The 144,179-nt window shown below is 46.5% G+C and overlaps 1 protein-coding gene across 2 annotated transcripts; it reads right to left on the bottom strand.

Moving 5' to 3' along the window:
* Positions 1-66,229: 66,229 nt before the first annotated feature.
* Positions 66,230-141,838, bottom strand: col6a2 (collagen, type VI, alpha 2). 2 transcript variants are annotated; one of them, XM_072578606.1, is made up of 29 exons: positions 141,588-141,836; positions 131,625-131,753; positions 128,847-129,466; positions 118,572-118,592; positions 117,019-117,084; positions 115,020-115,073; positions 114,878-114,922; positions 112,725-112,751; positions 112,090-112,116; positions 111,481-111,525; positions 107,684-107,737; positions 103,822-103,884; positions 101,624-101,686; positions 98,702-98,755; positions 96,448-96,483; positions 96,066-96,128; positions 95,255-95,317; positions 94,275-94,337; positions 92,658-92,720; positions 91,272-91,322; positions 88,941-88,976; positions 88,218-88,280; positions 87,932-87,994; positions 86,283-86,318; positions 84,065-84,110; positions 82,965-83,117; positions 81,413-81,865; positions 81,045-81,083; positions 66,230-69,641 (listed from the first exon to the last, which is right to left on the bottom strand). In XM_072578606.1, the coding sequence occupies exons 2-29, from the start codon at positions 131,722-131,724 to the stop codon at positions 69,034-69,036; spliced, it is 3,075 nt and encodes a 1,024-aa protein (XP_072434707.1). In that variant the 5' UTR covers positions 131,725-131,753; positions 141,588-141,836; the 3' UTR covers positions 66,230-69,033. The 2 variants fall into 2 exon arrangements, with proteins under 2 accessions (XP_072434707.1, XP_072434708.1); XM_072578607.1 differs by lacking the exon at positions 66,230-69,641 and adding an exon at positions 75,173-76,788 and having other exon boundaries at positions 141,588-141,838.
* Between the last annotated feature and the right edge of the window lie 2,341 nt (positions 141,839-144,179).

The following is a 144,179-nucleotide window of genomic DNA, read 5'->3' as shown; positions in this document are numbered from 1 at the left end:
CTGGTTACCGAGGCTGGGCTGATCAATGCCACAGAGCCTGCCAGCGCTGGAGAAGGCTACTCATGCCAGCCTTGCCCGTGCCAGCTCTTTGAAAGAGTCATCCCATTCGTCCCACCCCACTACTCTTCCCTCGACACTCTGCAAATGTTCTCCTGACCAAGTCTGTCCTCCAATCCCTTTCGCAAGTCACATTTGGAGGGACTGAACTTGAAACCTTCAAGCAAGAGGCAAGAAAACCCCTCCGTGGATTCCACTGCAATGGAGTCCATGTCATCCTGAAGCCACAAATTTGTCTGTGCCAAATACTTAAGGAAGCTTAGTTGCAGGAGTTGAAATGATTGAACAAACACTGGGCTAGAAACAAGTTCCATTCACCTTACTCTCAGCGTGAGGTGAAGGTGCTGATTGGCTGGGCTATGGTTGGCATGGAACTGCAGCAGGAACTATTAACCACTTTAGAACACATCAGTTGACAGTTCCTGTTAACGCTGGTTGTCTTGAGTTCCTTTTGTGTTGAGTTTTCATTTCCTCCAAGATCAGTGACCCCGGACTGCGCTCTGGAATGGCCCGGCCAGCCATTGAAGGGTGTGGTCAAGGGAACAAGACTGGAGGGGAAACTTGGCATTGCCCAAGGCACCAGAAATGGTGACGACAAACTCAGCCCCCATTGACCTTCAATGCTCTCCTTTCAAACATCTGGGGGTTGTGTCAACATCGGAATGGAACAGTCTGATGTTGCCTGTAAGGTATGCTTCTGTGGGAGGGACTGTGATGCAGGCATCACCATCCCCAATACTGGGCATTCACTGTGCCACTGGGTGGTGGCACAATGGCATACAGTTTCGGAGGGAACTGTCCTGAGAGACCTCAACATTGATACTGGATCCTGTGAGGATTCCCTCATGGGCTTGGGAATATCTTCCTGATTACCACTGAACACTCTCCTTCGGCTGATGAATCGGTACTCCTCCATTTTGTTTGGCTGCTGTTGATGCAGTGACAGTTGCAAGGGCAGAGCATGTAGGGAACATGGCACCTCGACCAGATTTGCAGCAGGGGGTGAGGGAACCAATAAGAGAGAAAAACATGACCTCACCCTCGCCAATCTGTTGACTGCAGATGCATCTGTCCATGATAGTACCGGTAAGACTGACCACCTCACAGAGCTTGAAGTCCCACCTTTACATATTGTGTTGTGCGGCACTATCACCGCGCTAAATGGGACAGACATCGAACAGATCTAGCAACTCAAGACTGGGCATCCATGAGGTGCTTTGGGTCATCACTTGCAGCAGAATTGTACCCCAGCACGATCTATAACCTTATAGCCCAGCATTTCCCGACTCAAACATTATCATCAAGCCAGGGGATCAACCCTGGTTCAATGGGGAGTACAGGAGCAGCACCAGGCGTAGCTGAAAATGAGGTGTCAACCTGGTGAAGCTACCAAGCAGGGCTACTTGAATGTCAAACAACATGAACAGCAAGTGATAGACAGATCTAAGCATTCCCACAACTAATGGATCAGATCTAAGCCCTGCCACATCCAGTTGTGAACAGTGGTGGAAAATTAAACAACTCACTGGAGGAGGAGGCTCCACAAACATCCCTATCAATGATGGAAGCGCCCAACACATCAGTGCAAAAGGTAAGGCTGAAGCATTTGCAGCAATCTTCAGCCAGAAGTGCTGAGTGGATGTTTCATCTCGGCCTCCTCCAGAGATCCCCAGCATCACAGATACCAGTCTGCAGCCAATTCGATTCACTCCACATCAAGAAACAGCTGGCAGCACTAGATATTGCAAAGGCTATGGGCCCTGACATCATCCCGGCAATGATACTGAAGACTTGTGCTCCAGAATTTGTTGCTCCCTTAGCCAAGCCCTTCCTTGATGGTTACAACACTGGCATCTATGCACTAATGTTTTGAAATTGTCCAGTAACGTTCTGTTCTTAAAAAGCAGGGCAAATATGTTTGGAACTGGAAACCATCACAGAGGTTTCAAATGCGTACCTTGCACCTATAATCACAGCAGAGAAGAATAATCTAGGTATAGATATCATAAAGCAGCATTGAGAGAGAAGGACCTATTCGCACTTTTAGTCATCTTGAAAGTAGATAAATCTCCAGGACACATGCACGCTGTGCATAACATTATTGGTCAGGAAATTCTTGGAAGAAAGTTCTGAGGGGCAGAATCAATTTCCATTTTGGAGAGGGAAAGATTCATCAAGGTTAATCAGCCTGGTTTTGGAAAAGGGAGTGCATGTCTAATAAATTTCATTAAGTTATGTGATTAGCTGCGTTAATGAGGGTGGTATAGTTCATATAGTCTAACATGGACTTCAATATGATTTTTTTGACAACGTCTTGCATTGGAAACTGGTTAAGAAGCTAGGAGCCCTTGGGATACAGGGAAACTTTGGCAAATTGTATCCAAAATTAGCTTAATGGTGACGGTGGGAGAATGTTTTGTGACCAGAAGTCTATTCAGTGATAGACTGTGTCCCTCGCTACCTACTGTGTAGATTTAATGAGGAATGCAGGTGGTTTGATCAGTAAAATTTACAGATGGCACGAAAATTGGTGGTGTGGCAAATAGTGAAGAGAAAAACCTTACACTACAGTACAATATATGTGAAAGTGAGGTCTGCAGATGCTGGAGATCAGAGGCTAGATTAGAGTGGTGCTGGAAAAGCACAGCAGGTCAGGCAGCATCAGGAATGAGGCCGAAGGGCTTTTGCCCGAATTGTCGATTTTCCTGCTCATCGAATGCTGCCTGACCTGCTGTGGTTTTCCAGCACCCACTCTAATCTTGACTACAGGACAATATATCCAGGCCAGTCAGAGAGGGTGAAGAATGGCAGATGGAATTTAATCCTGCAATGTGTGAAGTGATGCATTTTGGGAAGGCCTAATGAAACAAGGGAGTACAGATTCAAATTGTGAGGGGTATGGATGGGAAGGGAGCTAGGATGAGGGATTTCAAGATTAAAGGGTTTTTTTTAAGGTTGAGAGGAGAGTGTTTTTAAAGAAGAATGATAAATCTTTTACACAGAAGTTGTTTGGTGTGTGGAATGAACTTCCTGAGGAAGTGGTGGATGTAGGCACAGTTACAATGTTTCAAAGACACCTAGCATAAGTTTAGAGGGAAATGAGCCAGGAGCAGCTTTGAGTGGGGATTATGTTCAGCATGGACTGGTTGGACTGAAGGATCTGTTTCCATGTTGTAGAGTAGAACAGAATATCCTTTATTGTTGCATGTACTCAAGGACAGAAGTACAGGAGTATGGTTCATAGTACAGGGCAACGCCCATATCCATGGGTCCACTTTCTGTGGTTTCAGATACCCGCTGTTTACCGAGGCCTGAGCATATTACAGGGAACATTCCAGAACCAGAGACCAGGAGGCTGCCAGGAAGGTACGTTTTCCATTTAAATGAATGGGATCGCACCTATCCGTGGTTTTTGGGTTTCTGCGATAGGTCTTTGGAATGTAATCCCTGCAAGTACATTGGGCCTACTGTATAAGTTAGGAAAATGAAAATAAAGTTAAAAAGATGACCACTACAGTCTTTAAGTAGATCAGCACAGGGGGCTTCCACATGTGGTCTGCTCAAGCTCGCAAGCTGCAGACTGTCCACACCAGCCCCTGGTCCAACAACCATCCCACTCCCCCGGTCCTCTGGCCCACTCTCCATCCTCGCTCCGTTTGGGCCTCTGGCCTACTCTCAGTCCCCGATCCGTTCGGGTGTCTGGCCCACTCTCCGTCCCTGCTCCCCTCAGGCCTCTGACCCACTCTCTGCCCTCGCTCCACTCAGGCCTCTGGCCCACTCTCCGTCCCCGCTCCCCTCAGGCCTCTGGCCCACTCTCCGCTCCCCCCTCCCCTCAGGCCTCTGGCCCACTCTCTGTCCTCACTCCCCTCAGGCTTCCGGCCCACTCTCCGTCCCTGCTCCCCTCGGGCCTCTGGCCCACTCGCCGTCCCTACTCCCCTCGGTCCTCCAGCTCACTGTCTATTCCCGCTCTCCTCGGTCCTCCAGCCCACAGTCCATCCCCGCTCCCCTCGGTCCTCCAGCCCACTGTCCATCCCCGCTCTCCTCGAGCCTCCAGCCCACCGTCCATCCCCGCTCTCCTTGGGCCTCCAGCCCACTGTCCATCCCCGCTCTCCTCGAGCCTCCAGCCCACTGTCCATCCCCGCTCTCCTCGGGCCTCCAGCCCACTGTCCATCCCCGCTCTCCTCAGTCCTCCAGCCCACTGTCCATCCCCGCTCTCCTCAGTCCTCCAGCCCACTGTCCATCCCCGCTCTCCTCGGGCCTCCAGCCCACTGTCCATCCCCGCTCTCCTCAGTCCTCCAGCCCACTGTCCATCCCTGCTCTCCTCAAGCCTCCAGCCCACTGTCCATCCCCGCTCTCCTCGAGCCTCCAGCCCACTGTCCATCCCCGCTCTCCTCAGTCCTCCAGCCCACTGTCCATCCCCGCTCTCCTCGGGCCTCCAGCCCACTGTCCATCCCCGCTCTCCTCGGGCCTCCAGCCCACTGTCCATCCCCGCTCTCCTCGGGTCTCCAGCCCACTGTCCATCCCCGCTCTCCTCGGTCCTCCAGCCCACTGTCCATCCCCGCTCTCCTCGAGCCTCCAGCCCACTGTCCATCCCCGCTCTCCTCGGGCCTCCAGCCCACTGTCCATCCCCGCTCTCCTCGAGCCTCCAGCCCACTGTCCATCCCCGCTCTCCTCGAGCCTCCAGCCCACTGTCCATCCCCGCTCTCCTTGAGCCTCCAGCCCACTGTCCATCCCCGCTCTCCTCGGACCTCCAGCCCACTGTCCATCCCCGCTCTCCTCGAGCCTCCAGCCCACTGTCCATCCCCGCTCTCCTCGAGCCTCCAGCCCACTGTCCATCCCCGCTCTCCTCGAGCCTCCAGCCGACTGTCCATCCCCGCTCTCCTCGGTCCTCCAGCCCACTGTCCATCCCCGCTCTCCTCGAGCCTCCAGCCCACTGTCCATCCCCGCTCTCCTCGAGCCTCCAGCTCACTGTCCATCCCCGCTCTCCTCGAGCCTCTGGCCTACTCTGCCTCCAGAGAGAACACTGAGAGCTCTGGGATGTTATTTTCCTGGAACCATCATTCGACATTGAGTGGTTGGTCCCAAGGAAGTACAGACAATCAGCGGGACCTTGGTGCACATATCCATTGATTCTTTATTAGTCAAGGGATTGAGTGCAATAGCAAGAAGGTAATGATGGAGCTTTATATAACATCAGTTAGGCCATAACTGGGATACTGTGTACAGTTCTGGTCGTTCACTACAGGAAGTTAATTGCAGTATAGAGGATGCAGTGGAGAGTCACCCAGGATGTTACTTGGGCTGGAGTGAATCAACAATGACGATAGAGAGAAAGAGGCTGGGGATGTTTTCCTTAAAGCAGAGAGGTTTGAGGGATGGCCTGACTGAGGAATACAACATTCTCAGGAATATAGACAGAAATCCTTCCCCTCAGTAGAGCAGTTAACCAGAGTGCACAATTATAAGGTAAGGAGCAGGAGGTTGAGAGGGAATCTGGGGAAAAATGTTTTCACTCAGAGGATTGTGGGTACCTGGAACTCACTGTTTAAAGGGCAGGAATCCTCCAGACATTTTAAGAATTATTTAAATGAGCACTTAAAATGCCATAGCATTCAAATCTATGGGCCAGGTAATGGAGAATGAATGTAGAATAGATGGATGTTTGATGACCGGTGTGGACATGTTGGGCAAATGTGAGCCAACCAATTACCACCCTATTTTGTCTGCTATTGATGATCACCAAAGTAATGGAAGGAGCTGTTTACAGTGCTAACACAGTATACTTCCCCAGCAATAATCTGCTCAAAAATGCTCAGTTTTGGGGCCTAACAGCACCACTCAGCTCTTGACCTTTATTACAGTTCAAAAGTGGAAAGAGAGTTGCGCTCAAAGAACAGTGAGAGTGACAGCCCTTAACATCAAGGCTGCATTCGACAGACTGTGGCACCAAGGACCCCCAGCAGAACTGGAATCAGAGTATCAGGGGGCAAACTGCTGGTTGAGGGTCATAGCTGGCATATCGGAAGATGGTTGTGGTTGTTGGAGGTCAGTCATCTCAGCTCCAGGACATCTCTGTAGGAGTTCCTCAGGGTAGTGCCCTAGGCCTAACCATCTTCAGCTGCTTCATCAATGACCTTTCCTCCATCGTAAGGTCAACAGTGGGGATGTTCACCGATGATTGCACCATTTGCCACTCCTCGGATACTGAAGCAGTCCACGTTAAAAAGCAGCAAGACCTGAACAATATCCACGTTTGAGCTGACCAGCAATATCTGCACCACATGTGACCCTCTCCAACAAGAAATAATCGAATCATTGCCTCTTGACATTCAATGGTTTTACCATCAGTGAATCACCCACTATCAACATTGACAAGTATCTCTGTCTACACAGGCAGGTGAAAGGCTGGGAATCCCGGAGTGAGTAACTCACTTGTTGATTTCTTGATGTCCACCATCGCCAAGGCACAAGTCAGGAGTGTGTTGGAATACGGGCCACTTACCTGGATGGGTACAGCTCCAACAACACTCAAGAAGTTTGACACCATCCAGGACAAAGCAGCCGACTGGACCGCACCACATCCACTTCCTTTTGCATTGGCACTTGGGGGTGCAGCAGTGTGTACTATTTATCAGAAGCACTTAAACAGCTCACCAAGTCTCCTTTTACACTAGCTTCTGAGCTCATGACCATCTAGAAGGATAAGGGGAGTAGATGCATGGAAACACCGCACCCTGCAAGTTCCCCTCCAAACCATTCACCAGCCTGACTCTATCAGCGTTCTTTCACTATCGCTGGTACTACTTACCCCCAACCCAAGGAGTTGTTCAAGAAGGCAGCCTAGTAAGGGAAGTGCACTAAATGCTGGCCTAGCCAGTGATGCCCATAGCCCATGAACAAATAAGAGAAAAAGAGTAAATAGTTGGTTCTTGCTGAATGTAAATTGCAATTTTGGGTGAATTGTGTGAATAATATTGATATGGTCAAGTGGAAAGTCTACCCTGAGGTGGTTCAGTAGCTGATAGGGTTGCTAGAGAGAAATGCTTCCTTCTGATGGGTGAGTTCAGAGCAGTTGAGAAAGGGTAGTGCTGGAAAAGGCACAGCAGGTCAGGCCGTGTCTGAGGAGCCAGAGCCACCCTTTCTCAACTCTTTGACTCTCCATCATCTGCAGTCCTCACTTTCTCCTGCGTCCAGAATAGTAGCAATGATTGTGCTATTAAGACTTTTTCAACCCTCCTTTTACCAACCAGCCTATCCATTCCCTATCTTAATTTCACAAATCCACACCGAGGTGTCCTGCCTGAGTGACACTGACTCTTCACCTCACTTGCTCAACCAACAAAAATCTCTCTGTAATCGGGCAGCGGGCCACCTCCATTTGTACTTATTTCCATAGCAGGATTGTACATTAACATCGAAGGTCAGGGAGGCAGACAAAAGGTAACTGGCCACCAGAGGCCATTTCTGTTTCAATTAGGCACTGTTGCCAAGGTAACACTTGGGACTGTAAATCGTGCTGGAAAATCATCATTTGTTTGAGATTCTCGAAGGCACACCGACCACACGTGAAGGGTTTCAGACGTGATTATGTTAAGGAAGATGTTGATGATTTCTCTCTGTTCCTGTTCCTTTTTCTATCTCTTCTCTTTTTCTCTTTATCTTTCTCTTTCTTCCTCTCTTTTGCTTGCACACTCTTTCACATACCCTCTCTCTCTTGCGTTCTCTACCTCTTGTGCTCTCTCTCTCTCGCTCTCTCAGTCTCTCTCACACTCGCTCTCTTTCTCTCCCTCGCTTGCCCCCACTCTTTTTTTCTCTCTCTCTCTTGAGTCAGACCTGGGTTTTACTGGATGGAGACCAGGGCTGAGGGCTAAAGAGGACTGAAACAGAATGGACTAAGTGTGTGATGATAAACAATTTGGTGACTGATTAATTGTAGGCAGGGCCGGGCAGTGAGTAATGGTTTAGTTTGCTGGTGTGGCCAAGTCCTTGAGTGTTGAATAAAGGTCAGCTTGGGACTGAGTGTAGATCTAGAAATAAATCGAATAGGCAAGTTTTTAATATGAAAAGAATCCATGCCACAATTTTCTCCAGTCCCTCAATTTATTTTGCCCTTTTCTGCCCCCTGCACTTCCCCCTTCTTTCTCAGATGATGAAAGCTCTGTTTTATTTTCACAAATGACATCAAGGCCACAATGTAATTTGGATTAAGTCTGTTTTATGAAATTTGTGATATGCTGTGAGCCAAGGTTTAATGAGTTGATACAGAGTTCATCATACTCCGGGTAGAGTAAACTGTGAAAGTGGTGCCAAACAAAGTTCTGCTGGTGATGAAATCCGCAGCCATCAATCATGGAACTGGAGAGATCGGTTGAGCGCCTCATTACTAATTGGAAAGTATTCTGCTTCTGTTATTTTAAGCAACTGTTGAGATTCAATCCTGAGGAGTACAGAATTCTAGTCAACAGCTGGCATTGATCTAATGGCCTGATGTTTTGATGTTTTACCAGCACAGTTCCTCATGCAATCATGTGAATTTGTGCGAAGGACCGTGGCAACTCTCAGAGTAGGCAACATGAGCGTGGGTCAACTTTCTGAGCTTTAAGGTGGAAGAAGCATTGAACCAACACGACTGGGGTGCTCAGAGATTGGGTGTAAGTTGGGCAATGTGCTTCAGGAGCCTCTAGCAGTCCTCGCGCACAGACAGGCACACTGATACATGCATAGACTGACAGATACATACACATACACAGACACACATGTGCACACACATTTAAGGTCCTCCACAGATTGATTTGAGCAGCCTCCAGACTGAATGTCTCCAACACTGGCCCAGGACTGGAGACTTGGTCCACCAGAGCACTTACCCTGGATCATTATCCGGGCAATGTTACAATGACTGGTATGTGGTCAATCTCCAGGATTAACCAGGGTAACCGAGCTGAGCACCACAGCTGATGTTCTCTAGCATCCCCGCCTCCACCAGCCCCATGCACACATGTGTCAATCTGACGAGTCTCCTCCACACCTATCTGACTGCCCTCATTTCCCCCCCCCATCCTCACGATCAACCTTCACCCCAGCCTCACCTGATTGATCCACCCCATCTGATTAGCCCCCAACCCTCTCCCACCGTCTACCTAACTCCACCATCCAACATTATCTACTCCACCCCCGATTATCTCTCCCACCCATCCAACTCCCAACCACAGTGAGCTGCACACTGACTCAACCAGACCAACCAATCCTGCTACCCCCACACACACCTCCAACTGACCACCCCACCCTGCCTGATACCGCCACAGTGGCTCAGTGGTTAGCACTGCTGCCTCACAGTGCCAGGGACCTGGGTTCGATTCCAGATTCGGGCGACTGTCTGTGTGGGGTTTGCACGTTCTCCCCGTGTCTGCGTGGGTTTCTGCCGGATGCTCCGGTTTCCTCCCACAGTCCAAAGATGTGCAGGTCAGGTGAATTGGCCAAGCTAAATTGCCCATAGTGTCCAGGGATGTTTAAATTAGGCGGGGTAGCCCATGGCGTTGCACGGATAGGGTGGATCTGGGTGGGATGCTCTTTGGAGCTTCGGTGTGGACTCAATGGGCTGAATGGCCTGTTTCCACACTGTCGGGATATTATGATTCTATTCTGTAATCCTATGTTAGCCCTGACTTAACTCTCCTCACTCAAACTCCCAGTCACTGACTCAGCCACCCACTCACTAATGTACTAAGTACTTCCCTGACTATGAGAGCTCAGAGGTGCAGTGTTAGAGTCTCCATGATGGTTACCGGCGGTGGAGAGGTACGGAGTGGTTAACCTATTCAAATCGATGTTTTGAAAAGGGGACATGACCTGATTTACAGATGTCTTTTACATTTCATTCCAAAAAGTTTTGTTTTGTTTAAAAGGTGAGTTGGCACAGAAAGATCACAGAGTTAAGTTCAGTGATATCACTGATTTGGATGTGAACATAGGGGATATAGTTAGTAAGTTTGCAGATGACACCAAAATTGGAGGTGTCGTGGACAGCAAAGAGGGTTACCTCAGATTACAACAGGATCTTGATCAGATGGGCTGATGGGCTGAGAGGTGGCAGATGGAGTTTAATTCAGATAAATGCGAGGTGCTGCATTTTGGGAAAGCAAATCTTAGCAGGACTTATACACTTAATGGTAAGGTCCTAGGGAGCATTGCTGAACAAAGAGACCTTGGAGTGCAGGTTCATAGCTCCTTGAAAGTCGAGTCGCAGGTAGATAGGATAGTGAAGAAGGCATTTGGTTTGCTTTCCTTTGTTGGTCTGAGTATTGAGTACAGGAGTTGGGAGGTCATGTTGCGGCTGTACAGGACATTGGTTAAGCCACTTTTGGAATAACGTTTGCAATTCTGGTCTCCATCCGATAGGGAGGAGATTGTGAAACTTGAAAGGGTTCAGAAAAGATTCACAAGGATGTTGCTTGTGTTGGAGGATTTGAGCTACAGGGAGAGGCTGAACAGGCTGGGGCTGTTTTCCCCGGAGCATCGGAGGCTGAGGGGTGACCTTATAGAGGTTTATTAAAATCATGAGGGGCATAGATAGGGCAAATAGACAAGGTATTTTCCCTGGGGTGGGGGAGTCCGGAGCTAGAGGGCATAGGTTTAGGGTGAGAGGGGAAAAATTTAAAAGGGACCTAAGGGGCAACATTTTCATGCAGAAGGTGGTGCGTGTATGGAATGAGCTGCCAGAGGAAGTGGTGGAGGCTGGTACAATTACAACATTTAAAAGGCATCTGGATGGGTATATAAATAGGAAGGGTTTAGAGGGGTATGGGCCAAGTGCTGGCAGGTGGGACTAGATTAGGTTGGGATATCTGGTTGACATGGATGGATTGCTGTACATCTCTATGACTCTATGACTGATTACCAAAGTTCCATATGAAACCCATGGAATATCATAGATGTAAGTTGTCCGGAGAATTTCAAACAGGGAGAAGCCGAACAAGATGAGGTAATGAGGGAGCTGAATACCTTTCCCCTCTTGTAGACATGTCTCATTCACTTTCCAGGAATACGCAAGGACTCACTCCAACAGCCCCATGGTCATCCTCCCATCTTCTATATTTCACAGGAGCTTGGGCTCATGTGAAGCTCAGAGAGACCTCGGGGTTCAGGTACATAATTCTTTGAAATTTGAATCACATATAGACAAGGTGAAGAAGAAGGTGTTTAGCACGCTTGCTTTCATTGCTCAGATCTTTGAGTAGAGGAGTTGGGATGTCATGTTGAGGTTATACAGGACGTTGGTGAGGCCTCTTCTGGAACACTGTGACCAGTTATGGTCGTTACAGGAAGGATATTATTAAGCTGGAAAGGGTTCAGAAAAGATTTACCAGGATGATGCCAGGAACGAAGGGTTTGAGATATAAAATAAACTGGAAAGACTGGGACTTCTTTCACTGCACCGTAGGAGGTTGAGAGGTGATCGTATAGAGCTTTATAGAATAATGAGGGATATAGATAGGGCGAATGGCAGTTTTATTTTCCCTAGGGTGGGGGAATTCAAGACTAGGGGGCATATTTTAAGGTGAAAAGAGAGAGATTTAAAAAAGACATGAGGGGCACCCTTTTTACAGAGTGGTTTGTGTGTGGAAAGAACTGCCAGGGATAGTGGTGGATGCGGGTACTGTTACAACTTGGCATTTGGATAAGTACATGAATAGGAAATGTTTGGAGGGATATGGGCCTGGAGCAGGCAGGTGGGACTTGTTTAGTTTGGGATTATGGTCGACATGGACTGGTTGGACCGAAGGGTCTGTTTCCATGCTGTATGGCTCTATGACTAACAGTGATTGTTGTTTTTTTCCCCACTCTCTCCTAGGTGTGTTTTGGTCTCTGTCAACCCACCTTGATTTTAACATTCTTGTCTCGATGTGATTCACTGTCCAACTGCCTGCAATGCTTCGGTTGCCTAGACCCCAAGTCCTGGAGCTCTCTCTGTTCCATCTCGCTCTCCTCCAACCAACTTTCATGACTGGTCACCCTGTTCTAATATCCACTTTTAGGTCCGAATCAAAGGAAGAGGTTGGGAACAGGAAACCCAATAGTTCCAGGCAGCATCTGTGGAGTGGTTGAGGGAGATGTTGGTTCATGTTGGTGACCTTCCGTCAGAGCTCAGGAGGAATAGAACTGTTAGTGGAAAGGGCTGAGGACCGCAGACCGCTGAGGAAAAACTCTGTGACCAAGTCGACCCCAGTGTTGGACCAGGGCTTGAAGTCTACTTCTGCTGCAAATGCTCCCGTGTTGCATTTGAGGGTGTGGCTGCAGTGTCGACCTGTGCTCAAACTGTTGTCTGTTGCTCTTGGTTGTTGGAGTCCTGTGTGTTTTAGTCTCTATCCTATCTTCACCTTATCTTCACATTCAAACCGGCTTCAGATTTGAAAATACATTGTCCAAATAGATGGAGTTCTGCTGTTACTGAGTGACTAATTCCCACACGATATTGGTTTCCAAACTATCAGTGTTGGATTAGTCATTAGTCATTGACTGTCTCGTTGCTGATCGTTCTGTAATGTCCCCCAACACAATGGTTCTGTCAATGCTTTTTATATATAGAGGAACCTCAATTATCCAGCATTCGTTTATCCGGAATTCGGATTATCTGAACAAGATCCCATGGTCCCGATGCTTGGTTAAACTGTGTTAATTGGCATTCAATTATCCAGCATTTGAACAACTGAACGAAATTCTCCTCATCCACAGCCTTCGGATAATCAAGGTCCCTCTGTGTTCACTCATGGGATATGGGCATTGCTGGCTGGGCCAGAATTTATTGCCCATCCCTAATTGCCCTTGTCAAGGTGGTTGTGAGCTGCCTTCTTAAACCGCTGCAGTCCATGTGCTGTAGGGAGGGAATTCTAGGATTTTGACCCAGCACCACTGAAGAAACAACAATTATATTTCCAAGTCAGGATGGTGAATGTCTTGGAGGGGAACTTGCAGGTGGTGATGTTGCTATGTATCTGCTGCCCTTCTCCTTCTTCCAGTGGCTCAGTGGTTAGCACTGCTGCCTCACAGCACCAGGGACCCAGGTTCGATTCCAGCCTCAGGTGACTGTCTGTGTGTGGAGTTTGCACATTCTCCTGGTGTCTGTGTGGGTTTCCTCCGCGTGCTCCGGTTTCCTCCCACAATTCAAAGATGTGCAGGTTAGGTGAATTGGCCATGCTAAATTGCCCCATCATGTTCAGCGATGTGTAGTTCAGGTGCATTATTTAGGGTAAATATAGAGTTATTGGGTAAGGCGATGGGTCTGGATGGGATACTCTTGGGAGGGTAGGGGCATACAGAGGTAGGGGCATACATGGGCTGAATGGCCTGTTTCCACGCTGTAGGGATTCTATGATTTCTTCTAAATGGAGGTGGTTGTGGGTTTGGAAGGTGCTGTCTGAGGATCTTTGGTGTATTTCTACAGTGCATCTTGTAGATAGTACACACTGCTGCTACTGAGCGTTGGTGGTGGAGGGAGGGGATGCTTGTGAATGCAGTGCCAATCAAGCTTTGTCCTGGATGGTGTTGAGCTTTTTGAGTGTTGTTGGAACTGCACCCATCCAGGCAAGTGGGGAGTATTCCATTACACTCCTAACTTGCGAGTTGGAGATGGTGGACAGGCTTTGGGAGTCCGGAGGTGAGTTACTCAGTCGCAGTATTCCTAGCATCTGACCTGCTTTTGTAGTCACTGTGTTTATGTGGTGAGTCCAGTACACTGGTAAGCCCAGAATGAGGTCATCTCAAATACATTTCAATCTGTGAAAAACTTCAACCTTTAAATATAGCTGCTCTGCCAGTAATTTCTCCTTCTTGCCATGGTGCTCTCATTGGGGAGTACTCACACCAGAGATTCAGACATCCAGCCTGATCAGCCATGTAGAGTGCAAAGCTGCCACTTCCTGAGTGGTTGCCTGCTCCCCTTGGTCAGCTGTGAAAGGTGGTATGTTTCCCAGAACAGCCGGGCAGTTTTTTAGCTTGTTTTCTCATCCGTTATGAATCCCCATCAACAACGTGACAAAGTAGATGTTTGAATCCCTGCAGGCCATTTGGCCCATTGAGTCCACACCAACCCTCCGAAGAGCATCTCACCCAGACCCAGGCGTCTAGCCTGTCCCTGCAACCCTGCATTTCCCCATGGCTAACCCACCTCAGCCTGCACATACCTGGACACGGTGGGCAATTTAACATGGCCAATCCACCTAACCCTGGAGAATGTGCAAACTCCACACAGACCGTCATCTGAGGTTGGATTCAAAGCCGGGTCCCTGGTGCTGTGAGGAAGCAGTGCTAACCACTGCGGTACAGATGGGTTACCGCGCGGCTGCTTATACACTGGTGTGTCAACTACAATAAAAGGAAACATCGCCATAAGCTTACCAGACCATAGGGCTGCTCTCTCATTAGACTGAGGTGACCAGTGGTGGTTGAACCTGATAATCACCTGAACCTCAGAACAACGGGGTGTGGTTGAGAAGGGGAATCCCCCACAACAGGGCTGCAGCTTAGAATGCTCTGCCTGTGATCTAAAATACATCGGGACATCCCAGAGGTTTTGTGTTGAATTGTAAAAAGTCATTCTCCCTCCTGCCAGGTTCTACTCTCCATTTCTCCCACTTCTTAAAGTATGTTTTATTTTCAGCTGACGGCTGCTCACTGCAATACAAATGACTTCTCCTGATCCCTGTCCGAGTCTTTCTCAATCTCAGCACATTTCTATGTTATCAGCGGAGACTGGCTGACTCCCCTCATGTCACAACTGGATGCACTGCAATGTCTCCTGAAGGCTGCATTCTTTCACCGTGATCAAATATCCTCACACAAGATTTCAACTTGAGCATTTTCCCCTGCCCTCTGGTTAATGTTGTTGCTTCCCTTCACAAATGGCAGACAGAAATCACAGCCAGCTACTTGGAGGAGAAGGGCAAATCTGTTTACTCACTCTATGTTACTCCTCACTCACTTCTTTCGTTCCTCCCCTCTCCTCACTGAGCTGCTGTGCGACATTGCCTGAGTGACCAATCTCCAACTCGGGAGTGACTGTGGCAAGCTCTTCGCCGGCGGAAGACTTTCAGTTGAGAGCAATTCGCCCTCCTCACCCCCTGCAGGAGCACCCCCTCGAGGTGCCTGCAGTTGGGTAAGAGCTAGGAAATCCCAAATCCCAAATCCTGGCTCCATCCCTGTAATGTGAAATTACAACACACACACACACACACACAAAGAGAGGTGGGAGCATGCCCGCAGACAGACAGGCAGAGGCAGGAGTGCACAAGCAGAGAGGTAGGAGCTTACAGGCAGACAGACAGGCGGAGAGAGGTAGGGGCATACAGTCGAGTGGAGAGAGGTAGGGCATACAGGCAGACAGGCGGGCAGAGAGAGATGGGGCATACAGGCAGACAGGCGGGCAGAGAGAGGTATGGGTATACAGACAGACAGATGGGCGGAGAGAGGTAGGGGCATACAGGCAGACAGATGGGCAGACAAAGGTAGGGGCAGGCAGACAGACAGATGGGCAGAGAGAGATAGGGGCATACAGGCAGGCAGATGGGCAGAGAGAGGTATGGGTATACAGGCAGACAGATGGGCAGAGAGAGATGGAGCATACAGACAGACAGACGGGCAGAGAGAGGTATGGGTATACAGACAGACAGATGGGCGGAGAGAGGTATGGGTATACAGACAGACAGATGGGCGGAGAGAGATGGGGCATACAGGCAGACAGGCGGGCAGAGAGAGATGGGGCATACAGGCAGACAGATGGGCGGAGAGAGGTAGGGGCATACAGGCAGACAGGCGGGCAGAGAGAGATGGGGCATACAGGCAGACAGAAGGGCAGACAAAGGTAGGGGCAGGCAGACAGACAGACGGGCAGAGAGAGGTAGGAGTATACAGACAGACGGGTGGAGAGAGGTAGGGGCATACAGGCAGACAGACGGGCAGAGAGAAGTAGGGGCATACAGGCAGGCAGACGGGTGGAGAGAGGTAGGGGCATACAGGCAGGCAGATGTGCAGAGAGAGATAGGGGTATACAGATGGGCAGAGAGAGGTAGGGGCATACAGGCAGACAGACGGGCAGAGAGAGATAGGGGTATACAGACGGGCAGAGAGAGGTGGGGGCATACAGGCAGATAGACGGGCAGAGAGAGACAGGGGCATACAAGCAGACAGAGAGAGGTGGGGGCATTCAGACAGATAGAGAGACAGGTAGAGGGAGGTGAAGCACATGGGCATGTGGAGAGAGGGTTGGGGTTGTGGACAAACAGGCGAGCGGAGGGAGAGAGAGACAGGGCTGTGGGCAGAGGGAGGGAGGGAGGAAGAGACAGGGTGGAGGGCGGGAGGGAGGGAGAGAGAGGAGCGCACAGGCCAACAGACAGACTGACAGAAGGACAGACAGACAGATATAAGTGGGAGCACACGCATGTTCGTTCACAGCTGACCAATATTCCACTTGCTAGGCCCAGCTAAGCCGCTCATTTATTTGTTCAGTGAAACTGGTCTTTGCTTTTCTGCGATCTTACCAGGAACCATGTTGCAACGAGGTAGCTACATTCAAAATAAACTCTGATCTAATGTTTCCCAATATTTTTGGATAAAATCCTTTTCTTTCCACTGACTAACTCAGTGACTCAAATCCTAATTGCCCATGGATTCACATGTGTTTGGACAAAAATGGAACTGGAGGAGGGCCTCCAGCCAATAATGTTATACCGAACATGACACCAAATTAAATTAATCCCTTCTGCCTGCCCTTGGTCAATATCCCTCCATTCCTTGCATATTCCTGTGTTTATCTAAAAGTCCCTTAAATGCCCCTATCATATCTCCACACCACCGTCATCCCTGGGTGGGTTCCAGACTCCTACTACTCTTGTGTAAAATAAACTTGGCCCTCACATCTCCTTTGAACTTTCCCCCTCTCGCCTTAAATGCATGCCCCCTAGTATTAGGCATTTCAACTCTGGGAAAAAGATTCTGGCCATCAACCCTATCTATTCATCCCATAATTTTATAGACTTCTATCAAGTCTCCCCACACCATCCACCGCTCCAGAGAAAACAACCCCAGTTTTTCTAGTCTCTCTTTAAGGCTCATACCCTCTAATCCAGGCAGCATCCTGGTAAATCTCTTCTGCACCCTCTCTAAACCCTTCACATCTTTCCTGTAACGCGGCAATCAGAATCGAACACAATACCAGTGTGGCCTGACCAAAGTCTTACAAAGCTGCAACATGACATCCTGACTCTTGTACTCAATTTCCCAACCAATTAAGGGAAGCAAGCCATATGCTCTCTTTACCACCCTGCATACTTGTGTGGCCACTTTCAGGGAGCTATGGATTTGAACCCCAACATCCCTCTGTACATCAATATCGTTCAGGGTCCTACCACTAACTCTATACTTTTCCCTAACATTTGATCTCCCAAAGTGCAGCACCTCACACTTACCCAGATTAAACTCCATCTGCCATTTCACCGCCCATATCTGCAACTGATCTGTATCCCGCTGTATCCTTTGACAACTTTCTACACTATCCACAACTCCACTGATCTTTGTATCATCTGTAAATTTACTAACCCACCCATCTACATTTTCATCAAAGTCATTTATACATATCACAAACAGCAGAGGCTCCAGTATGGATCCCTGCAAACACCATGAGTCACAGACCTCCAGATAGAAACACCTTCCCACCACTAACCTCTGCCTTCTCTGAGCAAGCTGATTCTGAATCCATGTGGCCATATTTCCCATGTATCGTAATCTTCAGGATGAGCCTACCATGAGAGACCTTGTTGAAAGCTTTACTAAACGATATGATTGACAAGATACACTATAACCCAGAGCCATCATAAACGTTGCCCACCCTACGTTTGGTCCCCAGCCCTTGAATCTCTCCCCTTTCCTCTCATTCTGCCCTGGATGAGAGCACATTTGGGCTTCCCTTTGGGCATCCTGCTCCCACTCTTGACACGTGTGATACAAGATGTATTGTAGCAGCTCGCCTTGGTTCCTTGGACAGGATCATCCAAGCCCATGACCTTTCCCACTCAGAAGGCCAAGACAGCATGGGGACACCACCACATCTCTGCACTCTAACACTTCCACATCTGCACAATGCCCAGAACTGTACACAATCGTACACAATACTCCAGCTGAGGCCAACGTTGGCTCTTGTACGATTTCAGGATTAGTGGTGCTGGAAGAGCACAGCAGTTCAGGCAGCAACCAAGTAGCTTCGAAATCGACATTACGGGCAAAAGCCCTTCATCAGGGATATTCCTGATGAAGGGCTTTTGCCCGAAATGTCGATTTCGAAGCTACTTGGATGCTGCCTGAACTGCTGTGCTCTTCCAGCACCACTAATCCAGAATTTGGTTTCCGGCATCTGCAGTCATTGTTTTTACCTTGTACGATTTCAGCACACCTTCCTTGCTCCAGTATTCTATACCAGTATTTAGTAACACCATTGGCACTATGTTTTATTAACTGCTTCCTGTGCCTGTCCTGTCATCTTCAATGATCAGTGCACATGAACCTTCAAGTCCCTCTGCTCCTGTGCCCCCTCTGGAATTGTACCTTTTGTTTCATATTGAATCTCCATGTTCTTCCTACCAAAATGAATCACTTCACACTTAATCTCTGCATTAAATGTCACTCGCCTATTGCACCACTATTTTAAAGGTCTTGCACTATTATCCGCACAGTTCACAATATTTGCAAGTTTTAAGTTATTAACAGGAATCAGGAAGAGCAGGATGCTAATGCTGACCCCTGGGGAACTCAACTATAAACCTTTAAGTCTGAAAACTAACAATTCACTCTGTAGTTTTTGTCACAATTGTGTCCACGTGGCAAGTGTGTCTGATTCCATGAGCTCTAAATTTGCTCACAAGTCTGTTGTGCAACACCTTTTGGAAGTCCATGTACACCATATCAACAACATTACCCTTATCAACCTTCTCTGTTACCTCATTAACAAAACTCCAGGTCAGTTTAACAGGATTTATCCTGAACAAATCCATGCTGGGTTCTGTTCATGAAGCCACATTTGGCTAGGTGGTGATAAATTTTGATCCAGTTTCTTACTGTGAGCTTCTTCCTTGCCTCTGACCTTAAACTAATTAGCCTGTGGTTGCTGGGATTCTATTCACTGCCTTTTTTGAACAAGGGAGTGAGGTTTATAATTCCCCAGTCTTCTGACACCATCCCTAAGTTTCATGCCTCTGGCCAATACCTCTGCAATTTCAACTCTCCCTTCACTCAGTGGGAGAAAGTGAGGACTGCAGATGCCAGGAATCAGAGTCAAGAGCGTGGTGCTCGAAAAGCATAAGCCCTGCCCTAAATGTCAATTCTCCTGCTCCTCAGGTGCTGCCTGACCTGCTGTGCTTTTCCAGCACCACTCTCTCGACTCCCTTCACTCAATATCTTTGGATATCCTCACAGTTTGTTACCTGCTTTCAGTTCATCCAATATTTCTTCCATATCAGTGGTAAACCCTTATTGTGTCTGAATTTCTTCCTGTCCCTCCTGGGTGATATGGTGGCTCAGTGGTTACCACTGCCGTAGACTAGGAGGGTGCTGGGTTCAATTCCAGCCTCATGTGACTGTGCAAACCCCACACAGGCTTTTCTTCCTGTGGGTTTCCTTCTACAGTCCAAAGATGTGCAGTTTCGGTGAATTGGCCATTGTTTTCATGGAGGTCCAGGTTAGGTGGATTAGCCATTGGAAATGCAGGATAATAAGGTGGTGGGGGAGGTCTAGGTGGGATGCTCTTTGGAGGGTGGGTGTGGACTTGATAGGTCAAATGGCCTGTTCTGCACTGTAGGGATTCATTGGCCTGGATAGCATCTGTTTACATGCAAAGACAGAAACATATTCCTTTAATACCCATTGTAAATCCCATATTTGATCCTTACTAAACCCTACTCCTGGCCTTACTATCCCATTGCCATTTATAATGCCAATTGGCCGATACTCAAAGTTAAGAGGAAGATGTACCGGGCAGCTGTGTGTGCTTAAGTAACTTGGCCAAACCTTCCAGTCCTAAACAATGCTGACTTAACTGCTCTTGGGAGACGCTGCCAGAGTGAATAGCCAGTTATATCTGCCCATCCATCAATCTCAACAGTTCTCGTGTGGTTCGTTATAAAATTAAAGTGCAGGGGATTGGGTTTGAAATGGATAGAAAATTGGTTTGCAGACCGGAAACAAAGAATAGGAATCAATAGGTCTGTCTTCTGAATGGAAGGCAGTGATGAGTGGGGCACCGCAGGGATTGGAGCTAGGACCCCCAGCGATTTGCACCATATCTTAATGTTTTAAATGAGGGAACTGAATGTAATATCTCAAAATGTGCAGATGAGATGGAAGGGGGGAACTGTGAGGAGGATGCGGAAATGTTGGAGTCTGATTTGGACAGGCCGGGTGAGTGGGCAAATGCGTGGCAGTTGCAGTATACGGTGGATAAATGTTTGAGGTTATCTACTTTGATAGCAAAAAGAGGAAGGCAGACTATAGCTCTAAGTTGAGAGAAAGGAATGTTCAAAGAGCTCTGGGTGTCTTTGCACACCTGTAGCTGGGAGTTAGTGTGCAGGTGCAGAAGGCAGTGAAGAAGGCAAACAGCATGGCGGTCTTCATACCGAGAGGATATGTGTACTGGAACAGGGATGTCTTGTTGCAGTTATACAGGGAATTGGGTGAGGACACAACTGGGATATTGGGCGTAGTTTTGGTCTCTTTATTTAAGGAAGGATGCTCTTGCTGAATGCAGTGAACCTTTACCTAGCTGATTCCTGGGATGGTGGGACTGATGTACAAGGGGAGATTGAGTCAATTCGTGGCCTAGTGATACCATCACTAGTCTGTTAATCCAGACCCAGGTAATGCTCTGGGGTTCAAATCCTGCCATGTCAGATGGTGGAATTTGAATTCAATAGGAAAAATAAATGCGGAATTAAGAATCTAATGATGACCTTGAATCCATTGTTGATTGTTGGGAACATCCATCTGTTTCACGAATGCCCTTAGGGAAGGAAACTGCCATCCTTACCTGGTCTGACCTACATGTGATTCCAGATCCACAGCAATGTGGTTGACTCTTAACTGCCCTCTAGGCAATTAGGGATGGACAACAAATACTGGCCTGACCAGTGACATCCATATCCCATGAATGAATTCATGTGAGAGGGGATCTCGCAGAAATTTATACAATTCTAGGACTGCTAAGAGTAGATGTGGGAAAGATGTTCCCGATGATGGGGGAGTCTCAGAAGCAGGGGATCATAGTTAAAGGATGAGGGATAAACCTTTTGGGATTGAGATGAGGAGATTGGATGTGAGCATAAGAGGTACAGTTAGTAAGTTTGCAGATGACACCAAAATTGGAGGTGTAGTGGACAGCGAAGAGGGTTACCTCAGATTACAACTGGATCTTGATCAGATGGGCCAATGGGCTGAGAAGTGGCAGATGGAGTTTAATTCAGATAAATGCGAGATGCTGCATTTTGGGAAAGCAAATCTTAGCAGGACTTATACACTTAATGGCAAGGTCCTAGGGAGTGTTGCTGAACAAAGAGACCTTGCCGTGCAGGTTCATAGCTCCTTGAAAGTGGAGTCGCAGGTAGATAGGATAGTGAAGTAGGCATTTGGTATGCTTTCCTTTATTGGTCAGAGTATTGAGTACAGGAGTTGGGAGGTCATGTTGCGGCTGTACAGGACATTGGTTAGGCTACTGTTGGAATATTGCGTGCAATTCTGGTCTCCTTCCTATCGGAAAGATGTTGTGAAAATTGAAAGGGTTCAGAAAAGATTTACAAGGATGTTGCCAGGGTTGGAGGATCTGAGCTATAGGGAGAGGCTGAACAGGCTGGGGCTGTTTTCCCTGGAGTGTTGGAGGCTGAGGGGTGACCTTATAGAGGTTTACAAAATTATGAGTGGCATGGATAGGGTAAATAGGCAAAGTCTTTTCCCTGGGGTCGGGGAGTCCAGAACTAGAGGGCATAGGTTTAGCGTGAGAGGGGAAATGTATAAAAGAGACCTAAGGTGCAACTTTTTCACGTAGAGGGTGGTACGTGTATGGAATGAGCTGCTAGAGGATGTGGTGGAGGCTGGTACAAATGCAACATTTAAGAGCAATTTGGATGGGTATATGAATAGGAAGGGATTGGAGGGATATGGGCCGGGTGCTGGCAGCTGGGACTAGATTGGGTTGGGATATCTGGTCGGCATGGATGGGTTGGACCGAAGGGTCTGTTTCCGTGCTGTACATCTCTATGACTCTAAATTTCTTCATCCAGTGAGCCCATGATTGAGTCTAAAATATTGTGTTTTCAAGTCGGAGGTGGTTATAGCTTTTATGGGTAAAGGGATCAATGTAGATAGGGGAGGTGGGTGTAGGGGGAACAGGAGGGGTGGGATTAGGGTATTGGGAGCGATGATCAGCCATGATTGTACCAGAGCTTGCTAGAGGGGCAGAGTGGCCTACTCTTGCTCCTCCCTCCTATGTTTCGTAGCAGCGAGGGATCGAAATGCACACGCAATGTACGTACGCACACGCTCTTGCAGTCTTGCACTGTGTACGCACACACACTCACACTAGTCCTGCCACCATGCACAGTGACAGTCCACTAACACCCAACTGGCCCAACTCTCACATGAGGCAGGACTGCTGGGGCTCGGGTTCAATTCCCCATGTGGGAGGGGCAGTCTTTGAATATATTCGAGGCTCTATCAGTCAGACCTCTGATTGGCGAGGGAGTCGAGGCGTGTGGGGAGCAGGCAGGAAAGTGGAGTCAAAGCCATCTTTGGAGAAGCCATGGTCTAGTGGAGAAGTGTGCTAGCAGTGAGGGGCCGAATGGTCCTCTGCAGCTACTAATTCTCATCCTCCTGTGAGGAATTGGCCGATGGTCTGCACTGCCATTGTACCAGCCAGTGGGTAAAAGCCTAACGCGTCCCCTCCCTCAAAATAAATGGTGTGATTTAATGGATTGAACCTCAGAGCAGTGTTCAGAGCAATCTGCTGGCTGTCATGGCTCAATGTTTCCCAGCTTACTGCCTGCAGTGAAGCTAAGCTGGCCTGTTCTGCCTTGCAGAGGGAGGCCAACAGAGTGTGGGTTCACTTGCTGCACCATTTGAGTTTACTACAATTGTCTCTCCCTCACACCCTCGCCTCGAGGTGTGTGTGAGACCCTGAGATTAAACTCTCGACTCTCTCGGAGAGCGGCCTGATGGTTCTCTGGGCCTACAGGGACATCAGATCAATGTTTTAATCCAAATCCCAGTATTCATTCAGACCTGACAACAGTGACCCCTGCTGGAATGTATCATTTCATAACATAGTGGTACTCAAGGAAAAAAAATCCCATTCCTTCACAACAGGATTCAAACCAGAAGTATTTACAATCCAATTTAAAAAAAACCAGACTCCCGCTCTTACAGCGCAGCGTTGAGGTCATGACCTCTGGGTTCTCATGGAGGTGTGTCTCGTGACATGTCCAAACAGGTCACTAGAAATAAAACTCAAACTCGGTTCAACTCCGGGTTGAGATCTCCGAAACCATTTCCACATTCTTGCTGAGTCAGTCGGCTATCAATTTTGGGTCTTGGCTGTCAAATGTTTCAGATTGCAATGTCAGCCATTGCCATCGTCTCTCTCATCAGTTTGCCCTCAGGGATGTGCCCACCCAGTCCGGTATTTAATCTTTATATGCCAGGACATGTGAGTGGACGGTACTACCCAATCTTTTAGCTCAGAAGATATAAAACCTGTTCTGCTTTGCACTGATGAGACAGAAGGGTTAGCTGCAGTATTCCTAGTCTCTGACCTAGTCTTGTAGCCATTGGAGTTATGTAGAGCCAAGGAGCAAGGAAACAGACCCTTCGGTCCCACCAGTCCATACCGATGATAATCCCAAACTAAACTAGTCCCACCTACTTGCACTCAGTCCGTATCCCTCCAAACATTTCTTATTCATGCATTTATCTAAATGTCTTTTAAACATAGTAACTGTACCCACATCCACCACTTCCTCTGTAAGTTCATTCCACACACAAACCACTCTCTGTATAAACAAAATAGCCCCTCATGTCTTTTTAAAATCTTTCTCCTCTCACCCTAAAAATGTTTCTCCTAGTCTTGAAGTCCTCCACCCTATGGAAAAGACACCAACTATTCACCTTATCTATGCCCCTCATGATTTAAAGACCTCTATAAGGTCACTCCTCAGCCCCCTACGCTCCAGTGAAAACAGTCCCAGCCTATCCAGCCTCTCCTTATAACTCAGACCCTCCATTCCCAGCAACATTCTGGTAAACCTCTTCTGAACCCTCTCCGGTTTGATGGCATCCTTCCTATAACAGGACGACCAGAACTGGGCACAATAGCCCAGAGGCGACCTCACCAACATCCTGTGTAGCCTCAAATCAACTGGTGAGCCCAGGTCAAAAAAACACATGGCACCAGCTTATAGTCCAACAGATTTATTTGAAAACATGAGCTTTCGCGGTGCTGCTCCTTGATCAGGTGCTCACCAACTCGTTGGACTATACCTGGTGTGGTGTGTGATTGTCCAGCCTTGTCCAACCCAATCCAGCACCTCCACATCACGGTGAATCCAGTTGAGTTTCTGGGAAATGGTAACCCACAGGGGATTGACAGTATGGCTTCAGTGATAGTAATGCTATTGAACGTCAAAGGGCATTGATTAGATTCTCTCATGTTGGAGATGATCATTCCCTGGCACTTGTGTGGTGTGAATGTTATTTGCTGCTTGTAGATTTCCATGCCCCTGTTTGAATTAATGGCTTGGACTCAGAGTCAATTGGGAAATCTCAGGGTAACTTCTGCCTGACTGCATCCCACTCTTTCCCCAATCTCTGCGGGGCCTGTCCTGCGGGTGGGACAGGACATATCCAGAGATGGTGACGGTGGTCTCAGCAACATTGGCTGTAGGACTCTGTTGCTTGACTGCTCTGTGAGACCAGTCTGCAGTTGCCTTTGCACATTTTGGATGCAATATTCCATGACCAGTCTCTCAAAATGTGCTCCCAGATGTCAAGAAGGAGAAGTGGTGGTGCTGAGGTTGATGGCGCCTAGGTTGATGTTGGGTTGTGTGTCCCACTTTATTCCTTTTTGTTACACTTTCTGTTGCAGTTTGCCACCCGCAAACTGGAGGTGGAACACCTCATCTTCCACCTCAGGAGCATACAACCATACGGCCTCAACACTGATTTTACCAGTTTCCAAATCTGCCCTCCCTCAACTCCATCCTAGATCCAACCCTCTGACTCGGCTTTGCCCTCTTGTCCTGTCCATCTTCCTGCCCACCTATCCGCTCCACACTTGCCACCAACCTACCACATTCATCTCCTATCTTCGCCCAGCTATCATCATCCCACCCCCTTTCATTGAGTCCCGCCCTCCCATTTATTTCTCAGCCCCTCCCCCTTCCCCAGTCCTGATAGAACATAGGACATAGAACAATACAGCACAGAACAGGCCCTTCGGCCCACGATGTTGTGCCGAACATTTGTCCTAGCTTAAGCACCTATCCATGTACCTATCCAATTGCCGCTTAAAGGTCACAATGATTCTGACTCTGCCACTCCCACAGGCAGCACATTCCATGCCCCCACTACTCTCTGGGTCAAGAACCTACCCCTGACATCCCCCCATACCTTCACCTTAAATTTATGTCCCCTTGTAACACTCTGTTGTACCCGGGGAAAAAGTTTCTGACTGTCTACTCTATCTATTCCCCTGATCATCTTATAAACCTCTATCAAGTCACCCCTCGTCCTTCGCCGTTCCAATGAGAAAAGGCCTAGCACTCTCAACCTATCCTCGTACGACCTATTCTCCATTCCAGGCAACATCCTGGTAAATCTCCTCTGCACCCTCTCCAAAGCTTCCACATCTTTCCTAAAGTGAGGCAACCAGAACTGCACACAGTACTCCAAATGTGGCCTTACCAAGGTCCTGTACAGCTGCAACATCACCTCACGACTCTTGAATTCAATCCCTCTGCTAACGAACGATAATACACCATAGGCCTTCTTACAAACTCTATCCACCTGAGTGGCAACTTTCAAAGATCTATGAACAAAGACCCCAAGATCCCTCTGCTCCTCCACCTTACTAAGAACCCTTACTTCGGTGGTAGGCAAAGTAATGGAAAGGGTTCTTAGTAAGGTGGAGGAGCAGAGGGATCTTGGGGTCTTTGTTCATAGATCTGTATTCTGTATTCTGCATTCTTATTTGTCCTTCCAAAATGGACAACCTCACACTTGACAGGGTTGAACTCCATCTGCCACTCCTCAGACCAACTCTGCATCATATCTAAGTCCCTCTGCAGCCGACAACAGCCCTCCTCACTATCCACAACTCCACCAATCTTCGTATCGTCTGCAAATTTACTGACCCACCCTTCGACTCCCTCTTCCAAGTCATTAATAAAAATTACAAACAGCAGAAGACCCAGAACTGTTCCCTGTGGAACTCCACTTGTAACTGGGCTCCAGGCTGAATATTTGCCATCTACCACCACTCTCTGACTTCGACCGGTTAGCCAGTTCTCTATCCAACTGGCCAAACTTCCCACTATCCCATGCTTCCTGACTTTCCGCATAAGCCTACCATGGGGAACCTTACCAAATGCCTTACTAAAATCCATGTACACTACATCCACTGCTCTACCCTCATCCACATGCTTGGTCACCTCCTCAAAGAATTCAATAAGACTTGTAAGGCAAGACCTACCCCTCACAAATCCGTGCTGGCTGTCCCTAATCAAGCAGTGTCTTTCCAGATACTCATAAATCCTATCCCTCAGTACCCTTTCCATTACTTTGCCTACCACCGAAGTAAGACTAACTGGCCTGTAATTCCCAGGGTTATCCCTATTCCCTTTTTTGAACAGGGGCACAACATTCGCCACTCTCCAGTTGACAGTGAAGATGAAAAGATCATTGCCAACGGTTCTGCTTCCCACATAATCCTAGGATATATCCCGTCAGGCCCGGGGGACTTGTCTATCCTCAAATTTTTCAAAATGCCCAACATATCTTCCTTCCTAACAAGTATCTCCTCTAGCTTACCATACTCTCCTCTTCAACAATACGGTCCCTCTCATTTGTAAATACTGAAGAAAAGTACTCATTCAAGACCTCTCTTATCTCTTCCGACTCAACACACAGTCTCCCACTACTGTCCTTGATCGGACCTACCCTCGTTCTCGTCATTCTCATGTTTCTCACATACGCATAAAAGGCCTTGGAGTTATCCTTGATCCTACCCGCCAAAGATTTTTCATGCCCTCTCTTAGCTCTCCTAATCCCTTTCTTCAGCTCCCTCCTGGCTATCCTGTATCCCTCCAACGCTCTGTCTGAACCTTGTTTCCTCAACCTTATGTAAGCCTCCTTCTTCCTCTTTACAAGACATTCAACCTCCCTCGTCAACCAAGGTTCCCTCACACAACCATCTCTTTCCTGCCTGACAGGTACATACATATCAAGGACACGTCGTATCTGTTCCTTGAAAAGATTCCACATTTCAACAACATCCTTCCCTGACAGCCTATGCTCCCAATTTATGCTCCTCAGATCCTGTCTTGCAGCATCGTATTTACCCTTCCCCCAATTGTAAAACCTACCCTGTTGCACGCACCTATCTCTCTCCATAACCAAGGTGAAAGTCACAGAATTGTGGTCACCATCACCAAAATGTTCACCCACTAACAAGCCCATCATTGTCCCGGTTCGTTACCAAGTACCAAATCCAATATGGCCTCCCCTCTGGTCAGACAATCTACATACTGAGTTAGAAAAGCTTCCTGGACACACTGCACAAACACCGCCCCGTCCAATCTACTTGATCTAAAGAGCTTCCAATCAATATTTGGGAAGTTGAAATCGCCCATGACTACTACCCTGTGGCTTCTGCACCTTTCCAAAATCTGTTTCCCAATCTGTTTCTCCACATCTCTGCTGCTATTGGGGGGCCTATAGCAAACACCCAACAAGGTGACTGCACCTTTCCTATTTCTGACTTCAGCCCATTCTACCTCCAAAGGCAGATCCCTCTCGAACTTCCTTTCTGCAGCCGTTATACCATTTCTAATTAGCAACGCCACCCCCCCTCCTTTTGTACCACCCCTCCTAATCTTACTGAAAGATCTGTAACCAGGAACCTCCAACAACCATTCCTGTCCCTCTTCTATCCACGTTTCCGTGATGGCCACAACATCGTAGTCCCAGGTACCGATCCACGCCTTAAGTTCACCCACCTTATTTCTGATACTCCTTGCGTTGAAGTATACACACTTGAACCCATCTCTTTGTCCGCAAGTATTGCCTGTCAGTGCTACCTTCTCCACAGCCTCCCTACAGTCTTGGGCATCCTGACACACAGCTAGCTTACTTGCTGGACTACAAGTCCGGATCCCATCCCCCTGCCAAATTAGTTTAAACCCCCCCGAAGAGTGCGAGCAAACCTACCCCCAGGGTATTGGTGCCCTTCTGGTTCAGGTGCAACCCGTCCTGTTTGTACAGGTCCCACCTTCCCCAGAATGCAGTCCAATTGTCCAAATACCTGAAGCCCTCCCTCCTACACCATCCTTGCAGCCACGTGTTCAACTGCACTCTCTCCCTATTCCTTGCCTCACTGTCACGTGGCACCGGCAACAACCCAGAGATGACGACTCTGTCCATCCTAGCTTTTATCTTCCAGCCTAACTCACTGAGCTCCTGAATGACCTCCCCACCCTTCTTCCAACCTATGTCATTGGTGCCAATGTGCACCACGACCTCTGGCTGCACACCCTCCCCCTTAAGGATTCTGAAGACACGATCAGAGACGTCTCGGACCCTGGCACTCGGGAGGCAACAAACTATCCGAGAGTCTCGCCCATGTCCACAGAACCGCCTGTCTGTCCCTCTAACTATAGAGTCCCCTATAACTAGCGCTCTCCTCCTCTCCCCCTTTCCCTTCTGGGCCTCAGAGCCAGACCTCACGCCACAAACCCCTTCACTGCAGCTTACCCCTGCTAGGCTGTCCCCCACAACATTATCCAAAGTGGGATACTTATTGTTGAGGGGAACGACCACAGGGGATCCCTGCACTGCCTGCTTCCTCCCCTTCCCACCTCTGTTACCCAGCTACCTCTGTTCTCTGGCGTAACTATGTCCCTGTAGCTTCTATCTATCACCCTCTCAGCCTCTCGAATAATCCTCAGTTCATCCAACTCCAGCTCCAGTTCCCTAACTCGGTCTGTGAGGAGCTGGAGCTGGCTGCAATTCCTGCAGATGAAGTCGGCAGGAGCATCGGTGGTCACCCCTACCTCAAACATCCTGCAGGATGCGCTGCCATAACTCTACACTTAGTCTCCAAAACAAGAACACGAAGTAGCTTACCTGTTCAGCCGACTGAGTCCTTTTTTTTAGGTTAGAGGAGGAGGGAGAGTGGGAGACACTACACGTGTAGTGTCTCGGGTTCCTTCTCCACTCAAACTTCTTCCCTTCCCAGAAGCCTCTGTTGACGACTTCCGGGTTCCCGCTCCTAGTTGAAAAAAAACACAGACTGTGAAAAGAAAATTGTTAATTTAAGCTGGTCTCCGCTTACCTTCCGGCTCCCCTCTCTGTGCGCCCGCTGTAGCACTGATGAAGGGTTATCCCTGAAATGTTGACTCTCCTGCTTCTCAATTGTTGCCTGACCTGCCGTGCTTTTCCAGCGCCACACTTGTCAGCTCTGACTCTCCAGCATCTGCAGTCCGCACTTTCTCCTATCCGGGAATACGCAAGGGAGAGAGGGGTGTGGAAATCAAATTGTATCCCTTGGTCTTTATATGCTAGTGTGCAGCTTGTGATACATGTTTCGTTGTGTTAAACTATACTGTAAAAGTTTAGATTTTTATTGCTGTGCCTACTCAAGTACAGGAGTACGGTGGTAAGTGTATAAGACGGCACCATGTGTGGTGACATTTGTAACAAAGGTACCTAGGTAGAGAAACCTTGGGTACAAAGTGGTAAAAGAAACAAAGTTTAAGAAGTTAAGCATCGCTTTCAAAAAATAAGTAGGAAAATATATAAATTAAAGCCTTTAATTAATTATATATGTTTCATTATATTAAAGTCCTTCTTAATATAAACTATAAAACTAAAGGAATAAAGTTTGTGCGGAAATCTTCCACTTGACTCCCCTGTGCAGGTAACAAAAATACAGTCTGCCTGTCTGTCTGTCTGTCTACCTGTCTATCTGGCGGTCTGGCAGTCTGTCTGCCTGTCTGCCTGTCTGTCTGCCTGCCTGCCTGCCTGTCTGTCTGCCTCCCTGCCTGTCTGTCTGCCTGTCTGTCTGTCTGCCTGTCTGCCTGTCTGCCTGCCTGCCTGCCTGTCAGTCTGTCTGCCTGTCTGCCTGCCTGCCTGTCTGTCTGTCTGCCTGTCTGCCTGCCTGCCTGCCTGTCTGTCCGCCTGCCTGCCTGTCTGTCTGTCCGCCTGCCTGCCTGCCTGTCTGTCTGTCCGCCTGCCTGTCTGTCTGTCTATCCGCCTGCCTGTCTGCCTGTCTGCCTGTCTGTCTGTCCGCCTGCCTGTCTGCCTGCCTGCCTGTCTGTCTGTCCGCCTGCCTGCCTGCCTGCCTGCCTGTCTGTCCACCTGCCTGCCTGTCTGCCTGCCTGTCTGCCTGTCTGCCTGCCTGCCTGCCTGTCTGTCTGCCTGTCTGCCTGCCTGTCTGCCTGTCTGTCGGTCTGCCTGTCTGCCTGCCTGCCTGTCTGTCTGTCCGCCTGCCTGCCTGCCTGTCTGTCTGTCCGCCTGCCTGTATGCCTGCCTGTCTGTCCGCCTGCCTGTATGCCTGCCTGTCTGTCTGCCTGCCTGTCTGTCTGTCCGCCTGCCTGCCTGTCTGCCTGTCTGCCTGCCTGCCTGTCTGCCTGCCTGCCTGTCTGCCTGCCTGTCTGCCTGCCTGTCTGTCTGTCTACCTGCCTGCCTGTCTGTCTGTCTACCTGTCTGTCTGTCTGCCTGCCTGTCTGCCTGCCTGTCTGTCCGTCTGTCCGCCTGCCTGCCTGTCTGCCTGCCTGTCTGTCTGTCTACCTGCCTGCCTGTCTGCCTGCCTGTCTGTCTGCCTGCCTGCCTGTCTGCCTGTCTGTCGGTCTGCCTGTCTGCCTGCCTGTCTGTCTGTCTGTCCGCCTGCCTGCCTGTCTGTCTGTCTGCCTGTCTGCCTGCCTGTCTGTCTGTCTACCTGCCTGCCTGTCTGTCTACCTGCCTGCCTGTCTGTCTGCCTGCCTGTCTGCCTGCCTGTCTGTCCGTCTGTCCGCCTGCCTGCCTGTCTGCCTGCCTGTCTGTCTGTCTACCTGCCTGCCTGTCTGTCTGTCTACCTGTCTGTCTGTCTGCCTGCCTGCTTGTCTGCCTGCCTGCCTGCCTGTCCACCTGCCTGCCTGTCTGCCTGCCTGTCTGCCTGTCTGCCTGCCTGCCTGTCTGCCTGTCTGCCTGTCTGTCGGTCTGCCTGTCTGCCTGCCTGTCTGTCTGTCTGTCCGCCTGCCTGCCTGTCTGTCTGTCCGCCTGCCTGTCAGCCTGCCTGTCTGTCTGCCTGCCTGTCTGTCTGTCGATCTGCCTGCCTGTCTGCCTGCCTGCCTGTCTGTCCGCCTGCCTGTCTGCCTGCCTGCCTGTCTGCCTGTCTGCCTGTCTGTCGGTCTGCCTGTCTGCCTGCCTGTCTGTCTGTCTGTCCGCCTGCCTGCCTGTCTGTCTGTCCACCTGTCTGTCTGCCTGCCTGTCTGTCTGCCTGCCTGCCTGCCTGCCTGCCTGTCCGCCTGTCTGTCCGCCTGCCTGCCTGTCTGCCTGTCTGTCTGCCTGCCTGTCTGTCTGCCTGTCTGCCTGTCTGCCTGCCTGCCTGTCTGCCTGTCTGCCTGCCTGCCTGCCTGTCTGCCCGCCTGTCTGCCTGCCTGTCTGTCTGCCTGCCTGTCTGCCTGTCTGCCTGTCTGCCTGCCTGTCTGCCTGTCCGCCTGCCTGTCTGTCTGTCTGCCTGCCTGTCTGCCTGCCTGTCTGCCTGTCTACCTGCCTGCCTGTCTGCCTGCCTGCCTGTCTGCCTGTCTGCCTGTCTGACTGTCTGGCGGTCTGGCAAAAACAAGTTATCAGCAAAGCAGGAAACGAGATAACAAACAGCGGAACCGAGAATCTTCAAACGGCTGCTCAGTTGTGAAACTTTGCAACACTAAGGACAGTGGTTCTGGCAAAGCTAAAGTTCCCAGAATCCCTCCCCTTAATGTTGCACATTTTCACAATTATCACACTGACCAACCAAGAACCGATTCAAATATTCTGTCTTTTTTACTTAGAAAGAGAATTGCTTTTACTTTTTGGACTCCTCTCTCTGATTTGTGTGCGCGGGTGCTATGTATTATTAGGAGAAAGTGGGGACTGCAGATGCTGGAGATCAGAGCTGAAAATGTGTTGCTGGAAAAGCGCAGCAGGTCAAGCAACATCCAAGGAGCAGGAGAATCAACGTTTCGGGCATGAGCCCTTCTTCAGGAATCCCCTGAAGAAGGGCTCATGCTCAAAACATTGATTCTCCTGCCCCTTGGATGCTGCCTGACCAATAGACAATAGACAATAGATGCAGGAGTAGGCCATTCAGCCCTTCGAGCCTGCACCGCCATTCAATATGATCATGGCTGATCATCCTTAATCAGTATCCTGTTCCTGCCTTATCTCCATAACCCTTGATTCCACTATCTTTGAGAGCTCTATCCAACTCTTTCTTAAATGAATCCAGAGACTGGGCCTCCACTGCCCTCTGGGGCAGAGCATTCTACACAGCCACCACTCTCTGGGTGAAGAAGTTTCTCCTCATCTCTGTCCTAAATGGTCTACCCCGTATTTTTAAGCTGTGTCCTCTGGTTCGGCACTCACCCATCAGCGGAAACATGTTTCCTGCCTCCAGAGTGTCCAATCCTTTAATAATCTTGTATGTCTCAATCAGATCCCCTCTCAGTCTTCTAAACTCAAGGGTATACAAGCCCAGTCGCTCCAGTCTTTCAGGATAAGGTAGTCCCGCCATTCCAGGAATTGACCTCGTGAACCTATGCTGCACTCCCTCAATAGCCAGAATGTCTTTCCTCAAATTTGGAGACCAGAACTGCACACAGTACTCCAGGTGTGGTCTCATCAGGGCCCTGTACAGCTGCAGAAGCACCTCTTTGCTTCTATACTCAATCCCTCTTGTTATGAAGGCCAGCATGCTACTAGCCTTCTTCACTACCTGCTGTACCTGCATGCTTGCCTTCATTGACTGGTGTACAAGAACACCCAGATCTCTCTGTACTGCCCCTTTACCTAAATTGATTCCATTGAGGTAGTAATCTGCCTTCCTGTTCTTGCCACCAAAGTGGATAATCATACATTTATCCACATTAAACTGCAGCTGCCATGCATCTGCCCACTCACCTAACTTGTCCAGGTCACCCTGTAATCTCCTAACATTCTCATCACATTTCACCCTGCCACCCAGCTTTGTATCATCAGCAAATTTGCTAATGTTATTGCTGATACCATCTTCTATATCATTAACATATATTGTAAAAAGCTGTGGTCCCAGCACGGATCCCTGCGGTACCCCACTGGTCACTGCCTGCCATTCCGAAATGGAGCCGTTTATCACTACCCTTTGTTTCCTATCAGGCAACCAATTTTCAATCCAATCAATACTTTGCCCCCAATACCATGCGCCCTAATTTTACTCACTAACCTCTTGTGTGGGACTTTATCAAAAGCTTTCTGAAAGTCCAGGTACACTACATCTACTGGATCGCCCTCGTCCATCTTCAGAGTTACATTCTCAAAAAATTCAAGAAGATTAGTCAAGCATGATTTCCCCTTCATAAATCCGTGCTGACTCTGTCCTATCCTGTTACTACTATTCAGATGTGCTGTAATTTCATCCTTTATAATAGACTCCAGCATCTTTCCCACCACTGAGGTCAGACTAACTGGTCTATAATTTCCTGCTTTCTCTCTCCCACCTTTCTTAAAAAGTGGTATAACATTAGCCACCCTCCAATCCTTAGGAACTGACCCCGAATCTATCGAACTCTGGAAAATAATCACCAACGCATCCACAATTTCCCGAGCCACCTCCTTCAGTAGCCTGGGATGTAGACCATCAGGCCCCGGAGACTTATCAACCTTCAGACCTAACAGTCTCTCCAACACCAAATCCTGGCAAATATAAATTCCCTTAAGTTCAGGTCCTTCAGCCACTGTTACCTCAGGGAGATTGCTTTTGTCTTCCCCAGTGAACACAGATCTGAAGTACCCATTTAATTCTTCTGCCATTTCTTTGTTCCCCGTAATATATTCCCCTGTCTTCAAGGGCCCAATTTTAGTCCTAACCATTTTTTTGCCTTGCACATACCTAAAAAAGCTTTTACTATCCTCCTTTATATTATTGGCCAGTTTACCTTCGTACCTCATTTTTCCTCTGCGTATTTCCTTCTTAGTAATCCTCTGTTGCTCTTTAAAAGCTTCCCAGTCCTCAGTTTTCCCACTTAGCTTTGCTATGTTATACTTTTTCTCTTTTAACTTTATATGTTTCTTAACTTCCCTCGTCAGCCACGGCCGCCCATGTCTCCTCCTGGGATCTTTCGTCCTTTTAGGAATGAACTGATCCTGCAACTTCTGCATTATACACAGAAATATCCGCCATTGTTCCTCCACGGTCATCCCTGCTAAGGTATTGCACCATTGAACTTTGGGCAGCTCCTCCCTCATAGCTCCATAGTTCCCTTTATTCAACAGAAGTACTGTCACTTCCGACTGTACCCTCTCCCTCTCAAATTGCAGATTGAAGCTGCGCTTTTCCAGCAACACATTTTCAGCTGCTATGTATTATTAACCTTTCTCAAGAAAACCTGGTTAAATTGGCTTCTTTGGAAATGTAAAGGTATTGGGAAACATATTCCTGAGGGGAAGAAATCTTATTTAAGTTATATTTGCTGCAACTAATCAAGAGAGAGGTTCAATTAAGAAGGGGAACCCCTTCATCCCGTCTCACCCAGGAGCATTACTATTTTTTATTTTTTCTTCTTTTTTTTCTGCAGGTGTGAGACACAGTGAAAGACACAAGGTGCACGAATCTTTATTCAATTCCCACCACCAGGAAGAAAGGAAACACCCGAGTGGCCTGTGACAAGCAGTGCCCTTCACAAAAGGGCAATGCTGTGTGATCAAACAGTGAAGGGGAGGGCAGGGGTTAAATCAAAATGGAGTTGGAGGGGGAAATAATGCACTCCACTTCCTGTGGCGCCCACCTCTCCCTGAACAACTCCATGGTGTTGGTGGACACCGCGTGCTCCTTCTCCAAGGACACCCGGGCCCGAACGTAACCGCGGAAGAGGGGCAGGCAGTCGGCCCTAACGACCCCCTCCACGGCCCGCTGCCTGGACCTGTTGATGGCCAGTTTGGCCAGGCCCAGGAGCATTACTATTTGGGGGTAACCCATCATGAAAAATTGGCAAATATCTCAAAAACACAGGCCAGCTTTCAAGAAGACTTGATAACAGCTTCATGAGAAATTCCAGATTTAGTAACTGAATTCAAATTCTACCATCGCCCTTGATGAGATTTGAACCCATAATCGCCAGCACATTAGCTGGAGCTCTGCGTTACTAGTCTGGTGATATCACTACCACACCACTGCCTTGTCTCCACCTCAGGCTGTCACCACAAGAGTTCCTCAGGGCAGTGAGGCCTCTGGACTCAGGTAAAGGCTGTGAGTGTTTTTCTCAATAAACACCTAGAAGTTCTAGGCACTTGCTGAAGATGTTTGCGGGGATGTAATAAGGTCTGTCTTGGTCTGTAATAAAGCTAACACTTGGAGCTAAAAGCAACACACTCTACTATCACTGAAATAGACTTGGGGGGGGGTGAATTCTGAAAGTTTCAACCACTGAGTCGAGACCGAAAGTTGTCCCCCTCCCTGCCTGAGTCCATGTGACATTATTGTGTAGGGTACTGCTTAGTGCACTCCTCAGCTTTAACCCTTTCAGATCCACACACTCTGATATAACAGGATACAAGTCTGGAGTTTCTCCCCAGCCGAGAAATCTGGGCACCAACCAATTGCGTGGCCTGGAGAATCAGAGCGTTCTGAGCGTGAGCTCCCACTCAGTTATTATTACACACCAGCTTCCCCGCCTCCTCCACAACCAAACATTCGCATCCATCTAACAAACCTCACCTCTGAACACCTCGGGGCTGATTCACTCTGCTAAAGATACCATGTTAGCACAAGTTGTCAGTCCCTCTGCTTGGAAGGGTAAATCCTAGACAACGAGCAGTGAGTGGGCTCGTGCCTAGGCCTGAAAAGATGAGTGTATTGGTCTGAGCCTGTTTTCAGAGTGGGAATGTGACCTTTGGCCTTGAACACACAGGTACATGAGGAAGACCGAGAAGGAAATAGATAGGTACAATCAGGGGAGACCACACGGATGATGAACTTCTTAACTCCGAACCAATAACAATGGTGTGCAATGGGAATCCACCCAGTCTAAGAACACCATTGGTGCTCAAGTCCAATGGGAACTTACTGCGACCTCTGAAGGCCTTCAATAAGGACTCCCCACTAAAATCAGAACATGTGGGCTCAGCAGGCACAAAACGCCACAGATAGCAAACTGGCTACTGAACTGGAAACTGGTGACTGGGTGGGATTGTGAGGAGGGTGTGTCGAGGCTTCAGGCTGACGTAGATGGGTTGAGTTGGACAAGCGCGTGGCAGAGAACAGTACAACATGTGTAAATGTGAACGCTATACACATGAAAAACAGACAGGAAGAGTATCATTTAAATTGGTGATATACAGTTTAGGTGTGCAGAGGGATCTGGGTGTCCTTGTAAAGCAGTCGATGAAAGTGGAAAGACAACTCCAGCAAGCAATGAGGAAGGTAAATGATATGCTGGTCTTCATTGCAAGAAGATATGAGTTCACAATTAGGGACATCTTACTGCAGTTATACAGGACCTTGGTGAGGCCGCATCTGGAGAATTGTGTGCAGTTTTAGTCCTTGTATCTACGAAAGGCTATCCTTACCATAGCGGGAATGTTGCACAGGTTCCCTCAGCTGACATCAGGATGGCAAGTTTTTCCTAGAAGGAGAAACTGGATGGACTGGACCTGTATTCATTAGAGTTTTGATGAATGAGAGGGAATCTGATTGAAACATAAAATTTGGACGGGGTTGCACAGACTAGGAACCGGAAGGATGCTTTCCCTGGCCGGGGAGTCGAAGGATATGGGATAGACCAGTTGGGACAGAGATGAGGCAAGATTTCTTCACTCAAAGCTGTGGAATTCGCTAGCTCCAAAAGCTGCAGAGGCCACGTCACTGAACACATTCAAGAAAGAAACAGGTTAATTTTCAGGTTGAAAGGCATCATGGGCTACTGGGAGAAAATGCAACTATGGCATTGAGATAGATGGTAAAAACAATGACTGCAGATGCTGAAAACCAAATACTGGATTAGTGGTGCTGGAAGAGCACAGCAGTTCAGGCAGCATCCAACGAGCAGCGAAATCAACGAGAGCCCTTTTATTCCTGATGAAGGGCTTTTGCCCGAAACGTTGATTTCGCTGCTCGTTGGATGCTGCCTGAACTGCTGTGCTCTTCCAGCACCACTAATCCAGTATTGAGATAGATGGTCAGCCATGATTACAGTGAATGGCAGAGCAGGTTTGAAGGGCCGAATGGCCTACTGCTCCTAGTTTTTTCTGTTTGCTTAAAGAGGTTTTCCATAAAGGCAGGAGCACTGAGACCACTGTCACCATCGATGTAATCCGTGAACAGGAATTCCCGGAACCAAGTTCTCGGGCGGCACTGAACTGCAGTTAAAACTGAGGAGAACTGCAACAAAACCTGGGAAAGCCTTCATAAACTTGTGGAGGGATGTCCTCAGGCAAACCATGGTTAATAGTGAGGGGGGAGATGTGGTACGTTTTGGTGAGGGGGGGGGAGAGATGTGGTACATTTTAGTGAGAGGGGGGAGATGTGGTACATTTTAGTGAGGAGGGAGAGATGTGGTATGTTTTAGTGAGGGGGGGAGATGTGGTACGTTTTAGTGAAGGGGGAGATGTGGTATGTTTTAGTGAGGGGGGAGATGTGGTATGTTTTAGTGAGGGGGAGATGTGGTATGTTTTAGTGAGGGGGAGATGTGGTATGTTTTAGTGAGGAGGGAGAGATGTGGTATGTTTTAGTGAGGGGGAGATGTGGTATGTTTTAGTGAGGGGGGAGATGTGATATGTTTTAGTGAGGAGGGAGAGATGTGGTATGTTTTAGTGAGGGGGGGAGATGTGGTATGTTTTAGTGAGGGGGGAGATGTGGTATGTTTTAGTGAGGAGGGAGAGATGTGGTATGTTTTAGTGAGGGGGGGAGATGTGGTATGTTTTAGTGAGGGGGAGATGTGGTATGTTTTAGTGAGGAGGGAGAGATGTGGTATGTTTTAGTGAGGGGGGGAGATGTGGTATGTTTTAGTGAGGGGGGTAGATGTGGTACGTTTTAGTGAAGGGAAGATGTGGTATGTTTTAGTGAGGGGGGGAGATGTGGTACATTTTAGTGAGGAGGGAAATGTGGTATGTTTTAGTGAGGGGGGTAGATGTGGTACGTTTTAGTGAAGGGGGGAGATGTGGTATGTTTTAGTGAGAGGGGGAGATGTGGTATGTTTTAGTGAGGGGGAGATGTGGTATGTTTTAGTGAGAGGGGGAGATGTGGTATGTTTTAGTGAGGGGGAGATGTGGTATGTTTTAGTGAGAGGGAGATGTGGTACGTTTTAGTGAGGGGGGAGATGTGGTATGTTTTAGTGAGGGGGGGAGATGTGGTACATTTTAGTGAGGAGGGAAATGTGGTATGTTTTAGTGAGGGGGGTAGATGTGGTATGTTTTAGTGAAGGGGGGAGATGTGGTATGTTTTAGTGAGGAGGGAAATGTGGTATGTTTTAGTGAGGGGGGTAGATGTGGTATGTTTTAGTGAAGGGGGGAGATGTGGTACATTTTAGTGAGGGGGTAGATGTGGTATGTTTTAGTGAGGGGGGAGATGTGGTATGTTTTAGTGAAGGGGGGAGATGTGGTACATTTTAGTGAGGGGGGAGATGTGGTACGTTTTAGTGAGGGGGGAGATGTGGTATGTTTTAGTGAAGGGGGGAAATGTGGTATGTTTTAGTGAAGGGGGGAGATGTGGTACATTTTAGTGAGGGGGGGGATGTGGTATGTTTTAGTGAGGGGGGAGATGTGGTATGTTTTAGTGAAGGGGGGACATGTGGTATGTTTTAGTGAAGGGGGGAGATGTGGTACATTTTAGTGAGGGGGGAGATGTGGTATGTTTTAGTGAGGGGGGTAGATGTGGTACGTTTTAGTGAAGGGAAGATGTGGTATGTTTTAGTGAGGGGGGGAGATGTGGTACATTTTAGTGAGGAGGGAAATGTGGTATGTTTTAGTGAGGGGGGTAGATGTGGTACGTTTTAGTGAGGGGGAGATGTGGTATGTTTTAGTGAGAGGGGGAGATGTGGTATGTTTTAGTGAGGGGGGGAGATGTGGTATGTTTTAGTGAGGGGGAGATGTGGTATGTTTTAGTGAGAGGGGGAGATGTGGTATGTTTTAGTGAGGGGGAGATGTGGTATGTTTTAGTGAGGGGGGGAGATGTGGTATGTTTTAGTGAGGGGGAGATGTGGTATGTTTTAGTGAGAGGGGGAGATGTGGTATGTTTTAGTGAGGGGGAGATGTGGTATGTTTTAGTGAGGGGGGAGATGTGGTATGTTTTAGTGAGGGGGGAGATGTGGTACGTTTTAGTGAAGGGAAGATGTGGTATGTTTTAGTGAGGGGGGGAGATGTGGTACATTTTAGTGAGGAGGGAAATGTGATATGTTTTAGTGAGGGGGGTAGATGTGGTACGTTTTAGTGAAGGGAAGATGTGGTATGTTTTAGTGAGGGGGAGATGTGGTATGTTTTAGTGAGAGGGAGATGTGGTACGTTTTAGTGAGGGGGGGAGATGTGGTATGTTTTAGTGAGGGGGAGATGTGGTATGTTTTAGTGAGAGGGAGATGTGGTACGTTTTAGTGAGAGGGAGATGTGGTACGTTTTAGTGAGGGGGGGAGATGTGGTATGTTTTAGTGAGGGGGAGATGTGGTATGTTTTAGTGAGGGGGGGAGATGTGGTATGTTTTAGTGAGGGGTAGATGTGGTATGTTTTAGTGAGGGGTAGATGTGGTATGTTTTAGTGAAGGGAAGATGTGGTATGTTTTAGTGAAGGGAAGATGTGGTATGTTTTAGTGAGGGGGAGATGTGGTACGTTTTAGTGAGGGGGGGGAGATGTGGTATGTTTTAGTGAGAGGGAGATGTGGTATGTTTTAATGAGGGGGGGGCCGATGTGATACATTTTAGTAGCAGAAACGATGAAGGTCACGGTGCTTGAGAAAATGAGAGGGTAGGTGGGAGAGATGGGAAAAGGGCTATAGATTCAGAAAACAAGTTAATAAGGTCATATAAAGGGTTCTTGTGGCACAGTGGTAGCGTCCCTACCTCTCGGCCAGAAGGTTTGGGCCCAAGCCCCACTCTGTGTCACAGCCGACCAGGCTGATTGAAAAGATATTTGCAAAGTGCTGCGGCTCCCTTTCAGGGGAGTTGAATGGGGAAGCTGGGATGTTGTGTTAAACCCAGACAGGACTTGGTCTGTCAATCGCAACATACTCTCTTCATTATAAAGGGGATACAGAAGAATGGGGGATTGCGCGATGGGGAGGCTGTTACCAGATGGAGAGAAACTGTTCCCATATTGTACAGTGCATCCGAACCAACTGGTAATGAAATAATTACTATAATACATTTAAGGGAAGCATCTTTATCCAGATGATCACTGCCATAGGAAACATCAAGTAGGTGCATCTCATGGGGAGCTAGTTAAGCACAGCTTCCTGTTAGAGGTCTGTTCAGAGGGTGGTGTTGCCCTGAGGCTGGTGTTCGAGCAGTTCTTTAAAGGCAGAGCTACAAGTTTAATTTCGTACCTATTTCCAATGAGGAGTGGGGAGCTGCTCCACATAAATGGGCGTTCATTATTTCAGTTCCCCATCTCTCTTTGATTGAAATTATAATTGATGCATTGTTTCTGAGCATTGTAAATGATTTCTTCTTGTGACCTCTCCCAGCCTTGCTTTCGTCTGAAAGGTTTCAGGCCAATGCTCAGAAAACTTGATGGGGGATTGCTTTCGTTAACTACCAGCCCAACTCCGACAGCAAGTGGCCTGCAGCTCATCACCGCCTCCTCAAGGGCAACAAGAGCTGGGTCATAAATGCTGACCCAGCCAGCGACGCCCATATCCCATCCACCAATTAAAAAAGTCCCCTCTTCCGCCCCGTCCTTGAATTGCTCCAATCAGGTTTCCTGCTGAAATAGACCAATTGGAAGTCACCGTGGGAACCTCCCATCCTCATTCTCAGCCTCCTTCAACATGACTCTCTTACTCATCCAGTCCCTCACGGACCAGCTCAGTGTGCGTCAGTGCTTGCCAGGTTATTTCGGAGCAAGTGCTGTTTTATAAGGGTGGCACAGTGACTCAGTGGCTAGCACTGCTGCCTCACAAGCACCAGGGTCCCAGATTTGATTCCAGCCTTGGGTGGCTGTCTGTGTGGAGTTTGCACATTCTCCCTGTGTCTGTGTGGGCTCCCTCTGGGTGCTCTGGTTTTCTCCCACGGTCCAGAGATGTGCGAGTTAGGTGAATTGGCCATGCTAAATTGCCCCTAGTGTTAGGTGCATTAGTCAGAGGGAAATGGGTCTGGGTTGGTTATTCTTCGGAGGGTCGGTGTGGACTGGTTGGGCCGAAGGGCCTGTTTCCACACTGTAGGGAATCTAATCTAATCAGATCCCCTTCTAGCACTTTACCAATTGACTGTGTTTGATGCCTCCTGCTTGATTTTTTAAAACAATTGGACTCTTTGTGATACCTTCTGGCTTTTTAACCTGGAGCGGGGGAGACCCAATTGAGGTCTATAAAATCAGGCACGGAACAGGGAGACAGTCTAGTCCATGGTAAGCCAGTCTAAAACGAGAGGGCATAGGTTTATGGTAAAAGGAGAGAGATACAAAAGGGTCCAGAGGGGCAAGTGTTTCACACAGAGGGTGGTGAGCATCTGAAACAGGCTGCCAGAGGCAGTGGTGGAGGTGAGTACAATTTTATCATTTGAGGAATATTTGGACAGGTACATGGATGGGATAGATAGGGAGGAATGTGGACCAAAGGTGGGCAAATGGGACTAGATTAATTGGGCAGCAATGGACAAGTTGGGCCGAAGGGCCTATTTCCGTGCTGTACGCCTCAATAACCTCTATGACCATTCCAACACTGAGCTGCCTGGCCTCTATCCGATCTTGCAATCCCATAAATTTGAACGGATCCACAAATCTGATGGCCGCATGTTCATTCCCTCGTCAGCCCAGAGCTCACTAACCTACGTTGCAGCCCAGTCTTGATAACACTTCCGTGTTTAAAACTCTGATCTTTGTTTTCAGATCCCTCCACAGAACCCCACCCCCCACCCCCGGCACCTCTGTAATCTCCTCTACCACCTCCACTCTCCTCCATTTTCAGCCTCTATTCAATCCTCAATTTTCATTACTCTGTCATTGGCAGCCCCGTCTTCTCCACCCAGTTCTTTACAAATTCCATCCCCAAACCTCACCTCCTCCGTTCTGGATTCTCCTCCTGTGGGATGCTACCGAAAATCATTTTCATCTTTTACCCAAATTTCTGCTCATTGTGCCGCTGATGCCTCCTTCCTTTGTTTGGTGTTGACGTTTAGCGGAAAAAGCTCACTTGAAACCTCTGGCGTGGAATAGGCTCAAGGGGCTGAATGGCCTCCTCCCTGTTGCTGTGTCCCTGAGTTGTTGTTGTATCATCATCCCGCATTCCATATCAGAGGGATGGTCACCTACTGCCACCCGGTGGCTTTGTGCTGTTATTACATAAGGAACTTTCCCCAGAAAGTTTTACCAAGTCAACATGGTAGATTTAGAAACAAAAGACAACTTACATTGATGTGGCGCCTCTCGTGATGCCCCAAAACACTTTGTCTCCAGTGAAGCACAGTCACTTGTCGTGTGGAGGGGGTAAATGCAGCAGGCCATATTACACAGTAAGATCCCCCTAATAATAAGGTGACCAGTTGATATTGTTGGGATGGTGTCTGAGGAGTGAGACTTGAACTTTCACCTTTGGCTCCGAGCTGACATCACCACACACTGAGGTACAGCTAACTCCTGAGGATCAGGCCAGGATGTCGGTCTCAAAGTTGCTGGAAAACTGAGTGGGCATTCCCAGGCCGTCTGGCTTCCTTATCTCATTGCCCCTCACCCCTCCAAACCCCAACCCCTCACTCCCCCCCCCCCTCAGAATCATGGCCTTGAAATAAGTGGGATAGGGCAAAGTGGCCGGGACTTGCTCTCCCTGCGGAAACCTCAGCCCATCCTAATACACGATGATATGGAATCTAAACTGCAGGGGGAAATCCTCTCAGCTTGTTCATCTCAAAGATACAATAAGAAGGGATGCAGCCATGGTGAGATCCAGAAGTAAGGAGGGCAGGGGTCCGAGAGGCGAGGTGAGAGAGAGGAGGTGAGCGTTTGAGAGAGAAGGTGGGAGGACAAGTGAGAGAGAGAAGGCCAGAGAGAGAGGAGGAAGAGAAAGAGGTGACATAAGGAAAAGAGAGGCGATCAGACAAAGGAGTTTAGAGTGAGTGACAGAGAGAAGACAAGAAAGACAGATGAGAGGAGAGAAAACATGAGAAAAGAGACGAGAGAGGAGGTGAGAGAGGAGATAAAACAAAGTGAGGGTTGGAGAGATATACACAAATACAGATGATGGTAAAGACTTGAGCAAGTTGGTTCCCAGGGCTCTTCACATACAGTAGTCTAGCAGCTTCACTCAGCTGCTTTCCACTTGTCAGACTCCATGTTCACATCATTCTGCATCCCTGCTTCAAAGTCCCAGCCTCCTGAAACACTGGGCTCCTGGCAACTGACCTCTACTCTGACAGCTTCCCACTTGCCATCTTGCTGAGCTCCTGGTCTGGTAGGACAATGAGGAAAGAAACTAGAATTCGCTGCCGCACAGGCAGCTGTGCAGTCCACTCAGCGTCCTTGTGATATCCCTGTCTCACCATCCCAACGAAATCCTCAGCAGCATTCTAGAGGGATTAGTTGGTCCTGTCAATGGAAGAGATGTTATTGAATTGCCTTATGTACCTGTCTAACTACTTCACCAGAAAGTGTTTAGACTTGTAACCAGATTTGAAATCTGATGAACACATCGCAGTTCATAAATGTAGACAGCAAACAAACACATCATTTATATAGCTGCATGACCTCAGTAAGCCCCAATGCAGTTTATGGTCAGTGGGACAAGTCTGGAGTCCTGGCAACTTGATAATGTTGAGCTTAGAGCCATCAATTTGTACACAGCAAGCTCCCAAACACAGCAACGCAGGCGATGACTTCAGGAATCCATAATTATAGCCAAAAAAACTGGGACACTGCTCTTGTGTAGATTTGTCACCCAGACATAGTCTGAGAAGGATAAAAACATGGGGAGGTTTGCTTGTGGATCTCACTCAAACTTAGTTGTGTAGCAAAAATGCCTCGATGCTCACAACTTGACTAAAAGCACCAAGCCCCAACAAGGACCTGGGGGAGAGATAAGGAGAGTTTATTTATACGATGGAGAACCTTCTGACCTTGAAATCGGAGTCAATAGAATCTTCCGAAAGGGATTGGGATAAAGTAAGAGTTGTTTGCAGGGAAGGAGAGAGGCAGGAGTCTCGAATTTGGATAGGTACAGGACATCGCGAGTCATTTTTCAGCTCATGGAATGTTTCTGAAGTGTGGTAGCTGCTGTAAACAGAGGAAACATGATGCAAAGCAAGATCCCACAAGCAGCAAAGCCCAGGTTATCAGTTTTTGTAACTTTGATCAAGGGGGATATACATTGCTCGCGACACAAGGTGTGATTCTAATGCTGTACTTTGACATCGTGTGGGGCAAACGTCAGTGCTGAGGATAGATTTGGAGAAGTTGGGGCTGACCTCCCCGGAGAGAAGGCGGCTGAGGGGATATTTGATGGAGGTTTTTAAAGTCATGAGCAGGTTGGACAGAGTAGACGAGGAGAAGCTGTTCCCGCTCATAAAAGAAACAAGAATTAGAGGGCATTGATTTAAGGTGATGTGCAAATGAAACAAGGGTGATACAATCAAAACTTTTTGCAGTTAGTGAGTAGATCGGGTGTGGAATGTACTGCCCCCCCTTCCTACACCACTGCACCAAACCACAAAAACATTTGTGTTTTTCCCTTTGAAGCATGCACACGGACAGATGTGAAAGCCAGTTTCAACCCTGCTGGAATGTGCTAGTTGGACTTACCACTCTCATGTGCAATACTCTGGGTTTGAACATTCATGTGCTGTGAAGGTATCAGTTGAAGAAGTATCCCCTAGTTGCCCCAGTACTGCCAGTAAAAACTGTCCCTCACTCCGAGTGCTCGTGGTCTGTGAACTCACAGAATACCAGAAAGAAACCCCCCCCCTCTCTTTGAGTGCCTACAAAATCAGGAATCTTGTTAAAAAGAAACCTCTGTTCAACTGCTACCATCAACTTTCCCTGTAACCTCCACTGCAAAGGTTGCAACGTTCAACTATCCACTCTTCCCAAACAATACAGAGACTGATTGGCCATTTTAACTTGTGTGCTTTTGGGCTCACCTATTATGAGTTTTACATCTGTACCTCACCTAGCCATTTAGTAATTGATAAACTCACTCTTTTTATATTAATTCAAGAAAGTCCAGTTAAATTGGCTTCTTTTCAAAACGGAAGTTCATTTGGGTTGGGGAGATTGGTATCCACAAGGAGGAGAGGGGATCCTTTGTAAATTAACTTTGCTGTGACCCAATTAAAGGGGGCGGGGGGTGGGTGGGGTGGGGAGGGTCAAAATTGATTCCTGGGATAAAGGAATCACTGGCGTGGCCAGCATTTATCACACAGCCCTATTTGCCCAGAGGGCAGTTAAGAACCAACAGCACTGCTGTGGGTCTGGAATCATGTGTACGCCAATTCAGGTAAAGGTGGCAGTTTCTTCCCTAAAGGACATTAATGAACCAGAGGGTTTCTTTTTGACAATTGACAATGGCCCATGGTCATCATTAGACCTTTAATTCCAGATTTATTTTTATTGAATACAATTTTCATCATTTACCATGGCAGGGATTGAACCTGGCTCCCCAGAACATTAACTGAGCTAGTAATATCATTAGGCCATCACCTCCCCCCTCCTCCCACCTGACTCCCCCCAGTGCTTCAGGACACTGTTATTCTGAACCTGACATTTCTTTATAATTTATTCCTCTGATCCACTCTGCTGGACTTTTTGTTTCTTTATTTTTTTCTCTAACATCTTTCCCCCTCAGAATTTGTGCTTAAGAATCTGTACCGAGGCGCCCTTGCACCTAAGATGGTGCTGTCAGTGGAGAGTTGTGAACTTTTCGATGCACCCATGTGAGAATATGTGACAATAAAGCTAATTCCGATGTAGGGGGGACCACATCGTGAGCAATGGACACAGTAGATGATGGGGATGAACGTGCAGGAAAATCTCTGCCGGATGTGAAAAGATCCTTTAGGGCCTTGGATGGAGGTGAGGGGGGAGGTGTGGACACAGGTTTTACACCTCTTGCGGTGCCTGAAGTGGAGGGTGGGTTGGTAGGGATAACAAAGAGCAATGGGCCCAGCACCGACCCCTGAGGCACTCCACTCGTCACATGTCTCCAGTCTGACAAGCATCCTTCCACTATTACCCTCTGCTTCCTACCATCAAGCCAATTGTGTATCCAATTTGCCAGCTCGCCCTGGATTTCGTGCGATCTAACCTTCCAGAGCAGCCTACCATGTGGAACCTTATCAAAGGCCTTACTGAAATCCATATAGACTACGTCTACCACCCTGCCCTCATCAACATTGCTGGTCACTTCATCAAACAAATTTGTGAGGCATGATCTCCCACTCACATAGCCATGCTGACTACTCCTAATCAAACCCTGTCTTTCCAAATGCCTGCATATCTTAGCCCTCAGAATCTTCTCAAGTAACTTACCCTCCACAGATGTTAAACCTACTGCTCTAGAGTTCCCAGGTTTTTCTTTGCAGCCCTTCTTGAATAAGGGCACAACATTCCCTACCCTCCAGTCTTCCAGGATCACACCCATGGTCAACAGTGATGCAAAAATATCAGGCCCCCCTCCACCACCCGAACTTTCTTCTGTAGCCTCTTGCAGTGTTCCTGGATATATCTGGTCAGGACCAGGAGATTTATCCACCTTCGTGCATTCTAATACGTCCAACACCTCCTCTACTATAATATGGACTGTCCCCAGGATATCACGATGAACTTCCCGAAGCTCCCAAGATTTCATGTCTTTGTCCATGGTAAACACGGAGGAGGACCTCGCTCATCTCCTTCAGTTCCACACATACACGTCCACTTTGGTGCTTGAGAGGTCCTATTCTTTCTCTAATTATTCCTTTTTGGAATCACCTTAATCTTCTCAGCCAAGGCTATCTCATGCCCCCTTTTCACCCTCCTGATTTGCTTCTTCAGTATCGCCCACACACAGGGGATTCCCTTGATCCCAGCTGCCTACACCTGAGCCATGCCTCCTTTTTTCTGTTCAAAGGCTCGATACCTCTTGTCGTCCAAGGTTCCCTCTTCCTGCCAACCTTGCCCTTCACCCTCACAGGAACATACAGACCTTGAACTCTAGCTATCTCACTTTTAAAGGCCTCCCATTTGCTGGAGGTCCCCTTTGCCTGCAAACAAACTACTCCAATCAACACTTGCAAGCTTCTGTCTAATTTCATCAAAATTCATCTTGCGCTAATTTAGAACTTGACCAGTTTTGTCCCTCACCATAACTATTTTAAGATTACTCGAACAATATTCATTGGTCCCAAAGTGCTCCCCCACTGTCACCTCCATCACCTGTCCTGCCCTATTTCCCAAGAGTAGGTCAAGTTTTGCCTCTTCCCGAGGAGGGCCCTCTATATACTGCTTGAGGAAACTTTCCTAAACACATTGAACAAATTCCACCCCTTAACGCTCTGGCAGTTCCACTCTATGTTCGGAAAATTAAAATGCCCTACGGTGACACCTCTATTCCCTCTGCAAGTCGACCCCAATCTCCCCACATACTTGTTCCTCTCATTCCCATTCACTATTTTGGGGCCTATAATATAACCCCAATAACACCAACATAACTCCCTCTTATTTCTTAACTTCACTTACAAAGCCTCACTGGATGATTGTTCAATTATTCCGTTCTGAGTTTTGCTGTGATACTCGCTTTAATCAAAACTGCAATGCCCCCCCTCTCCTCTCTCCACCTCTGACCCACCTAAAGCTCCTGTACCCTGGCACTTTAAGCTGCCAGTCCTGTCCCTCCCATAGCCATGTTCCTGTAATGGCCATTATATCCCAGTCTCACGTACCTCTCCACGCCCTGAGTTCATCAGTCTTACCTGTCAGCCCTCTTACATTGAAATAACTGCAATTTAATCCAACAGCATTCCTTGATCCCTGACCTGTCTCTTCACTTTACTATTTCTGATTACTGTATCTCCTTCCAGCCTTGCACTTGCCTCCCTGCTGTTGAAGATCCCACCACCCCCCTCCACCCTGCCAATCTCGTTTAAACCCTCCCTTTTAGCCCTGGCAAATCTGGCTGCCAAGATATTGATCCCACTCCAGTTCAGGTATAACCCATCCCTCTTAAACAGGTCACCTCTGCCCCAGAAAAGATCCCAGTGATCAGCGATCAAATCAGGGATCAATTTAAAATGGCACCATGGTCAGTACTGACATGGTGGGCCGAAGGGTCTGTTCATGTGCTGTGCTGCGTTATGTTCTCCAGAACATTGTATTGGAAGTGTTTGTGACTGTAACTCTATACACTGGCCAACAAGCAGTGACCATAATAATAGATGACATTTACAAAGGAACTGCTTACACACTTAGATAGAGCTCCAGTTACTTCAGGCAAAATGTGAGGGTTCAAGTAGATGCTTTTAGCTCTACATGAAGCTGAGGTTACCTACAAGTGTGTCGGTTAGTCTGTTAGTCAACTCGCGAGAGCAGTCCTGCCCTTTACAACAGCTGAATTTGTGACTACAATATAATGTACTCTAAATACACTTGACACAGTAATCTAAAAGGTGAAGCAGCCTTTTTTTTGCATTTTAGATCATGCAAGCAGTTTAGCACAAAAGCACCTCCCCCCCCCCCTCTGCCCCCCACCTCATATAACTGTGGAGGTGCTCATGAAGCTGCTAACAAACTTACAGAATCGGCATGTAACAGGAAAATGAACTCAGTACAAACGAGAGCAAGGTGTTAGGTTTTGGTAGGATCTAACAATCAAAAAGTGAGCATTGTGTGTCACAATGCTAGACATCTCTATGACTCTATGACATAAATCCTGGCATAGACCAATTGGGTTGAATGGCCTGACGCTGTGCTGTATATCCTACATTGTTATCTGTTTACGTTACACTTCTTTCCTTTACAATATTGCACTTGTAGGCCCTGACTGATCAGCCTGGATATAAACTCTGTTGAGCTCATTATGTGAGATCTTGCACAACATTTCCAAGGTGAGTAATCTCCCAAACTTGCTCCAGCTGCAACTCAACTTACAAAGCAGAGACGCAGCCAAGTTTAGACCCCAGGGTCCCTCAATTAGTTACTAATTAACAATGCAGTAAAGTGGCTTAAGCCAAAAAACATCTAAAATCCAAACCTCACTCCCAATGGATGGCAATAGGAGTGATTCACTTACAGAGAATCAGTCCAGCCTAATGACTTCGGTAGAAGTTTGGTGACACTCCATAATATTCCACGGCTAATTGGATGCATATTGCTAAGCCCAATTGAATTCTATATTAAGTTTTAGAGAGACATACTCCTGTTCCCAACAGAACTTTCAACTTAAAGCCAATTATATTGGCAAGAGGGGAGCATTGCCTGCGGGTGACCAAAAACTGAAATTGCTGGAAAAGCTCAGCAGGTCTGGCAACATGGGTGCAGAGAAATCAAAGTTAATGTTTCGGGTCCATGACCCTTCCTCAGAGCTGACGGCAGTTAGAAAAATGTTTTTTTTTAAATGCAGGAGATAGGGTGGTGGGCGGGGGTAAGGAGTCAACGATAGGTAGAGATAGAGCCCACAGAGAGAGAACGACAGTTGGACAGACAAAGGAGTGGACAACCATGAGCCTGGGAGAATGAATGTCTATTAATGTGGACTGGAAGTGGCTAACAATGGGTTGTGTGTAATAGCAGGCCATAACAAGGCCTAATGTGTGGGGGAGTGGGGTAAGGACATGGGAGAAGGGGCCTCAAACCCTAAAATTGTTGAACTCGATATTGAGTCCAGAAGGCTGAAGAAGTCCCAAGCGGAAAATGAGGTGCTGTTCTTCCAGCTTGCACTGAGCTTCTCTGGAGCACTGCAGACAGAGATGTTGGCCAGGGAACGGTGGGGAGGGGGGTGCGGGGGGTGTTGAAGTGACAGGCAGCTGGAAGCTCAGGGTCTTTTTTTTGCAGACAGAGTGTAGGTGTTCTGGGAAACCTACACTTCATTTCTCCCTGTGTAGAGAATGAGGTTCTACCATCAGTTCTGAGGAAGGTTCACCAGGCCCGAAACGTTATCTCTGATTCCTCTTCACAGATGCTGCCAGACGCTGCTGACCTTCTGCAGCAATTTCTGTTTCCGTTTCTGATTTCCAGCATCTGTACTTCTTTTGTTTTTTTTATTGGCTAACTAGACGAAAGTATGTCAGCAAATAAACAATGAGAAACCTTTAAAGAAACAATTCAAACTGTTCAATGAACTGCATTCCATAAAGATCAAAAGCTTAGCAAGATCCACCGGTGGCTTACTAGGGATGTTAAGCGTATTGACTGATATAGCACTGGTGCAATGCATCACAAGCACAAAGTTGCAAGGAATCCTACTAAACCTGGGGATTAGGAGTTGGCAGAGAGTGAGGACTGCCGAAGCTGGCGAGTCAGAGTGAAACAGTGTGCCGCTGGAAAAGCACAGCAGGTCAGGCAGCCTCCGAGAAGCAGGAGAGTCAACGTTCGGGCATAAACCCTTCATCTATGGCACCTATGGGAATAGGAATGTGGTTGATCAAATATTCCGGATGATCAAGATGATCAATCCGAAGATGTGCAGGTTAGGTGAATTGGCCATGCCAAATTGCCAGTAGGGTTCAGGGACGTGTAGGCTAGGTGCATTAGTCAGGGGTAAATGCAGAGTAGTAGGGTAGGGGACTGGGTCTGAGTGGGATACTCTTCGGAGGGTCAGTGTTGGGCCAAATGGCTTGTTTCCACACTGTAGGGATTCTATGATTCCACACATAACCACAGTAAACCCTGGGACCAAACGAAGCTTTGAGACATCAACATCCCTCAAAAAAGAACTATGTACAAACATGAACACAACTCCTAAAGTCAATGTAAAAACATACAGTAAAGACGAGAAATTAATGTAGGGAGTAGACCCCTCACAGCTTTACTTTATGCACAGCATGAACACTCAGACATAGCAGTAGATTGCAGTATTTGAGTTATATAACTTTTCTGGATTAGTTGTGCTGGAAGAGCACAGCAGGTCAGGCAGCATCCAACGAGCAGTGAAATCGATGTTTCGGGCAAAAGCCCTTCATCAGGATGAAGGGCTTTTGCCCGAAACATCGATTTCACTGCTCGTTGGATGCTGCCTGAACTGCTGTGCTCTTCCAGCACCACTAATCCAGAATTTGGTTTCCAGCATCTGCAGTTATTGTTTTTACCTATATAACTTTTCTGCCAGTTTATCAAGACCACCCGTTGATAAGGTGCAAGTTAAAATGAAGTTTGCTTTATATAAAAAGGAAGGGAGTATTGGAAAGCTAAAGGAAATATTGATCTCGTTAAGGCAGAAACAGGAGAAATTATTATGAAGAATGAGGAAATCTCAGACACTGAACAATTATTTTATGCCTATCTTCACAAGAGCAGTCATTACTTACATAAGCTGAGAGTTACCAATGGTTTGATAAGATTGAGGAAATCAGGATGAATGATATCATTGGACAGAAACTATCCAAGAAACTTGACGAGTTAATATCTGACAAATGCCCACAATTTGATGGCCCGTATTCTGGAGACCTCAAAGAGGTAACTGCAGAAATAACAGACATGCTGAATATATTTCTTTCCTCGATTCTGGTACAATGGAGAGAAGCATGAGGTTACATGAGATGTTTTAGAAAAGTATGTGACGCTTGTAAACACTGATGTTCGAACGCACCTGGGTGCGCTCCAACAGGAAACATGACAAGTTAGCAACGCAGTTACAGCAAACAATTAGGAAGGCGAGTGACATGTTGGCCTTTATCCAAGAGATTTAGAGAAGGAACAAAGAAACCTAGGTATACTTGTATAGGGTTCCGTTGAGACTGCGCTTGGACTGCTGTGAGCAGATTTGAACACCATCCATCGTGAAGGTTAGACTTGCTTTGGAGATGGTTCGTTGAGGTTCACCAAATTGGCTTCTGAGATAAGAGGCTGGGTAAATTAGTCCTGTGCCTTTTGGAGATGCCTTGTTGAAATATCAAGGTGATAAAGGGATTTGGGCAAGTGGCTACTGAGAAGTTGTTTTCCCCTGCCTGGAGGATGGACAGCACCAGATCACAGTCTCAGGAGAAGGGACTGAGATCAGGAGAACTTCCTCCAATCACCAGCTTGTGATGACTTCGTTGTTGAACATATGTAATGCTGAGATGGATGGATTTTCTACCTCTTGGGGAATCAAGGAATATGGTAAGATCGCAGGAAAATAGAGGTAGAAAATCAGCCCTGATCGCTCAGACCATTGAGTATAGGAGTTGGGGCTTCCTGTTAAGGTTGTACAGGACGTTGGTGAGGCCTCTTCTGGAGTACTGTCTCCAGTTCTGGTCGCCCTGTTATAGGAAAGATATTATCAAGGTAGAGAGGGTTCAGAAGAGATTGACCAGGATGTTGCCAGGAATGGAGAGTTTGTGTTACAAAGAGAGGTTGGAAAGGCTGAGAGCACAGGAGGTTGAGGGGTGGCCTTATAGTGGTTTGTAAAATCATGAGGGGTACCGATAAGGTGAATAGCATGTGTCTTTTCCCTCGGATTGGGAATTCAAAACTAGGAGGCATATTTTTAAAGTGAGGGGAGAAAGATTTAAGAAAGACATCAGGGGGCAACTTTTCTTTTTAGCACAGAGTGGTTTGTGTGTGGAATGAACTTCCCAAAGGTGTGGTGGATGTTGGAACAGTCACAACATTTAAAACACATTTGGATAAGTGCATGAATTAAAGATGTTTGGAGGAATATGGATCAAGCACTGGCAGATGGGAATCGATGAGTTTGGGATTATGGTCGGTGTGGACAGGTTAGATTGAAGGGTGTATTTCTGTGCTGTATGATTCTGAATTGTGGAGCTAGTTCAAGGGGTTGAATGATCTACTCCTGCTCTTATTTTAACTAAGCACCTCTATGGTAGCTGCTGTGTGATAGTACTGGGCCTTTGAGGGATGTGTTCTGTGTTGAGTTTCTCTTGCAAAGAGGTGTTGTCACAGTGGGGTGCTAAAATATTTCCTTCAGACAGGCAGATGGTAAACATGGAGATACCCCTGGGTGCTTTTTAATAAAATTAGACAAAAGAAGCAAGAGTGGGCCGGGTCAGGGATCACACAGAGCCAGGAAGGCTATTAGTTAAGCTTTCAGTTAGTTAATGAGAAGATGCCTGATGGCTGCTAAGATAAAGCTTAAATTCTTTGCTGGAGTGAAGCCTTAGACAGTGAGGCTTCTTCTTAAAAATCAAAAGGCACAGATTGTTTCTTCCTTCTGTACTGGAGAGAGACAGTATGTGAGAATCGTAGCTGTTTTGCTAAACTGCGCTTTTGCCAAAGAGTATGTTTATGGGATGCTGACTGTATTAGAACAGTTAGTGATTAGTAGTTTAATTATACATTACCTCCTTAAGTATTTCAATAAAGTTAAGATTATGCCAATTGATTCTTCTGTATTTCAATTATGTTGTATGAATAAAGTGTATTTTGCTTACAGCTTAGTGGTGGACCAATCGAATCACATCTAGAACACAGCAACTAAGACTTCACTTTATGTAACTCTAAAAGTTAGGGTCTAGGCCATCTCCTTGCAATACTTTGGATGGGGAGAGATCTAGTCTGGTCCATAACACTGTGCGCTGTTTCACCTCGGTCCTTCTTCTCCTCGTGACTTAATTACTCTTTCACCATTTTAATGGAGTTATTCTTTCTAGTTACCAACCCACACAGACTGCGGCTGTTCAAGAAGATGGCTTGTCATCACCCACTCACAGGCAGTTTGGCATGGGCACCAAATGCCAACCTTGACCAGTGATGACAAAGCAAAAAGAAATGTAATTACCATAAGTCCAAGGGGTAGGACAGCAGAATTAGGCCATTCAGCCCATTGAGCCTGCAGTACTATTTGATCTTGGTTGATGATAAAGGTGTCCAGCGTGAGGCTTTATCCTGCTGTGACCCAGAACTGTTACTTCTAGTGGTCTCCCTACCCTAACGCCAATATCCTCCAGAATCCAACTCCTGATGACTGATCCTCGCACATAGCAAACCCAGTTGTTAATATTTCCAAAACTCTACACCCTTCCGTGCCTCACACATTGACCTTCGTTCACCTGACAGCTCCCGAGCAGATCTGGATCTTGATATTGAACGCCTGCAGTTTGCTGAGTGACCTGGTCCTTTATGGTGCAAGGACTGTTGCAATCAGTCTGTGCAACCAAAGCACAGTTTGGATGGAGGAAACGCTTTGTGAGAATTGTTGACACTTGGTGACATCTCATTGGCAGAGAAATGCACTCATAATGCTTTAGCTCAAACCATATGATGAGCTGGGTCAGTGTCCAAGCTCTAAGCACAGTTCATAATGGTTGGCAAGAGCAGTGATTCATTTCCAAAGAATCCAATTCAGCACAATGTCTCCAAATGGAACTTTGGCTGATCCCCCTCAGAATTACTAGGTTACACGAAAGCAGAATGCTTATTCCAAACATCAAGCAGCCATATGACTCCTTGTTATAAACAGCAGGCGTGTCTTTCTTTTCATAGAAATCATAAAATCCCTTCAGGCCACTCAGCCCATTGAGTCCACACCGACCCTCCAAAGAGTATCCCGCACACATCCACCCCAATCCACTCCCCTACCTTATCCCTGTAGCCCTGCATTTCCCACGACTCATCCACCTGGACATCCCTGGACACTACGGGCAATTTAGTGTGGCTAATCCACTTAACCTGCACATCTTTGGACTGTGGGAGGAAACCCACACCGGCACAGGGGAGAACATGCAAACTCCACACGGACATCACCTGAGGCTGGAACCCAACCCGGGTCCCTAGTGCTGTGAGGAAAGTGAGGACTGCAAATGCTGGAGTTCAGAGTTGGACAAGTGTGGCGCTGGAAAAGCACAACAGGTCGGGTAGCATCCGAGGAGCAGGAGAATTGATGATTTCCAGCACCACACTTTTTGACTCTAACCGCTGCGACACCGTGCTGCCCCTGATGACTCTGTGATTCTTGGGATTACTGCTAAACAATAACTGAATAAAGTGTCTCTGCGATAGGATGACAACTCTCAAACACAATGATCACAGTGAGATGTTGATCCATTTAATACAAACAGTAGTGCACGTAGAGCATATGAGTTGCAGGGTAGTCTGATGGAAGTGTACACTCTCACCAGTCTGACTGAGCTTGCTGTATACCCCTTGTGTGAAGGACATTGCAGAGCCTCACTCAGGATATATCCTGGACAGCGGGACTCTGGGTCAGCCCACAGCAAAACCCCAAGACAAAGCCAAGCGGTTAGAATTTCTTTCAGGAAGCAGGCATGTCATTGTAGTTCTGCCAGCATGCCAACTTGACACAGCAAAGTAATCCCACTAGATCTAAACTGAGTCAGAGAACTCATCGTGCAGTATCCGGGAAAGTGCACACACTGGAAAGCTCAACTACATCTGGTTTGGAACAGTTCAGTTGCTTAGCAACATCCAAATCACAACCAACCAAAATAATCATCTGGTCACCCACTTCTAATGGAGGTTGATACCAGCATGGCTGTTTCAGTGATCGCAGAACCAGGCTTCAACAAGATTCACTCTGGACTCTAATCCTTAACGTTTGCAACACCTTAGCTAGACTGAGAACCTAGGCCAGGGAACCTTTACAGATGAAGGGGACAACTTCAGTTCTGGCGTTGTGAGGAGCAGCTGGTTCAGTTACCACTGATTGCAGTTCAAAGGTTAGGCCTAAGCTTGATTGGGGTGAAAGTGGTTGAGAAAGATTCACTTAGATTGGCTCAACGTTTTTTTGATTAGAAATTGGTTGCCAGAGTGAAGTCCTAATTAAGTACCTGGATGTTTTGTAGAAAGGTCCAGGGAGCACCAAGGGAGCCAAGGCCATCTTCCACATTGACCAAGAAGCAATTCCATTGATTCTGCAAGGCCACACAGTGCCAGTTGCCTTATGGGCAAAAGTAGAGGCAGAAATCAGAGGGCTAGAAAGTGAAGGAACCGTCAGACAAGTCCAGACTGTGGAATGGGCAGCACTGGTCATACCCATTGTACCCATCGCCTTTGTGAGATTTCTAAAACTGCTTTTCACAGCTGGATAAATACTAAATACCTCAAGCAGAGCATTTGTAGGCAAAGCTATCAGGGGGCTGCCCTTCATAAAGCTGGGCATGAATCCGAATCCCTACAGTGTGGAAACAGGCCCTTCAGCCCAACAAGTCCACACTGACCCTCTGAAGAGTATCCCACTCAGACCCATTACCCTATCCTCTTACTCTACATTTCCCCTGACTAATGAATTTAACCTATGGGCATCCTTGAACACCATGGGCAATTTAGCATGGCCAATTCACCTAACCTGTACATCTTTGGACTGTGGGACGAAACTGTAGCGCCCGGAGGAAACGCACACAGACACTGGGAGAATGTGCAAACTCCACACAGAGAATTGCCTGAGGCTGGAATTGAACCCAGGTCCTGGCACTGTGTGGCAACAGCACTAACCACTGAGCCACTGTGCCAGTGTACAAGTGCGTATTTGCACTTGTAGTTAGATGAGGACTCCCAGCTGCAATTAATATCATTAAGGGTTTGTACCAATGTAACGATAAGGAGTGGGATAAGGTTTTGGATGGGTAATGATATAGTACTTGGGATCAGATCTGGGTTAGCTATAGTTCAGAACTGAACACAATACTCCTGGACATGCTAAACATTGGGGCCCCCCATTTATAAACAGCTGACTTAGGAGCGCCTGCATTTATGAACACAAACCAGTCCAGAGGTGTAATTTTAAAGATCTGACATATTGACGTATGAACAACTATTTTATATTATCCTGTGTTCCATCTTGCGAATCAACTCAAGAGTGGAATATGCTGGCATCGTGGGGACTGCCTGCACTTGACAGGAAGTATGCACCTGGTTGGGCAGGAAAGACGATTAGTGAGACTAATTCATCAGCTCCTTCACTGCGGCTGGCACAGGCTCGTAAGGACGAATGGTCATCTGCCGCATCTTCGCTCTGTCTGTGATCTAAGTCCTACTCGTCAATACCATTGTCCTGACTGTTTCTTTCTGAGCAGCAGAATATGAATGCGACATTTTAAAAAGCCATTCCCACCTTCAGCCAAGTACGGCATTTGTCTGAAATCTGCTTGAATCGCAATCGACCTCCACAACATAGGGATTAACACGACATCTAATGGGTGGTCCCTCTGGGGCGACGTAGCCCTCCTTCAGTAAGGCACGGAACTTGCCGTTTAAACATTATCCCATGTTCCCCCCAGTGCAAGAATATTCCATTCACATAACACTTCCATCAGCAGTTCAGAGGGAAGGTGAGATTAGTGTTCATTGCTCATTCATTCTTCTGAATTGAACTGCTGTGTTTTCCTTGTACTATCAGTGTCATACACTTCAGACATCAATGCTATTTATATGTCGATCAATCATCTCATCAAGGATTACCAATTTTTTTTTTCTTGCCAATGGGCGATGAATCTGTGCGTTAAAGACAGAGCTACTGCAGGGAAATATTGGCACGATGGATAGGACACTGGTTTTTAATCATGTACCCCACAGTAAAGTTTATCCATCTATTCACTTTAAGGTTTGTGGATTCAATCTTTCAGACCCAGAGATTAATTTTAAAGAATCTCCCCCATCCTTCAGCTATGTAAGTAACATTGCTTGTTCTGTTAAAAATAACAATGCTGGTTGTTCTCAATGAGCAATCTTGGATCAATAAGGGACAACAGAACACATGAATTCTGGTCCAATAGGATAGTTTCTCATTTTGGGACATGACTAGCATCAAAGCTATCCTTAATACACCAAATGACAGACTTCTGAAAGGTGATTGCCCTGTTATAGAATTTATCATCCAATTCTTAATAACCTGCTGAACATTTGTGCTCTAGAATTCCGGCATGGTGGCTCAGTGGCTAGCACTGCTGCCTGAGAGGGCCAAGGACCTGGGTTTGATTCCAGCCTCGGGTGACTGTCAGTGTGGAGTCTACACATTCTCCCCGCGTTTGTGTGGGTTTCCTCTCACAGTTCAAAGATGTGCAGGTTAGGTGAATTGGCTGTGCTAACTTGTCCATATTGCTCAGGGATGTGTGGATTAGGTCAGGGGTAAATCTAGCATAGGGGCATGGGTCTGGGAGCGTTACTCTTCGAAGAGTCAGTGTGGACTTGTTGGGCCAAATGGTCTGTTTACGCACTGTAGGGATTCTATGAATCAATTCAAAATAAAGCTGTTAGAGATTGGACTGCAAGTGTCCTCACTGTTAGTTTGTGTGGCACACTGTTCAGTTGTCTGGTCAATGGTAACATCCAGGATGTTGATAGTGTAGGATTCAGTGATGGTAATGGCTTTAAATGCTAAGGGGTAGTAGTTAGATTGTCTCTAGTTGGTGATAGTCATTGCCAGGTCCTCTAGAGGGGCATTAATGCCACTTACTGCTTGTCAGCCCAAACCAGATACAGTCCAGGTCTTCATGCATTTGGACATTGACTGCTTTAGTATCTGAGGTGTTGCAAATGGTGCTGAACATCGTGCAATTATCAGCAAACATCCCCATTTCTGACTTTATGATGGATGCAGCTAAAGGCGGGTGGGCCTAGGACACTACCCTGAGGAATTGGAGGATCCTGCAGAGATGCTCTGGGCCTGAGATGACCTTCAAAAACTACGACCATCTTCCTATGTGCTAAATATGAGTCCAACCAGTGGAGAGTTTGCCCCCGACAACCATTGATTTCACTTTTGCTAGGGCTACTTGATCACACACTTGGTCAAGTATGGCCTTGATGTCAAGGGCTGTCACTCTCACCTCACCTCTGGGATTGAGCTCTTTTTGTCCATATTTGAATCAAGGTTGTTAATGAGGTCAGGAGCTGAGTGGCCCTGGTGGAACCCAAACTGGGCATCACTGAGCAGGTTATTGTTGTGTAGGTGCTGTTTGACAGCACTATTGGTGACACCATCCATCACTTTACTGATGATCGAGAGCAGACTGATGTGGTGGTGTAATTGGATGGGTTGATTTGTCCTGGATTTGTCCAGGACATACCTGGGCAATTTTCCACACTGTCGGGTAGATGCCAGTGTGGTAACTGTAACAGCTTGTCGAGGAATACGGAAGGTTCTAGAACACAAGTTTTCAATTCTATTATTGGAATATTGTCAGGGCTCGAAGCCTTTGCAGTATCCAATATTTTTTGATAATCACATGGAGTGAATCAAATTGGCTGAAGACTGGTAAAATCAAATCTTGCGGTGGTTGCCATGACAGGGTTGTACGGTGTTGTGGTTGATGTTGTCCTGAAGGCTGGGCAGTTTGCTGCGGCCAATTGTCTGTTTTAAGGTTTGGTGATTTTTTTAAAGGCGAGAAGTGGAGGAGAAAGGAAGAGCTTGGCGAGGTGCTCATCCTCATAGATAATGTGTTGCAGGCTGCAAAGAACATGACGTAGTTTCTCTGCCCCTGGGAAGTACTGGACAACGAAGGGTAGCCTAGCGGTTTCCCATGTCTGTCTCCTGAGGAAGTCATTACGGTTTCTCACTGTGGTACGATGGAACTGGTGGTTGATGAGTTGAGCATCGTACCCTGTTCTTATGAGGGAGTCCTTCAGCACCTTGAGGTGTCTGTCGCATTCCTCCTCATCTGAATAGATCCTGTGTATGTAAGGGGCTTGTATGTAGGGGATGGCTGTTTTAATATGTTTAGGGTGGTGGCTAGAGAAGTGCAGCATCGTGAGGTTATCCACAGGCTAGTGGTAGAGTGAGGTACTGAGGGTCCATCCTTGATGGAGATGCGTGTGTCCAAGAATAACACAGACTCTAAAGAGTAGTCCATGGTAAGTCTGATGGTGGGGTGAAACTTGTTGATATCACTGTGGAGTTGTTTCATTGACTCCTCACCATGGGTCCAGAGGAAGAAAATGTCATCAATAAAAATGGTGTATAGTGTTGGTCAGAGGTCCTGCGCAGCAAAGAAGTCTGGTTTGAACGTGCATGAAGATGTTGGCATACTGGGGTCCAAATTTGGTTCCCATGGCCATTCCGTGTGTCTGGATGAAGAATTGGGTGTCAAAGGTGAAGACATTGTGGTTGAGGATGAAGTGGATGAGTTGTAGGATGGTGCTTGGAGATTGGCAGTTGTTGGTGTTGAGTACTGAGGCTGTTGCAGGGATGATGTCACCATGGGGAGTGCTGAAATGTTCATTGTGACAAGGAATGTTCCTGGTTCGACAAAGTGATTAAAGAGTTAGCAGCAATGACACTTTCATCTTTTACTCCAAGTTCTGCGTCCTATGATCCTGCTCCACTAGCTACCTGATGAAGGAGCAGCACTCTGAAAGCTAGTACTTCCAAATAAACCTATTGGACTATAACCCGGGGTGTGTAATTTTTAACATTTATGGAACAAATGAGTGAGACATGGTTCAAAATGAGGGGAGTTGATCACCCCGCCTCATAACGTATTACACATGGAACCACAATTATTAACCATATACATCAAGAGCTTGGCACAATCCCAGCGTTTGAAAGGGAATGTCATTTACTCAGAGGAGGAATGTGTTGGTCGTTGGAAGAAAATTTCAATTCCTATATTATCGACCAGGCCAAACCCCGCTCAAATATATCAAGGAAATAGTCTTGACCCTAACTTTTATCTTATTCAAAAGCAAGTGTAAGGTGTTGTGTTTCAAAAATAATTTGATTGGTTACACTAATCGGCTTTGAGCAACACACACTTTATTCTTAACTTACAGTTAAATAACAACCAAAAGGAAGAAGAATTGGAATAATGTAACTCTATTGGAAAACTTAACATAACTGTACAGGTCATTCTGCTATAAAAGACATTTTGTTAACACAAATGTGCAGTAGCGCAATTGACAAATTGGGGACACTGTTTCTAAAGCGCAAACTTTTAAAACGTGTTGGCTGTAACACAATTACATCACCATCACTTTAAGTGCTGTTTCTGAAGCAAGATTTTTCTATAATGCGGGGTTGCACAAGAACACAGCCATCGTGTTATCGAAGACCTACCTGTAAGTGATTTAACTATTGAGCAACAACTGTTCCAGTACAGTAACTTCCCAAGAACGCACTCTTGGTCAAGGCAAGTTCAGCAAAATAGATTGTCTCACATGCAGTTCTGCAGCAGACAGAACTCCAGCCTTTAGCTATAAGAGAGAGAGAGTAAGACAGCTTCCACAGCCAACTTCAAAGCCCCAAGAACTACTGAAAACGCTGGTTCTGGCAGAACCTGTCTCCACCCAGTCATGCTACGTCTATTGTTCCAATTGTTTAAAAAAAAACAAGTTTGGAGGAGACAGCTCTTCACCTCTGTCCCAATCTCTCTCCCTTGCAAAAAAAAGTACAAAATACATCTCTCAAAGTCATGCCTGATCCACGGATTTCCTAAAAGCTGTTAGTGAGAGTGAGGCAAGTACCTGTGGTGACTGCTGAGTGGCCTGAGTCAATCTCGGGGCAGTACCGTAATAAATGCAATGCCCATCAACAACCCAATAGGAGAATGTGCGCTAATACTTTTGTGAGAGAGTTGCTGCTGAGCTGATCAGGCAGCTCAGGGTCTCAGACTGAACCTCAGATGATGAACAATGTGGTCACTTGCTGAGCCAGCTCTGCAACTGACCACCAGAGAGTGGAGCAGTGAAGCCAGTCCTGCCCACAAGTGGCATTACCCATCAACAAGGCGTGGAGGCTGGCACTGGTTTAACAGGGCAGGAAATGTTTCAGAAGGTTTGGCTAATTGCTGCAGCTAATACCGAACATTTGCAACCTCCTGGAGGTCCTGCTTTATCAGTGAAACCTCCATCCACGATATGTCTCCCTCCAGTTCTCTGGGATATCTGTTGGTGATACATCTTGAGCTTCCCGGATAATGAACCAATGAGGCTTCTGAGTGGTGTTATCGCCAGTCCATTAATCCAGAGACCCAGACAGAAAACTACAGACCAAATAGCCCAACCTTGGTTGTAGGTAAGATCCTGGAATCCGTTGTGAAGGATGAGATTTCTGAAAATTTGGAAGTGCATGGTAAAATAGGGCAAAGTCAGCACGGTGTCATCAAGGGAAGGTCATGGCTGACAAATCTGCTGGAATTAAGGTGGCTCAGTGGTCAGCACTGCTGCCTTATAGCGGTAGAGTTCGATTCCAGCCTCGGGCGACTGTGTGGAGTTTGCACATTCTCCCAGCATGGTTTTCCTCCAGGTGCTCAGATTTCCTCCCACAGTCCAAAGCTGTGCAGGTTAGGTGAATTAGCCATGCTAAATTGCCCATAGTGTTCAGGGATGTACAGATTAAGTGCATTAGTCTGGGGTAAATGTAGAGTAATAGGGGTAGGGGAACGGGTCTGGGTGGAATACTTTTTGGAGGGTCAGTGTGGACTCGTTGGGCTGAAGGGTTTGTTTCCACACTCTAGGGATTCTATGATTCTAAGTAACAAGTAGGTTAGACCAAGGAGAGCCAATGGACGCTATCTACCTGGATTTAAAGGAGGTCTTTGTCAAGGTGCTGCACAGGAGGCTATTAACTAAGATAAGGGCCCATGGTGTCAGAGGCAAGGTGCTAGCATGGATCGAAGCCTGGCCATCTGACAGAAAACAGAGAGGGGGATAAGAGGGTCCTTCTCAGGATGGCAGCTGGTGACAAGTGGTGTTCTGCAAGGCTCAGTGTTGGCACCACAGCTTTTCACTTTATACATTAATGATCCAGATGAAGGAATCGAGGGCATTCTGGCTACGTTTGCAAACAATACAAAGAGAGGTAGAGGGACAGGCAGCATTGCGGAGATAGAGAGACTGCAGAAGGATTTGGGCAGGTTAGGAGAGTGGGCAAAGAAGTGGCCGATGGAGTACAATGTGGGAAAGTGTGAGGCCATGCACTTTGGTAGGAAGAATAGAGGCATGGACAATTTTCTAAATGGGGAGAAAATTCAGAAGTCTGAAGTGCAAAGAGTCTAGGGAGTTCTAGTCCAGGATTCTCTCAAAGTAAACTTGCAGGTTGAGTCGGTAGTTAGGAAGGCAAATGTAATGATGTAATTTATTTTGAGAGGATTTGAATATAAAAGCAGGGATGTACTTCTGAGGCTCTATAAATTTGGAGTATTGTGTGCAGTGTTAGGACCCATATCTGAGGAAGGATGTATTGGCCTTGGAGCGTGCTCAGAGGAGGTTCACAAGAATGGTCCCAGGAATGAAAAGCTTAACATATGAGGAACATGTGAGGATTCTGGGTCTATACCCAATAGAGTTTAGAAGGATGAGGGGGATCTAATTGAAGCATACAGAATACTGAATGGTCTGGACAGAGTGGATGATGGGAAGATGTTTCCATTGGTAGAAGAATCTAGGAGCCAAGAGCACAGCCTTAGAGTAAAGGGAAGACCCTTTAGAATGGAGATAAGGAGAAACCTCTTCAGCCAGAGATTGGTGAGTCTGTGGAATTCACTGCCACATAAGGCTGTGGAGACCAGGTCATGGAGTATATTTAAGACTGAGATAGATCGATTCTTGAGTGTCAAGGGGATCAAGGGTTACATGGAGAAAGCAGGAAAATGGGGTTGTCAGCTATGATTGAATAGTGGAGCAGACTTGATGGGCAGAATAGCCTAATTTCTGCTCCTATGTCTTATGGTCAAATGACAACTAGTCGAATTTGAATTCAATAAAAATAAAATCTGAACCTCAGAGTCTAATGATGATCGTGAATCCATTGTTTAATAATGGCTTAGCAATGCCCTTTCAGGAAAGAAACTGTCATCCATACGTGGGAGAAAGTGAGGACTGCAGATGCTGGAGATCAAAGTCGAAGAGTGTGGTGCTGGAAAAGCGCAGCAGGTCAACAGCATCCAAGGAGCAGGGGAATCAACGTTTTGGGCATAAGCTCTTCATCATTCATTCCTGATGAAGGGCTTGTGCCCAAAACATCGATCCTTCTGCTCCTCAGATGCTGCCTGACTTGCTATGCTTTCCAGCACCACATTCTCAACTACTGTCCTTACCTGGTCTGGCCTACATGTGACTCCAGACCCACAGCAATACAGTTTATCTCAACTGTCCTTATGGTCAATTAGGGATGGACCAGCCAGTGGTGCCCACATCCTGTGTTTGAATAAAAGGTGGGTGGGAGTCCGTGGTGAGGGAACAGAGTTGGCATTGAGGGGACTGGAGAGACAAAGAGCACAGCTTCAGCCTTCCTGGCGTTTCACTCATGACTGCTGCTCCTTACACTCGCTGTTTGGAGGAGGTGGTTGAGGTGGTTGAGGAGCAGAGGCTCCTGTGCTGGAATACAGCTCCCCTTGCTCAGCCAGCTGCTACAGATCAGCTTTGCTGGCAGAGACAGAGACTCGGCAACCATGTGCTGTTTAAAGTCTGCATCCCCTTGGGGGCCGGAAGGAGGCAGCAAAGACAGGAGGGGGAATTAGGAGAAAGGGTCTCAACATGGAAGGGATCATCAAAGGTGCGTGCAAGAGAGAGTGCGCAATCAGGGGAGAGGCCGAAACTTGCTGGGGCGCCACAAGACGCAATTATTCACTAAGTGGGGCACTTCCCCACTAAGCACGGTGGGGACACTTGACAGAAAAATGAATAGAGGCAACTGCAATGAACAGCTCAAGGCGAAGTTGTGTGCGCACTTGGACAAGAGTAAGACACAGGCAGATTTCCTGGAGATAACATTGAGAGCAGGAACAATCCCCACACATTATAAGAATGGTAATATAAAACAGAGAGTGCAATTCTAACAGGAGTGCAAGAGCAGGGTGACTTTGGTGTAAACGTGCATAGATCATTGAAGGTGGTAAGACAGGTGGGGAGAGCAGTTAAGAAAGCATGTAGTGCCCTCAGATGTATTAAAAGGGGCATTGTGTCCAAGAGGAAGGAGGTCATATTTAAAACATATAAGAGACTGAATTGTCCTCAGATGGAGTATTGTGTGAAAATGTGAATGCATTGGAGAACGCAGAAGCAGTTTACAAGAATGGTTCCGGGAATGAGAAACATCGTGGATTGAAGAAGTAGGGACTGTTGTCCTTAGACAAAGGGTGGCTGAGAACAGATTTAATGGGCTTTCAATATCCATGAGTGGGCTGCATAGAGTAGATAGGAAATAGTGTTCCCACTCAAAGGGAAAAAACATACAGGGCATAGATTGAAAGCGATGCATAAATGTAACAATGATAAGACAAAAATAAAAATCACACAGCAAGCAGTGAGGGTACAGAATACACTGCCTGGAAATGTGGTAGGTTCAACTGAGGGCATTGGAGGATTACTTGGTTGGAAACAGTGGGTAAGGTTGTGGGGATAAGAGATTGGCATTGGCTAATGATGCTTCTAAGGTGCAGGTCCCCTTCTACATTACTCTACGATTCTGAACTGGCATCCAACATCACTTTAGGAGATCAAAAGTAGAACAGAGTTTATTTTGGAAAATCCGTTTATTGATTTTTGTATTCAGTACAGACAAGTCAAATTTGGACGCGGCAAACCGTATGAAAAAGACATTTTTGTAACAAACAATGTGGACTACTTTATTGCAATGTTCATTAGAAATATATATTACAAAGCTTTGTGGTTTGCAATACACAGTTACAACAGGAACGCAGCTTTAGTGTCCTGGGCCACTAAAGCCATCCAAAAGGTAAAAACAGTAAAATGTGGTGAGTAGAACAACCTTGAATAGTATCCTCCTAAAGAGAGGAGCAGTGTATTCGCTTCCAAGTGTTTTTTTACTGGTTTCACCCTCTGGCTGAGTCCCATTCTGAGGGAACGCATTGTGCCGCACTTCAGAGCTGGCATGGGGCCTGATTTATCCTAAGTACTGGGTGACAGGGAGAGGTGAACATGGAGTCACCGGGCATCCAGACTGAACTGGTGAGCACGACAAGAAATTACAAAATGACAAAGGACGCCAGCACGACCCCGCAGAAGGTCTGCTGGCGTCCAAAATGGAGATCGATTTAGGTCCAAACTTTTCAGCGAGATGACTGCCCTGGGTCCAGGGACTCCACACATCTCTGTCAGATGGCTCACCGTGCCTTTCCTGTTCCTGCCAGCCCTGGAGGTCCCAAACGGGGACAAGCCGGCTTTCCTTCACACCTCGTTTCTTTAAGGATTTCTGCATGAGTTTAAGCTTTGGGTAAATGCCAACTTCTCGCTACCCACTGCAACACCACCATCTTGCCAAAGACCACCTTCCCACACCCTCCACCCCTCACCAAATAAAACACCCCCTGGCAAAGGAAAGCAGACTCTACTTAGGCCTCCTGCACTTCCTGTGCCTCTGAGAACATGGTCTTGGGGATTCAGATCAAGTTTAGAGGGTGCTGTCTCACTTCCTCCTCCTTTTACTCAGACAATTCCCACCACAATAAGTGACTACGTACACAATTCAACCTTGGAGCCTGATTGTCAGTGAAATGCGGCAATGCCTGATGTGGTTCTCCAACACAAGAACATTGCAGAACATAAATAAACTATACACGATTGCACAATAGGTGACCAGCTCTATTAAAATGGCAGCCAGCACTAACTGTAACCCAACGGAGAGGGTCAAATCTCAGCTGGTAAGATTTGCCCAGTATGTCGGCTTGATTAGGTTCAGCCAGAATCTGTCGCTCTTCCCTCATGGCTTAATGCAGCACAATGTCTCACTTTCACCATGTACCCAGGGCAATAAACCAAATCCTTCTCTGCACACGGTGAAACGCAACCACTGACAGCCAGCAAATGCTGAGTTATGTTGCGATAGCTGGTGGTCGTCACTGTTCAGTCAACACTGTTTGCAACACTCACAGTGCGAGGGACACCAGTCAGGCTGGGCTGACCCAGCAGATACCGCACATTGTTGCTTGGGGCCTACTACGGTGTGCATGGCATTCAACTATTCACAATCAAATGCTTTCTCAGTCCGTGAATAGAGGTTGGTGGTGGGGTGGGAGGGGGGGCAGGTGGTATAAGGCACTGGGTTTTGGTGCTGTCTGGTCCGTGTGCCCGTCTGAGGGACAGGAGGGGCAGAGGTAAGAAGCTGGTCGTGCACATACACCGAATTCACACTTTACAGCAACAACTGAGAGGCCGACCAAGCATTTTCTGCCTCTGTTTCAGCTTCCCTGGTGTCCGCATGACTTGTGTCCTTTTGTGGTTGGGCCCTATCTCTTTCGCAGATTCTTCCGAAGGCGGAGGTGGAACGTGGGTTGGGGGGGGAACGAGGAGCTACAGTCCAAAGGAGCTGGCCTGGGTGGTGGGTGGGTGCTGGAGGAAGAAGGTCGCCAAGTGACAGTGACACCTCTCGGGTCCTGTAGGAGAATCTGAGCGTTGTGGGGCGCAAAATCTGACTAGTACACACATCGAAACATGCACAAAATGGGAGAAGAAACAAAGCAGCGTTGGCTGTCTGTGCAAAGGGAGATGTCTGACTGCCTGGCTAGGTGGAGGACTAACTGACAACTTTCTCAGGGATCGTCAGGGAGTTGCCAAGAACTCAGGTTGTTAAAAAATCCAGTGTCATGGGCAAAACAAACTGGAAACATATTCCGCACTCCAGGAACAGGGTGCAAAAGGGACTCCTTTTATTGTGGACTGGAATGTACTGCTGCAGAAAATTTCCCTCAACACGCTCCTCGGAATTCTTGCCTCGCACTGACCTCTATGCTGCCACTATCCCAGTCTGCACTTGCATTATTCAAGTGAGGGAATCGAAGGCTATGGAGAAAAGCCAGGCAAGTGGGGTGCAGGATCATCAGGTTGGCCACCAATCTCGCCAAATGGCAGAGGAAACTCAATGGGCTGAATGGCCTACTTCTCTCCTGTGCCTTCCGGTCTTAATCAAGTATCAGCCAGTCAGGTCACGGGCTCTCAGTTCACTCGTCCAGTCAGCGCGATGATGGACGTGTCAATCACCTCTCGGCTAATTTGGGGAGGGGATCAGTGGGCCCATCTGACGTATGGCAAGAGTTGGCAACTGGAGCAGAGCAGACCTGAGGCCTAGTAAGCTCGAAATGCACACACACGCACACGCACACATGCACACGCACACACACACACACACACGCATACACAAAGGGAAAAAGAACGATGATAAAAAATAATTCGATATATATATTACAAAAAAAAAGAAGCACCTTGGTTTACCTTTTCCTGAAATAACATGAAACTAAAAAAACAGGAAGGGGTGGATTTTACGTGATTTTCTTGGGGAGGAGGGATTTGCATTTGAAGTCTTTAACAGATCCACTTGTACACTCTGTCGAAGAAGCTAGGCTGCAGGATGTGAGCGTACTCTGCAGCTCGATAGATAGCTGCCCTCTCGCCCAGCCCTATCTGCAGGAGGACGTCCATGTCTACCTCGGGCCCCACGGCGATGACCGTGGGCACGACGTTGTGCTTGCGCATGGAGTCCACCGCCTCGCCGAGGCTCTTGCTGCCGCTGGTGCCGTCGGTGATGAAGATGAAGGAGAGCTCTGCCCCGCGGCGTGCCGCCTGGGGTGAGGTGCCCGGCCTCTGCACCAGGTTGCGGATGCCGTAAATGATGGCGGAGCCCACGTTGGAGGAGGAGTCCAGGTAGGTCATGGTGGCCAGCGAGTCGAGGATGTCGGTGAGGTTACGGCTTAGCCCGAAGACCAGCTGCTGCTCATCCTCGCTGCCGTACTGCAGCACGGCGATGCGGGCCCGGCTGGAGTCGCTGTTGCCGTTGGCCAAGGGCAGCGTGGTGGCCATCTTCTGAATGAACTCCCGCACATGCCGGAAGTTGGTGCCGCCCATCCTCTCAGAGCCATCGACCATGAAGACGAGGTCCACGGGCCGGTGGGTGCAGGGTGCCACCGCCAACTCTGGAAAAGACACCAAACAGTAGAATCATAGACTCCCCATAGTGTGGAATGCGGCCATTCAGCCCTTCGAGTCTGCAATGACCCGCTGAAGAACATCTCACCCAAAATCCCGCATTAACCACGTCTAACAGCTAACCTGAAAACACATGGACATTATGGGGCAATTTAGCCTGGCCAACCCACCTAACCTCCACATCCTTGGACTGTGGGATGAAACCAGAGGATTTCCATGCAGACACAGGAATGACGAGCAGATTCCACACAGTTTCCAGAGGGTGGAGTCAAACCCAGATCTCTAGCAGTTCTGCTACCAACTGAGCCACCAAGCCACCTAACCTGCATGTCTGTGTAGTGTGGGAGGAAACCCATGCAGACACAGGGAGTACGTGCAGACTCCAGCCACCCGAGGCTGGGTTTGAACCCAGGTCTGCTTTATCTGGCTCTGTCTATCTGTCTGGGCTCTCCTACCCAGACGGGAATGATGACAGAGAATGCAGCGTGGGCCTGAACTTAATTTTTCAAGATTCGACAACCAAGGAAGCACTTTATGATAGAGCAAAACCCGGCGACCAATTTGTCCAGAGCCAGGCCCTTGTGATCACACTGACTGCTTCAGGGGCCTTCAACTCCAACTCAAAGCTGATGCCTCCCTGCTCTTGGCTCCCTCATGCAGGGCAATGGTTTCTCTGGACCCTCAACAGTCAAATCCAGCAAAGAGGCAAGCTGTTGCGCCCTGACCCCAAAAGGATCTACACTGACACCAAGAGTCCTCAGACTGTCAGCTGTGGTCCAGCCTGATAAAAACCTATCGTTCCATTCCGAGATTTTCAATGGACCCTCAAATTCACAGGGTCAATGACATGTTGCAAAATGTTGCTCCATGAAGATCTAATATTCAGGTGACATCCCTTGTCCTAGATTCCCCTTGCGCTCCAGGCTGAATATTTCTTTCCTTATCCACCTGATTTAACTATTTTCAGAATCCTGAACGTGTCAATCAAATCATCGCTTAAAATCCTCTACATTCCAGTGAATTAAAACTCAGTGAGTCTGTTCAGAAACTCGCTTGGAGACCTGGGTGTATTCTGCTGAAACTGCACTGTACTCCATCCAAGGTCACTTATGATAAGGAACTGAACAGTTTAACTCTCCTGACAGAAGGAAAATTCAGAACCTCATGTTAAGTCCAGCTCTGTTATTCAGGACTGTATCCAATTTTGTCACTGGCTGGGCACATGGATTGAGCTAATATGCTGTGGACCCTGCACCACTTCAGATTTGGTTTAAACATGGATTTGTGTAGACACAAGAAAACTTCTCTGTGATTCTAACCTACAGATGCAAAGGCCAGCGGCTGCTGGCTTTTGTATTTTAGTTTGCTATCTGACTTTTAAGTGATCTGTTCACATTGATTTTGAAATCCTTTTAGCCTTCCACTGCTTGTGGTTTTTTGTCAATTAAGTTACTAACATCCATCTGTTTATTCGGATGAACTCCTACTTACCTGCATTGATATCCATCTGCCGCAGTTTTGTCCACTCGCTTAACCTATCAATTTCTCATTTTAATGAGCTACTTCTGATGCAACTATTTATCATGCCACTTCCATCTGTTTATCAGTAAGTTTGGATGTATGTATTAACTAACTCTTTAATAAATACAGAGAATTGTTAAGGCCCCCACACAGATCCTTATGGGCACCACTTCCAGTTCAAGTATATACACCTTATCCCAAATCTCCATCTCCCAATGGCTCATTGCCAGGTCAATACACAACCCTCAGTGTGGTTTCTGCAATCATATCTAATGCCTTGTGGATATCCAGATAAGGTGCATTCATATGCCGCACCTCCCCCCCACCTCCACCATTCTATGACTTTCCCAGCTTTCTCAGAACACTTAGTTGGGCTTGTTCAAATGACACGCGTTCTCTTTCAAATCCACCTTGACTCGCTCTGGTCAGCTTGTGACTTTTCCGATCAGTAGAGACTCGAATAACCTCCTCGCATCAAATTAGATTGGAAGGGCTATCATTTCGCAATTTCTCTCCCTCAGTTTTTCCTTCAATAGTGAAATCACAGTTTACGAGGTCCCAAAATAAAAGGGACAGTCCCTGAGAATTGAGACCGCTTTGGAAGACGACAGCATCCTCTCGTAAAGCATCCCTCACCCACTTCCTTCCAAACAGGGAAGGGACTGCCTCCAGATTTTGTTTTATATTTGTTCAGTTGGGCCAGCAATTATCACCCATCCCTTCAGCCACATGACCATCTCAGAGGGGAGTTAAGAGTCAACCACATCATTATGGGTCTGGCGTCACATGGAGGCAAGACCTGCAAGGGACTTTGCAGAACCAGACAGGCTTTTAGGACAGTCGATGATGCCATTAGCCCGCCCTGTAATTCCAGACTTTTAAAAATTTGAATTCATTTTCATCTGCTGACATGACAGGATTTGAATCAAGGTCGCCAGAGCATTAAGCCTGGGGGCTCTGGGTTACTAGTCCAGTGACTTCCCCACTATGGTACCACTTGCCCTATTGTGCTATTAAGTGTTAATTATGAAGTAATGGCCAGGGAGACACAAATGTCTCCACAGACCAAACAGGCAAACCTAGCTAACATCTGGAAAATGGGCACTGGCTTCTGTAATGCAATCCAACAATCACTTCTACTTTTGTTCCGGGACCCGGAACAAAGAAAACATCATATCTCCAGGGTCCACACCACATCGACTCGATCCACACCCAGTCAGCGACAAAAATGGATACAGTCCTGCATAAAAGAGGCTGTGAAATCGCCAGAATTAATGTGGGGTTTTGAATTTTCTTTCCATCGGGAGAATTAACAAACTGTTCAGTTCATTATCAATAACAGTCCGCCTCCTCCCCTCATGAATTCCTTTTTGTAGTTCACAGGATGTGGGCTAGGCCAATGTTTAGTGACTATCCCTAAATATACAGAGGGTAGTTAACAGTCAGCCATATTGCCGTGGGTCTGCAGTGTAGGTCAGACTGGATAAGGATGATAGATTTCATTCCCTAAAGGGCATCAGTGAATTAGATGGGTTTTTACAATTGATGATAGTTAAATGATCATCATCACTGAATTGTACTTAAAGAAGAGCCTTTCCCAAACCTTCAGACCACTAAACTTCAGACTAAACAGATCAAAGGCAAAAGTGCAGAGTTGCACAGGCTTCATGGCCTGAAGGCTATGGTTACTGTAAGGCCGTGTGTGGCACACTGCGTGAATATGAACGTCCCAGCTTCACCAGCCCGTGTCAGTAAGAGGGTGGTCTCGTTGGACAACTTGCTCACGTCTGCTTGGATCTTGGTTCCTCAGTGGGCCTGTTAAAAGGCCAGTAGCACATGATGAGCAGAAAGAGGGACGATGGTGGTTGGATAAAGTGATGCTGTGACAGAACACTACAGAAAACCCATCAGTTAGAAGGATGTGGCTTTTACTGAGTAGACCATCAGAGCTATTAGTGAGTGGACATTTTCTGACATTGAGTTGAGAGCTAATCCAGCATTGGATAACCGCTGGATTTCTTTGTTGATTCACCTGGAGTTTTCTTGGTTTTGTCCGTTCACATTTTCTGTTTTAAATTGAGATAGATAAGTGAGTAACAAAACAGCAAAAGAAAGCTCTTGCTTACTTCTGAAGCAACTTCATGCCAATGGAGGCTAATCATGGATTTCCTCTGTGAGAGAGGCAGAGCTAGTCAGACCAGAGTCCCAGGCTAATGGGGCATGTGTTTGAATCAACAATAATGACTGACAGATGGCCAGCATCGCAATCCCATTTGTTACATCACTCCCAGATGAGGAAACAAATTCAGTCAATAATGGCCATTTCAGATATCTGCCACACAGTAAACATTTGGATCATCTGTACCCAGGTCCCATGTACACTTGTAGGTCCCAAAAGCTTATTCATCCCCAAATTAAACCTCCCACTTCCCCGCAACACTTCATTTCTCAACATTCAATGGATGGAGCTCAGTAAGATATGAATTAAAAAATAAATGCAAATTCGTTGGAAACCTATGGGGAGGCGATGGCATCACAGTAATGTCATTAGACTAGCAATCCAGAGCGCCAGGCTAATGTTCTGGGGCATTGTTCAAATCCCAGAGTGGATGGTGAAATTCCAACTCAATAAAGTCTGAAATAAAGATGGTGACATGTAACCATTGCCAACTGATGTAAAAGCCCATCTGGTTCACTAATGCCGTCCTTAGCTGGATAAATGCTAACCTGACTGGTGACGCCCATATCCTGTGAATGAACTGAAAGGAAAACTGGCAGATCTAGCAACATTTTTGAGTGCAAGAGGGAAGGTAGGTTTCGATCCATTGTCAGAGGGATGCCAATGAATCCTGACCAAATTGACGCACACAAACGGTGAATTATTGGTTCCCCAGTCCAGGAGATGGCAGACCTGCCAGGGATTTCCAGCACTCTCTGCTTCATGTTTACTTGTGTCGTAGATTACCAAACCATTGCCATTGTCACAGTGACCCATGAGATAGCCATATCCAATGGAGCACATGGGGGTTGGCATCATTGAGCACCTGGTTCTGAGGGCCGTGCTTTCCCAAACACTTCCCCACTGCTCTAAGGAGGGTCACCGGACCCAAAAGGTTACCCCCTGCTCTCTCTCTCCACAGTTGCTGCCGGATCTGCTGAGTTTCTCCAGCAATTTCTGTTTTTATTACCCCACTGCGGCTCCTTTTCGAGGCCTGAATTTCCTGTGACCCCTCAGTGTGGGGTGGGATGTGGTGGAGAGTCGGTGAAAATGGGAGCATCTCTCATTAGATCAGGGGGTGGGGTGTAATATCTGGGATTCTAACCCCCCCACTTTGGAAAGCTCTGACTTGGAGTCCCAGTTTGTTAGGATCTGTGAATAAATGTCCTCATTACAATTGTACAATCCATAGTGTGCAGCTACCTTCGTAAGTGTTGGCATTGAGCTCTGATTGGGAACCTGTTGCCTGTGCACTCAAGTCTACCAAATGACCTGTTGTAAAACCAAAGCCCTCCTGACTTCAAACCTATGGCACAGTCAGTGGCACCTTTGCCTCTAAGTTAGAAGTCCTCAAGTCCCTCTCCGGAGCCTTCAACACTTAAAATTTCCAGGACCATGCCAATCCTGAGGGACTGGGCACTGTCATTCTCGGAATGACTGATTTTAGTCTGAAACCTTGCCTTGTCTTCTGCTGTGGACATAAAAATATCTGAAGTCATTGCTTTGAAGAAGAGACCTTCCTCACATTTTGGTCTGATATTAATCCCTTGACCAACTTCACTTAGAAACAGATCACCTGGTTGTCATCACTTTGCTGTCTGTGAGATCTTACTGTGTGCCTCCTGAATGCTGCCTTCCCCATATAACAGCAGCAACTGCACTTTAAAAGTATTTTATTCAGTCAGACATTGCTTTTTTAAGGCTCAAGGTCATGAAAGGTGCTATACAAATGCAAGTTTGTTCTTTTCTTTTCTATGAAAACATCAGCCAGCCTCCAAGAATCATATAAGATGTTTATTAATTGATACATTTACAAGTTGAAAGCTGCATTGAAAGGGCAGAAGTGTGCGTCACCTAGACAACAGGGCGCCAGATGTAGGTCCCTCCTCTGAAGAGAAGTTGGGAGTTGGGGAGGGCCAAGGACTGGGGAGTGGGGAGAGGACTGGAAATGCAAATATCTAATCAGACAACGCTGGGAACACAGCACAAACCCTTGGCCTCTAAGCATTCCAGGGAATCCCAGCCTTCCAAACTCAACACTAACTGGGGTTGCCAAGTCCGATGTAATGACCAAGGATTAAGCTGCAAGACTCTGATGTAGGATGAAATACCTGGAAGGCCAGGTTAGAGTCTCAGTTAATAAGGGAGTCAAAGAGGAGCAGGCAGTAAGATGGAAGCTGAGGCCTCAATCAGACCTAACCAAATGGGAGAATGGTTAGAAGAGCCAAGGAGCCTTCTCACGTTCCAAACTCATCTGAGCGATTCCAAAAATCGGAGGGGCATTCAAAAGAATTGCGTGCAATCGTCTTTTCGCTGAAAAGACTCCTGGCAAATATTAGTCATTAATATATCAGAGTTGGGATGGAACTTTATGGTAAGGCTTCACCCAGCGGGATGCTCAGGAGTTTGTTTCTCAATTTGGCTGGGGCAGGCCAAGTGCTGTGAGCCAATCGATGGTGGGAGGCCTCTGGGGTGGGTGGGGCGGAATTTGGATGTGAAAGCTCGGGTGGGTGATTACACCCAGAGCTGACTCCCTCCCGCCCTACCACATCCATTTGGAGGGTCTCCACTTCAGCTGCTGACTCTACACTTGCAGCAAAGTCTGCCCTCAGGATCCGCCAGCTAGGCCAGGCCATTCCCCCTGGCACCACCCAAACAACGGACCTAAGCTTGGTCCAGATTCAGGGAGAACCACAAGGTAGTTCCTGTGGCCTTGCTGCACTGCTAAACTGAATTCTCCTGTCACAGCAGCAGATTGATTGACCCAGTACTTTTTTTTTTAATGGCGATAGTGTGGACCATGAATCCATTGCAGCGATAAGTGAACTGCTTTAAGCAGTGCAAACTGGGGACCTGTCCTGGGACTCAAACTCAACAAGCGACAGTCTAGAAGGAGCTACACAAACCTCTGCATTAGAATAGTCTTGTGACCCCCTTCCAGCTTGCCCGCTGACCAGCTACAAATAGCCACTGGTGACCGGGTACAAGGCTGGGAAGGAGAAGTTGCGAGACAAGCCGGGTTTTCATTGCCCTCCCACACCATGGTATGGGCTGGTATGAACTGTGGGACATTAACCACAGAAGCATCCCTCACAGCCCATTCACCTAACATAGCCCCATAGCCTTTTCAGCATTCCCCGTTATATCCTTGTAGATCATTTTAAAAGAATCTATAAATAGGTTTGTCCAATGTTTTCGTTCCTCTCCGGTGGAGAATTTGGCCATCCCTGCGGTGTAAGTCATAGTTGCTACCAGTTTGTTGTAGCTGTCTGGGAGCTTGGTAGTTTGCATGCCTGATCTAAGCTCCTGGATTGTCTGTAACCAGTTATGAGGGTAGGTCCCAAGCATAGGTGAGGGTGGGATATCTGTGTATGCAGCGTTACTGTTTAAGATATCTGAAAACGATTAAAAAAGAAACAGTTTTAGGCTTGCTGACACTGGCTGACAGAGTATACTATTCTGGATTAGTGGTGCTGGAAGAGCACAGCAGTTCAGGCAGCATCCAAATAGCTTCGAAATCGACGTTTCAGGCAAAAGCCCTTCATCAGGAATAAAGGCAGTGAGCCTGAAGCGTGGAGAGATAAGCTAGAGGAGGGTGGGGAGAAAGCAGCATAGAGATTCACTCAGTCACAAGTTACCTCACTTGGTCCCTCTCAAAATGCTTTGTAGGTCGGACTGGCAATTGTACATCTAGCTGAGGCTTTGAAGTGGAAGTGCAGTTGTTATAAACAGGAGCACAGAATGACAGGGGGGGGGGGGCAGAAGGGACAAGAAGGCAGGCAATTAATAAAAAAGCCTTGCATTTATACGGTATCTTTCACCACCTCAGGAAGACAGTGTTAATGCCACTGGGGACGAACAGTGCAGAGGTGAAATACCATGCATGCTGAATATCTGAAGCAAACACGGAAAATGCTGAAGAAACTCGGCAGGTCTGGCAGCATCTGTGGAGAGAAAACAGACTTCTTGTTTCAAGTCGAGTACGAGTCTTCTGCAGCTCTGCAGTTCCCAGGACCCCTGCGCCTGAGATGTTAACTCGTTTTCCTTTTCTCCACTGATGCTGCCAAACCTGCTGAGTTTCTCCAGCATTTTCTGTGTGGGTTAGTAATCCAGCGGCCCAGCTCGATGCTCAGCCTGACAGAAATTCAAATCCCACCGCAGGTGGCATTGACACCTGATTAAATCCATCAATCTGAAACCAAACGCTAGTCTTTGGGGGTGGTAGATGATGATGGAACTATCTTGGCTGTTGTGAAACTCTATCAGGTTCCTCAAGGAAGGAAGTCACCATCAGAACCCGCTGTGGCCTACATGCGACTCTAGAGCTGTAGCAATGTGCTTCATTCGTAAGTGTCATCAGAAATGGCCTGAGCAAACTAGTCAGTTCACCAGGGACAGACAACAAATTTTCTTGCCATGACCACCTCACATGAAAGAATTTTTAACAATGTCCCTAATGCTTTAATGGCATTTCAGAGGAAGCAGCTGAGTAGGGTTTTACAGCAGGAATTAAGTAAATGACAAGGCCATCTTGGTGTTGGTACAGGGACAGTTACTGGCTCCCTTCTCCTCCTTGAAATAACATCAAGGAAATCTTTCAGTTCTGTAGGTTCTGACCAACATTTGAGAATATCAACTCTTGTTTCTCTCACTCCACAGATGCTGCCAAACTTGTTGAGTTTCTCCAACATTCTCAGTATTTGTTACATTACAATGGATGTGCCCACCTGAGGAAGGTACCTATAAACCCCCAACTTCCAATTCGTCCTTCAATTCCCCCACTGGCTTCTGTTTGCTCAGGGGGTTTGGTAATGGAATGATTCACCTCTGCTCCCCTGCGCAACATTGTGCTGGTCAGTCAGACTTGCACATTGACAATGGCAACCATTCCATCTATGTCTGTGCGTCTAACACCAAGGACTCATCCATCTTAGTAGGAGAAAGTGAGGACTGCAGATGCTGGACATCAGAGTCGAGAGAGTGGTGCTGGAAAAGCACAGCAGGTCAGGCAGCATCCGAGGAGCAGGGGAATTGATGTTTTGGGCAAGAGCCCTTCGTCAGGAATGAAGGGCTTACGCCCGAAACGTCGATTCTCCTGCTCCTCGGATGCTGCCTGACCTGTTGTGCTTTCCCAGCACCGCACTCTCGGCTCTCATTCATCTCGTGGTGAATGATGAATCTCATCATTTGAAAATCTCATAGATAATTCAGAGATTACAGAAAAGGAGGAAATTAAAACACTAGTAAAAAGTTAGTGAGAAACTATTGGGATTGAAGACAGACAAGCTCTGAGAGTCTGATGGCCCACACCTAGGATCTTTGCAGAAGTGGCAGCAGATATACTGAATACATTGGTTATAATATTCCAAAATACCCTGGATGTGGGATAGGTTCCAGTGGATTGGATAAAAGCTAATTCAACACCCTTAGTCAAAAATGGAGGGAGGCAGAAATTACGAAGCTATAGACCAGTTAGTTTAACAGCTGCTGATGGGAAATTGGTGGAATGTATTATTAAGAAAGTAGTAATGGAACATTTGGAAAATCAAAATGCATTCCATCGCAATCAGCACAGGTTACGTGGGTTTTATGTTGGAGTAATTTGTTGGAGTTCTTTGCAGATTTAACAAGCAAAGTGGATTAGGGGCATCCTGTGGCTGTAGTGATTCTGATCTTCCAGGAGGCATTTAATGAGCTAAGACACAAGATAAGATCTGATGGGGTTAGGGGTCATTTATTACCCTAGATAGAGGATTGGCTAGCCAATAGAAAACAGAGAGGCTTGACCTACTGATGTTATCAGTAGACTATTAATCCAGTTCATGTTCTGGGGGCCTGAGTTCAAATCTCACCAGGGCAGACAGTAAGGTTTGAATTCAATAAAAATCCAGAGTTAGGAATCTAATTATGACTATGAATCCATTGTTGATTGTTTGGGAGGGAAACCTATCATCAAGAGAAGGAAACTGCTGTCCTTACCAGGCTAGCAAACTATTGATCGTCTCTTAACAATAAATGCCAGCATAAAGAATTTGGGATAAATTGGTCTTTTTCTGGTTGGCAAGATGTAACCAGTGGGGTGCCACAGGATTTGTTCCTCAGGCCCCAACTATTTACAATCTGTACCAATGACTTTGAATGCAGGGCCAGAAAGCACTATAGCCAAATTTGCAGATGAGACGAAAATAGGTGGGTGAGTAAGTAAACTGCGATAAAGGAATAAGAAATTCAGATATGGATAGATTAGCTGAACGGACCAAAGTTTGGCAGACGGGGTTGGAGTTATCGCTTTTGGTTGGAAGAATTAAAAGGCAGTTTATTATCTAAATGGAAAGGAACTTCAAAATGCAGAGGGATCTGAGTGTCCTTGTGTATGAATCATAGAAAGCTAGGACACAGGTACAGTGGAAAATAAGGAAAGCAAATGGTATTTATTGCCAAAGGAATAGAGTATAAAAGTAGTGGTTTTGTTGAAATTGTACAAGGCATTAACGAGGCCACATCTGGATTAGCAGGTACAATTTTGGTCCCCTTATTTGAGAAGGGATGTAATTGCATTAGAAGCAGTTCAGGAAAGGTTAACTACATTAATTCCAGATGATGAGATGAAAGGTGCGTCCTAGGAGAAGAGATTAAGCATTTTAGGCCTCTACAGTCTAGAAGAATGAAAGGAGATCGAATTGTGGTACATAAGATGCTAAAGGGGATTGACAAAGTAGACATAGAAAGAATGATTCCCCATGTCAGACAATCTAGAACAAGAGGTCATAGTTTTAGGATAAGGGGTGGCAGATTTGAAATAGAAATAGAAGAAATTGCTTTCTCAAAGGGTCATGAATCTGTGGAATTCAGTACCCCAGAGTGCAGGGGATGCTGGGACATTGATTACATTTAAGGAGAAGACAGACAGATTTTTAATCTGTAATGGGTTGAAGGGCGCCTGGAAACGGGGAGGAAAATGGAGTAGAGGCCGAGGTGAGACCAGCCACGATCATATAAATGATAGAGCAGGCTCGAGGCAAAGAACTGCCTACTCCTGCCCCTGGATCTTACATCCAATCCAGCAAAGCTTCCAAATGTCATATCCAGTGTCCAAGTCACTGCAATAAGAGTCAATATATTTCCCTGATGCCCATTCCATTGAGGATTTAAGGGGGCCATTCCCGCCTGCTCTGAGATCGCTTGCTACCACTTCCTTAACTCTACCTGCTGCCCTGCTTGCTTCAGCTGATCGGCTGTGGAAAGCCCTCATGCAGGTCTCTGTGATCTCCAGAGATGAATTATTCTACCACATCCCTGGCCGGCTTGTCACATTTAACCCTTAAGGCCATTCGACCCTCTGCTGACTGAGTCCTAACTTGCATCAAGTCTCACTTACAGATCCCTCTTGCATCCGCTAACCATCCCAGAACGGAAAAAAAACCAGGAAAACTGGCAAATGGAGTTCCTGTCATGTGGCAGCAGCATCGGTGCAATTCAGGGGCAGGCTGTAGAAGTGGAAGCAAAGACGACCTCACTCCTATCCCCTTTACAATCTCTTGGTCTCTGGACCAATTTACGTCTGGTGTGATTCCAGTCTGTCTGCAGTCCATATGTTCTGAACGTGGCCTCAGAGTGAGACCCTTTGTGCAATGATATATTTGCAACTTACCTGTTTTACAGGGGAGATCAGGGCAGATAATCTCAGGGTCTGAAAGACAAACAGAACACGATGTAAAGGGTCAAGGGTCTTAAAGTAAACTGGAAGAAATAATATCTTATATCTCTGAAGTGGTCATTTGACGGCCCACTTCAGCAAGCCCTGGGAAAATCTGGCTGCATACAAAGTGATGGCACGCTCTCGGACCCCAAATCCTCATGAAGGTCATGCCAGGGACTTCAGGACTGGTGCCATGATGAGCGGGCATCTGGTAATCTGCACTCCCCACCCCACCCTCCATCTCCCCCAATTCCGCCTTGCAGATTCCTGCTGGACTGCAGCTTTAGAAAGGGAGGCCATTGCCTGTGAGTGGGACATACCGGGGCACAGCAGCTCCTCCATCTGATCAATGAACTCCTCGGCCACCAGGTCCGCAAAGAGGTTCATCCTCTGCACCCGGCCGTCCTGTCGGCAGGCAATCGATTTCAGCGTTTCGTCATCCTGTGGCTTGGCAAACATGTCCCCGATGCCAATGGCATTGACAATGACGTCGCCCTTGCACAGGGAGGTGAGCAGCGAGTCATCATCCCTGGGGTCGTGGCGGCCGTCAGTGATAACCACGGCAAAGACCTTGGCCTTGTCGCGCTTGTTGGCCTTAATCAGCGTGTCGTACGCAAACTTGAGGGCGGAGGGGGTCCACGTGCCGCCCGCGATCCACTCCAGCTTCTTCACGGCCTCCTTGAAGGATGACAGCGAGTTGATTTTGGGATCATTCAGTTGCACAGCCTCGAAGGTTCCGTCGTGACTGTACTGGACGACGCCAACACGGGCTCCTGCAGTCCCAGAGTTAAAACAAAAAACACAATCAGCAATAAACAGAGACCGCGCGCACACACAACTAGCGAGGTAGAGCACCAGGCAAGAGGGATATCAGTGCGCTTTCTGCAAGGGCTCATCAAGTTCCTTTTATATATCGGTGCCCATGCTCAAGTCCTTGCTGAACACACCAGCAGGAGGTTATCAATAACAAGAGGTCATGCTTTCAAGGTGAGAGGTGGAAAGTTTAAGGGGGATACACGTGGCACACAGAGGGTTGTGGGCACCTGGAACGCGTTGCCAGCAGAGGGGGTAGAGGCAGGCACGGTAGATTCATTTAAGACGTTTCTAGACAAATGCATGAGTAGGTGGGAGCAGAGGGATACAGATGCTTAGGAAGTGGGCGACAGGTTTAGACAGTGGATTTGGATCGGCTCATGCTTGGAGGGCTGAAGGGCCTGTTCCTGGGCTGTAAATTTTCTTTGTTCTTTAACGACATCGAGAGAGAGAGAGAGAAAGAGAGAGAGACACACACACACACACGGGGTGGGGGGGGGGGGGGGGGGGGGGGGGAGTGCCATCTCACAAAAGGTTTCAGGAGTGATCTCATTGGAGTTTATTACATTGCTGTGTACTAACCAAATGCACAGACATCCCACAGAGTGAATTGTCACGTGTGACTGTTTTGCACAGGTGGGCTCTCGGGAGGAGGGGAGGCAAGGTGTGGGGGAGAGAGGGGGGGGTGGTGATGACCATTTTGCTCGATGATGCTAACACTGCTGGTCAGTGTGAGGTGCACAGAAGAGGTTTTCCAGGAATCAGAGATTTTAAACATGAATCTCGTCAAAACAAACTAACTGTGAGCATCTCCCGGTTAACAACTGCTCGTCTCAGACCCACATTTCACAGGCAACTGTTACCCTCATTACACAGCCTCTAGTGATAGGCCTGATCAGTTCAGATTTCAGAAGAAAATTATCTCTGCTTGAAAAGTTTTAGGAAATACAGCCCAGTCCACTTATGTAAATATTTCCTTTGAGGCATTTACTGAAGAATGTTTCCTACAACGCAGACGTAGGGTCATATAAGAGGGTGACTTTTCCTGGAATCGCTCACCCGTATGAGATTTGGGATCCTTGGCTATTGTGCCCAAGCGGCTGACAGTATTGATGACAAAATTCTTTTCCAGGGTGAAGTTGGTCAGGCCGATACTCTCTGAGCTGTCAATCACAAATACGATATCGAGTGGTCCACACTGCTTCTCACAGTCTGAGAGAAAGGGTGAAGAAAGGGCAAGGAGAAGGGAATGGTAAAGAAATAAGGATTAAATTGTGCTCACCAACACTGAACTTGGTACATCGCATGGGAAAGCCCGTATAACACTTTTATATGCTTGAGGGACGCAGTTAATGCAAATTCCAGACTGGTCCAATTAATTAATCCACTCCACTGACAACTTAATAAGTGGACTGACTGGTGTCCAAAGGAATGTGGGTACGTAGCAATTTATGGATGTAAAATGTTAAGGTCCACCCTGTAGGCCTCCTACTATCATTGGTCAGAAGATACAATAGTATTGGATTCCTCGCCATCAATGGATGATTTTCTGAGGGAGGAAAACCACCAGCGATGGAAACCTCTGACAGAGAGAAATGCGAAGGTACTGGTCCCTCCCAAGCTGCTCTTACCTGTACACGATGACTAACCTCTAGGAGACAAGGAAGGTGATGTGATTATTTCGTTCTCAGCTGACACACTTGTTAGAAGTGTTTGAAAAGGGGTGGACAACCTGTGACTGATTCAGTACTCCAGTACCCGTCTCTACGGTTCACAAAAGGTGATACTTTGACAGGTTGTGTAAGTAGACAGACAACTCAGAGTATTCTCAACTGGCTCCTGGTAAACATCCAGACTGCTCATCTGCGTTGGAGATAGGAAGCTACCTAGTACCCCATGTTAATAAGGTCCACTCAGTCCTACCTCCAACTACCAGATTCCAAACATACAGATGTTTGAGTTTAGATCATTGTGGTACATTCCTGGGAAAAGAATGCACAGAGATTGCTGCCTATTGTTCATGCTTTATTGCTACATTCCTACAAGGCATGGTTCCCTGCTAAGATTTGCAGTTTACCGTCAGCAAGGCTTTCTGAAGGAAGGTCTCTGAATTTCATTGCGTGCTATGCAATTTGACATCATCATCAGGATGAACTTACCACAGCATCCACATGTCTCCCTGACATAAGTCATCACATCACAATCCTGGGGAAACAGAGATCAGAAGGTGTTACTGAGGAGGGAGGCATCAACTCAACCCAACTCCGAGTCCTCACTAGCAAAACAATCAGGTAGTGTAGATAACTCTGAGAATGTAGCGAAGAGGGAGAGAATGTGTTTGTTCGGTATATGAGATCTGGAGACAGTGGGGAGGGATCATTTCTACTGTCTGATGCGGCTAAAGGTGTTGATTCATGAATCGATGAATGGCAGTTGGCTGCATCTCTGGATCTTCCATCAAACTAGCACAGCCCAAATCACACCTGCCATTGGTCCACTCCCTAGGAAGACTGCCTTCCCACAGCCAATCAGAAGGGAAGGTCCTTTGATTCATAGAATCCTTACAGTGTGGAAGCAGACCATTCGGCCCATCGAGTCCACACCAACCCTCCGAAGAGGTTCCACCCAGACCCACCCCCTATCCCTGTAACCCTGTATTCCACGTGGTTAAGCCACCCTGACACTACGGTCAATTTCCCATTGCCAATCCACCTGGCCTGAACATCTTTGGACTGTGGGAAGAAACTGGAGCACCCGGAGGAAACCCACGCAGACACGGGGAGAATGTGCAAACTCCACATACACAGTCGCTGAGGCGGGAATCGGATCCGGGTCCCTGGAGCTGTGAGGCACCAGTGCTACCCACTTGACATCCACTCCCTCCAATACTGACACACCATGGTAGTAGTATGTACCATCTGCAACATGTACCCACAGCAACTCACCAAGGCCCCCCAGCATCTAGAACTGTAAGATGCACACAGGCATCGTAAATAACTATGGGACTCTATCTCCAAGTTACTCAAGAGGAGTGTCAAATTCCTGGAGATTTCTAATCTTGCAGGGTTGCGAAGCCTCTCAATCCTGGCCCTTAAGTTAGACTCAGCTCAGAATGAACACAAAATGGCTGTGCTGACCAGTTAGGGGTCAGTATACACTTAAACAAAACAGCACTGCACCTGACCCCTTCCCTCAAGTGGTTCACCTTCCTGAACTGGCTAATTAATCCTGGGCCCACTCATTCACTCTTCATCCTCAGAGATTAGCACTGCTGCCTCACAGCATCAGGGTCCCAGGTTCAATTCCAGCCTTGGGTAACTGTGTGGAGTTTGCACGTTCTCCCCGTGTCTGTGTAGGTTTCCTCCGGGTGCTCCGGTTTCCTCCCACAGCCCAAAGATATGCAGGTCAGGTGAATTGGCCATGCTAAATTGCCCGTAGTGAAAGGTGCATTAGTCAGAGGGAAATGGGTCTGGGTGGGTTACTCTACAGAGGGTCGGCATGGACTGGCTGGGCCGAAAGGCCTGTTTCCACACTGTAGGGAACCTAATCTAATCTAATCCTCACTCTCTGGGTAAGCTCTTCTAGGAGAAAGTGAGGACTGCAGATGCTGGAGATCAGAGCTGAAAATGTGTTGCTGGAAAAGCGCAGCAGGTCAGGCAGCATCCAAGGAGCAGAAGAATCGATGTTTCGGGTATGAGGCCTTCTTCAGGATCTCCAGCATCTGCAGTCCTCACTTTCTCCTCGAAGATTTTAACCTACTGCGAATCCTCTTACAAGGATGCCTTCCTTGAAGAAGCTCTCTTCCACTCTCTGGGCAAACTGCCTGCTATTCTGAAGTTCCCCTATGTGATCCTATGGGGGCGCTGTGTCCCCTTCCAGCACCAGGTATACCAGGGCCTTATTATTCAGATACAGCGCAGGATGGTCAGCCCTCCAGAACAGTTCTGAGGTCTGCACCAACTAATGTTCAATCTCGTTCCTACTGCTCTGGACAAACAAAATCCCAGGAAAAATGTCATAGGGCCAAATAAAAAAAAGGTGCTTTTTATTCACTTGTGTGGACCTTTGTATTCATAGCCAGAAACATTTGATGTTGGGAGGGATAACGTTGGAGGGATAATGTCTCGACTATCAGGAATTATCCAGTCAGACAAAGAGGCAGATGGTTACGGTCTGTGTGGGAGGGTGGGACTCTCCAAAGACGGACATGTGGCTGACCAATGGTGAGAGGGTGAGGGTGGGTCACGGGAGGCAGGGGACGTGGCATCAAATGCTCTTGGAATACGGATGCGCAGAGCGAGTGATCCTAATGCAGGGAGAGCTCCCTGAACCCTGCCCGCCTTAGGCCAGGAAACACGTTCAACAGGGGATACTTACAGTGAGGCCAGGGTCGCCTGGAGGGCCAGGATCACCCTGAAACCAAACAAGAGAAAAAAACACATTTAGTTCAAAATAAAGAGAGACATTCCGTGTCGGATAGAGTGCCTCTTCATCTACTAGCTTGACTAGTTTAACTGGCTTTGAAAAATGCCCTCCTCTCCCAACCCAAACATCCCGCTACTCACAATGGTGTGGAGCTTTGAGGCTCTTTGGGGTAAGCAAACTTGTCCAATGAGGTTAAAAAGCACACAACACCAGGTTATAGCCCAACAGGTTTAATTGGAAGCACTAGCTTTCAGAGCACTGCTCCTTTGTCAGGTTGCTGTTGAGCATAACTACCTGATGAAGGAGCAGTGCTCTGAAAGCTAGTGCTTCCAATTAAATCTGTTGGACTATAACCTGGTGTTGCGATTTTTAACTTTCTACACCCCAGTCCAACACTGGCACCTCCAAATCTTGTCCAATGAGGTCACTCGATTAAATCCATATTGGATTTGATAGGTGAGACATTGTCTATTTTCCTACATGCTTCGGGGAGGGTAGAAATCCAAAAACCCTGACTTGGCCGAAGTGGAGAAAAGGCCCAAAGTGTAGGATCCGGGCCAATGGGCTGCTTTACTGGATAAAAGCTCCAATGAGCTTTGCTGACTGTGTTCGCGGTTGAATGTTAAGAGTTTAAATACATTATCTCTATCCAGTAAGAATAGCATCTTTCAGGATCCAGGCCTGAAGATTCCTATTGGATCTACCTCGATGCGAGATCAGAAATTCTGGTCTCTCTCTTTCTCGCTAGGTTCCAGGGACTCCTGAAATGACCACAATGAGGCTTTATCCAGCTGTTACAAAAGCCCTTGACATATTAGGTGTCAAATGAAATTTGCTCACAAATGTGTCACAATAGTCATTCTCCAAATGCCACCTCCCAATTTATGGGAATGTTTTAGTTCCCATTATCCATTGGTGGTGAGGAATGTAGTCCTGATTTTCTCACCTTCCCAGCATGCAAATGAAAGTCCTCTGCTGGAAGTGAGGACCATAGACAGACCCTTAGGTATCTCGAAGTTCAGGTTTTGTTTCCATATATGGTGGTGGGAGTACGACTGTAATCCCTACCATTCCAGTGATGATTTGCACTCGCTGACTGCTTCACATTAGTATGGCAGTCTCAGCAACTGTTTCCTGCAAATATTCTGAGTAGAATGGTGACATTTTTCTAGGCCGTGACTAAACAATATTGTCACTTAAAAGCACCCTAAGAGCACGGATCCAGGATCTTCAACACAAGCTACCTCTCCCGATGGGATACTGAAGACTTTTAAGAAGCTGCTTGGAAGTTACAGGATCAGAAAAGACCCAGCACGTGGAAAGCAAGGGGAATCAAATGAGGCCTTGGTTCATTTGGATTACTGTGAGCCTTTGGTTTGATAGTAGCAAGGCCACTTCTGAGTCAAGAGGTTGTAGGATTCATTCTGGCAGCTTAGAATATAGTCTCCATGAGCGTTGGATCAATCCCATTGCAGTTTAGAGTTCTTCGCCTTAAGCTGTGCTGCAGACAGTTTGTGGCATCGAACATCAGTGCTGCAGTACAAGATCCAAACTGGAGAACCTTTCAGTCCTTGGTGAGGTGTCAAACAAGTGGCACTTACCTCCCTACCGGGCCCTCCTGGGTTCCCTCGGTTTCCTGGCTCACCCATTGGTCCCGGGTCACCCTAGAGGGAAAGGAGTAGCACAGTGTGATGCATTCATCATGTAACTCGATGTTAGTTGCTTCAACGTTTAAAGACTTAATGTCAAAAGGCTGATGGATTGGTCAAGAACTGGCAAGGTATGGTCAAAGAGGAATGCGAAACTCATTAAACTGGAGTGGAGAAGGGATTTTCTTGTAACATCAGTTGATTCAGTAAGAGAGGAGGAAACCTGGAGAATACTTACTGGTTCACCAGGGTTCCCCTTAGGACCCGCGTCTCCTTTATGTCCCATTTCTCCTTTGATACCCTGTAGAGAGAAGGTCAGTCTCAGCATTGGGCTAATTGCAATTTGCTCTGCATTGAACAAGTATTCTTCAAACCTGCCTGCCATGCACGAGACTCCAGTCACCCTCACCCCAGCAAAACTATCCCGTCAATCTGCTGCTTAACACCTCAATGCTGTTTGGTGTACTACACCAGCAATTACACTTTGGTTGCACAGACTCGTCCTCGTTCACACCAGGACTAAGGGATAATCTATTTGAGGCAATTTAAGATGATTTAAAAAAAATCAATCCCTCTGCCCCCAGCGCCTCTGGGGAGGGGATGATCCAAGAGGATGTGCCTTAAAGTGAGAGCGAGGCCATTCTGCGGTGAAGCTGGGAAATCTGTTTTCCGTGTTATAATGGGTGTTAAAATGCTGCGATGCTAATCTGGGTGCAGCAAGTCAGAAGCACTTGTCTCAGCAAGAGATGAACTCTGCCTTTTCAATTACAATGAATTTACACTGAACCTTCCATTTCACAGGTTATAATAACTCCTCCAAAGCAATAGCAACTGGAATGGTTGTCATAACTACAGCCACCTCCTTTGGCTTGTCACCTTTGACAATGATCTGCACAACCCACTACACCTCTACATTAACTCACCACACGCTGTGTTCCAAACCAACAGAGGCCTCACTCACCAGATATCCAGGTGGTCCTCTTACTCCCTCGTCACCCTGAAAAGCAAAGAGACACACAGCAATGAGCTGCTGCAGATCACTGAGTGAAAGAAAATATCAGAATGAAGGCCGTCAGTTAAGAAGTAAGTTTGGTTATGAGTCAGTCAAGATGCTCGATCTGTGCAAACACTGATGCAGCCGGTTATTCATGAATAAGGAAGTTACACGCACACACTCACACTCTCTCTCCCACACACAGACACACACACAAGTCTATGGGGTGAATTTGCATTTGCAGAATTGTAATCGCAGATACATTCTATTTTTGTTCAAAAAGTGCTCAATCTGCAGGCAGTAAATCCATGTAATATTTTATAAATTCCTACTTTGGAAATAGAACCAGTCTGACTCAAGACTGGGATACAGACAGTCTCTAACCTCACACCTTTAATACATTGTCTAAGCTGAGCTGTCACCTTTTTTTCATAAAACCGTAAGTTATCTTGAGAATGTGACTTAAAACAAGTTCTGGGATTTATATATTAATGAACCGAAATCTGCAACCCACTCTTAAAGATGAAAGACTTAAAAGCAATCTAGGTTTGTTCAACATATCATTTTAATTGCCTGACACTGAGATCTTTTGCTGTAAATTCTGTGTCTTATGGTCCTGCTCCACAGCTACCTGATGAAGGGACAGCGCTGTGAAAGCTGGTGCTTCCAAATAAACCTGTTGGACTATAACCTGGTGTGATTTTTAACTTTGTTGACCCCAGTCTAACTCTGGCTCCTTCACATCATGAATACAGATGCAATTGATTTGGTAGGCGATGAGCGGGTTGAGTTATGGATTGGTGACCACCTTATAAAAAAAGCCGTGCTCAGGACGCTAAAGCGATGGAACACAGAGGAAGAATGGTTTCGATCCAAATCAAACGCTCACCATCCCTGATGTCAAGTTGGTGGACTTTTTTTGTTGTGTGAGATGAATATCAAAGGGGCTCCGACAGCTGGGTTATGATGCTGTGTGATGCACTGGCTGAGGTCACGAAGGATTCGCCTTCTCAACCTTTTCCTCTGACCTGAGGCACGGTGATCCTGAGGTGAAACCATAGCCAGTTGTCTCTCCCCCTCTCTCTCTCCTTAATAAGACAGCAGCCCTATGGGTCTCTGGGACAATGGTAACTTTACTTTCACTTTACAAATATCAAATGGTCAACATAGTCATTTTAACTCTGGGAAAATCTAATACAAAGGAGACATGCTTTTAAAGGTGAGAGTGGGCAGGTTTGAAGGAGATGGGGGGGGCAAGTTTTTTTTTTACAAACAGGAAGTGGTGTGAGTCTGGAATGTGCTGCCAAGGGGCTGGTGGTGGAGGCAGACACGACAGGGGCATTTAAGGGACTTTTACATCAGCACTTGAATATACAAGGACTGGACGGATATGGACGAAGGGGAGGCAGAAGCGATTAGTTTAATTTAGTGTCATGTTCGTCACAATATCGTAGACCAAAGAGCCCGTTCCTATGTGGCACTGTTCTATGTTCTACGGTTGCACAAGTTCCAATTTCAGGGGAAGTGATAAACCTGGTGATACAGACTACTTCCATTCCAATCAGTGAAAATGACCATTACGAATATCACAGAGCAGCTCTTTCGCATTCAGTGGAATGCAGGTCGTTCTTGCAGCTGCTATTTAGCACCAAATGGCTGTTTGTGTGCTCCAGGAACAATTGATGGGATAATCAGAAAAAACAAGACTTCCAAATATTGTGCCAACGTTAAACGGTGCAGGTCAAAACAGGCTCTGCTTCAAGACCCAGCCCATACTGAGCTCACTGATATTACTCAGGGTTTCCTGCCTTGGAAAATATATGCGGTATAGGAGTAAGTCAGATAGCTCTTCCTACGAGACAACAGGGGAAACGATGGGCTGAATGGCTTCCTGTGATAACAAGGGACGGGCCACGAGGAAGCTCTGCTGTCCTTTTGCAGACTTTGTCACAACAGGGGCATTGATCTATTTGCAATGAAATGATGAAAAGTGTTCACCCTTGGGATGAATGCGACTGGTGTTCCTACAGCTCACCTCCCAATCTTTCAACGTTTACCAAAGGTGATGTTAAAATGCCCTTTGGTTTACACCACCACCCAGTCCGTTTGTGGACACATTTTGTTTGAAGAGCTTTTTACATTTTGTCAGCGGGCTTTGGGTTCGGAATTGATTATGCTCCGTACCTGGAGCGTTCCAGGCCTCAGGCTGAATAAGTAGCCTGCGAACATGCTGAAAATCTCATCCATAAAGTCATAAGACAGGTTTGAGATGCAAGTAAAACAAGGCAGATCGTGTACCTGTTCTCCTCTGGGTCCAGGGAAGCTGAATCCTTGCCTTCCTTTATCACCCTGAAAGTCAGTTCAAGAAAGGAGTCACATCGACAGCAAAGCCCTAACATTCAAAAGAGTTGTTTTTATAAAACAACCTCATACAAGTGAGATATTTTTTAAGTATTGACCCACCAAGAAAACATGGAGTACCAGAGATCTAATTGTAAAGGGTGCACTGGAAACCAGCAGCACAAATCTCAGGTTTAAAATGTTAACTAATGTGAATGTTGAGGTTGAAGGATCTAGGAGCTATCTTCCAGTTCAGTTGTAGTACTGACCGTCAAAGATCAGGCCCACTCACCACCCCCTCCCCCTGGTAAGTCTTTCCTCCCTTTTCTGCTTGATCATCTTTCTCCTATATCAGTTCCACTGCCTAATATCAACCCTCCCCTTCAGCAATTTCTTCTCCTCTTCCGATCACTCTCTTAATTTGATTACCTTGTCTCTCCATATTATCTTTTTCCTCTGCCTTCCCATCTCTCCTGAAGTATCTTGGCAGCATCGCGTCTTGATCGTTCTTTCCAGTCCCATCCTCAGCACCCCCCCCCCCCACCCCGCTCCGGGACCCACCTGTCCCTCAAATTGAAGTGCTCTTCATGTGTGAAATTGCCAGTCTCCTGTAGATGAGACCTGAGCCCAAATCGGTGGGCATTGGTACCAACTGCCACACAGATGCCAGGCAATGATCATCTCCAACCACAAAGAATGGAACCATCGGCCCTGGACATTCAGTGGCATCACCACCGCTGAATCCCTCACTGTCACCAACCTGGATGTCATAACTGACCAGAAACTCAACTGAACTCATCACATTGACCTGCTCGTGTAGCCACTGATTCTGAGGCTAGGAATACTATAGTGAGTAACACACCTCCTGACTCCCCAAAGCCTGTTCATCATCTAGAAGGCACACAGTAGGAGTGAGATGGAATACTTCATCACTTTTAACTGCCCTCTGGGCAATTAGGAATGGACAATAAATGCTGGGCCTGGCCAGTGACACTCACGTACCACAAGCGAATAATAAAAAGTGAGTTATCATTCTTCTCTCAATTACACACCCAGGTGGTACATAAAACTAAGTGGCTGATAGGCCGGAATAAATCCAAACTATAGGAATGTCCGAAAGAATTACTTATGCATTAAAGACCTTGAGGAGTTCTATACTTTCCCCGTTGTGCTTTGGCCAAATAAATTGTTACAAAAAAATAAAGTATTCCAATATAATTTTCACAATACCATAAAATCATCTATTATTACCTCATCTTACTTTCAGGGAACCCTATACAGTATTACAATCTCGCTTTCTTTCTTTCAGTTGTGTACGTCCACTTAACAATCCCGCTTGCCTACCTTAGGACCCGATGGTCCTGTCTCTCCCCTTGGTCCAATCTCACCAGGATCTCCTCGCGTTCCCTGAGCAAAACGAAAAGCAGGTTTTAAATGGGTTGCAGATTCCCTGAACCGTGTCAGACACAGCTCACGTAACCGAGGCACGCCCATCTGTCATTGGCTGGATGAGTTACCTCATTAACGGGGGCAAAACGGCAGCCCAGATGAGCTGGACCTCGTATGCACATGGAAGACAGGCTGGGAAGATTCATCTTTGTTGGCACTGGCAAGCAGAGACAGTGAAGGCAAGGGCACTAAACAATGGGCTGAATGGCCTTCTTCTCCACTGTAACAATTCGGTGGTGCAGATACCTTCTCTGTCTCACCTTCAGAAAGTATTACTTGCTACCTTGCTGGTGGCATCCTTTTTCAATTCAGCCTGTGTTGAGATAATCCTGATAAGCAACAGTTCCAAACAGCCTGCCTTACTATAGCAGCGAACAGTGAGTCTGCATATGGTGTATAGTGGGTGAGTGGGCTTTGGAAGGGCTTTGAGCTCAGAGGGTATGGGGAGATCATACAGCAGCATGGACGTGATCTGGAGAGGGCACACAATGCAAATGGGTGAGAGGGTTCAAAATGTCTCAATACAACTGGGATGTAGTCCTCGAACACTTAGTAGCCAAGCAGCTGTCCAGGTTCGGCGTCTTTTGAGTCATGAAGTAAATGCACTCGATTGTCACTCAATGGGCGACACGGTGGCTCAGTGGTTAGCACTGCTGCCTCACAGCGCCAGGGTCCCAGGTTTAATTCCACCCTCGGGCGACTGTCTGTGCGGAGTTTGCACATTCTCCCCGTGTCTGCGTGGGTTTCCTCCAGGTGCTCCGGTTTCCTCCCATGTTCTAAAGTTGTGCGGGTCAGGTGAATTGGCCATGTTAAATTGTCCATAGTGTTAGGTGCCTTAGTCAGAGGGAAATGGGTCTGGGTGGGTTACTCTTTGGTGGACTTGTTGGGCCGAAGGGCCTGTTTCCACACTGTAGGGAATCTCAACATCTCAACTGCTTCCACCGCCCAGCTCTATAGCAGAAATCCAGTCTGCACAGTTACAGAACGGTGTAGTACTGACAAAGATATACTCCATGTTTATTCCTCTTCAGAACTAATATATATCCCCGAGCGACCTCACTGATGGTCTCGGTGAACCTCAGTTCCCTGAAGACATGTATTATACATGTACAGCAATGCGACACACTGTGACATCAAAGCTCCCAAAGCTGACTTGCACTGATTAAAAAAAGTCTGCTGACTACAGAGAGAAAGACACCCAATGTCAGGCTGACTGCTCGCTTTGTGCACCAATAATGAGATACACTATAGTGGCCAGCATTGCTGGATCATCCCGGAACCGTGTTGCAAATAATGCAGGAGGAAAAGGTCGGCACCATCGTAAAAATGCATGATGCTCTCCTCAAAAGTCTTCTTGTTTTTGAGCTGTAGGAGTATTGGGAACTGTGTAAAGAGCAGCATGAGGGAGTGTGGAGGAGGAGAAGTGAGAGGTCCAGTTGGAGGTCAACCAGAGTTGGCAACCTCAGGTTGGGCCACACTGCACTCATTGGTGAGAAAGAAACGGCAACTTACATTCGAGCCTGCCACTCCAGGTGACCCTGGGGATCCTCTTGGTCCAGGAAGCCCAATGTCTCCCTGCAAACAAAATGAAGATGTCTGTGAGTGAAGAGGAAACAGGAGTTTTCCTTGATATCTCCAGCACAGAAGCCAGTGGAATGACCAGTGTTGGCCAAACAGAGGGGAAAGCTTCTGTCCGCTTCAGGCCAAGATGACCACGACAGATCTTCCCCTTGGCGTGGCAACAAAAAATATTTTGCACCAAGTTCCAACAAAAGCCCTCCATGCGGCATTAAGATCAGGAGTGGCTCCCATTCAATGTAACAGGATGCTGCCATTCAGCCCCTCAAACTTGATATGCCATTCAATTAGATCCCTGCTGATTCTAGTAATCTACCTCGGGCTTATTTCCCTTGACTACGAAGAAAACTCGAGCCTTCGGAGTTTTTAATTGACACCACCTCCCTTCCTCCTGCACCCAAACCCCTTTTCCAGCCTCTGTCACTTCTGAGAAAGGAGGGTTCCAGATTCCCGGGAACCTTTGTGGGAACAATTGCCTCCTAAATCTACACAGATTCCTTCCGACATTCCTTCGAGGGAACCCAAGCCTAGTCCACAAAGCCTTTCACGTAACCCTTTCAATCCCGGCCTTTTTCTGGTGAATCTGCTTTCTGTCCTCTGTAAGTCCAGTAGCCCTTCCCCTTCAAGGCCATTCGACCCTCCTTAAGGGATACTACGCAGAACTGAACAGCACATTCAGATGGGCTCCAAGCAGAGCTCTGTACAACTAAACTTCTATTTCAGTCACCCACCTGAGGTAATAGTGAACGCTCCAGTAACTTTATCAATCATTTTTTGGGTGCGCCCCATTTAGTGATTCTGCACTTTGACCATGTAAATCTCCCTGCTCATTCACATTCACAGAAAACATTTGCTGGATCAGTCATTAGTTTTCCATGGCGGCCATTTTCTGATATTACAAGATGAGCCATTACCTTTTCACCTTTGAGTCCAGCTTCACCTGGCAATCCTCGTACCCCTTCATTTCCAGCGTCACCCTGTACGTGGATGAAGAATGTGGTTAGTAAGTTGAAAGGCACCGTTATTTCAGCTTTCAGCACGGCTTGCCACAACTGCAGCTTTACAGTCACGCAATGGCGACACCCAAATTAAATGTCTGCAAGAGCAAAGTGACCCTGTTCAATGTCTTTTCCTGTGGCAAGACTGGCAAAACGGGTTGGCATCAACTCCAAGTCTTGCCCGACAACTTCAGAGTTGCCAACTCAGAGTGGGTATATTCTTGGAGGTCTAATGGTATGAACTCCTGCTTTTAGCTGCCACTCCAGATCCTCTGTCGAAGAGCTTTTTGCCTTATGATTGTGTAACAAGTAGGAACGATTGAAGAAGTTGCAGAGATAGACAACATGTGGCCTGATGAACGTGTCCTAGCCATATTTTTTTATAGGAAAAAACATATCTTGGACATGGCTAGGACAAGGTCATCAGGTTGTACGGTGAACCTGGAGAGGTGGGAACCCCCCAATAACTTCATCCAATGGGCTACAAACGCCACTTTGAAAGGGGCAATGCCACCAGCTGGCAAGTACAACATTTAGCACCAGATACCAACAATCCTGGCACAGTGCAGCTGAGTAAATGGCTGACTTTGCCAATGGAGGTTTCCAGATTGCTGGGACAACTCCTGCCACACCTCTACCCTTCTCCTTCAGCTTTCTCTCCCTCCCACATTTCGCTGGCGTGATCAATGAGAAAGCGCTGGGGAAATGAAACAAAATGTGTCCTCACCTTCTCTCCCACGTCTCCTTTTGGCCCAGGACTGCCTTTAGATCCCAGATCACCTCTGCGACCCTAATGTTCAGAATGAAGGGAAAATGAAGGGAAAAACAAGTTGAGAACTTCCCATTGCATGGGCATTGAGACGTTAGCAGCACAGCCTAACAAGAAGCTTGCAAATACTGTTTAATCCTTTTAATTCTAATGTGCAATGGGTTTATACAGGTCACAATTTTAACTCAAAGTGTTTTGGGTGAGTTAAATTTGGGTATAGATATACTTATATGTATATGTTTATTGCTATATACAGTGATGCACACACAACTGCATGCCTCCAAAGTGCACATTCTTTATCAATTAACTACATAAACATGACAAAATAATTAAAGATTACCACATCGCCTTTGGGTCCAGGAATGCCTTTGTTCCCCTGTGAAGTCAAACAAACAACGCAACGTCAGTCAGTAAGAAGTCAACCTTCGCCGGCTGCCTCCGATGCGTTTTATCCCCGTTGTATTCCCGGCTTGATCACAGCACATTTCCTTCCACACTGGGGCGAACAGACTGCAGACTGGCACCTCCATGGCTCTCACCCTCGCCCGTCCACAGTCATCACATCCCTTCTTCAACCAGGTTCAGCCAAAGCGCCAGGAGCAGGATCTCACCTTCCGCCTGATCACTGCATGGGCCTCTGGTCTGAATGTGTGGGATCACTGCCAGAGCAAGGGGTAGAGCGGCATTCCATGCTCCCTACAGCCACAATTGCCAGTTCCTTCCCAAATCCCACAATCGAGGCCAGTAATCTGTAGGGAACTGAGTCTGCTGCACCTATGGTAGGTACATGACCAGTCTGCAGGTTAAAAGGAGGGACTCTTTCACCCCACCGTCAGCTCCCAGACTAAAGGAAAAAGCCACTGGCTCCAATGGCATGCATAGCTCTGGTCCACACGAGGTTAGACGCTGGCTGAAGCTAATTGTCTTAAATCTCATAAAAGGCTTCTTTCTCTCTTTATGGAGAGAGCCACATCGATTCTTAGCTGGTCCCAGATCCACAGAGGGCCCACTGAACAATGTAACAGGAGGAGTTGCTGGAGCAGTTCAGGAGATCTCCTATGCGCCCACCCAGTTGATGCAATGGGCACAGGCAAAACGTGCAACCAAGGCAAAAATGGCTGGAAGGAGAGAGGGCTGGATTTCCTGATTTCTCTAGGTTGGCCCACCGGCTGGAGGTACGTTTCGTCAGCATCCTCACCTGAACTGGAATTCTGGAATAAATAGGGTAACTCCCCCTCCCCCCCAACCCCCCCCACCCCCCCGCACCCCCCCCCCCCCCCCCACCCCCACCCCCAGTCATACATGAGCAATTTGTTACTGAGAAGGACAATCAGGTTATAATTACAATTAACAGGCAGCAGATTCAAAAGCACTCAATCAAAGTCAGGATTGGTGGCTGTAATGGTTAAAAAGAAACACATTGTGAATGAATCACCTAAGGTTTCCTTCAAATTAACATTACTATTGTTACATCTGCTCATTCTAAAGTCTTAATAGCTGGTGTGGAAACAATGGGCTGGAAGCATGCCACAAAAAGTAAGTGCTTACAGTCAGGGCCTCTTTATCAACAGATTCAGAATGTTAACTTGATGTAATATGAGAAGAATAAATATTTAAACGCCAGAGGAAAAAGAAGCCAAGGAATATCTTTTTTTTTAAAAATGGACAGAAAAACAAGAAAGCAAGAATGAAGTACAAAAAGAGTGGAGATGGAATAAGATACACAGGAACAGAAAACAGGGCCAGGAGTAGGCCATTCGGCCTGTCGAGTTGGCTCCCCTTACCAATATGATCATAGCTGATCATCCTCCCTGTTACTCCTTTCTCCCCACACAACTTTGACTCCTTTATCCCTCAATTCTTTCTTGAAGACATTCAATTTTTGGCCTTGGTAGCACTAAAAGGGTGAAGAGCATGGAGTTCAAGAGATATAAACAAGGGAGAGAGAGAGAGAGAGAGAGAGAGAGAGAGAGAGAGAGAGAGAGAGAGAGAGAGAGAGAGATTGAAGATAAAGAAAAGCAAAGAGTGAACAAGTGATTCGCTCTAACCACAAAAGGAAAATATCAAAACGAGAATGTATCAGTACAGGAAAGGGGAGGCAGGAAGACAGAAACAGCAGACAGAGGAAGGGAGGATGAAAGAAGAGGAAGGAATGGAAGAAAAAAATGAAAGCAGAAAGACTAGACAGTGAAAGGTTCAGAGAAGACAAAGGTAAGTGACCAGAGCTATACTCAGTTTCTAAGAAAATTTGGGAGAAATGGACACCACACAGTAAAAGACCGTGAGAGAGCCAGGATCAGTCTGAGAGATTATATACAGAATTCCTAGACTGTGGAAGCAGGCCATTCAGCCCATGAAGTCTATACCGAGCCTCCAAAGAGCTTCGCGCCCACACTCACCCCTGTAACCCCACATATGAGAATGAAGTAATCACCAATGCTCTAACGGTCTTCATCATGACAAAGGGTAACACTACCTCTTACCCACTTAGACTACAACAAACCCAGGCACTAAGATTCAACCACTCGCATTAAAAAGCAGTGGATAACCCAGACCCTACCACCTTGCTTTTGGTTCAAAATGTTCAAAGTTACCTTTGCACCTTTCTGACCCATTAGTCCTGGACGCCCAGGAGGTCCCAGTTGCCCCTAAGAGAAAACAAAAAGCATTAAATAAAGGCATCTGAAGATAAAATCTATTATTGCACATGTCTTCTGTATCAATCCGGATTCTGGCAGAAAGATGATGGGACCTGGTGCTTGGCCTGTTTTTGGTCACCTCCTATCTCATTCCCCACCATGTTTTAACCCTCCCCCTCATTTCCTTAGCGTGGTCAGGATTGGGAACCTTATTCAGGCTGGGAGTTGAACTATTTAAGCCAGGTTCAACCAAACATATTGCTCTCTATTCCTTTATTTATGAAGAGCAGCAAAAGTTCAAGTTGCTGTGATACGACTGTGTGTGTGTGCGCGCGTGTGTGTGTGTGTGTGTGTGTGTGTGTGTGTAAAACGTGAGGTAAGCATCAGCAATGATGAGATACAATCCACAGGGACAGCACACTACCTCAATATAGTTCAGGGATGGGTCTTACACAATATTGAGAGTAAGAAGGACATTCTAGGGTGGAGGGGAGGCACGTTTACAGCTTTTGTTTACCTCAACATACCAGCCCTCATCATCCAGCAGTTCAGAATCCTCGGCACCAGGCACGAAAGAAAGGTGGGCCTGCAGAATCTGACACTCCCATTGGCCATTGATGGCAGCTCTTCAGAACAACAGACTCACGTCGTCTGTCAACTGGGATTGTGCACGTGCCCAACTGAATGTGGGCAACAGACCACTCAGATTGACAGAGTACTTAGCCAATCAGCTCAGGCTCCTTGATAGGAGCAGGCCCTGGTTTATTAGCACTGTAATCCCCCATCCTTTATTTATTCACAATGCCACAACATCCCACTGGGGTTATACAAGAATGCACAATCCTACCCCGTTAGGTTCACTCTCTCACATAGGCAGCAAAGCTTAAAGTGGCCCCTGCTATTGAGCAATTTTGTCATTCGCTGAGTGGTTGCCAACTTAGTCAAAAGTATGTGTAGCACAGAAGAAGGCCCTTCTGCACTAGTCAAAACCAACCACTTAACTATTCTCATCCTGGTTCTCAGCACTTGGCCCACAGTTTTGCATGCGTTGGCATCTCAAGTGCCTAACTAGATACTTGCTAATATTTTCTGCCTCTACCATCCTTAGAAGCAGAGAGTTCCAGATTCTCACCAGCCTCTGGGTGAAAATGTTTTTCCTCACATCTCTAAACCTCTGCCCCTTATCTTAAATCTATACCCCCGGTTACTGATGCTTCCATCCGGGGGAAACTTCCTTTCTCTCTATCCTGTCCTACCCTAACAGATACTTGGCTAAACATATTATGCAAAGAAATAAAGAAATTTTGTAACGCCCAGATACTTCATACAGAGGAGCCATTTGGCCCTTTGATTAAGCCATAGTCTGGTATCCCACTCTGAGCACTGCGAGAGCAAGGTAGCTCACAGGTTATAGTGTTTAGCAGCTCCCAGTGACTCCATAGGGCAACATGAAAACCAGTGAGAGCGGCATGTAAAACATGAAGAACACTAAGAAACATTCTCAGCTTCTGATATAGCAGGACATCTTCACTCAGCATTAGGTCAATAGGAGCTGTATATAACACTCTGAATTATTGAACTTATTTGCTGTGTACACACAAAGACACATACACACACACAGACATGCACAGACACACAAAATGTCTTCTGAAGTCTGCCTCAGGAAAGTACTTTGAAAGCTGAACACTTCCATTTCATATGATCATTAAATTAACACTGAAGAAGGGACAGTTTTACAACTTTAGCCCAGTCTGGTGGGTACTTATTTGTAGTTCCTCTCTACCCTGACCAGCCATATTGACAGAAGACTTGATTACCAACACAGGCTTCTGCCAAACCTTCACCAGTTGGTGCCGGTCAAGCCCAGAATATCTGAATGAGCTGTTGAATTCCTCAACCCTTGCTTCGCACCACCCCCCCACATCCCCAAGTACCTCTGTCCCAAGTCAAATCTCTGGACTGCACGGGTACCAGTTCTCTAAGTTCCATACCACTGATTGAGGAACATTCCCAGATTGACTACTAACTTGACATTAATTCAGAGGCATTAAGAGCAAGAATGAGATTCCTCAAAGCCAACTCAACACAAGACTAAAACAGAGAACCATTCACGTGGGTGGGACCTGAATCCAGTCCTAAAATTTTACAGGAGGTCAGATCATTCCAGGGACTACTCTTCACGGAGATTCCTATGATGGAAGGTCTACAACTACCTACATGACATCCAACAGGTCTAAATGCCACTCCTTGCCCCAGGCTTTTATTGTTGTCACCTAGCTAACACCTGCAGCTTCCCAGAGAGAAATCTGCCCTCAATAGGTTAAAACAGTAACATGAAACTGCTTTTGATGAAAGGAGCACTTTAATTTATCAGCCTTTGTCTGGCTAGGCACCAGAATGCTTTCCCATCACCTCCTGTATCTGCAGCCAAAAGCATGGAGAAATTCATAGAAACCCCTGCAGATAGTGGCCATTCAGCCCATTGAGTCTGTAACAATCCTTCAACGAACCTCCCACTAAACCCACTCTCCCCATTCCCACAGCTCTCTCTCCCATTCCCGCCCCCCCCCCCCCCCCCCCCCCCCCCCCCCCCACCCCCCAACCTCATTTCCCATGGCTAATCCATCTGTCCTGCAGATCCCTAGACACTATGGGCAACTGAGCATGGACAAATCACCTAAACTGTGCACCTTTGACTGTGGGAGGAAACTGGAGCACCTGGCGGAAACCCACGCAGACGCAGGGAGAACACGCAAACTCCCTCAAAGATGGTCACCTGAGGCTGGCAACAGTGCTAACCACTGTGCTGCCTAATACTTGTACAACATGGCTCTCCACAATAATTGTCCAACAGGTTATGAATTCTACCATACTCACTTTAGGACCTCGGTCTCCTTCATCACCAGGAGGTCCACTTCTTCCTGGGCGCCCAAAGTCTCCCTGAAAGAAAACACACGGCATCATTCAACAGTTGGAGTACCCCTGGGAAGACCCACTGGATCTGCTACTGTGACAGGGCTAGAACATTGGATTGACTCAGCAGATTCTATCAAAGTAGATCCTCAATGAATAAAAGATGCACCAAATTACAATGGGGTTTACTGACAACCGAACTAAGACAGAAACTAGACATTTTGCAAAAACTAACTCCCCTATCATCTCCCTAAAGCCTGTTCACCACCTACAAGGCACAAGTCAGGAATGTGATGGAATGCTTTCAGTTTGCCTGGATGGGTGCAGCTCAAAGAACAGTACCTTCGAAACCCATGGTGTCTACCAGCTCAAAGGGCAAGGGCGGTGTGTGTGTGGGAACACCCCTACCTGCAACTCCCACTCCAAACCATGACATGGAAATATATTGCTGTTCCTTCATTGTCACTGGGTCAAAATCTCAGATTTCCTAATTTTAGTGTGGGTAATGCAGTGCTTCTAAAAGGCAGCTGGCCACCAATTAGATACTCACAAATGTTGGTATAATCAGCAGAGCTCACACTGAATGTGAAAAATACATAGAATTATATAGGATTGATGGTGCAGAAACAGAACGTTGACCCAATCGCTCAAGTTTGTGTTTTTTCTCCCTGCAAGGCTTCTCCCATCCTACTTCATCTCACTATACATCTCCTGTCAGGGGACCCAGTGCTGTATGGAATCTGGTTTTGGAAATAAACTCAGACCAATTTCCAAGCTAAAGGCAGATGAAGGTTCATACCAGCAAGTTCAGTTCCATTTTTGATTGCTCATCAGGATCAAGGAAGTCCTGGTATTTGGACTCTCTCTAGTGGATGAAAAATTAGGTACTTGTTGCATGTTCTGGGGACTTACTGACCCAAGAACTCTTGAAAACAGGTCTTACCTGAAATTGGGTCGAGTTATTTTTCAGGCATATACAGAGACTGCCTCAAACTTAAATGAGAATCCTAAGGTACATTTTAGGTCCCCTTACAGAAACCGGACACCAATGAGATGGCCAGACATGAGGCCTTAAATTTCTGAGACTTATCAGTCACCATCACAGCTTAAGAGGTAGAATTATTACCCGGACTCCAAGGTTGTTGGATTGATACCCCACCTCCCCTCATTGCCTACTTTGGCCCTTAACTTCAAGCACTTAACTTCAGTCTGATGTTAACGAGATGTACAGCCTGACCTTTGACATCTACAAAGAGCAGGGCTGTCCCTGTGAAGCACCAGCTGCTAATGTGAAAGGGTTCAGAGGTCCCAAGTTTAATTTCCAATCAACCTCAAAAGCGGAGATGAAAATTACCTGTGAGGTGCAGGATCTTAGGCCCCCCCCATTAAAAAAAGGTCCAAGCACACAATATCCCAAAGTGTTTCTGTTTTCTAACATCAGCATCAATTTTTCCCTGGTCTCGGGGCACAGCAAGCTGGCATAGAATCCCTACAGTGTAGAAACAGGCCATTTGGCCCAACAAGTCCACACCGATCCTCTGAAGAGTAACCCACCCAGACCCATTCCCCAACCCTATTATTCTACATTTACCCCTGGCTAATGCACCTAAACTACACATCCCTGAACACTGTGGGCAATTTAGCATAGGCAATTCACCTAACCTGCACAGCTTTGGATTATGGGAGGAAATTGGCGCACCCGGAGGAAACGCACGCAGACACGGGGAGAATGTGCAAACTATACACAGACAGTCACCTGAGGTGGGAATTGAACCCGGGTCCTTGGCGCTGTGAGGCAGCAGTGCTAACCACTACCGTGCCACTCAGTTGTGGAGTGGGGGAACACTAGGTTCTGATTTATGGATGAAATGCTACCTTTGCGAGGTACCTGGATTAAGGTTGGATGGTAGATGGAGCTCCAACTTCCCAATATTGTGACCTTAATCACAGGAAAGGAACATCCACTGCCAGAGGGGCACAACCCTCCATGACCCACGCCATCTGACCTCTGACCTTAACAGTAGAGGGACAACCAAAACATTCGCTCTAGCTTCAGCATCCATTGTTGGTCAACCAGGCTCTTCTTTCAGCTTGAACACTCACTGGGTGACGTAATAATTAAAAGAAAATGTTTTTTTTAAAAAGCAGGCACACACACAAACCTTAGGCCCAGGGTCACCAGGAAATCCTCGCTCACCAGCTTCTCCAGGATAGCCAGAGGCTCCCTATGAACAACAGAGTCACAGTTTTGTTATATACAGCACAAGGGAAGATGAACAAGAGAAGCAGCAATTAACCCTTGAAACTCTGGGGGGCTGCAAATACCGTGTATACTCGTGTATAGGTCAATCTCATGTATAAGTCAATCTCATGTATAAGTAAACCCCTTATTTTTAGGCAAAAAACCTTGTATATTCCATATATCTCCTGTATACGTCAACCCTAGTTCTTCACACAGTTACAGGTCAACATTTATGACTCAGTGTGCCTGCCCATTGAGGTCCGCTCCAGCTTTCCAGTCTGCTGGCTGTACTGCTCCTTTCTGGGTCTTCAGGTCCACCAGCTGTCACGCTCCGTTCTAGGTTTTCAGAATTACTGTAATGGTACGACAGTACAGGGCGACTGCCATATCCGCGAGTCCGGGTTCCATGATTTCAGCTTCCTGTGGTTTACCGCAGCCCGAACATATTACAGGGGAAACATTCCAGAACCAGGGAGCAGGGGGCTGCTGGGAAGGTAAATTTCCCATTTAGATGAATGGGTTTGCACCGATCTTCCACGGTAGGTCTTAGAACGTATTCCCTACAGGTACGGGGGCGGGGGACTACTGAACCATTCTACAGTAGCAGGCAGAATAGGGACGGTTGTTTTGTAGACAAATATTCAATAACGGCCATAATTCTTTTTCTTTTTGTTGTTTATTATTATATAGAGAGATCTGGCTCTTGTTTGTCCATTTTTTTGACTCACACCAAGTATGAATTTCCTCCTCTTGAAAAAAAAAACTTGTGTATTAGTTGACCCCCTAATTTCAGCTTGAAAAAAACCATCTTCAAAATTCCATCTATACATGAGTATGTATAGTATACAGTTCTTTGGTAACACCTTGGTCGCCAGTCAGCCAGACAACTTTTTGAAATGAAATCAGGCACGCCCTTCATTAAACATAACTGCTGACCAATTGAGGATATGGGACTCTGAGCTGTTTATGAGTTGTGCCGTTGAAACACCCCCACTTCAATTCCATTCTCCATCCCCTTGGGTAGACTCAACTGATTCGGTGCTTTTGTTGTGTGGTCACCATCCTAATGTAGGAAACGCAGGAGCCAATTTATTAACAACAATTCCCACATCCGGCACGGGAGTGATGATCAGACAACCTATTTCTTAACTGATGTTGCCAAAAGTGTAAAGACTGGCCAGGAAGCCAAGAACTCCACTTCTCCCCTTCAAAGTGGGAATGTTATATTCCCACTTTAGACAGGTGCATCCTCCAGTCAATATCTCATTCGAAAGATAGTATCTTTGCCAGGGCAGCACTGGAGGAGTGTCAGTCTCGATATCTTCACTCGAATGCCACTTGAATACTTGACCGTCTGACTCAGAGCTAGCCACTGAGTGATGGGCGAAAGGCAATAGAGAGCTCGAGATTTCAGTGGTTATCACGGACCTATTAAAAACTCTGATCACCAAAGGGCCAGGCCAGTTTCTGGGAGTCTAGGGTGGAAGAAACTGGGTGAACGCAATTTGTTCCTGAGTTTAATGGGTGGGACCTTGAGCAGCATTTAGAAACAAGGACACTTACTCCTGCTGAACGATTAATGGCATGCAATGAATGCAGCTTTGGCTCCAGTCACTCACAAATCCCCACCAGATCTCCAAAATGCACTGCACACAATGGGCTCCCACTAACTGGGATTGAGATAATGCCAATCATCCTTAAAATTGGGTTGCCCAAATTTAGTAACCTTTCAGATACACCGACACTACAGATGTATTCATGAGAGGAACAAAAGCAACAACTTGCGTTAATGCAGCACCTTTAACATAGTAAAGCACCCCAAAATGCTTCATGACAGCCATTAGATGAAAAATTGATACCAAGCCAAAGGAGTCAATAGGAGGATTGGCTTAATCAAATAGGTCAGTTTTATTGGAGGCTGGGGAATAGTAGGTAAGCAGAGGTTTCAGGAGGACAGTAGAGAGAATGGGCCATGAATAGCTGAAGGGATGGTCACCAATGATTGTACAAAGAGACTGGGACTGCACAAGAAACTAGAGTACAGAATGGTCGTAGGGCTGTAAAGTAGGAGGAGGCTAAGAAGTAAGGAAGCAGGAGATATGGAGACATTGGATTATCCTTAAAATGAAGTGTTAATAGTTATAGAGTCAATGTAAATCAACAAGCAGGGTTGATGGATGAACAGGGCAGTGTGTGTGTTCGGCTACAGATGCATTGAAGTTGAGGGTCAGGAGACAATGGACTATTATATCGTGGAGGAATGGAATAGAGCAGTCTGGAGGTGATAAAAACATCGATAAGACTCACAGGCATAGGAGACAGTTACTGCAAAAACAGAAGCAGGTAATCTTGATGATGTCGAGGATGTGGGAGACAAAGGTTCAATTCAGGGTCAAATAAGGCAACAAAACTGCGTACAGCATGGAACAATGACTAATAGAGAGGGGATAGAATCAGCAGGGAGGGAACAGAGGCTGCAGTACAGAGTGGACACAAGGGGATTAGTTTTCTCCAAGGTTTGGCTGGAGGAGGTTGTGTCAGTCACGTGAATATGGAGCACACCACCAATGCCTTCAGATCATGCAAGGGGCAGAAGTTGGAGGAGTTCACCTCGTATCTTTCATGTCCTTCTGCTTTAGGACCCCACAACTTTGTCTCACATTGAAGACACTTCATAGAAAAGGCAACGCCAATCAACAGTGGTTGAGAGGTAGGAGGTCAGAAAATCATGATCAGATTGAGGTTAAAAGTTCAGCTAACTGCACAAAGGAAAGAGAGATGGCCTTGGAAAAGTGAGCTGGACAGGGAGCTAACTGTGACAAAACCCAATTCCAGCACAGCACTGGAGGATTGGGGGGGGGGAGGGGGTGAGTCAGTTGCCATTTTGGAAACAGGAAAGAGGAATTTACACAGCAGTAAAGGCCAAAGAGGATTTTACCATCTTCATTTTCACCTTGCACCTAAAAAATGTCAGCTCTTTGAGAACTATCCTGAAACTGAGAAGCAGTTGAACCTTCAAAAGCCTGTCGAGTTGATGAGAAACATTCAGCACGGAGTGGATAGGCAAGCATCTGCCTGGCAGATTTTAGTCATGAAAAACACATGGGAACTCCATTTGAAGTTGGAAAAACTATTTAAGCCAAAAATGTTTACAGATGAAGAAAGATTAATGGGTGAGCTCAGAATGAAGTGCTGGTGATGATGATTGCACTAGTTTGGTACGAAGGCAATATAATTTGAAGCGTTGAAAGATTCAAGACTTTCGTTATTCCATCAAATATCATGATTGAATCAAGACACCACATCATTGGAATCAGATGGACGGAGCTTTGGAAGCAGTGAAGGTGTGATCCATGAGGTATACTATATTACGGCAGTAAAGGCATCAGCACTCTGAGGATTGGCCCTTTACAGGAAGATGGCTTGAGAGAGGTTGATAAATGCAATCAGCAAACATGGACAGGAAGGAATAATGGTCGAGAGACAGGGAAAGTATGAGATGCAAGGAAGGATGATTGAGAGAGGCTGTAGTTGCTAACCTGCCCGATTATATTGGGTTTGGGCAGAATGGAATTTTAGAATCCATGTTTTAAATGGAGGACTAAAGCTTTTCAAATTCTCAAAACTGATTACAAACAAGAGCCTAAAGGAGGACTCCTTGAACGACAAGCATAAAGTAAACCCTCTGGCCCACGTTAACACGCTGCATTACTGAAAGAAAGAGAGTTGAGTTCGATGGTGAGCTGAACTCATTCTCTGAAAGGCAACAATGATTCAGTTACCGGGTCACCAGGGTCTCCTTTGCATCCTGGGGCTCCAATGCGTCCAAGCTTCCCCTGAAAATCAGAAATGAGAAAAACATCACGTTCACTCCAATTTCTCTGAGTGATCTAATCTTGCCAGCAGCATTCACATTTACTATGCTACAGGATCCAAATCGATACATAACAGACATTTGGTACTGCATGCTAAAGCTGTAACAACCAAGGCTATTAAATACATTACACTGTGTGGGTAATGCCGCTGAATTAATGATCTAGAAGGCCTGGCTGAAGTTCTGGGATTAACCCTCACTATGACAGTATTTATAGTCAATGGATACATCTGGAATTGAAAACTAACCTCAGCAATGGTAATACTGAAATAATTACTTGTTCTAAAAACCCTTCAGGGGAGATAATCTGCTACCTACACACTATCTGGGCTTCGTATGACTCCAGACCCACCGTAATGTGGTTGTCTCTTAATTGCCCTCTGAGATGGCCTAATTAGTGATGGGCTCCCTCTTTTGGATTCCCCATTCAGGGGAAAAAGTTTCTCAGCTTCTCCCTGTCAAGTCCCTTCAGAATTTGGTGTGTCTCTATTAGATCACCTTTCATTTTTCAAAACGCCAGGTAAACTAGTTCAAGCTTTTTCAATTGCTGCTTAAAGGACAACCCCCTCAGCCAGGGAACCAGAATAGTCTGCTTTTAACTGCATCCCCTCTAAGGCAATCTGTCTCTCATTAGGTAAGGATAAAATTGCATACACTTGTGTCGTCATTAATATTCTGCACAATTGCAATAAGATTCCTTTAATTCAGATCGAGTAAATAAAACTCGATCAATCAATAAATATGGAATAAAGATCTCTCTTTAGTCACAGTGACCCATAATTGTTGGGAAGACCCATCTGGTTTACTTATGTTCTTTAGGGAAGGAAATCAGCTATTCTTACCCAGTCTGCCTACAAGTAGACTACTCTGAAGTGATCGAGCAAGCCACTCAATTGCATCAAGCTGTAAGAATACTTGCATTACACGGACTAGCCGTGGTTCAACCAGGCAGCTTACCAGGCCTTTCACAAGTGCAATTAGAGCTGGGCAATAAATCTAGCCCTTGTTAGCGCCACTCACATTTGATGACCAACACTAAGATCAGATTCCAGCATTTTGTCTGCTACTGGTGTCAGGCTTGTCGGCCTGTAGCTCTGTGATTTATCCCCTCCTCTTAATTTGCAGCACACTGTTTGTTATCTTTCGCTACCTTCGGAACTGCTCTTACAGAATTTTCTAAATCTGAGATCAAGATCAATGGATTGACTATCACTGCACCTCTCGCTCTCATGTGAAACTCTTGGATTCAATTCATCAGCTTCAGGGAATTGTTACACTCAGTACCACAAATCTTGCTGGTACATTTAAAAAAAACGCATACAAGATTTATTTAAATCCTTATTCTCACCAGAGCCCTGGTTCCTTGTTATTTCTGGAATGTGTTCTGTAGCTTCTGCTGTGAAGACTGTTACAAGACAGTTGTTCCAGTCTCTGCCCTTGCCCTATTAGATTTCTGCCTCCAATTAACTCACATTTACTTCCTCGAATCTTTTCATACTGACATTTATAGAAAGGTTTGCAATCTGTTTCTCATCTCTCTTGTGGTCCATGCTGATATTCTTTTTCTGTAGTAAATTCTGGTGTTTGTTTGCTGATTTCTGACAGTCCCCCAACTCTAAGGCTTTGCTAATCCTTTCGGCAGCATTATAAACCTTTTCCTTTAGGTCTGATTTAACTCCCCTTGTCAATTCACGGGTAGACCACTTTCTCTGTGGGATTTTTTTTTGCCTTGAAAATAGTATTTTTTGGTCAAAATATGTGTTAGTTCTCTAAAAGCCACCCACTGTTTGTTTGTTTACCTTCATGTTGTTGAATGCAATTTCCCAATCTATGAATAAAAATGAATTCTAACCACAGTCTTTTTCCCCTTACTGTTGCTTAGCTCTAACTCTTCTTTTTGATTCTCTCTGAGATAATATACTTTCTCTTTACTGTCTTTATCTCATACCTTACCATTAGGGCTGCTGTTTCTCCTTTTCCAATGTGCCCATCTTTTCAAATCATTAATGTACATTTAGTTCCCAACATTGGTCACCACATCTCTATAATGGCCATTAAATAAAACCCACTTTTCTATCTTTACTATTAATTCATTCAATTTGTCACAAAATATTTCATACAGTTACTATGCCTCTAGCTTTACACTTTGCCTTGTGGTACCTCAGTGACTAATATTCTATTCTCTTTGTTACCTTGTTGTCCCATCAGGACTCAGTTGGTTTATTCTTACCCAAACACTGCCTTAACATTTCTCTCTTCTTCTGAATTCACCTTTTCCTGAAGCTTTTCCAAAAGTGTTTCTGGAGTGCTCAATCAGCACTCAATGGTACAGTTGCAGTCCAGGCTGGAAGCTACATATTTCTGACCACAGACTCATGCAATATAGAAGAGAATCTTTGGCTTATCAAGTCTGAACCACCAAAAAGACACTCAGCCTACACTTGTCCCATTTCCCCACACTAGGCCCAAAGCCTTGAATGTTAGGACACTTCAAGTGCTCATTCAAATACATTTTAAAGGCTGTGAAGTTGCCCGCCTCAACTACCCTCCCAGGCAGTGGATTTCAAACTCGCACCAGCCTCTGGATGAAAAAGGTTTTCCTCAAATCCCTTCTAAACTACTTGCCTCTCACTTTAAAAAGTGTGCCCCCTTGTTCTTGACTCTTTGACTGAGGGGACCATCTGTTTTCCATTCACCCTGTCCATCATCTTATACACTTCAAACAGGTCCACCCTCTCAACCCTCTCTGCTCCAAAGAAACCATCCAGCCTCTCTTCTTTACTGAATTGCTCCATCCCAGTGGCTCTCTTCCATACAGTGTGGACGCAGGCCATTTGGCCCAACAAGTCCACACCAACCAAACAGCATCCCACCCAGACCCACCCACATACCCTATCCCTGTAACCCTGTATTTCCTATGGCTAATCCGCCTAACCTGCAGATCCCTGGACATTATGGGCATTTTAGCATTGCCAATGCACCTGGCCTGCAGATCTTTGGACTGTGGGAGGGAACCGGAGCACCCGGAGGAAGTACATGCAGACATGGGAGAACATACAAATTTCTTACTGACAGTCACCTGAGGGTGGAATTGAACCAAGGTCCCTGGTACTGTGAGGCAGCAATGCTAACCACTGTGCCACTCAGCTGTACAATCACATCCTTCCTATAGTGTGCTGACCAGACTGCACACAGTACTCCAGGTGTGGCCTCGTCAAAATTCTTTACAGCTGCAACATAACCTCCCAACCCTTATAATCTATGCCTCAACTGATAAAGGCAAGAGTTTTGCATGCCTTCTAAACTAGTCTCTTCATCTGTCCTGCCTCCTTCACAGGGAAGAACCACAACATCCCTCTGTTCTTCTCAGCTTCTTAGTGTCCAGTGAGTGCTCCCTTGTCTTGTTTTTCCTTCAAAAGTGCATCACCCCGCATTTAACAGGAGTAAACAGATCTGCCCAATCTGTTTGTATTCTCCTCTAACCTAATACTTCCACCTTCCCTCCTCACTGTCAACCATCTGGATAATCCTCAAGTCATCTGTAAACTGATTTATAATCCTTCCCTTCCGCCCTTAATGTTCTTATTGACATCACTTATGAATATCACAAACAATAAAGGACCCAGCACCGATCCCTGTCGGACACTACTGGGCATGACCATTAGTGTTGAATTCGCTTCATCCGCTTGGGATCAAAGAGCCTACCTTCTGTCCATTAATCCCATCTCGACCTGGTAATCCAGCGATACCCTAAAGGATACAGGAGAAATAATGATAGTGTTAGGTTTCCATAGCCAGCACAGCAATCTAAAAGAGGTAAAGTATTACATTAGCTCATAGGAGACAGTGAGAGAAAGAGACAGCATGAGAGTGAGCAAGAAGAGTGGGTGAGAGATTGAGAGGGAGACAGAAACAGCATCATAAAGACAGCAACAAAGAGAGAACGTGAGAGAGCGCAAGAAAGAGTGACAGTGAGAGCTGCGTAAGAGAGTGTGTGAGAATGACCATGAGACATCAGGAGTGCGAGAGAGAGAGAGAAGGTAAAAAGAAGCACAAGAGAAATCTAAGAGAGTGTGCATGAGAAGGAGTGAAAGAGGTGGCACCCTAGAGAAAGAATGATAAAGAGTGTGAGAGCATGAGATTGTGAATGAAAGCATGGGACTGAGCTGGAGACTAATGAGAACAACAGACCCCGAGAGGGATAACATCAGAGAGTGCAAATGATATCACAGCAGAGAGCGAGAGGGAAAATGAATGAGAGACAGTATGAGTGTGAACATGAGTGTGAGTCTAACCCATAAAGAGAGTTCTCACCTTCTTTCCTTCTGTTCCAATTTCACCCTGTAATCATAAAGAGGAACATGGTAATACATTATAAATGTTGTCATTAAATTTAAACCAAGAGGACTGGGGAGAGTGAATTGGAAGATTCCCCCACTCTGCGGTGTTATTAAGGCAGCTGGACTATGGATTAAAAAACTCTCACGGCACGGAGTACCACTGCCCAACACCTTTGACACATCCAATTTGCAAACATTGGATGCCCACTTAGCACCTGCAGTGTTCCAGTGGAATCCAGGTCCGGGAGCAGTGTCACACGTGGCACAGGCCACACTCTGGCGAGGCCCAGTCAGTACCCTGGGCACAATGCCTAATTGATGGAATGGGTTGGGGGACTGGGGGCCCAAACCTTCAATGACACATACAGTCATAGAGATGTACAGCATGGAATCAGACCCTTTGGTCCAACCCGTCCATGCCAACCAGATATCCCAACCCAATCTAGTCCCATTTGCCAGTACCTGGCCCATATCCCTCCAAACCCTTCATATACCCACCCAGAAGCCTTTTAAATGTTACAATTGTACATCAATGATGCCAGTTGGATTCTAACACTTGCCGCTCTGCTTGGAAGTCAGAGTTGGAAATTTGAAAAGAAGAGGTCTTACCTTTTCACCCATTAGTCCTGGAAAACCCTGTGAAAGGGAGAAAAGAGAAACATTAGTGTAGCCAGTCGGAACATGACATACTGGCACACCTCAATCCGGTGCACGCCAATTGTCCGAGCTATGTGTTGGCAAAGGGATATGAGTAACGTGCTCATGGGATTGCAAGAGATCATGCTGAGGAACAGAAAAGTTTGTAGTTGCAAAGCCAAGACAGATTCCTACACAGAGTAACTCACCATTCCTTCCTCCAGTGTAAAATCTACAGAATTCCCACCCCATTCAAGTTCAATGGAAATGAAAACTAGGCTGTCTACACTGCCTGATTGCCACCCTGGCAACTACGGGGGCTACCTTACCATGCCCCTTCCAAATACCCCATGCCAACCTTCAGGCCCAAATGAGTCAGATACTGAGTATTAGGATAGTCTTCCCTCTTTGGATCTCTGATGGGCACAGCACCCACACTGTGTGCCCTCGATATTCAGTGAGCCCCGACTGACCTGCCCTCTGCCCTCACACTATGAGGGGGCCATTGCTGGGATGGAGGACCAAACTTAAAAGATGACAAAGATGGTGGCCAACAGCTCCCAGGTCACATGTCTGATGGACAGCAGCAGCAGATGCAGGCCCCAACAACTGAGACTTGGACGGAAGTGGGTTGTTGACTTCACCAGAACTTCACCCCCTCAGGTTCCAGCTCTATGTGATTGGACATCATCTGATGGCACATGCTAACAACTAACCGAATAGCTATTTCCCCCTTACACTCTGAGCTCCCCTTTACTCTGACAGGCAAGCACCCTCGCCTCGAAGCAGTGCTCCATGTGTGAATTTATTCCTTTAAACTCCTGAGTCAGAAGCGCAGGTTAGAGTGGAACAAGGCGTAGTTTTTGGGTTCACGTCCAGGCAACTTAGAGTAACTTGCATTTACACATTCCACAGTTGTGTTCTTGGACGCAAACATGGGGTCCAATCATTTAGCGTTCAAAATCATACCAGTGCAGTTTGCGAATTTGAATATAATTTTTGAAAGTTGAAGCATTTGCATTATAAGAAAAAAGGAAATGGAATGTTAGTATCGATAAAAGTGATGGCAAAGCAGTCGGATTATTATAAAAACCCAATTTAAATGCGTTCTTTGGTTGACTTTTGGCACTTCTCGAACCAAGTGAGACCCACAATTGGGTAAATTGTTGTGGCCCTTAAATATCAGCCTTCGCAGGGAGAACCGATTGTAAAAAGAAATACAAAGGGGTTGAAATTACGGGATTTGTTCTTTTTTTAAGTACAACACAGAGATATAGGTGGAGCTATTCTGCATTCTATACCCATTTAATTGAACAGGCTGACCAACTCCACACCTCACAGTGTGATCTTGACCTCAAAGTTAGTCATACGTTTAATCAAAGCGTTGCTTCACTCAGGCAGGATCGGCCTACTGTCACTTTTCACTTCCCCTGCTGACACTGCCTTCCACCTCCCTCTGCCTGGATCAATGAAAGGACTACAATCTCGTAGGTGAACGGCAGTGGATGAGCTTTACTCGACATAACTGCAGAAGGACATCTTATTTAGAGCCAGGTTCTAGTTGCATATGACCTGACCTCACTATAACAGAGGTCCTTTGGCATATATGTCTATATCTAAGCTATAAGCCTCATTAGAATCATAGAATCCCTACAGCGCAGACAGAGGCCATTTGGCCCATTGAGTCTGCACTGACCCTCCAATGAGCATCCCACTCTAGTCAGCTTGGCCAATCCACCTAACCTGCATGGCTTTGGACTGTGGGAGGAAACCAGAGCACCCTCAGGAAACCCACACAGACACGAGGAGAATGTGCAAACTCCACACAGACAGTCGTCTGAGAGTTCCTGCCGCTGTGAGGCAGCAGTACTAACCACTGAGCCACCATGCCACCCCTATTCCACACTAAAATATCCTTCCCACCCGCCATATGTTGTAAGTTGTACAGACAGCAGTTTCTGGACTGAGGTAAAAGGCGCTTACTTTTACAACCAAGAGAAATGAACAGGTTGCAGAGTTTAACAAGCGAAGATTCCTTGGTGTGGAGGGATTAGTGGGTTAGTGGGCTGGGGGATGGGAGACCCAAAGGCACAGCAAAGTAGTCAACAAGTGCCTTTGTTTCTTACCTTCGGACCAGGGAATCCAATGGGGCCTTCGATACCAGGATCGCCCTACACAAGAAGAAACAATATGTTTGTTTATTCAAACACGTGGTAAAAACAAAGTTGGTGTTGGAAATATAAATCTCTTAATAAAAATGAGACTCACCTGCCGTCCCATTGGGCCGATATCACCAGGTTCACCAGTGCTTCCCTTTTCTCCCTAAAGGCACAAAGGTTGCATATTTACACTGTTTCAAATCTCCACTTTCAAAGGAAAGACTTGCATTTATAATTGCAATTTATTTTATTTCTTAGAGATGCTCCAGAGCGTTCTCCCACTTTGAAGTGCAGTGATTATTATCAGACAGCTGAAGCATGTGTCCATTATACATTTAATAGCATTCCATAATCTTTAACGATGAGTAGCTAGTTAATCTGTGCTTGCTTCAGGGATGAATGTTGGCTAGGAGGCCAGCAAGAAGCAGTCTCTCCAGTTCTATTACCTCCAGCCAAGGGGATAGAATGGGCCTCAGTTTAATGCCCCACCCAAGAAAGGGCTCCTCTGATAGTGCCACACTCCTAGTGTGAACCGGCCACAACCCGTGTTCCAGTCAGGACTGAGCCACAGATATAACATTTCAAGGAGCTGGGTGTGCCACATGTTTCAATGACAAGGCTCCCACGAGTTCCCTGTGCTATTCTCTCCTCTGGCTGTGTCATGGTCCTCCAGGACCAGGGCAGATTGACTCTTTAATTAGCCAGTTTTGAGAAGATTTGTAGCTCAGGTTGAGGTTCTGGATGTAGGTTTGCTCACTGAGCTGGAAGGTTCATGTTCAGACGTTTCGTCACCATACTAGGTAACATCTTCAATAAGCATCCGGACAAAGCATGACTGATGATTCCTGCTTTCTATTTATATATTTGGGTTTCCTTGGGTTGGTGATGTCATTTCCTATGGTGGTGTCATTTCCTGTTCTTTTTCTGGGGGTGGTAAATCAGATCCAAGTCAATGTGTTTGTTAATGGAGTTCCAGTTAGAATGACATGCTTCTACGAATTCTCGTGCGTGTCTCCGATTGGCTTGTCCTTGGATGGATGTGTTGTCCCAGTCGAAGTGGTGTCCTTCCTCATCTGTATGTAAGGATACTAGTGAGAAAGGGTCATGTCATTTTGTGGCCAGTTGGTGGCTAGTTTTCTGCCTGTTTGTCCGATGTGGTGTTTGCTACAGTCCTTGCACGGTATTTTGTAAATGACATTAGTTTTGTTTGCTGCCTTTCAAGTTGATTAGCTGCTGTTTTAGTGTGTTGGTGGGTTTGTGGGCTACTATGATGCCAAGGCTACCATGGTGACGAAACGTCTGAAAATGAACCTTCCAGCTCAGCTTGCAAACCTACATCCTGACTCTTTAATAGACGAGTGGGCCTGTTAAGCAGCAGAGGGCATTGCGAGCTCACCCAGCAGCCGCATACTGCAGACTCCTCCTGCCAACTCGGAAGAGTTCAGTTATCCCAGCAGGGAGCACAGCTCTGTCACCAATACTGGGTGGACTCAGCAGTGAGGCTTGTGGGTCATCGGCATTTGGGAGCGCATTTCCATTCCTAAATGCTTATGCAGTAAACTCTCAGCTCTGACAGAGACAACCCACCCAAAGGCACTATTGATTATTTCACTTGCACAGACTGGAGGGTCTCTCTAGCTATTCCTGAGCCTTGTCATTTTTCACAAGTCTCACGTCTTCCAGCTGATTTTCTTCAGAAGAACGAAAGGGGTCATGCTTCCACGCTCTTCCAGCCTCGTTGCTGCTAATTGCTAACATCCCACCATTCCCCATCCACCTCAGAAACTGGGAGACAGTAAACGGAGAGAGCAGTGGCAGCGTACCACCTCAAGATTGCTCTTCTGGTGCAAGAACCTCTCTGAAATCTCAGACTAGGTTCAGAGAGAGTGGGATCCACATTTCTTGAGAACGGTCTCAACCGTCTCACCAAACCAGCAACTTGCAGGCGCAATCAATTCAGAAAGCATGGGGCTCCACCATCCCTCGTCAACCAAGGGAGTCAATGTGCAAAAGTCCAGTGAATCGAAGACTACCAGCTTAATTCTCCCAGACTGCAGTCTGAAGTTCCTTCCCCATTCCCAAACGAAAGGGCGTTTTATTTCACCTACCTTTCTTCCCTTGAATCCCTTTAATCCAGGCCCACCTGGATATTCCAGACACTTCATCTTGTAGCACTGAAAATCAAGACAGTGTAATAGTTAATGAATGAAATGGATAATCACTTGCCCATGTCCAAACCAGGTCTAGATTCCCATTGAATAATCCCCCCTCGATTATAATAGGTGACTGAAAGCTGAGGCAAAGTAAGTGTCGAATGACTCACCCTTCCTTCACTGTACCCACTAAATGCCTCTTTGTTACATTCATTACATAACAACTAAAAGCAGGAGGAAGCAGAAACTCCCAAAGCAAATACAACTGGTAGTCACCGAATACAGCATGAGCAAACAGCATCCAGTACGCTCTAGGATAAAAATTTAACAGCAAAGCAAAAAGCATCTTGTTTTACCATCCCGACCTGCGAACATTGAAGAGGTCCTGCTCACTTTTCCCTCTCTTCCTCTCCACTTCCTCCCCTTCATCTCAGCGTTCCATTGACAACGCCCACCCCCAAACTGGTCTACTCCTTGGCTCAACTTGATACACCCCAAAGGCCCATTGCACTTGCTCGTTTCACACACACCCATCTGGGGTAATCCCGTTTCCCCTTCTCCGCACTGTTTTTGTGAATCACCATCTAATCCCCACTGCAATCATCCCGCGTTTCGAAAGGCAATTCCTGATGAGGAATTAAATCAAAAATAAAAAGAGACAAAAACTACTCTTAAAAGGAAAGCTTACCTGGGTCCAACGGAGATGGAGATGTCATTGTCTTTGCTGGGGGCTGCGGAGGGTTATGGGGGGGGGGGGCGGATTCAGGGAAGAATCTAGTGTAGTGCCAGCATCTACACCGTGTGGTAGTGCAAATCAAAGAGAATGGAGACGGAATGACTAGACCAACACAACTGCCCAAAATCCCCAGGGCCTGAAGAGGTGGACAACCTGCCTCCAGCCAGTCTTGCCTCCTTAGTAGTGGATAGAACCAGAACCTGAAGGTTGCCAAAGGCGAAGAGGACGATTTAATACTCTTCGAAACCAGCAGGGGTTTGGACAGAGCGGACAGGGTGAAACTGTTTCTACTTGCAAGCTGACTGAGGAGTTGGGAGCATCATTTTTCAAGAGCTTTGTCAAAGAAGCAAATGAGAAGTGAGGTAAAGCTTCTTCATACAGCAAGTCGAGAGAGTATGGAATGCATTACCTGCAAGTGTTGTGGAAGGAGGTTCAATTGAGGCGTTCAAGAGGGCATTGGATGGCTATTAAAAAAAAAGGAACACTGCGCAGGGTTATGGGGAAAAAAGGCAGGCATTGAATTAAAACGCTCAGAGAGCTGGTGCAGAGATGATGGGCTGAATGGCCTCTTTCTGCATTGTAACAATTCTGTGAAAACCTATCATACTGAAGTTGGAAGTTGCAGGCCAAATAACCTGTGGGGCAAACGCAGCTTTCTGAGCCACCATGGTTCAATGAATGTGCAGTAATCTATCATTGCTTAGGAATTGGACAGAAATAGGGTTTAATTCAAGTAAAAAGCATTATCGAGTAGAAACATAGTCGCACTCACATCATTGAAGGCCTCTGTTTTCTGTAAAACATTAATCAGATGAAAACCAAATTAATAGACTTCACAGTAAAACAGCATCATAGACTAACAAGTCAGATTTAAACAATGACTTCATCTGAACCAAGTGAGTCACACATTGGGCAGTATGCTGGAATGGAGACCAGGTAATGTGCCGCCATCTTTAATCCATCAGAATGGGAGACAAGAATGAGTGTTGCACACAATTGTTTAAAACTTGGGTATTACCTTTAGGTCCTGTTGTTTTTTTGCAGAAACAAACCCTCCTTTGTTAAACAAACTTTAATTTGGTTTGGATTCAGGCCCTCAAAATGCAGGCCCATATTTTACTGACAAATACTGATGCTGGCCAAGCAGGATAGGCCATAACATTCCTTACCACATCCAAGAGCCATATGGAGACCTGCGCTCTTTGTTCGTAGCAAAATGCTGGTTGGCTCAGTTGACTGGATGGCTGGTGTGGGTTAGATTGGTATCAACAGTACAGGATTTGAGCCCCCTGCCTTCCTGACAGGGGTGGATTCAGGACTTGCTTCCTTGCCCTAAGGACCATCTTCAAACTCCCCATCCATGAGCCCAACCAGCACCTCATCCAGAACTCCAGTGTGTCCTTAACTGGAAAGGTTCTCAATCTAACAACAGTGCAATGACTTGTTTTTTTCATAGAGCCTCTTTAAATCAGTAACTCTCCCGTAAAGTCCCACCCAGGCAGATGTAAGCAAAACATGGTCCAAGCATGGTTTAAGGAGCATTCTCTAATGGGAGATTGATGAATCCCAGTGAAATGCAGGAGGTTAAAATTGGAGGGGCAGAGAAATTTCTTTGAGTTGTACAGTGTACATGCTAAACAGTGTAGGGATAGTAAGGGATGACACTGTGGAACAGTCTGAAGATAGTCAAAACATGTCTCAAACAGCAGCCAGTCCAGGTTAGTAGACTGAAAAGGACCGAGGGGGGGGTGCCTGGTGGGGTGCCTGACCCAGTAATCCATGCTAGTGACCATAAAACTGTCGCTGAAAATCATAAAACACATCAGGTCAACTGATATGCTTTAGGGAAAGATATGTGCCACCCTTACGCGATGTGAGCTCACACCCAGTGCAACGTGCTCGTCTCTCAACCACCCATTGCAATGGCCAAACTAGTCAGTTAGTCTGAGGACAATTACAGATGGACAGCAAATGCTGGCTTTGCCCGCAACAACATTCACCATAGCGACCGTGCCCATATCCCATGAAAGGAATTAAAGACTGAGGGAGCAGGAGTGGGTTTCACGGACAAGGTGAGCTCAAAGAATGCATGAGAGTAGACAGGAGAGATGCTGAAAAAATGCGTGACTCAGAGGAACAAGGGCAGGGATGAAAGCAGCTGATTGGATGGTCATAGTCTTCAAGGCAAAGAACAATTAACTCCTCTTCAGAGGTGGTGGGAGGACTAAATGGTAAAGGCAGAAAAAAAAAGTGCAAGTTAAACAACTTGTGATTGAGAATAGAACAGAAAGTGAATTGTTCCATTCCAGAATGATCCCAGAAACCAACAGTGCTTAAAGTATTGGATAGGAAAGTGAGAGTGTGTGGAGATGTTGGGAATGGAGGAGGACTACCTGAGTGTCTCTGAGCAAGTGGTCCCTGTGGAAGGTTGACAAGGAAAGGGAGGGAATGTGTGTCTGGTGGTAGCAGCCCACTGCCAGTGGTTGAAATGGTGGCTGGTGATCCTATGCATATGGGTGCTAGTGGGATGATAGGTGAGGACAAGGGGTCCTTATTGCTGCTGTGGGAGGGAAGAGAGGAGATAGCGACAGAAGAGTGGGAAATCTGTAGGACACTGCTGTTCGCCCTGTGGTGGGGAATCCTCGGTTGAGGAAGAAGGTGGACAAGTCGGAGGTACCCCTTGTCAGATCTGGCAGTGGATAGCCAAGGCAGGCTGTCATTGAAACCTGCCTCACTAGGACACAAGGGAATGGAGACAAGGATCAGAGCAGATGGAGTGACAAGAGAATAAAGAAGTGAGTGGCTGTAATAGGATGAGGCACCAAATCTGATTGAGGGGATTGGCACTCATAGATATTCATGGTGAGTGGTACTGAAGGTAGACAGTTGAGATTTTGTGAATGCATTGGGATTAAGGATTTTCTTCTGCCAATGGCTGACAATAGAATAAAGTAGAATTGGAGAAAGGAAGGACAGCAAGATACCGAAGTGCCCAGAAATAGCCTGAGCATATTGGTGAGTGACATGGTGGAACTGGTCAATAGTGTATGCACTTCTAAGGTTGTTTGACCTTAACTCTACAGAACTTTGTATGTGGTAAACTTGTTCATTGTTTATACTGGTCACAGTTTACATCGGAGAACTAAATGTTATATATCTGGTAAATCTGTTCACGTTTTACACTGTGGAACTCTACACTGTTAATCTGGACAGAGTGAATGTGGAGAATGTGTTTTCACTCATAGGGGAGTTTAGGATCCAAGAGCACAGCCTCAGATTGAATGATGCCCCTTTAGAACTGAGATTAGTGGGATTGCCTTCAGCCCGGGGCTACCGAATCTGTGAAATTCGTTACCACAACAAGCTGTGGAGTCGAAGACATTGAGCGTAGTTATGGCAAGTTAGTTTTTGATTAGAAAGGAGATCAAAGATTATGGGGAAAAGGCAGGAGAACGTGGTTGAGAAATATATCAGCCGTGATCGAACGGTAGGACAGACTTAAAGGGCCGAATGGACTAATTCTGCTCCTACATTTTATGGTGTTATGGGTAATTTGTAAACCTGTTCATTGTTCACTCTGTAGAACTGTACATTATTACTCTAGCAAGCGTATTCAGTGTTTGTACTGCAGAACTGTACATTATTAATCTGATTAAACTGGTCATGGACCTAAACATGAATAAATCTGGGAAGCCTTTTCATTCTTTATATTGTAGAACTGTACATTATTAATCTGGGATACAGTGAATATGTTTCTACTCAGAGGACTGTTTACACCATAGAACTGTGCAATATTGACCTGGAAAACCCAGTTCTTACTCTGTAGCACTGTACATTAATAATCTGGTAAACCTGTATTCTATTAACACAGTAGAGCTGCATATTATTAATCTGGTAAACATAGTCGTTGTTTACAGTGTAGAACCATACATTATTAATCTAGAAAACCTGGTCATGTTTACACTGTAGAAATATATATGATTAATCTGATAAACCCATTAATTGCTTACACTGTAGAATTATACATGACTAATCTGGTAAACCTGTTCATAGATGGCATTGTAGACCTGCACCTTAATAATCTAGTAAAGCTACTCATTCTTTACACTGTAGAATCGTACATTATTAACAATTTCACTTCCAACTTCCATCCTATTCTCACCTTCACCTAATCGATCTCCCTCCTCCCTGCACTTCCTCGACATCCTGTGTTCCTGTTTCCATTTCTCGGGAGACACTGACCACCGACATCCACTCCAAACCCACCGACTCCCAGTTCCCTTGACTATACATCCTCACACCCTGCTTCTACTCCATTTTCCTGGTTTGTCTGTCTCCATCGCAACTGTTTTACCGATGTCAATTTCGACAAGGGGTACCTCCGAAATGTCCACCTTCTTCCTCAACCGAGGATACCCCACCACAGGGTGCCCAGCAGTGTCCTACACGTTTCCCACTCTCCTGTCGCTACCCCCCTCTCTCCCCTCCCACAACAGCAATAAAGACACCTTGTCCTCACCTATCATCCCACTAGCACCCATATCCATAGGATCATCAGCCATCATTTCAACCACTGGCAGTGGGCTGCTACCACCAGACACATATCCTCACCCCCCTTGTCAACCTTCCACAGGGACCACTTGCTCAGAGACACTCAGGTACTCCTCCTCCATTCCCAACATCTCCACACACTCTCACTTTCCTATCCAATTGCAGAGGTGTAATACCAGCCCATTTACTTCCTCCCTCCTCACTAACCAAGGCCCCTATCCAAGAGAAGCAATGATTTGCCTGCACTTTGCTCAATCTAGTCTAATGTATTCGCTGCTCACAATGTGGTCTCCTCTGGGAGTCAAAATGCAGACTGGGTGACTTCTTTGCAGAGCACTTATGCTCTGTCCACAAAAAAAGAGCCCAAGCTTCTGGCTTCCTGCCCATTCAGCACACCATGGTGTTCCCCGACCAACGTTTCTGTCACAGGCCTGCTGCAGAGTTCCAGTGAGCCTCAGCACAAGCCCGAAGAACATTTCATTTTCCACTTGGGATCCTGCAGCCTCTAGGACTCAACATTGAGCTCAATAACTTTAGAGCCCGATTCCATCCTTCCATGTTTTTTACCCTTCCCCACACCCAGCCCTGTTATAACATGGGTTACTTTAACATAGTCATTTATTGTCACATACTTCTAAGCTCATTATCACATTATACAGGTTGCATTCACTACAGCCAAGCCATTTTATTCTTCTCTTCGATGTTAATGCCACTTATTCAGCTTTTCCTCTGTGCTGGCCAGCTTTCCATAGTCAGCAGAAGTGGGTACTGCAGATGCTAGAGATTAGAGTCTAGATTAGAGTGGTGCTGGAAAAGCACAGCAGGTCAGGCAGCATCTGAGGAACAGGAAAATCGACGTTTCGGGCAAAAGCCCTTCACCAGGTCTAATCTTGACAGCTATCCATAGTCTCCTTGTTTATCTACCCCTTTCATATCTCTCTCTCTCTCTGGGTCCATCTCCACCTTTCAACTCACCTGTCCCCTCTACACCACCTTCATCACCTTCTCCCCCCATATCATTTTCACCATAAATACCACCTATCCCTAACTACTAAAAGTTCTGATGAAGATTCAACAGACTGGAAACATTAACTCTGCTTTCTTCCCATTGATGCTGCCAGACCTGCTGAGTTTCTGCAGGGATTTCTGTTTTTGTTTCAGATGTGCAGCATCCACAGTTCCTAGTATAAATACCTCCCTATTTCTCCCTTTCTTAAGCTTTGACAAAGAGTCAGTTAGACTCGAAACGTCAGCTCTTTTCTCTCCTTACAGATGCTGCCAGACCTGCTGAGATTTGCCAGCATTTTCTCTTTTGGTTTCAGATTCCAGCACCTGCAGTAATTTGCTTTTATCCAGAGTTTTTATTGATATTACTGTACATTATTAATCTGGTAAACCTGGTCACCGTTTACAGCGCAATCAGTGTACATTACTAATCTGCTAAATCTACTCATGGTTTGCACCATCAAACTGTACATGATTAATTTGTTGAACCTGGTCATTGTAAATAATGTACCTTTCTAAAGTGTAAACAATGTGAAGCTCAAAGTGGAATCCAGTAAATCTATATAAAGTAGTGAGGAGATCTAGTAAAGAGACCTCTCTGATCAAGGTTCCAGATCTTAGGAGAAAGAATCAGTGGAGTCACAAACAGATTGAAAAGGTATCATTAAAAGGAAGAAGATATAAAGAGGAACAAGTGTGTCAGAAGACAAGAGTAGTGGAAAATGACAAGAGATAATGAGAGTGTAATTGAAGGAGAGTTAGGCAGTTCTAAAAGTGAACCTCCTATAATTTGACTTGTTAACACAGGAATACTGGGACAGTTAGACACTGTCTTCTCATGCTTACAGAAGGGACAACAGGAGGAACTTGTATGGCCATTGTGAAAGCATAGAGATACACCCATATGTACCACACTAACTAGACGTCATGTGGACTTAGGACAGGAAGCACCAATAAAGCAACATCCTTTTGGTTAAACCTGTTCATGGTTTACACTGTAGAACTGTGCATTATTGACCTTATTGAATTATTAATTATTATCTTTGTAAAATCTATTCGGGCATAAAATTGTAGATCGGGCAAACTTCAATCTTGAAGATTTTTTCATTCATAACCCTGTAGTATTTTTAATCCTAAATACTTTAACATTGCTAGAGAATTATAAATCATTGAAGTTGCAGTGCTAACAATATAGGATCTGGATGCCTGTCAAGGGTTGAAGCTGTAAAGTTGTCAATCCTTAATCCTACAGAATGGCCAGTACTTAATCCCATAGAATCATAAATCTTTCATCTGTAGAACAACCGAACCTTAGTCTGGAAAACTAGAATTGTTTCATCCTGTAAATCTGTAAATGATTAATCCTCAATTCTTTAGGTCTGTTAATATATAACCTTCCAGAACAGCCCTTCTGAAAGGTCTAGAACCATTATGAACTGTCAACTATCTACCTCTGTAGAAGTGTCAGTCTATGATCATATAAAACTGCAAGTGGCCTCCATGTAGATCTGACATCTTTGAACTTGCAGTTTTGTCAATATTTAACTAAACAGCATATCGTCAATGTTATAAAATTGGTAGTCCGTCACCCTGCAGCATCATTAGTCTGTGATCCTATCGAACTATCAATCTTTCACATAGAGACTGTTGATTTTTAAGCTTGTAGAGTTGTCAATGGAGATGGTCTTATGGTGCATTTGGCATCCTTCCTAAATCTGAGCCAGAGATTCTCGGTTAAAGTCTGACCTCGGGAGCTGATGGACAAGGATACCACATTCACAATGTGTGCAAACAGGTCGATGGCCAACTACAAATCCCTCCAACACACACACACACCAATCGGCAGGCAGTAAGCCATAGAGTCATACAGCATGGAAACAGTCCCTTCAGTCCAACCAGTCCATACTGAGCATAATCAGAGACTAAACTAGCCACACCAGCCTGCTCCTGGCCCATATTCCTCCAAACTTTCCTGTTCATGTACTTATCCAGTGTGCAGTAATACCTGGTCAACTGTACGATGGAAAGACACTGGAGTCTCGACCGTCATTATCCAAAATGACACCATGTGTGTAAAGGATGTGCGTCACCATAGCAACTCAAGATTTCGAGTGATCTGTAATGCACTGATTTGTCAATCCCTAACTCTAAACCTTTGTATCATTAACCCGATGGAATAATGAATTCTTAACCATGTAGAAATTTCTATCTCTGACTTTGCAAACTGTCCATGTTTAACACTATTGAACTGTGAAATAATCACCATGTAGATGTGGGCGGCACGGTGGCACAGTGGTTAGCACTGCTGCCTCACAGCGCCAGAGACCCGGGTTCAATTCCCGCCTCAGGCGACTGACTGTGTGGAGTTTGCACATTCTCCCTGTGTCTGCGTGGGTTTCCTCCGGGTGCTCCGGTTTCCTCCCACAGTCCAAAGATGTGCAGGTCAGGTGAATTGGCCATGCTAAATTGCCCGTAGTGTTAGGTAAGGGGTAGATGTAGGGGTATGGGTGGGTTGCGCTTCGGCGGGTCGGTGTGGACTTGTTGGGCCGAAGGGCCTGTTTCCACACTGTAAGTAATCTAATCTAATCTAATCTAGACCTTTCCATCCTTACGGGAGAAAGTGAGGACTGCAGATGCTGGAGATCAGAGTCAAGAGAGTGATGCTGGAAAAGCACAGCAGGTCAGGCAGCATCTGAGAAGCAGGAGAATCAACGTTTTGAGCATAAGCTCTTCATCAGGAATCAGGCCAAGTGGGCTGTGAGAAGTGGGGGGGGGGGGAAGGTCTCCATCCTTAAGCTTGTTGAATGACCACTGATTAGCTGTGTTAATTTTCAATCCTGATCTTTGATGCCACAGAACTGTCAATGCTTAACCCTTTAGAACCAGGAATCTTTAATCCCACAAAACATTCAATTCAGACCTTTTAAAACTGTTAAGATTTGAAAGCGGGCTAATCCTCAACTCCAGAGAACCTTGAGCAATTACCCCTTTGGGTAGTCTTTTCTCAACTCTGTAGCTAGAGCTAAATTTAATTGTGATTACACCATCTTTTTTCATTCATAATAAACATGTAGAACTGTCAATTGTCACGCTGCAAAGCGAAGATTCTTTAACTCACTGGAATGGTACAACTGATTCATGTCGAATTTCCTGTCTTTAACTGGATTCAAACGACAACCCAATCTCTGAAGAACTGTCAACTGTTAATGTTTTACAACTACCCGCTCTTAATGCTGTACCACTGGCTGTCCTCTCAGTCTGGCAGCACTAGAGTTATGCTGTTCACTGAGAATCTGCATTATATTTAATGACATCAGCATCACGGACTGCCCGCCACTTTCAGCAACCTGCGACCTGCCATTGACCAGAAACTGAACGGAACTACCCACATTAATACAGCCACTATAACATTGGGTTAGAGGAATCCTGCAGCAGCTAACTCACATCCTGCCTATCATCTACAAGGCACAAGTCAGGAGTGCATCCTCCCCATTTGCCTGGAGATGTGCAGCTCCAACAACACTCAAGAAGTTTTACACCATCTGCGACAAAGCAGCCCACTTGATTCACACCACATCCACAAGCATCCACTTCCCCCACCACCAGCGTTCAATAGTGTGTATCATCTACAAGAGGCAGGGCAGAAATTCAGCAAAGATCCTCATACACCACTTCCATTTAGAAGGTCAAGGGCAGCAGATACATGGGAACACCATTTGCATGTTCCCCTCCAAGTCAGTCACCATCCTGACATATAACACCAATCCTAATAGTCATTGGGTCAAACTCCTGGCATTCCCTCCCTCAGGGCATTGTGGGTCTACCTACATCACATGAACTGCAGCAGTTTAAGAAGGCAGCTCACCATCACCTTTGTAAGAGCAACGAGGGACAGGCAATAAATGCTGGTCCAGTCCTTTTTAACATGTAGACTCCATTGCAATTTTGCCCTCAGCAAGCTCCCACATACTGCATTGTCAAAATATCTGGATCATCTGTTTCAGTGGTATTAGTTGAGGGACCAATATTGACCAGGACACTTGGAGAACTAGACTGACTCCTTCCAAATGCACTATGATACCTTTCATTTCTACTTACTGGGTCAGGTGGGATCCTTGGTTTGACAACCCATCAGAAAGTTGACACATCCAACAGTATAGCACTCCCTCAGTACTGCACTAGGCTTTTGGCCAAGACTTTGTGTTCAGATCTCTGGAGGGGCACTTGGAACCAATGTCTTCTGACTGAGGAGTGACTGCTCAGGAGTGACTCACCATTGGCACCCTACCCAGAGCACACTGGTAGGCCAATCCGACACGGTACAAGCTTGTCCGATGGGTACTTAATAAAGAGTGACCAGCGGAACCTTTTTTACATCAAGTTTTAGTCAGTGAAGACTATCTGTAGTCCCCAAACCCGTGGGCATTGTTGGCTGGAAACCAAACTCTGACCATAGGCAGATGCCCAGAACACAACATAACTCTGGCAAAACCAGCCCCCACTACCAACTAACTCAAACGGATTGAACAAGATATAACAACAGCTTGCATTTAATGTCACAAAAGACCCAAAAAATACAATGATTGATTGATTGATTCATACATTCATTCTGTTAGCGAGTCAATCAGTCAGGTTAAAATAGATTCCTGAAGAAGGGCTCATGCCCGAAACGTCGATTCTCATGCTCCTTGGATGCTGCCTGACCTGCTGAGCTTTTCCAGCAACACATTTTCAGTCAGTCAGTCAATCAATACAGTCAGTCAGTCTGGTGGTCATCCATTCAGTCAGTCAATCTACTTTTTTTTCTTGACATTGATCCAGCTCCCTCAGAGCCAGCTCTCAGAGTGAACTGAACCTCTGGCACTCCTGTTGGCTTTATTTTTTTCATTATTTATTTTTTTCTCCTTTATTTTCTTTTTGCTAATTTTTTTTAACCCCCACACTACTGCCTAACTGCTGTAGTGCTTATTTTTCAGCCAGTCAATCTGTTCAGTCAACCAGTGATCTAAAATCAGTCAGTCAGTCTGTTCAGCCAACTGGTCATCCATGCATTCAGTTGGCCAATTCATAGTTATTCAGTCATTTGGGAAGCCAGTCATTTATTCAGTCAATTCACACAGTCAGTAATTAACAGGTCTTCTGCCTGAAGACGGGTCAACACCCCACTGTGTGCAAATGCTTCACCCTGAGCTGTTTTCTTCACTGTTTTTGGCCAGGAAGGCTTTGCCAATGCTTTCCAGCCACAGGGGTGGGGCTCGGTCTAAGCCTACATCAGCCAGAACGGGTACTGAATGTCGATGTACCTTGCACCAGCTATGCGGACAACTGGGCTCACCGTCACTTCCAGCCTAGAGACCGCCATAACGCAGTCATCAGCGGGCGACGCAGAAACGTGAGAGCTGGAAGGGCCATGGAAGACCAAAAATTTTTTAAAAACCCTGCAAGCTTCCAAAACAAAACAGAACAAAATCTCAGGTAATGGGATCCTTACCATGACTTTAATGATGCGATCGATTGCCCTGGCCGGCTCTGCCCTGTTGGTTGAAGTCGCCGTGTAGCTGTTTCGGTAGAGCTCGTGTGGGAAGTTGGCGATGGTCCTGAGACCCTGCTCGTATTGCTCGGACTGGGAGTGCACGAGGTCGTCGGTTGACACCGCAAACACCTTGATGCCAGCGTCGCGCGCCTTCTCCGCGTTGCGCTGGATGCCGCCGCATCGACTGCCTGTCACGTGGCCGTCCGTGATGACGACGGCAAAACGGTTGCGCGACTCGGAGCGGCTCTGCTGCTGGATGTTTTTGGTCATCTCCTGCAGGGCGCAGTCAGTGAAGGTGCCGCGGCCGATGTAATTCACCCCGCGCAGTGCGGTGATGAAATCGGCCTTGCTCGCGGTGATCGGGCTGAACTGCTCCACCCGATCAGAGAAGTGCAAGCCCCCGAACTCCCAGACGATTTTCACCCGGTTCTTGAACGCGCCATTTGTCATCTTGTTCACCAGGTCCTCGGTGAAGTCTTTGATCTTGTCCACCAGGTTGCCCTGGATACGGGTCTGCAGCGCAACGCTTTCCGAAGTGTCAAGGACAAAGTACACCGTCACCATGCATTCCTGCTTCCCTGAAAGACCACCGGATGACTTTTAATTAAATTAAAAAAATTAAAGCACACATGCACACGAAAGGAAAAGCAAACGTTCAGGCACAAATGTTTCTCGGACGAAACAAAAACGGTTGGGATTTGGGATGCACCACCTCCTAGCGTGTTGAGGAGACCAATTGAGCGGTGATTTTCGGGAGGCAATTGGGAAGAAGATTTTTGTGGGAAAAATATAAGCTGAACTGCAGCTCGGGGTGAGGGGGGGTTCATATTTAAAAAGAAACAAGGCTGTTGCCGGGGTATAGGTGAGATGCCGTATCATAATGCCTCCAGGGGTCATACAGCATGGAAACAGACCCTTCGGTCCAATCAGTCCATGCCGATCATAATCCCAAATTAAACTAGTCCTGCTTGCCCACGCTTGGTCCATATCCCTCCAAACATTTCTTATTCATGGACTTAGCTAAACGTCTTTGTAAACGTTATAGCCATGCCCGCATCCAGCACTTCCTCTGGAAGTTGAGTTGTTCAGAGCAGAGTGGTGAATGACAACCCTGTCCTAACCTGAGGTGGGGGGGGAAGGCAGCGCATTTGTCATCTCCGCTCATTCACAGGAGAGGTCACTTAATTCCTAAAGGTGAAAGCCCCTTGAGAAATAAGCCCCCCCCTCCACCCCCCTCACTCCAGAGGAATGCTGCCATGAAGGAGATTGGACATCAAGGGCAGCTATTTAGGATTAGATTAGATTACTTACAGTGTGGAAACAGGCCCTTCGGCCCAACAAGTCCACACCGACCCGCCGAAGTGCAACCCACTCATACCCCTACACTTACCCCTTACCGAACACTATAGGCAATTTAACATGGCCAATTCACCTGACCTGCACATCTTTGGACTGTGGGAGGAAACCGGAGCACCCGGAGGAAACTCACGCAGACACAGGGAGAACGTGCAAACTCCACACAGTCAGTCGCCTGAGTCGGGAATTGAACCCGGGTCTCTGGCGCTGTGAGGCAGCAGTGCTAACCCACTTACGGTTGCACGTACTTGGCTAATCAGCGCTACACTTTGTGTTCTGGAGGAGAGCACAGAAGGTCAAAGTTCACTCGGATCTTGGAGCATGCTAAGATGACAAATGTGTACAGGAGGAGGCCATTCTGCCAATCATGTCTGTGCCTGCTCCCTGAACCTCTTCTTGTCCCACTCTCCTGCCTTTTAATAATTAAACCCCAATGCCCTCTTGACCAGGAGCTGAATGACACGAGAGTGGCTAGCCGTGCTTGATGTTATGAAGCAACTTGAAGTGCCTCTCTAGCCTCGGGAATTTCAAATCCACCTTTTTCTAATAAAAAGGCACAAGACTAGATTTCCAACCTGCTATGCTGGTTGCAGACCCTAGGAGTTTGTCCCACCATTATAATAACTGCTTAATTTCCATTCCTCAGTTGATTCATAGTAGTGAAATCTGGCTGTTTCTCAAAGGGGCAGACCTTCCATTACTATGGATCTGGAGTCACATGTAGGCCAGACCAGGTAAAGATGGATGGTTTCCTTCTCTGAAGGACATTATTCAATGAGATGGGTTTGTTATGAAAACCAATGATACTTGTCAGGATCAACATCACTGAGACTAGCTTCAGATTCTAGGGATTTTTTTGTGTCTTCACTGAGCTTGGTGTAGTGGTAATGTCACTGAACTAGTAATCCAGAACCTCACAGACATGACACCAATTCCCTTCAAAGGCAGATGGTCATATTTGAATTCAATAAACAAAATCTGGAATAAAATTAGCTAGTCTAATTGCAACCACTGTCAACAGTCATAAAAATCCTTTTGCCTTACCAATGCCTGTTAGGAAAGGAAATCTGCTGTCTTTACATAGTCCGGCTTATAGGTGACTCCAGATCCACAGCAGTGTGGTAGATTCATAATTGGCCTCTGGGTAACACTAAGAACGAACAATAAATGCTGACCCAGCAAGCACAATTTTTGTTTAAATCATGTAGTTGGATTTGAACCCATGCCTCCAGAACATTAGCCTGGATTCTTGGATTAATGATTCAGTGGTTTATTCACAACGCTGCGATCTTCCCTAATCAGAGCCCCCACAACTGCCTGTGATCAAATTCAAAACGCTCAATGATAAACATCAAACATCAGGGACTTCTCTGGTCCTACCTGTACAGTCCTCCGGACTAGGAGTAGGGATGAACTGACCTCCCACTGGGTCAACGAATCCCCAGGCAGTCAGGAGCAATGTGAGAAATGCCAGGAGCATTTTCCCTTTTGCAGCTCAGCAGCAACACCCTGTAAAGACAGAAGAAGAAATCACAGAGAATCAGAGACTGGAACTGTAGTATATGCTGACTGGTTAAAAAGGTAAAAGCAAAAGAGATAGGAGAAGATTTCTTGCACAGTGAGTGTTTAGGGTTTGGAGTGTGCTGCCTGAGAGTTTGATGGAGGCAGCTACAAATCAAAACCTTCAAAAGGGAACTAGATTTTACCTGAAAAGGGAGGAAGCGCAAGGATACAGGGAGAGTGGCACTAAGTGAATTGCTAATTCAGACAGTCAGTGCAGTGGCAATGGGCAGAATGGGGCTCCTTCTGTGTTGTACTGGTTCTGAGATTCTCGGTTAAGACTAAGTGATATGCTAATGAGACAGTATACATCATCACAAGAAGTGATACAATGTCACATGGTTTTGCTCTGCCTCGCAGCCTCATGGCAAGATGAAGCCACAGTAAGATGTTTCTGAAGTACATTAAAAAGGCAGGTCAAAGTGAACATAGTCCTCTTAGAAAATGTACCTGGGAGACTGTTTTGGGGAACGAGGAAATGTGTAGGGGAGTCAAAAATATTTTGCGCCAGTCTTTATGGTGGAAGATACCCCAAACATCTCATTAATAGTAAAGGATATAGAGAATGAATTAAGGATCATCACCTTCACTATTAGACAAACTAATGGGGCTAAAGGCAGCTGTGTCCCCTGGCCCTGATGGCTTGCAGCTGAGGATCCTAAAAAAAGTAACTACAGAGAAAGTGGACGCATTAATGGTAGTTTTCCAAAGATCTTTGGATTTTTGGTGAAGTATCAGAGGATTGGAAAACTGCCAATGTCACACTCCTATTCAAAATGGGAAGGAGGCACAAAGTAGGTTTTAGTCAATACTAATTAGCCTAACATTCATTGTCTGAAAAGTATGGAATTGATTAGAAAGGAAGTAATCGCAGAACATTTGGAAAGACATAACCTAAACAATAGAGTCAGAATGGCTTTGTGAAAGGCAAATCATGGCTGACTAATTCATTAGAGATTCTTTTTTAGGAGGTCTCAACTCGAGGGCAACCAGTCATATGCCCAAAACGTCAACTCTCCTGCCCCTCGGATGCTGCCTGACCTGCTGTGCTTTCCCAGCACCGCACCTTTCGACTCTGATCTCCAGCATGTGTAGTCCTCACTTTTGCCTAGTTGGGCAACTAGCACATATATTGCATTTGGACTTCCAGAAGGCATTTGATAAAGTAACAAAAAGGTTAAGTCATTAGACAAGAGCCCTTGGTGTTGGAAGCAGCAGATTGGCACAGATAGATAAAAGGCCAGAAGGGAGGAAACAGCAAGTGGGCAAAAGGGGTTCATTTTGGGTCGGTGATCTGTAACCAGCGGGGTTCCACAATAACCAGTGCTGGGACCACAACTGGTTACAATCTATATTAATGACTTGGAAGAATGTACTATAGCCAAATTTTCAGATGACACAAGAATAGGTAGAAAGGAAGGTTATGGGAGGCAGACAAACAACAGATAGTTTATCAAGTGGACAAAAAAGGTGTCAAATGAAATATAATACAGGAAATGCAAATTCATTTTGGAAGGGAGAACAAAATAACAGAATATTATTTCAGTGGAGGGAAACTTCAGAAAGTTGCAGCACAAAGGGATTTGAGTGTACTCACGCATGAAACGCAGCAAGCTAGCACACAGGTACAGCAGGTAATGAAGGAATGTTGGCTCTCATTTCAAGAGGTTTGGAGTCTAAGAGTAGGGAACTCTTACTGCAACTGAACAAGGTGATGGTGAATCCACATCTGGAGTACTGTGAATAGTTTTGGTTCCCTTATTTGATAAAAGATATTATTTCACTGGAGGCAGTTCAGAGAAGGTTCACTAGATGATCCCCCCATTGGGAAAGACTATGTTATGAGCAAAGGTTAAAAAGGTTGGGACTCTGCTCACTGGAATTTAGGAGAATGAGAGGTAATCTCATTGTAACAGAGAAGCATTTAGGATTCTTAAGGGGCTTGACAGTGTGAAAAAAAGGGGATGGGGGGGGTTAGTTGGGCACAGACAGGGTTTGGTAAGTGATAGCACAAAAGCAATTTGGAGAGAGAGAGAGAGAGAGAGATAAGTGAATTCGAAATCTGCAAGTATGCGACTGCACTAATGGAGAAGAGAATTGAAAAACTGGAATCAATTAAGAATTCCTTAACAAATTACAAATCAAAGTATATACACCTTTTTACTGACACTAGATATCTTTAATGGGAACTCACATGACTTGATGTCCTGCATATTCAGTTATACTGTTGAATCATATGAGGCAATTCCTTTACTTTCCACGGGCATCAACGAATGAAGAATTGTTTTACACAGTGCAGTGTTGTTAACTATTAACATGTTGCCTCCTTTGCAAAGAATGTAGTCAGGGCAAAATTGCAGCACCTTTCCTTCCTCACTGCAGCGTAAGTGTAAGCAATGATAATAACTGCTCTCCAGAATTTAAAGGGAGGTCTGATTGCCATGTTTTGTGACAGGAACCACCAACTTTCCCAGTGCATTACCACTCTGCTAGCTAACTGCTGTTCCCATATCCATTTAGCCGAGAAATTGTTGCATGTAAGAAACTGTATTTGCTAACCTGCAGTGACACTCCACCACAGGCATCAGCCACTTCCACAGCAGGTACAGCAAGACAAGTATCAGGAGTGGGATTCTGGAGTGTTCTTTCTTGAAGCATCATGAGCAAAGTCAATGGAGGCAAGCCTTACCCAGCATGCAGCACTGTATCAAAAGCCCTCTATTTTAACCACTGTCAGGCTCACCTCCTTAACCTACCTTGATTTCTGTCATTCTGGAAATGACAACAACCACCATGAGAGTGAGCAGAGGTTCTTGTATCTCTCACTATCAGAAGATGGGGTCTGACAAACTGCAGCTCAGAGGAAGAAAAGGTGCCACAGCCTTTCTGAACTTTAACAGATGTGAAAGCACTAAAAGCACCATTTCAACACTGGTCTTAATGGTAATTTAACAATAAATGCAGGATATCTGCTCACTGAAACCAGAACAGTGTTGATAAAGGGCACTACTTGTCACTGGCCACTTGGGTGTTTCTTTTCTTCCTGGTGGCAAAAATTGAATAAAGATTCGTGCACCTTGTGTCTTTCAGCGTGTCTCACACCAGCGCATACACACAACATGGGTGTTGGGGGAGAAAAAAAGCAGTACCACAGGTAGGCGGTAGTGTGGGGGTAAAAAGAGAAATAAACAAACAAAAGGAAAAAAAAATAACAATGTTGATATGCACAAGTCATTGCTGAGATATGCCCATTTGCTTCAGCTGGGATTCCATAGTAGGAGCTTCAAACCAGCTGTTCTGTCTTGTACACAAGTCCACGTGCTGAATATGTATTTATATAGGGCTTCTAACAAGGCACTTCACAATGGTGTTATCAAGCAGCAACTGACAGCAAGCTGACATTAATCAGATGGTCAAACATTTGGACAAAGGTATTGGCTTCAAGGAGGAAAGAAAGGTTGAGGGATTATTGGGAGGGAATTGCAGAGCTTCGAGCTGAGGCAGCTGAACGCATAGCTGCCAGTGATACAGTATAGAAACTGGAGTACTACAAGAGGCCAATACTGGAGGAGTGTGGACATCATGCAGGGATGAAGTGTTGAGGAGGTTCACAAATAGGGAGACGGCCAGATCATGGAGATGACTGAAAACGAGGATGACAATTCTAAAGCTAGATCAGTAAAAGGACAGCAAGCACAGGTACCGAGAGTGACTGAGAATTGGTGCAAACTAAGATAAGGGAAGTGGTGTTTTGGAAGGAGTGAAACCAATCAGGAGAGCGCTGGAATAATCATGTTCAGGGGAATCGGAGCCAGTGATTAGCTGAAGCAGAAACACTTTACAGAAGATAAAGAGTCCTTAAAGTACAGGTTCATAGTTCCTTGAAAGTGGAGTCACAGGTAGACAAGATAGTGAAGGTGGAGAAAGTGAGGACTGCAGATGCTGGAGATTAGAGTCGAGAGTGTAGTGCTGGAAAAGCACAGCCGGTCAGGCAACATCTGAGCAGCATCTGGATGAGTGGTGCTGGAAAAGCACAGCAGTTCAGGCAGCATCCAAGGAGTAGTAAAATCTGCTGCTCGGACCCTGCCTGAACTGCTGTGCTTTTCCAGCACCACTAATCCAGAATCTGGTTTCCAGCATCTGCAGTCATTGTTTTTACCTAACATCTGAGCAGCAGGAGAGTTGACATTTCAGGCAAAAGGCCTTCATCAGGAAGATATTTGGTATGCTTGCCTTTGTTGGTTAGTACATTGGGTGAAGGAATTGGGAGGTCATGTTGTAGCTACACAGGACTTTGGTTAGCCCACAATTAGAATACTGTGTTCAATTCTGGTCTCCTTGCTATCGGAAAGATATTGTGAAACTTGAAAGAGTTCATAAAAGATTTACAAGGATGTCGCCAGGGTTGGAGGATTTGAGCTATAGGGAGAGGTTGAATAAGCTGGGAGTGTTTTCCCTGGAGCGTCAGAGGCTGAGGGCTGACCTTATAGAGGTTTGTGAAATCATGAGAGGCACGGATAGGGTAAACAGACAATGTCTTTTCCCTGGGGTGGGGGAGTCCAAAATTAAAGGAAAAAGGTTATAGAGGTGGAGATTTCTGATTTCTGAGAAAGAGGTGGAGAGAAAGAGACCAATTATGGCTCAGATCACTGTCTCCGAACTCCAATTGCCTAGGCTGTAATGAACAACTTTTAGCCTGTACCTCTTCCACACCACCCCCCCACCCCTGCCCTGAGGGAAGCCAGTTTTGCACAGGCCAACACCACCCCTGGGCTGTGTGCCCTCCATAGCAGCAACAGCAAAATGGGTATTGGTTAGGAGAATTCACACCCAGCTGTGCTGTGCTCATTGACCAACTCCAGCTCCTCATCCAGCAGCACCCAGATGTTTACATTGTCAATTCTCATCTTCAACTTCCACCACAGTTCCATCCCTCCCTGGTTTCATAACCTCCTCCTCTCATCCACAATCTGGCGGCACGGTGGCACAGTGGTTAGCACTGCTGCCTCACAGCACCAGAGACCTGGGTTCAATTCCCGCCTCAGGCGACTGACTGTGTGGAGTTTGCACGTTCTCCCCGTGTCTGCGTGGGTTTCCTCCGGGTGCTCCGGTTTCCTCCCACAGTCCAAAGATGTGCAGGTCAGGTGAATTGGCCAAGTTAAATTGCCCGTAGTGTTAGGTAAGGGGTATGGGTGGGTTGCGCTTCGGCGGGGCGGTGTGGACTTGTTGGGCCGAAGGGCCTGTTTCCACACTGTAAGTAATCTAATCTCTTCTGCTGTTACTGACTCCCTGATTACCCTTGTCCCACTACCACCCAGCCATTCCTCAGCCGTCTGGATCCTGAAATCCGGAATTCTTTTTCCCCTAAACCTCTCGGGCTCACTCTCTCTCTCTCTCTCTCTCTCTCCAACTTGTGTTGCTCTTGCTGCACCGTTCTTGCAGAATGAGGTGGGCCTGCTCTTCATGTCTGTTGGGGGGGGGGGGGGGGGGAGATGTCAGCAGACAAAAGGACCCTGGGTAGAAACTCAAAGAGGACCTTTCCTGAGTAGCAGACCCAGCCCATCTGCCTTAGCCTTTGCTCAAGAATCATCAAAAGTAGACATATGAGCAGGATTGGGACATTCAGCACCTCAAGCTTGCTCTAGAACATGGCTGATCATTGACTACATACCAAATTCCCATGAATCTACCATCTGGTTCCAAGACGATGAGGTCACAACTCCCCAGAATTAGCCCGGGGAACTGGACCAAGAATGTCTTGACTTGGGGAAGGTACTAGATGATTCCAGACAGCAGGTAGATAGGATAGTGAAGGCAGCGTTTGGTATGCTTTCCTTTATTGGTCAGAGTATTGAGTACAGGAGTTGGGAGGTCATGTTGCGGTTGTACAGGATATTGGTTAGGCCACTGTTAGAATATTGCGTGCAATTCTGGTCTCCTCCCAATCAGAAAGATGTTGTGAAAGGGTTCAGAAAAGATTTACAAGGATGTTGCCAGGGTTGGAGGATTTGAGCTAGAGGGAGAGGCTGAATAGGCTGGGGCTGTTTTCCCTGGAGCTTCGGAGGCAGAGGTTTATAAAATCATGAGGGGCATGGATAGGATAGATAGACAAAGTATTTTCCCTGGGATCGGGGAGTCCAGCACTAGAGGGCATAGGTTTAGGGTGAGAGGGGAAAGATATAAAAGAGACCTAAGGGGCAACTTTTTCATGCAGGAGGTGGTACGTGTATGGAATGAGCTGCCAGAGGAGGTGGTAGAGCCTGGTACAATTGCAACATTTAAAAGGCATCTGGATGGATATATGAATAGGAAGGGTTTGGAGGGATATGGGCCGGGTGCTGGCAGGTGGGACTAGATTAGATTGGGATATCTGGTCAGCATAGACGGGTTGGACCGAAGGGTCTGTTTCTGTGCCGTACATCTCTATGACTCTAGAAGATGGCGCCCCATGTCAACCCCCCCCCCCCCCCCCCCCCCCCCGACTCCCTGGTTAACCAGCTGTCAGGAAATTGGCTAGAGTGCAGGAGAGCAATAGATTTGTGAGAGTTTGTTCAAGTTACGAGCTGTACCTTTGAGCGTGGCTTTTAAACTCATTCCCTACTGGGAATCCAAATCCATCAATCTGACAGGGCGGCCCTACACGTGAGAAATGGGTGCCAATTGGTTCAAGGTCAATGCTGGGTGCAATCGAGGAATGAAGAGTTGATCTCTCGAGGCATGGCAAGTCTCCAAGGAAGTTCAGTGCAGGAGGGCTGGAGGAGGCTCTCAGAGCTTTGATTTGACCAACTCTTTGCAAACAGTTAGTTTGCACACAGTAGATTTATTTTACGCCAGAACTGAGACCTCAAAGGAAACGGAGGTCAGAGGAAGCCATTCAACTGGTCGAGCCCCAGTCAACTAGATCATGGCAGGTCCAAATCTTAAACACCATCCCCTCCACGATCCACAACCAAAAAACCCATCTCACTGTTTTAACATTTTCAATTGACCCCAGCAGCATTTTGAGGTTGGGGAGGGGACAATTTTCAGATAACCATCACCCCTCCCTATGAAGACAATACTTCTCAATATTGTTCCTCACTGACCAAGCTCTGATTTCATTTAAAGCCTCCTTGTTCTGGACTCTACCACCACAGGAAATACTTTCTCTGTCTCGTCTAGCAAATCCTTTAATCAGTTTAATTCCTTAATTGGCAATACTTAAGGGAGCGTCAGTCTAATTTATACAAACTATCCTCATAACTTAACCCTTTTAGCCCCAGAATCTGACAAGAATCTGACTGTCTGGGCTTTATTAAATCAATGACAATACAGGGACCCTGATACATGAGCCCTCCAGTCAGCCTTGTGAATGTACACAACAATATTGTACCTGACCAGCAGAGACCGCAGCAACATCCAGAAAGAATCTCAGCTGTTTGAACTGTGCCTGGTTGGAAAGGGAATCTGAAGTCGATGGGAATAGATGTTGCTCTTACACCCAGTAATGGGACCGGGCAGCAGATTAAGTTCTATGGTGGGAGCAAACCACACAAGCCGGCAAGTGGAAAGGTGCTCGATGCCCAGGTACCCAGCACGGGCGAGTCAGGCATCACAGGTAATGCATTCACCTCTGAATCAGAACGTTCACAGCCCAAATCTCGGCTGACACTCCCAATGCAGCACTGAGGGAGTACTGCACTGGTCAGAGGTACAGTCCTTCATGCAAGATTTAAACTAATGTTCTATCTCACATCTTTGGTTCAATGTAAACATTTATCCTGTCACTAATTTGTGGGGGTCTTCGGTCACTATGAAATGTATCCACCAAAAATTGCTAGAAATAGATTATCTCATTGCCTGTTTATGGGATCATGTTATGTGCAAACTAGCAGCAGTACTTTCAAATTATAACAGTGTCTGCACTTTAAAAAAGCTCCATTGTTCAAAAAGCACTTTGGATATCACAAAATGACAATGGGTATAATATAAATACAAGGTCTTGCTTTCAAGTCAGTGGGCCTAACCAGGTGAAGGAAGGGAGTATAAGCTGATCCCTGTGCCACGATCAGGCAGCTGCAACGGAGTAGAGGCCCTCTAATGATTGTCATCTACTCCCAACTATCTTCCCTACCAACTGCCTGTTTGAAATAGCTGTCACTCTGTGGCACGTTGTCCACTGAAACCCACTATTAAGACTGGTCTGCTGGATGCAAGGACACTCCAAGAATGCAACTGGGGATTGGCCTGGGATATACTGACCTGGCTCGTCCACCCAATGTTTGCCCCTAGTGCTGAAGACCTGAACAGCAGCAACTGATTACAGATGACAAAGGCCACGTGAGGCTGGGACAGGTGGGCAAAAGGCTTCAGTCACACAGGTACAGCACACCACCAACCCCCTCCAACGCACACACACACGACCAGACCAGACCCAAAGTAACACAATGCATGGGGAAGGACGTTTGCTATCCCCCAACTCACCCATCCACCTCAGTTTATCTGTAATGTTATACAACAAGGAACCGCGGATGCTGGGAATTGGAAATGAAAACAGAAAGCGACCCTTCTTCAGAACCGGAGCCAAAACGTTAGCTCTGCTTTCTCTCCGCAGATACTGCGAGACCTGCTGAGTTTCTCCAGCAATTTTTTTTTGTTGCAGATCTCCAGCACCCCGCAGTCCTTTCGGATCCTTTTTGTTTTGTGTCATGGTCAGCTAAGTGACATAGTTTACAACGGCATTCTCAAGAACACAGTGCCCCATAAGGAGAGACAGCTCTTGTACCCATAGTAATCAATACTGTATTAAAGTGACTGCCCTTATTTTACACTCCCACAAGCCATAATCAGTTAATCATGTGCAATACTGTGGTTAAGACAATTCTTAGAGCTGCTATGCACAAGTGAGGACACTAGAGGACGCCGATCTCCAGGAAATGTCCCTTCTTCCCCCAGCCCGGTGTAATGATTTTAATACTGTCTAAGCCTCAGACAAATTTCCAAAAAATAAAATTCCAAATTGCGACGGCTCAGATCCGCAAAAACGGCGCGGTTTGTTCGGGTCACGAACCTGTCCCCGTCAATGGGATATAAATGAAACACAATCAGATGCTTGGGGGGGGGGGGGGGGGGGGGAAATAAAAACTTTTAACAAATAAGATGTCCAGTACAAACTCCTTAAACTCCCAATGCAAAGACCGCTCGTCAGAGGTCTGGGAGGCTTCACATTCTGAGAAATTGTTTGACGGTCCTCTTTCTGAATCCTGCTTTTTGAAAGTACAATTTCAACGGAGGTCGCAATTAATACTTTTAAGTCCCGCCGATTGGAAGGGGCACACTTCCCTGGGCTTCAGCGGGACCCCTGCAATTTGCAGTCACAGTCACAGCGCCACTTTAAGAGAGGGGGCTCTATTCCTTCAGTCCCCCACCACCCCCAGACCCAATGGCTCTTAACGGGTTAACGGTACTGATAAGGGGTAACCGGTTAAGAAAGAAAACTTTAAGCCTTAAAACAAAATTGCAGGGTTCGACAAAAGAATTCTACAAGCAGTTTACTATCCCCCCCCCCCCCCCCAAAAAAAAGGTTAAAAAGACTTTGTCTCAATTTATTAAGGTCAATTTCAGAGAGCTTTTTTTCCTCCCAAATCTTAGCTTCGATCTTAATCCAAACAATGTAAATGTATAAAATCTGCCTCCCACGAACTGTGGCTAAAATCCTTTTTTTATTTCTTAAAATAAAGGTAACTTTACACAAGAGACTCGGCAAAGTTTCGGGAAACGCTCAGAAGGAACAAGTTTTACTACCTGCCAATCTGGTCTGTATCTTCCTCGCTGAAAAGAAGATGAGATCTTCCAAGAAAAGATTATCCCAGGTCCTTTTTACATGATCCACCGGGCAGTTAGAATGAGAAACGGGGAACAGTAGGATTTTTTTTTGGGAAGCTTATTTTTTTTTTCGCGAGGGAGCAGGAGTGCATGCAGACTTGCAGCTGCGCGTCTCTGGACTGGGAGGACCTGAGGAAAAAGTCAATCCCTGCTCAACTCGCTTTACATAGAGGAACTCAACGCTCCCTGAACTGCCTTCCAAGATCCAGCCCTGACCCTCCTCTCGAACCCCCTTCCAGGGTCCCTCTCTCCCCTCCCAGGCAGATCCCGGCTCCACACACCAGGCGGCGCTGTCTCTCCAACCATTCACATTCCAAGTTCAGCCTTTCACTGAATTGGTTTCCACAACCACCACTGCTCAGAACTTTCTGGATTTGTAATTTTTATTTTCTCTGTCAAAAAGGTTACTGGAAAACGTTTTTCTTTCTGCTTCCTGCAAGTTTCACACAAGTCAAGTGAAAGACCCAAAACTCTTTGTTTTGAGAGCACAAAGACACAGGCTTGACATGTCAGTGCTTTGGAGTATTCTGTCTCCCCTGTCTTATAGAAAAAAAGGCCATTTAGCCCTTTTTGACAGAGTCAGTGCTCGAAACAAAGGAGCCTCTAAATCTCCTGGTTATATATTTTATGAAATCCCACACTACTGCCTAACTGATTATATTTTGCCATTTCAGCCCGTTATGTGCTGGGTCTATCAAAACCCAATTAATTCCCACACACCCCCTTATTTTGTACTGTCGTTTTGGGTAAGGGTGAAAGTGAAAAATTGGCAGCAGGCTAATTAAAACAGTGTTAACTGGGTACTGGGGAAATTAGACTGGGTGTGGTTGTTTGCGGGTAAATCCACATCTGACGTGGGAGTTTCTTAAAGACCAGTTGACCACAGAGTTGGGGACCAGCATGTTTCTGTAAAACTGAATGATAGAATTGTAAGATTTGGGAATCCTGGATGACGAGATATTGAAAGTTTACTCAAAACGGAAAAAGAAGCTGAAATCAGACAAGTCCCTTGAGGAATGCAAAGGTGTTAGGTGAGTTAAAAAAGAGACCATGAAATGTCCTTTGCAAGAAGGAGTAAGGAGATATATGGTACATATGTTATAGACAAAGTTGGGAATTTCTGCATGGAAGTCCTGAATGAGTACTTCATGTTGATATTCACCAAGGAATAGAGTATGGATGATGGTGTGATAAGATTAGATTCCCTATAGTATGGAAACAGGTCCTTTGGCCCAACAAGTCCACACCAACCCTCCAAAGAATAACCTACCCAGACCCATTCCCCTATTGGAATTGGTGAGTAAGGAAGTAATAGCAGAACATTTGGAAAGTCATAATCTAATCAAGTTGAGTTAGAATGGTTTTGTGAAAAGCAAGTCATGTCTGGTTAATTTATCATTAGATTCCTTACAGTATGGAAACAGGTCCCTTGGCCCAACAAGTTCACACCAACTCTCCAAAGAATAACCTATCCAGACCCATTCCCCCCCCCCAACTAATGCATCTAACACTCTAGGCAATTTAAGCATGGCCAATTCACCTGACCTGCACATCTTTGGATTGTGGGAGGAAATCGGAGCACCCAGAGGAAACCCACACAGACACAGAGAGAATGTGCAAACTCCACACAGGCAGTTACCCAAGGCTAGAATCGAACCTGGGTCGCTGGCACTGTGAGGTAGCAGTGCTAACCACTGAGCCACCATGCCACCCTAAGGAAGGGTGTATTGATATTCTAGATAATGTTGGTATTAAGAGGGAGATGACTTGAAAGTTGGGCAGAGAAAGGGCAGATGGAGTTTAATCTGGGCAAATATGAGGTGATGCATTTTGGGAGGTCAAATGCAAGAGGAAATTATGTAGTAAATGACAAGGCCCCATAGGAGAATTAATAGACAGGGGGATCTTGGAGTGAAAGTGGCATTAAAAGTGGATAAAGGGGAACAGCATACTTGTCTTCATACGTCAGGGGCATTAAGTGTAAAAGTTGGCAAGTCATGTTGCAATGTACAAAGCTTTAATTAGCCCACGTTTGGAATGTTGAGTAGTTCTGGTCTTTATGAAGATCTGTAGGTCGGGTTGTGGATGAGGTAGTTGGTTAGCTCGCTGAGCTGTTGGGTTACCATGCAGATGTTTTGTTACCATGCTGGGTGACATCATCAGTGTGACTTCCACGAGGCGCTGTCGTTCTGTCCTGCTTATCAAGGAAACAATCGCCACACGACTGGGGGATCCAGTAACAATGACTCCTAGCAACCCCATCAGCACCAACAACATGTTCAACCTATTAGACTTCTACCTCAAAGGGCAGATATACCAACAAGTCAACAGCACACCGATGGGCTCTCCTATCTCAGGACTAATAGCAGAAGCAGTCCACGCGAGACTAGAAAACACAGCCCTTCTCCAGATCCAACTGAAACTATGGATATGACATGTGGACAACACATTTGTCATCATCAAATGTACAAGACTAGAGGACACATGCCACCTCATTAACAGTATACTCAC

This window comes from Chiloscyllium punctatum, chromosome 10, assembly GCF_047496795.1.
Source record: "Chiloscyllium punctatum isolate Juve2018m chromosome 10, sChiPun1.3, whole genome shotgun sequence".
NCBI classification, from domain to species: domain Eukaryota; kingdom Metazoa; phylum Chordata; class Chondrichthyes; order Orectolobiformes; family Hemiscylliidae; genus Chiloscyllium; species Chiloscyllium punctatum.
The sequence above is the reverse complement of the archived record's forward strand: the minus strand, read 5'-3'. Positions and strand labels throughout refer to the sequence as shown.

What these genes read in the sequence shown, in the direction of transcription:
- col6a2 (XM_072578606.1), bottom strand. Translation starts at nt 131,724, where the DNA reads ATGCTCCTGGCATTTCTCACATTGCTCCTGACTGCCTGGGGATTCGTT. An exon ending in CTGGAGTGGCAGGCTCGAAT is followed by an intron (nt 92,721 to 94,274) that starts GTAAGTTGCCGT and finishes CGTTTTGCTCAG; the next exon opens with GGAACGCGAGGAGATCCTGG. An exon ending in GAGGACCACCTGGATATCTG is followed by an intron (nt 88,281 to 88,940) that starts GTGAGTGAGGCC and finishes TTCTCTCTACAG; the next exon opens with GGTATCAAAGGAGAAATGGG.